Here is a 144,179-nt window from a genome sequence, read left to right on the forward strand (position 1 = left end):
GGTCAAGTCAGGACTCCTCAACATGATCGAGAACAACAAGTATCATGGCTTGGCTCTAGAGGACCCATTTGATCACTTGGATAGGTTCGACAGCTACTGTGGGTTGTCAAAAACCAATGGTGTGTCCGAAGATGCTTTAAAGCTCAAGCTATTCCCTTTCTCTTTGGGGGATAAGGCACGTCAGTGGGAGAAGTCTCTACCCAGCGACTCTATCACTACTTGGGATGAGTGCAAGAGAGCATTCTTGGAGAAATTCTTCTCATCCTCAAGAACTGCTAAGCTGAGAAATGAGATCTCCAGCTTTCAACAGAAGGGCTTGGAAGGATTCAGTGAAGCCTGGGAGAGATTCAAGGGCTACCAAGCTCAATGCCCTCACCATGATTTCTCTAAAGAAAGCTTGCTGAGCACATTCTACCGTGGTGCTCTTCCTAAGCACAGAGCCAGACTGGATACAGCTAGCAATGGGTTCTTCTTGGGAAGAACTGAAGATGATGCAGAAGAGCTGGTTGACAACATGGTAAAGAGTGATGCAGTATACAGTGGAGACCACGACAGAGGCAGTAGGGGTGCTGATAAGCAGACGAGGAAAGAGATTAAAGCTCTCCAGGATAAGATAGACATCCTCCTTGCTGATAAAGCCACACAAGAGCAGCTGCACTTTGTTGGTAACCCAAGCCAAGAGACACCACCTGTTGTCCATGAGGTTGAGGGTTTGGAAGGTCAAGAAGAGTTGTGTTTCATCAACAACAATGGTAGCTGGTACAAGAAAGAGCCCAACTTTCAGTACAACAACTACCAACAAAAATCATATCCTAACAACCAACATAGTGGTCATCCGCCTAGGAACAACCAGCAAGGCAACTATCAGCCTCAGCAAAACCCTCCTCCTGGTTTCTCCAACAAAGGGAACCAATCTTCTCAACAACAAGCTAATCCTTCTACCTCTACTTCTCAAGAAAGCAGCACGGATGTTCTACTGAAACAGATCTTGGAGTCTCAGACCAGAAGTGAGAAGCAGGTTGGATATGAGTTGAAGAACCTTCACTCCAAGATTGATGTAAGTTACAATGAGCTCAACAACAAGTTCAGAGCTTTGGAAAACCAGTTTGCCTCCATGACCACTCACCAGAATCGCCAGCAAGGGTCTCTACCTGGAAAATCTGAACAAAAACCCAAGGAGTATTGCAATGTTGTCCTCTCTACCTCTTCTTCAGGGATTGAATTGAGTAACCACAAGAAAGAGGTAGATGAAATTGAAGGATTGGTGTTTGGAACTGAGATTGAACAGGTTGAGCATCTGATTGTAGCAACAGCTGAAGCAAAGATTGTGGAGGAAGCTGACAAAATGGTTGAAGCAAAGATTTTGAAGGGAGATGAACCCATGGCTGAGAAACCAGTTGAGAAGAGAGCTAACCAGAAGCTGAAAGAGATCAAGCTGGAGGACACCACTGAGGTTGAGCAGTCACCCTATGACAAGCTCCCATTTCCACAAAGGGTCCTCACCAAAGCTCAGAAGAAGGTGATTTCCAAGTTTAGAAAAGACTTAAGTGATATTGGAGTTAAGCTTCCAGAGATCTCGGGTATGCGTGAGGCTCATGTCCAAATGATGATCATCAAGGACATTGTAAACCACCAAGCAGAAGTAGCAGAGCTCCTCAACATTTCAACTTTGAAACTTGATCCAGCCATCACACCAAAGTCTCTCCCTAAACTAGAATCCCAAGGGAAGTTCACCTTGTCCTGCTTCCTTGGTAAGCTCACCTTTGATGATGCTCTTGTTGATTCCGGTGCAAGTGTGAATGTGATCTCAATGGAGATGGTGAAGAGTCTTGAGATTGAACACATGGAGTCAGATACTTCCTCTCTCACGTTTGGGGATTCTTCTTCTACTACCCCTATTGGTCTCATCAAGGATTTCCCTTTGAAGATTGGATCTTGCACCATCCCTATAGACCTCACTGTCTTGAAGATGGCAACTGAGAAGAGAGTTCCATTGATCTTGGGCACACCATTCCTTACTACTGTGGGTGCCTGCATCGATTTCGCCAACAAGAAGGTCACACTCCTCAATGTCAACAAAGCTGTCTCTTACCCAATTCAGTTTCCACTGGATGTTGAGTATTATGGAACCATCACTTGTGGAGACCCCTACATTGAGAAGGATCCTCCTTCTCAACTTTCCACTTGAGGTACTTCTCTACTTTCCCTTGTATATACCATTTCATTTTTGCATATTAGCTTTCTCTTTTGGGTATCTCTCTCTACTTGACAACACAGAGACTGTGTCATTTAAGTTTGGGGGAGGTACCAAGTATTTGATCATGTTTGCTTTGATGTTGTTCATTGAGTCATGCATTGCATACCTATTTGCATATTAAAAAAAAAAAAAAAAAAAACAAATCATATAGATTGCATCACTTGCATTTTTAGGAGAGTCTAGAGCATATAGGTTGCATTCACTTGCATTGGGAGCAATGATTTTAAACGCCTTGTAAAGAACACTACTTTGCACCTGAGTAGCTTATGCACCTCTCAAAAAGACTTGTATGCTTCGAGCCTTGAAAACTCTTCCTGAAACTAGTTGATTGTTGAAACTCAGTTTTTGAAGCCAACTACAAACCTATTTGAACTGAATGAACTTAATGCTTCTTGCTCATGGTCCCTTGTGTACTGAGTCATGGCTATACACACTTGAGTTGTCACATCCTTTATGCCAATCTTATTTTGACAAACTCTAGTGATAGACCACTCCCAAAACCTTTCCCTCCTTTTAAGCTTTCATTATTTGATGAGTGAGGTCTTCTTCGGAAAGTCTTACATGTGCATAATGTTGAGAGTATCGGGAACGACAATGCTTGATCATCATTCTTGCTAGATTGGGCACTCTATTGTCTAGTTATAGGTGGGGGGTGAGAGTTGTGATTATGATTTGGGAGCAATGAAAAGGAAAAGAAATGACTCTTTGTGTTTAAGTGAATTGTCTTATTGGGATAAGTAGAAAAACCTCTAGCTCAAGTTATGAAAAGTCTTGGCCCCCATGATCTAAAAAAAAAAATTAAAAATTAAAAAAAAAAAAAAAAAAAAAAAAAGAAAAAGGGCTAGCAAAGTTGTTAGGAGCTAAGTAATGTTTTGAGGTTGTGAAAAATCCCTTGTAGATTTCAAAGAGAAGGAGTTAATGTTCTTAGGATCTTTTGGTGAGAGATGTGAGTTGGGTTTGACATTTGAGAATGATGGTGTAATTGTATGTTTGGGAAAAGGGTAGAACAATGGAGATTGAGCATTGTATGCATGAGTTGGTCCCTTTCTTAAATATATTATGTGCAATGTCAAGGCTACTTGTTTTGAGAGTAAACTACCATAAAGATTTTATGTTTCGAACCTCTTGAATCACTTGAATAAAAGCCTTCCCTCACCCAACCAAATGACTTGGACCAACTGACCATTTGCAAGAATTCACCTGATGTCTTATGCTTAATGAATGTGAGAGTTGGTTGATTTGAATGTGTGGATGCTTGATGATGAGTATAAGGGCAAAAAGGAGTAGAGATAGGCCTAGAGAAGCTAGAGTGTAATAAGAGAGTGTGCTCATGTTGGATTAGATGTTGAATTGAGTGCTAGTTGTGTTTCTTTTGGCTAAGAGCTCCCATCTTCAAACCTCTCTCCCTATGAGTTCTAGAAAGTTCACTTGTGGACAAGTAAAAGAACGAGTTTGGGGGAGTTGATATCTTGCATATTTGCATTGTTTTATCCATTCATTCATAAACATTTTCATCATAGAGATTAGGATTTAGACATGTTTAGGTTGCATTTTGCATACATGAGTCTCTATTAGGTACTGGAGTGCCACATGGAGTTCTTGGGGATGTTTGGAGCTCGAAAGAGGTGTAAAGATGATCATTGGACGAGCAGAACGTTGGGAGCGACTTCCCAGAGCGACACCAGCAAGTCGCTCTGACCTGCCTTATCAGAGCGACCTTACCAGAGTGATGCGGAGAAGTCGCTCGCCATTTCACCCCGGTGGAAGCACAAAACGAAGCCCGGAGCGACCTCTCAGAGAGACCCACTGAGGTTGCTCCCGAAGTCCGGAGCGACTTGTTGGAGGGACACACCAAGGTCGCTCGCGTCCTCTCGTCCGGAGACACCAAAGTCGAGCATCCTGGAGCGACCCCTCAGAGCGACCTACCAAGGTCGCTCCCAGCTAGAGCGACCAGCCAGAGCGACCAGCTCAAGTCGCTCGCGTCTCTATGGCGAGACGACCCGGGAGCGACGTCTTTGGAGCGATACAGCCAGTTCGCTCGCGAAGAAACGACCCGGGAGCGACCTCTCGCAGCGACGTGCCAAGGTCGCTCCGCGTTACTTTGCTGCCGAAAATCATGATTTCCCGAGGACCTTTTTGCAATTTATTTTGGACGTTTTGCACTTGGAAAAACCTATGTTTTAAACACCTTTTGTAGCCACCAGGCAGAGGATCTTTGGATCTATTGAGAAAGACACAAAAACTCTCTTGAGAAGTACATCTCTTGGATTTTTGATTGTTATGTTCTTGTGTTCTTGTTGATTTCTTATCTATTTCTCTGCATGATTAATCTGAAATCCAATATGGGTTTAAGAGGAATCATGGAGATTAGTGAGTAATCACCTTTTGAATTCATGGGTTAGGGAGATTAAGGGTGATTAGGTTAGTTCTAGGATGTTTTAGTGTAGATCATTCTTGTTCCTTGCTAGTAGAGTATTCTTAATGCATCTTCTGAGTTGGCCACTCAAAAGTTGATCAATAGGCATTTCCCACCCGAAAGGTGTTTGATGAAATGCCTGAGACAACTCTCCTATGCTTTTAGTATACTTTGCCAAAGACATTTGTTGTTAAAGATGCTAAGATAGCTAATAGACTTGTTAGTAATGATTGCTTTCATATTATTCAACCAAAGACATTTGATGTTTGAGATATGTTAGCAAATGAGCATTCATCTAGACATAGAGCTTGCTTAGAATTGTGTCTAGGCTTAAGGTTGATAGTTTGATTGATCATTTTCCATCCTTAGTTCGATACTTGATCACCCAAGGTCTAATCCCTATGCCCATGAGTTCTCTTTTCCTTTAGTCAAGAAAGTATCATTCTGTTATTGTTTTCTAGTTTTAGTCATAGCTTAAAACCCATTTAAATCATTGGTTGCACTTAGATTAAGTGAGTACTTGCATTCTCGGTGCTTTCATATCTCTCAGAACTGGTTCGACAATCTTTTTTACTACAACATTTGTCTTAGGAGCCTTGAAAACTCCTAACATCAATATTCTAGTAGACTCTAAATCTATAGAAATCACCCACTACAAAGACAAGACAAATCCATACGTCTTCTCAACCCAACCCAAATATCCCAAACAAATCCAACTCCGCAAAAAAGACCAACATCAAGCCCAACAAGTTCAACTACCTCTTCCTCTTCCCAGAAATCATCAAGAAAAGAAAAAATGAAGAAACTTTTCGTTGAAATGCTAGTGCAATTTGAGACGGAAAATAATGATACCGACGACGATGACCAACAAGTTGACAGTACGCAACCCGAAGACCCTTACGGCGGCCCATTAGGCCAGGATCCGTTTGATCTTTTAAATAAATAAAAAAAATGTGAAAATATGTCTATATTTAAAATTTCGGGTTTTCCAAGTATATTATAGTAGACTATGTACATAATTTCTGTATTTTCTTCTCTGTGTTTTATTACTACTACCTACAAAATAAGATACAGAGTATATCTGTATAAGAAGAAGCTATGCAAGAATTTCCGAGAAAGAATCCGGCCGACAATGGTGGGGCCCACATGGGACCCACATGAAGACTTCTGCGTAAAAACGACAACAAATTGTCGGCACCACTCAAAACTCAACACGTATTAAATCAAGCGTCGGCACCACTAGAAGACGACACGTTGCAAGACCTTATTCAAGCAACCTTTGCCTATAAATACGCATTCATGATCAAGGAAGGGGACACGAGCGATTTCACTCTCTAAACTTTCATCTCTCTAAAAGCTCTCCATTCTCTCTAAAAACTCCCAGAAATTTTCCAAATTTTAAGTTTTAATCTTGTAATCTCAAAAACTTGTATTCCATTTCAAGATCAATAAAAAGTAAGTTTAATCATATTCTGTATATAATTTTTAAGTTTAATACATATTAAAACTTTGTTTATCAAATTAATTATCAAAGTAACAATAATTCAAATATTAAAATAAAAGAAAGTAGTAAAAATCAATGGTATCTACAAAATAGATAATGGTAAAAGAAAGTTTGATTTAAACTCTCTCTCTCTCTCTCTCTCTTTCTCTCTCTCTCTCTCTCTCTCTCTCTCTCTCTCTCTCTCTCTCTCTCTCTCTCTCTCTCTCTCTCTCTCTCTCTCTCTCTCTCTCTCTCTCTCTCTCTCTCTCTCTCTCGTCAAAAATGACGGATCCTTACTACAGCCAGATGAAGCAACACAAAATGGAATGTGATTGGCTCTATGCAGTGGCGGACGCAAACCATGGCATACCAAACAAGTGTGCTTGTGGTCAATCTATCGTAGTGGAAACAGGCGAGCAAGGAAGGCGGTATTATGTATGCAAAGTGTTCGAGGTTAGAATGATGTGCGATATACGAATATATGCTTGTTTCTCTTGTTAATTTTTTGACTTTCAAAATTACCCTTGCACCTTCAGGATGATGGCTCGCACTTTCGCATTTGCTGTCTTCAAGCACTCGAAAATGAGGTGAATGATCTGAAGAAAGACGCTCGTGACGAGGTCAAGACCCGCTTGAAGCAGCAATTAAAGATTCAACAAATGAGTGAGGAGATCGAAGAGCTCAAGAAATTAGTCAAGTGTTCTCCTTAATTTCTTGTGTTAGATTACCTAAATATGTTATGAAATTGGTGGTGCTCTCGTGTTTATCTCTTGTGTTCTAAACTTATATATTGCTATGTGTTTTCGTTCCTAGGTTGTCATGTTTTACCAGTACTACACCTTCAAATAAGAAACATCAGAGTTAGGTATACATCAACGAACAACAACCAACATAAGTTTAAACATAAAACAACAACTAGATATAGCAGTAGGTAAGACTTTTTCACCATATTTTCAACAACCTACAATAGCAAGTTTACAACCAGGTATAAAGATCTCATTTTTTGTTCTTAGACCTACTCATTGTCTTGTTCAGGTTGTCATCAAGTGTGTGCACTGTTCTTTTAATCCCCTTTACTTTTTTTCTCCTTCTCTTTCACATCCTGAGGTGAGTCCTCAGGTGATTCTTCACCTACTTTTTCAACGCCTTCATCCACTCTCCCATTTCTTCTTCCCCAGCATTAACTAGTTCTCCCAATTCAATTAATGATATCTCTAAGCTATTGAGTGGAGTGCTGAAATCCTGCAACAGTCATACAGTGGGAAGAAGGATACAAATCATACTTGTTTTAGACCAATTACTCACTAAACATCAGTCACTACAATTTATTCCAATAAGAAAACGAAATAGTCATCCTAATTGTACACAGTGAGATAGAATCACTAACACTCGTGTCTCCATAGTTCTCGTCTTCTTCTTCTTCTTCTTCAACTGAATCTATCGGATTTATGTTTTCATTCGCAGCGGCCAAGTTCGTATCTCTATCCTCTTCCTCAGTAGTAGGGGTTTTCTCTCCCTTTAGTTTCTTTGTGTTAACCATTTTTTAAAACCTTCAAATCAACGACATCAACAAACCAACCAGACTGAGTTCTTCAACAAACCATTCAAGTTACCTATTATGACAATAGAACCGTAGGACACAGTCGAGAGGAGACGATATCCGAAAAGCTTCTTCTTTTTACGACTTCCTTTCAAAACGCTAGAGCGGTTAAAATTAGGGATTTCATCGTGGTAGAGAGATTCGAGATGATTTCTCGCTTTCTTTTGATGTTTACATTTGCTATCCAAACAATCAGTTAACTGATAGACCATGGATTTGACCCATTTTCATCCATGGTTTATAGGTGTTTTTACTAATAATTATTATATTATAGAGTCTGTTTATTATATTTATAAGATCAGGAGTGATTTGGAGATAAGTGATGATTTTGGAGCATTTTGGAGCATTTTGGAGATATTTGGAGCAAGCACCAGAGATGACCATCGAGCTCGACAATCGGTCGATATTGGAGAGGAATAATCGATCGATATTCATACCATGACATAGATCGACAGTGAAGCGCGCAGAAAGCCCGTTTGGTCACAGCCGACTTGAAGCCCAAGTCTTCACCAATTTACAAGATTGCCCCTGACGAGTTTTAACCTAATTATATAAGTTTTGCCACCATATTAGAGGCAAAGTGTGCTTTTCTAGTTTTATTATTTTCACAGCAAGGTTTTCTAGGATTTTGATAGATTGGAGAGAAGATCCAAAATTATAATTTGTGATTGGAACTCCATTAATATATATTTACTATTCTAATGAAGTTTTCTTACCTAATTGATGTTATGAAATGCTTAGCCATGTCTGAGTAGTTCCATTGTTAAATTTTAGGGTTTAAATAGGTTAGGAGGGATTAGCCCTAACTATAGATTGCTGAGTTGTGGTAATTGTTATTAGGATTGTTCATTAATGCCTGTCTCTAGATTAGCTACCTAAAACCTACCCTAGGATTGATAGATAAAAGCGAGAGCTTCATTCTCATCCTGAAAACATTCTAACTGAGCTAAGTTTCTTACTATGAGTAAGGCGAGAGCTGATCTAGTGAGCTTAGTAAGCATTCATTCAACCCGCGCATAAAGCTTAACTAGAAGCGTGTCGATCGATATCATTATTGAATAATCGATCGACGGAGCGAAAGATATATCGATCGATATCCCCATAGGGATATCGATCAACACTTTCTATTGATCGACATACGATAGTTGAGATCATTAGATCTAGTTAGTAGACAAGTCCAAACATTGCGAATGCTGATGGATTTGTTGACCAAGTAGTTGAGCTTTACATTATCATGCATGCAACTCGTTAGGCATCTGTAGGATTATAATCCCAAGTTTCCTGAATAAAAACCTTAAGTCTAACTATTTCCTTTTTAAGCACCAAAACCTCAATCAATCTATTGAACAAATACTTGTTCAATATAAAACTGCAATTTACATTTAAATCTCTAAAACCATCTAGCTTAACAAATCATATTAGATTTCTTAGGTTCCCTCGCTTCCTGTGAATTCGATCCCTAAGTACTACAACTCGACCTCTTATTTGAAAGAGTATAAATCACTCCTTAGGGGAATTTGAGTGGTATCAAATTTGGCGCTGTTGCCTGGGAGCTTTGATCGCCTAATCGATCTAATATTTGTTAAGTTTCTGACACAAATTTTCTTTTCTTGGACTTTAGGTATATGCCCAGTAGTACTAGAAGTAACAAGGAAACCCAACTACTATTCTCACCAGATTCTGCAAGTTTGGAGCGTTCAATCCGCAAAGAAGCACGCTCCTCATCTATCAACAACAACACTTGTTCGTCGCTCGATTTTGTTCAACCACCATCGACCTAGACACTAGTTCCGTCGACCGATACTCGCCCAACACCGTCGAACGAAGACACTCATCTTCCATCGACCGACATCGTCCATCCGACATCGATCGATACTCCATCCCAGACATCGATCGATACTGAACCGCGAGACATGGTTGCGACTTTGATACTTGTGCGAGATGATAATGGTGACCTGCATGACCAGGAAGGTCAGCTGCGTAATGCAGCAGGTCAGAGGATAGATGCCCAGGGGGCTGCAATCCCTGAGTCTGATGCTAATGCTATAGGTGCTACTTTACCTGTAGATGAAGTTGCGCGACCCACGACGTTGGCTGACTACAACCGTCCAGATAAGTTCTACACCAACAGATCAGCCATTCGTCCTCCCACTATTCAGAGAGATTTTGAGTTGAAGGCGCAGTACTACACACTCGTGGGACTTTAAGGATAAGGATAGATCAACTTTAAGGGAAATCGCGTAGACGGCCAGATAACTCACTTTATTATCCGTTGTCTTCTCACTTGTTTGGTATTCAACATAGACGATTAAAATTATTCATATGCATCCGATATGAACGATTAGTACACGAATGAAGAGCAATAAAATACAGAGAGCAATCAGAAAGGGATCTCGATTAACTATCACAAACAAATGTACTATGTTAGGAAGGGATGTTAGTTCATTATATAGGAAATGTTTAGATGGTGAAACTTCCTAGAGAAGAATCAATTAATAATTTAAAAAAGATATTAAACTCAAATTTCGAATATATTATACGAATATTTGTTTATAGCATTCCTTATTTGGCGTATTATCTTTTTGATAAAATTTATGAAGGTGATATTTGAAAACAATATCAAAACGGAGTTTCAAATATCAATCAACGAAATACCTAAATGAAATAATACTGACGTATACACTAAAAGTTGAACCCTAACTATATGGAATACAAATCCCTAAACTCTAAACCGTAAACAACACCATACAAAAAACATAATCCATAATTCTTAGAACATGTAACTTTGAAATTGGAATTACACACTAATCCATAAATCATAAAACATGTAAAAATGAAATTAGAATTAGATATTATGTAATTTTGTGTGACAAACCATATCATATGTGTTTAAGCCATATAACATGCATCATTTGTCAAGTAATACGATTTGTGACCATTCAATACAATAAGGTTTAAAATAATACGATTCGAGACCAAACCAATCGATTATTGATTATGGACCAAACCGATTTTAGATGATACAAACAGAGCGAGGTTTGATTAGTATAATCAGAGAGAAGATTAAGAGAAATCGGGATTGATAAAAAAGTAATTAAAAATGGTTTAGGGAAGCAAAACACGCATTAGTCATGTCAACAAGGCTAATGATTAATGACATATCACCATTGTAAAATAGTTGAGTCACCATTGTAAAATAGTGCAGCCAATCAAATTATAAGAATTTTACTTAAATGTGTTATCAAATAATTGTATGATAATAATACATAAAGATAATATATATACACAATGTTCACATGGCCGGCTTAGACATAGTGGCAAGGGGGCGCGGGCCCTGAGCCCATTTTTTTTACATAATTAGTATTAAAAAGGACATGTTTTAAAAATAATATTAAGAAAAAGGATCCAAGAATTTTAAATTATCCAAAAAATATATGTAAAATTATTTTGAAAAACTATTTTGCCGAATGTCCATGACTTGCTTGAGCCGGCCTTGGATGTTCATCATGTGTAAGACATAAGTCTTAACCTAGTAATTATTATTTTCCATCTATTTTATTATTTTATATTATATTATTCCAAAAATATTTACAAACTTCATATCAATAATATTGTTTATTAAACTATTTAACATAATTTTGGACTCTACATTTTAGAATATCATGAATTAGGGCTGGAAATATTATCATACCAATATACACATTTTAAAAAAAAAAGTATATCATACACCCCGAACCACTTTTGGGTTTGATCCGAATATCCAAAATATTTTGAGTTACGAACTATTCAAATATTTTATAAGTATTTTGTATCTTCCAACTCAAATCTGGTTGGTTTGGTTTGGGTCATCTGGTGTAGACTTAAAAACTGCACATTTAAATGTTACAGTCTCTACTCTAAAATCATTAGACTCCCCACATTCCAAAAATTAATTTTTTTTTATAACGTCACTCCAAAAATTAAATACATAGCAACTTACACTATTCGGATCTTCTGTCTTTTATACTTGCATGGTGCACAAAAAGTTGTCCGACACATTTCAATTGCTGACGTAATGAACATTTATCCCAATACCAATAAAATTCAAAAATATATATATATATATATATATATATATATAAAATTCTAGTGTTTGAAAGTTTTTCAATATATCATTATCGCGAGTCCACATAACAATATAGATGCCTCTGAAAACTGGAACACGGCCATAGAAACATAATACGTCACAAACCAAACCAATCTCATCAATGCTGTCTATAATGAAAATAAGATGGGTAATTACGACTTTGAGATAAAGACATCTTTTGGTGAGTAAACAGAATATAGTTTATTCTTATGTAGGAGCTGACAAGAAAATGACCAGAAAAGGCAGTTTTAGAATGAAAGAGTCAAAAAACAAGGAATGTTAAGACGGAAGCATTTTAGTTTTGTTATTTCCATTTTCATGAAACTGTACCTTTCTCTGTGTGGTCCACTCTTTTGTTTTTTTAATTATTTAATACAAATAACGTTGAACACTTTAACCCCAAAAATATTCGTAGAAAAAGTTGAATTTCAGGGGGATTTATGAACAGTTAATTGATGACAACCGTGATCATCATCATCATCATCGTCATGATTAGAAGAAATTATGTTGGTGTATCTATACCATCACATTCTAAAAACTGGATTGCGAATATTTCTTCAAGCTAATATCCTATAATATTTTTTTCCACAAATATTTAAATTATTTTCAAGTGAAACAGGCACTGATTTAAAATTAATAACAATGAATTTTACAAAACTACTATATTTGGGCCAAGATTTGGGCCAAAAATCCAAGATATGAATATTTATTATAATTATTATTGGCTTGTTTTAAATATGAATGTAATTTGTTTGAACTGTAATTATATATAAAAACTCATACATGTGAATAATCCACTTTATAGGTTATGTTTGTTTAAACTCTTTTCTAATATACAATATCGGCTGATTCAGACGATCTTATGAAGAACGTTAATGCATTTGATATTATAGAATTGACTGATTATCACACTATCTAACGAGAGTTTAGAATGCATTTTGACTAATGCCAAGAAATAGCTAAACCAGTATTACTAGACTATAATGTAAAATGCACGAATCGGAACCCAAAAAAAAACTGAAATGGCCAAGAACCATCAATCTTTAACAAGTTCTTTAACCGATATTTAATAAATTAATTTTCTAAGAGATGCAGCATAGCACATGATATCTGTTTAAATTTTCATGGTGATATTTAGTTGACTTCAAGAAAATCCTACACAACTAAAAATAAAAAATAAAAAAATCCTACACAACGTTTAAAAAAAAGAAAATCCTACACAACTTGGTAAGCAAATAAAGCATTTAAAGAAGTTACCAAATAAAATACCAGTTGCGTATTGCAGACACCGTACATTTCTCCAATGCACTAATTAACCCAAGTTCTTTAATATAATTGCAACAAAAGAAAAACAACAAATTAAAATGTAAGAGGAGCTCGAGCTAAGAGAAGACAAACACATGGAATATGGAATAAAGAACAAATGCTAGATAGAGAGAGAGGGGGGAACTGTTGACCGGATATTACACACGCCATTTTCGATACATCCAAGCAGATCAAAAGTGAATTATTCGATTAGTACTGATATGTATTGTTAATTATTAATACTATTAATCGAATTTGATTATTTGATATAAGAGGTTAAAACTATCACATTTCCCAAAGAATCTTGAGCGCATTTGGCGCTGACCCTTGCTTCTGAATCCAATTTTCCCATTTAATAATAGTTTACCTAATACCAAAAACAGAATCAGGCTTTTCCTTTCTTTTAATACTTTTCCTGTAAATCTTAATTCCTCCTAAAACTAGTTTGCTTTTAATTATTTTTCTTTCTTTTTTACGGCAAACTCCATGTTTTTATTAAGATGATTCAAACAGGTTAGCTTTGGGAGCTAACCATACTGGAATAAGAGAGTTTACAGGGAAAATTTTTGAATTCTGAGCACGAGCATATTCACTAGTAAAAATCTGTTGCATAGCCATTACATTATCGGGGTTATAAAGCTAAAAATCGTGGCTATACAAAAAATAGCTACGCTTCTGAATGAAAAAAAAACCGTGGTCATAACCTTGTGGCTAAAAAAAATATCATGGCTATTCGTGGCTAACAGCCACGGTTTTGCTACTGTATTTTCGTGGCTATTTTAGCAACGGTTTAGCCACAAATTAGTGGTAGCTACACATAGCCACGATTTCACCCCTATTTAACAGTAGCTATAACAAAATAAAAAACAAAACAAAATTATTAAACTAATTATTTATAATTTAAAAAACAAAGTATATATTACAAAAATTTATGCATAAATAAATACATAAATACATCCATATATGTATATATGCCGTCAAGTTCAACCACTGCCTTCCTCCGCCTAAAAAGCTGTGGAGCTTCCCCTGCGTCGTCTTCTTCACCGTCAAGATCTCTTAAACCACAGCTGTCAAGCGTCTTCTCCGTGACACCATTGTCTTAACCGTCGTCTTCTTCACTGTCAAGATCTCTTATCCACCACCGTCAAGTTTCTGCTTCGTCATACTGTCGTCTTCACCATCGTCTTCTTCACTGTCTGCTCCGTCACCCACCTTCTCCTTGAAGTTTCATCACTGCTCCTCAGATCTATAAACAAAACAAAACAAATCAATTAGAAATAGCGGAGGTGAAAGCTGAGAATAGGAAGACGAAGAGAGGTGGCCTGGTGGGCGGTGGTTATGGTGAGTAGGTAAAACCGAAGAGAAGGTGAAGCCATGAGTCGATTGTTACAGAGAATGAGTAGAATGAAAGAAGAAAAATCAGAGGAAGGAGAGAGGAAAGGAGAAAAAAAGGAAGAAGAAAGAAACACAAATGATTGTGTTCATTAGATGGATGTTACAATCAACGGTTGAGAGTAGTTTCAGTCAATCCAAGTCTTTCTTTATCGACCAATCATATATTTACCTTCTTTTTTGCATTTTCTTATCAGCCAATGGGAAAACACATGGGAGTGAGTACACGACAACACATAGAAATGTCTCATTTCTTATTGTGTTTATGATATTTAGACAGTTTGACAAAAAAAAATATTCAGACACATTTTAATTTAGTTTTTTTGTGTGTTTGCAACTAGTATTTTTATTTGTAATTAAATCATAATGTTAATATTTGATATGAATAGATTATGAATTCGGGTATAAGATTTAGATTAAGAGATAGGGTTTAATTATAGTGTTTGGGGTTTATATTTAAGATCTGAAATTAAATTTTGAAAATAATAGATTTTGAATTTAAATTTAAAACTTGAAGTATACATGTATTTAAAGGTTTGATTTAAAATTTAGTTTTTGTGATAAGGTTTGGAATATGAATTTGAGAATGAAGTTTGAAAATTATAAGTTTGTAAAGTGAATTTTATAATATGGAGTTGTGAAATTAGAGTTTGGTGTGTTAAAGTGATAAGGTTTAGATATATAGCATGAGGTTAATATTTTTAAAATTTGTGTATGGTATAAAGAAATGTTGGATATTAGACTTAGGTAACTTAGATAAATTTTAATTAGATTTATTGTTTTGTAGATAGGTTTAAGTTTAGGGTATATGTTTGGGGTTTAGGGTATAAAAGTAGGATATTCGATATAGCCACTATTTTTTTCGTGGCTACGCTGTGGCTAACACGCTAACCACAGAAGTAAATGTGGCAAAGGTGTGGCTAGTTGTTTAGCCACTGATTTTTCATGGCTAAAATGTGGCTATTGTAGCCACAATATTTTTTTTGTGGCCAGTCTGTGACTATTTTAACCACGGTTCAGCCACGTTTTTTCTGTAATCGTGGCTAATTTTTTAAAGCGTGGCTAAACGTGGTTATTTCGTGGCTTTTTTAAATTCGCCACGGTTTTGTAGTGGCACTACCGTGGCTATGCGGAATATTTTTACTAGTGATTTGGCAAGGAGGTCGGCCCTTATATTTGAGTTACGAGAAATATAAGATAGTGAAAAATTAGTAAAAGAGGAGCGTAAACGAATGAGTTCATTCCATTCCGAGACCAGAGATGGACATTCTTCTTCATCATTGATCACATTTACCATTTGGAGGCAATCAGATTCAAAATTCATTGAAATGATTCTCAGGTGCAGATAGTACTCCATTGTCCATAAGAGGGATGAGAACTCCGCATGCAGGGGGGAGAGAACCTGATCCTTCCCAACTGAGCCTTACAAGTGTTTCTTAGGCTCTAAATCCATGACAAAACCACCTCCAAAGACTACTGAGTTTACCATCCAAGATGCATCCACGTGGCATCTTGGTAAGCATGGCTCGCTCCGAACATCTTCGCGACACCCAAGTGTCTCGATCGTCGACACTGAATGTTGAATCACTTGTGCCACTCTCCATTCTTCCGCTTCTTGTCTTGAGTGATTTACTGTATCTGGCGGTAGGATGTCTTTTCCATTGAAAACTTTATTGTTTCTTGATTTCCAGATAAACCAGAGAATCCATGGAAAGCAAGCAATCACCGTGCTGGTAACTCCATTCTTTTTCGACCGTATAAGGAGGTAGTCAAAGTTTTCGTACAGAGAATTACATGGGAAGATCTCCAGAACTGTTGGATTATCCGATAGAACCCACGCTTGGAGAGCAGGAGGGCAGGTGAACAGGAGATGATTTACTGATTCATTTTCGCTGCCGCATCTCAGGCATGATCGCTCCTGGCCGCAGTGTCGGTTGATGAGACGGCTAGATGTTGCGATACTGTCCGAAAGAGCTTGCCACAAAATTTTTTTAATCTTTCTAGGTGCTTTTAGTAGCCAAATTTGCTCCTTTAACCCATTCAGGCTAGGTTTGTACCTCCACCTTCTCTTCTTTTAGTTGAGTTGCAAGTTTGTACCCTAATTTAACATTATAGGCTCCTGATTTCGTAAAAATCCAGCAAAACCCATCCTCGCTGAAATTATGGCTGAGGCGCAAACTCCGTATCAACGGGATATCACCCGGATCAAACAAAGACTGGAGAACCTCCACCTTCCAGGTCTTCGAAGATTAATCAATCAGCTGGTTGACAAACATGTCATGATCTCTGTAGCTGACGTTATCCTTAGGAGGCCGCGGTGGGGTTACCGGAATCCATGAGTCTGACCATACTCGAGTATTATATCCTGATCCGATCCTTCTCCGTGGACCTGCACGAAGGAGATCTTGAGCTGCCATGATACTTTTCCACCCAAAAGATGGAGAGTTCGAGGTTTTAACCTCCATAGGATTAGTATGGGATAATATCTACCCTTTAAAACCCGAGCAAGTAGAGATGTGGGATGTTGTAGCAGTCTCCATAATTGCTTTGCAAGTAAAGCAAGATTGAAATCACTCAGATCTCGGAAGCCCAAGCCTCCTTTATCATAAGATTTACAGATTTTTTCCTAGGCAATCCAGTTTAAACCTCGATTATTTGCTTTTGTACTCCACCAGGATTTCACAATCGCTCCTTGTAGCCTTTTAATGATTTCTTTGGGTAAAAGAAAGCATGACATCACATATGTAGGCAGAGCTTGTGCTACAGATTTCAGAAGGACTTCTTTACCTCCTTTGGAAAGGAACTTCACCGACCATGAATTTATACCTTCGTTTAACCGGTCCCGCAAAAAAGCAAAGACTTGTCGTTTGGAGCCACATATCTTCTCTCAGAGTCCAAGATACATGCCCATACCACCTTTTTTGTGTATACCAAGTGTTTGTTTCAAGGCATCTTTCATCTCCTGTGGGACTTTGCTTCCAAACATTATAGAAGATTTGCCTTGATTCAACTGTTGGCCCGATACTTTACCGTATATATCAATGATTTTAATCAACTCAGCACACTGCTGAACATCTGTTCTACAGAAAAAAATGATGTCATTTGCAAATAAGAGATGTGAAATGGAAGGGCATGCCCTAGCTATCTTCAATCCTGATATCCGCCCATCTTCTTTTGCTCCTCTAAGCTGTGAGATTAGTGCTTCTGTGAGGATAATGAGAAGGAATGGAGATAGAGGGTCGCCTTGTCTAAGGCCACGAGATGGTGTAATATTTCCCTTCGGTTCACCATTCAAGAGCACCTGGTCAGAGATCGAAGAAATACAGATTCATATCCAATCAACCCATTTTTCTGCAAATGATTTTCCTAGTGCTAGGATCTTCTCAAATCTCAACAATCATCTATTTCTACCAAGTTGTCTGTTGAAGTTTTTTAGAAGAGAAGCTTGATGAACCTGTTAAATAGATGGTGAAGAGGCTTTGCATTATTTGTATAGTGACGCCATCTTTTTTTGTTCTAAAGTTGCATCATATATGGGTCTTTTTCATTATCAACTAATAATTAGGTATCGTGCAGAGTGTCACATTAAAACAATAATCGTTAATCTCTTGCTATTCATGAAGATCGGGCAAAAACTTAGACTTAGTGTAGTCAGTTTGAAAGACTATAAATCCTATGCCCTTAACCAAAAAAGGAAATTCCAGACTCCAGTTAACAAGTGTATAATTTTGATCTTGTTGACTCACTTTATAAAGACAATAACAAGCCGGCTTGTCCGGTCAAATTCCAATAGCAAGCCGAAACACATTCAATTAAAAATAAAACAATAAACATAGAAAACCAACCAAAATGTGTAACCTATAGAGAACTAAGAAGCTTGGAATCAAACCTATATATCTGATTAATTAGCCGATTTGATGTCCAGTTAGGTTTTAAAATTTTGGTTGGGGGGTGGAGCGTACATCTGACCTCTCTAATCGATTTCAATGGTATATAGAACCATGTTTTCTGAAGAAGAACTTGACAATTACATAATAGAGTGCGTGTGCGACAAACAAGAAGCATATGTAAGATGTTGGAAAATGGAATTTACAATTAAGCAAACAATTTTTAATCAAAGTGTCACGTGAGAGGGGAGGCAATGTTAGCGCCGAGGAATGTGGGGCTCGACAGCTTCCTCCAAACAAAATATTAAACGTCAAACACATTAAATATATAAGCAAAACTTAATATAGTAAATGTTATATATAGGTTAAGATACAACAACAATTTTGATATATCTTTAGCAAAAGAAAACAATTTTGATATATTATTTGGGAAATCAATGAGAAAAAAATGTGGAGGGAATATTGGGGCTCCCATGCAGCGCCTACGTGCCACGACAAATACTACCTGTTGAATTGAGTGTCTTCTTCCTCTGTCCTTCTCTCTATCAACATTTTTGTAATTAATGATTTCACTATTTAAGTTAACTATACTAATATTGTTTTATTTACTACTTCATCCGTTTCAATTTAGTTGTCGTTCATGCACACAGATTAAGAAAACATTTAATTTTGTACATTTTCAAAATAAAAACATCATTACCCATACACCTAACCATATTTCAACCAATAGAAAAATAAACAGAAGAATCTTACTAATAATTTTTTTATTGAAATCATAAAACGACATTTATTTTGAAACGAAAATTTCACTACAAGAAAAATGTCTTATCTTAGCGTAAGAAAAATGCTATTATACGTCATTGTTAGCATTATTGAATCCGCTATGTCTGCCCCAGCTATCTTAGGTCTACCCTCTATTATAGCAATTTTCTAAATGCTACCGTTTATGTACGTTATGATAGCATTTGTTATTTCACATTTATATTTTAGAATTATTATTATAAATTAATATATTTTAAACCAAAAAAAATAATTTTTTTTTGTCAACCAAATAAAAATATTAATTAATTTCTAATAAAATTAGTTTGAGAAAAAAGTGGTTTATTATTAATATTTTGGTTTACAAATGATATCGGTTATCAACACTGGTTTACACACAAACCCGGTTTAGAAATCTAAACCTAAAAAGGCTTAACCTAACAAAAAAATTAACCATAATTTTGTTTCTTCAGCCGCCATGACACACGAGAGCAGACGAGGAGAGTAGCCGTCGCGGAGCAGACGAGGAGAGTAGCCGTCGCGGAGCAGACGAGGAGAGGAACAGACGCGGAGAGGAGGCGTGACAGAGCAGAGGAAGAGAGGAGTTGTCGCGGAGCAAACGAGGAGAGGAGGCGTCAAGGAGCAGAGGAGGAGAGAGACGTCACAGAAGAGAGGAGCCATCACGAGCAGACGATGAGAGGAGGCGTGAAGGAGCAGATGAAGAGAAGCGTCACGAAGTAGTGGATAAGAGAGTCATCGCGGAGCAGAGGAGGAGAGTCGTCGCGGAGCAGAGGAGGAGAGAGTCGTCCCGGTGTAGAGGCCTCGTCACTGGCACTATCGGCGGCGGCTTCACTAGCTTTTCTCCATACGGTCGTTGGTTTGTTGCCAAGAAGAATGATGAGTTAGATACAGACGAAGAGATTGTGAGACGGAGATGAAAGCGAGATTCGTTAGAGAGAGGAAGAAGAACAAAAACAAAAGGAAAGAGACAGAGAAGAGGAGAGTGAGATGAAGACACGTATGAGGGAGAGGGGTGAAGAAACAAAGTTTAACTAATTCTGGACCATTTGATTACAATTAATCAACGGCCAAAAATATTAATTCTAATTTTGAAGGATATGCCAATAAGAAAGAAGGATGAAGATCACAAGAGAGTGATTTTGGATCTTTGGATCAAAATCAATCAAAGGCCACAAAAAGCTAATAAAAACTATTGTTAAGTATGAAGTATATTTGTTTACAAGGTTTGAAGTATGATGTTTAGGGTAAAGATTAATTTGTATAATATAGAGTTTTTGAGATTACTATTTATGATATAGAACTTTTGAGATTATTGTTTTAACATAGTAAACTGTTATTTATGTTCAGATTTGGTGTTTAAGTTTCAAAATATTAGATTAGTATTAAGATAATGAATTATGATTTAGATATAGAGTTTAGGGTTTGAAGTATGGTGTTAGAGAATATTATATTTGAAATTTGATTTATGAATTAAATATATGGGGGTTGGAGTTAGGGTAAGATTTGAGTTTATCTTTTGAAAATAATAAATTGATAGTTTATATTAAGGTTTGGTATTTAAGTTTGAAAATATTAGATTAATATTTAAATTATGATTTGGATGTAGAGTTTAGGGTTTGAAGTGAAATGTCAAGGGTTGGTTTTAATATTTTGAGATTAAATTTTGAAATAACTAAATTTTGAATTTTAATTTAAGATTTGGAACTAAAGTATGAACAATAGAGGTATTGAATACAATATGTTAGTGTTTATATTTATAAATTGGAGTATAATTAAAGACTATGGATAGAGTTTAGGGTATATATAGAGTTTGACTAAGATTTAAAGTTTTGTGTTTTGGAAGTGAAATATTAAGATTAAAAGGAATAACTTTGAGTTTAAGTTTACAATTTCAGGTTATTGTATGTAAATATTAGAGTTTTAAGGTTTATGTTTAGAGTTTATGGTTTAAAACATGTTTAGGGTTTAAAATTACAAAGGTTAAAAATTGAATTTTCATAGCAGTTCTTAAAACAATGCTATCATAATGTGCTATCAAAAAAAGAGAAAAGAAATTATGTTTTGGCGCGTGTCTAAGTTTCACTTAAATATTGGCGGTATTAGTGATTTTTCCTTCCCGCTTATTGATTTTACACAAAAGCATTAATTAACTGCTATTAATATAAATCCCTCAAAAAAATTATTTTTTCATAGCAGTTCGGAAAACAACGCTATCATAATGTGCTATCAATACCACTTTTTGTAGTATTTTTCTCTACAATGACAATTAATCTGAAACGGAGGGAGTATTACGTCTATTACTCTTTATAGAAGACAATTTTGTGCCTTTTTGGCTTAATGTCTAATTTTGTAAAAACAATTCCCTTATACAGTTTATTGCTCTATGTAAGTTGTTAAAATTTAACTGGAGTCTGGATATCAAATCAGATCTTATGATTAAAAAGAAAATAAGTGAAACAGAGAAAACACATACATTTTTGAAGTATTTTATCATCATCATGAGATTTACGTCTATTTTATGTCGCTGCAGATTTCATTATGGTAAAGAAGTTATAAATTTATAACTTTCTCTCCTTTTCCTCTATCACTCAGCAACTAATTATGAGAGTCGAGGTAGAAATGCATATAAGGAAAATATACTTGGAAAAACAAGCTGTAAAGACTAGCTAAAGTATCTATATAGTATCAATGAACCCTCATCAACGTCCTTTTTTGGCAAAAACATGTTAGAATTTTGTTACTAGATTTTTTGTTTTTGACACACCGTACAAATAGAATTATAGCAGAGAAAAGAAAAATACAAACAACGAAATACCAAGGCAACTAAGACAACCTTAGTTGATCCCTCACTACGGATCGCTATGAAATTCTCTATCGCTAACACAAACTCTTTTGCTAAGCACCCTTAAACTTGTGTTCATTCTTTTATCACGATCAACATGACAGTATGTTTAGCCTCATGAAAATTTCTTCGTATTTTTATGCATGTGTTCATTTTCCCACGAACACTCTTACAAGCATCAAGAAATTTCATATTTTTGTGTTTTCATTTCCATCCACTACTATATTTTCTATAGTACCTTTGAACTTTTAATATCGGTATACTGTTTTAAATAAGTCCTCTGTTATTTTCTGAAAACCACAGAATGAAGACAAAAAAAGAGAAAACAAAAAAGTTAGAAGCATATAAATTTTTTATATAGTCTTGGAGTTTTGAGTCTGTGGCCGCTATCGCGAGTTGATCTGGCCTTTAACCTCTTAAATACTCTTTTTTTTTGTTTGTGCAACACTTCTTAGATACTCTCTCACTACGATTTTTTTTTTTTGAACAACCTCTCTTACTACGAATAACAACTCTTTTTCCTCTCATTTTTCTTATAATACTTTTGTTAACCACAAGTCCAAGTGTGTCCACACAGTTATTTATTGTAAGTCTTAGGCTTTGAATGGTAACCACATGTTGGACAGTTCAGAACAAACAGATTGGTTAGTGCGGTGCGGTTTAAAAACGGTTTGTGTTAGTAAAACGCATACTGCAAGACAAGTACGAGATACATATAATATATTTATATTTTACAAACTTATAAAATCAGTAATACTAATATAATTTTTAAAAATAAAAATATGAAATATGAAATTTAATATGCTATTACTGAGATTTATAGACAATTATTTTATTTCTAAAAATTATAATTGCTCTAGTTGTCTTTACATAAAATTTAATTAAGATATCAGTGATACTAATTTAATTTAAACAACTATTTTATTTTATTTCTTCATCATATTCACATATTTTCTCATCTAAAATATCGTATTTTTAAATATCAAAATTGTATTTAGACCTAGGTACATTTATCTGGAACCAAACAAGAACGAACCAAAAAACAAAGTTCGGCTTAAGTTTGGATCCTATCAATTATATTAGTGGATCCGATCTGAACCTTTTTTGGATCAGTTCCAATTCAGGTTTTCTGATCCGAATAAAATACCCAAACCTAAACTTGTTTATTTTATTTCAAATATTTTTTTATTGGATAAAGTATTGTATTTCAACTATGTTTTTTGATATCCAGATATACATAATTTATTTCATAATTTTATGATCATTAGTTAGTGCACATATTATTAAAAAAATGTAAAAAACAGTAAAACTCCACCTTGACCGCATCAAAAGTGATACATACCAAGAAGATAGTGCGGGAATTCATTTTGTTCTTTAAACATAACCGCCACAGTAGAAACTTTATTAATATATATATATTTTTTGATCATATAATTATATACGGGATAAATTTTGTTCGAATGGCAACACAAACTGTGTTATAACGCACAGCATATGGCGTCTTTGCTTCCTACTCAAGGCCTTAATCTGAGGAATACTACTCGATGGGTCCAGGCACATGTACAGGTTGGTCCATATATGCTTCGTACGTGCGCCTAGCTATCATACAGATGCTGAATCTTTGATTTGACTTCGCTTCCATGACTTTTTTTTTTTGGTTCAAACTTCGCTTCCATGACAAGATTACTAAATTGTTAACACTATAAATATAATTTTGATATAAAAAATGGTGGATTTCAAAATTTGCCATCACCCTATAAAATTTCTTTTGAGAAACTAAACATAAGACATATCCAAAAAATTAAAAACAAATGTACACATAGATCTTCATTCAAAAAGCAAGACTATACATTAAAGAAAATGAGATAACATGTTAAAATATGTTAAGCATCATGTGTAATTATCGGGTTACAAGTCCAATACACTTTTATTTTTATCAAAAGTATGGCGATGGCATTAGCAATATATGATATAGTAGTTTAGAAATGTTACCATGTGATTTATATAGCTTGTGTATTTTTAATACATTAACTTTGTTTAGATATATGATCATGTGGTGGTGTATTTTCGTGTAGTTAGTAATTATCTTTTCAATTTCTAAATTCAATATTTTATTAGTCCATCTATGACTCTTTTCATATTATTAGGTATCAAACCATAGTTCTCGACATAATATGGTGTGAAGAGACGACTCTTTTCACTAGTGAGATATGATAACAATACTCAAGTTTTAACTCGTTTATTAATTAGGAGAGAATAGATGTATATAACTTTAGAGATTTTCGTAAAAGAAAATTTGAAACTTTTTTAGTTTCTATAATTGTTGTTGTTCAATGAGAGAGTAGAATATATGTTTTATACATTCTAGATTTAGTAGTCTTGGTAGTCAACATTTTGTATGTTTCTCTCAGATTTAACAAAATCAATCTATCTAAAGCATTTCATTTTTCATTAACTTATAGTCATCAATTACTACTAATTTTCTCAAAGAGTATCATTTTATCATTTTTTCTTGTTACACAATACAATTTTTAATGCATTTTATATTTAATTTCAGTTGAATATTAATTGTAAAATACATTGATCTAAAAAATAAATTTATTTAATTTAAATACTATTAATTCAACAGATATAATTAATGAAAATATAAATGTATTTTTATAAAACAGAGGAAGTATATATTTTTAAAATTCATATATATATATACACCATTAAATAAATGTCATCTATAGAGAGATTGGAAGCTGAAATGTGTTCGACGTCCTAGAAATTTAAATGCTACGTGAATTCCGCTGTTACATATATGGTGCATCTAATAAGTAACAACGATATCCATATACCAGTAGAACGATAATCACTACCTACTGTGATAGCTGCAAAAATTTGGAATTACATGAATGTAAAATATTTTTCTAGAGTTGAAATTCCATTGGGTTTCGCAAAAAGCGATGTATGAGCTCGATGGCGTACGTGGGAATGATAAAAATCTTTCTAAAATATGGATACTAGCATTCTTAATTTATTATAATATGTTTATAATTTATGAAAAATGCTAAACAAAGTATAATATAAAAGGGACATTTGACTATATTACACACCACATGCGTATGAATACATGGTTCTGTCCATGGACAATCAATTGTATATATGATTTAGTATATTAATGGCTACATTATAGTGCCGTTCAAAAAAAAAAGGATACATTATAGTTGCATCTGCAAATGCAATGCTAATGCTTAAAATTGCAATGGGAGTTTATAGTACACATCAATGCATCTTATATATGTAACCCGTTAATTCTCGATTAAATATATAATGCACAAATAATTTATGAAATCACTGACAAGCTCGTGATTATTGGCTTAAACCTTATATACAGATCAAAGAGATAATTATTTCTACGGTTATATTTAATACTCCTACTTTTATATGTTAATGATTCAAATCATTTTAGAACATGTTACATATGTACACAGTCAACAATAACCAGTGTCACATGGCTACCAATCCTGGCCTTTTGAATAGTGAATTTCTTTTTATACTTATTATTTATTTATATCCATATATATTATGCTCCGTTTCAAACGATGTTGAATTTTCCCTTTTTAATTAGCTGAAAAAGATGGTCTGTTTTTCAAGAAAAAGAAGATAAGTATATTTTAAACAAAATAATTTATTTACAAGTACAATAGTTTCTTGTTTTCAATAGCAAACCTTGAGCGTTCCAGAAATTTTTTCCTAAAAAGTAGCCTTGAGAGTGTCAACAATGAAGAGGGGAGCAAACAAACAAAAGGATGAAGATATAAACTAATGAATTAAACAACGAAACACGAAAAATTCAAAAGGTGTCCCCATCGATTAATAACAAAGGAAATTATCTTTCAAAAATATTCCATCGTATATTACCACTTCGGCTTTTTCGATGCCAACCCATTAATCTCGCTCCTTGAATAATGAGACACGCAATATAAATATACTATAACACAATGTAACAATTCGATCAAATTGTATTTCTTTTTGTTTTTGGAGTTTTCAGATGTTGTGAATATAGTACTATAAAAGTTCAATACCCAATGAGATTGATTAAAGGGGAAATTTATTTTCTTTTAGGTGTGGGGATTTTATACCGACTGTACAAAACGTAAACGGCTATTATGTCTTTTTTTAACTATCTTATTTTTTATTTACTTTCACATTTAGTCTTATTAGATTTTGACATTAGGCTCTTTAGTTTGCTTGGGTTTGTATTTCAGTTTTGATAAAAGAAGTCCCCAATAGAACCAAATTTCGTTTTGATTTCGTTCAGACCAGTTTGGAATTTGTGTGGTTCAAGTGCATCACTGAATTCAGGAAAAGTTATAAAATTAAGATCAATAAATATTAGTAGTTAGTATATCTAAATGTACAATTAATATATTAAATGTAAATATTTAATGAATTTTGGTTGGCTATATAAAATTTTGTTTGGAAAGTTAAAACAGTACACAAATTTTCCGAAACACAACAATACGATGCTGATATAAATCAGACTATTTTCTACCGTATCGTATGAAAAAGAACTTTTATGAAGCTTTTTGGTGGTGAAGAAAGATAAAGACAAGTAAATGCAAGTAACTGGATTGGAGTAATTAGTTGTCCTTATCTTTCTTCACCCGCGAAAAGCTAAACAAATTTTCCTTTTGGAGCTATTTGGTGTTCAAACAAGAATCCCCATGACAAAATCGCAGTTGCTTTTTTAGTTTGAAGGATTGTAAGAAATATTAAATGCAAAACTCATCTGATATATTTTCCATCAAACCCTAAGAGGCAGAACTTTTAAAACTTATCTTTTTAGCATTGGAAATCTAAAAGTATTTTATTTTATGTAAATAATAAAACATGCAAATCATAGGGTACTCATTATCTAATTATCACACCCACCCTCTTTCCCTCTGTTTGGTTTTACCTTTTTAACCACTAATCAAAAGATGCGTTGTCTATCATAAATCTTCTTACCTTTTTTTTTTTTTTTTTTCTCATAGTAGTTTATGTGAATATAGTATTACTTTTTTCTTAATATTTTTGAAATACCAGTGTTAGTATTAGATTATTTTTTCTTTGTACCTTACCAATGAAATACTCTCTCTGTTTTAAAATAAATGTCATTTTATGTTTAATTTTTTTTTATTTCATATATATATTATGACATTGATTGGTAACCTTTGCGGAAAGTTTTTATCAATCAGAAAAATACATGGAATGTAAAGTAAAATGTCCTTTTGTATATTTTGAGTTTTTGCTTAAATATTTTCAAGTAAATTTTCATTTAGTAAGTGTATTTTTCTCATTTATCTGCTGAAATGGTTGAACTTCCTACCTCTGTTACATAAAAGCATTTGTGTACAACCACCGATAGTTACCTTTATATAAGAAATTAATTTAACTACCGTCTTTTATCAGATATGAAAAATTAATTAACTCACCATCACTTAACAAATAGTTATTGTTGCTTCAAAAATTAATGACATTGTAAGTTTGATTTGGGATTCAAAACATCAATAGTTTTCTTTATCCAAATTTAGAAGAACAATAATGGTATATAATAATAATAAAAGTTTAAAATATTTTTTTAAAGCAATTTCGCAAAACACTATCCAGTCACACTTAACTTTTGTTCCACAACTTTTATTCAGCAAGTTTTAAATTCCACAAATTTTATTTTGCAACTCACTTTATTTTTCCGCCATTCCACGATTACTGAAGTGTCACCAATCAAAGCTTAAGTTTCACTTTAGATTTCCAATGCTTAATTTTAAACAAATTTCCAATTTTAACCTCATGAATTTAATGTATTAACAAGAGATATTAAACAATAAGTGTATTTATGAGGGGTATAGTAGAAATTTTAATATATTTTCTTAATATGTGTAAAAAATTCTTAAACAACACTTAAAATGAAAATGAGTATTGGTTGCGGAAAATAAAATAACCAACTTTACATTTTTGGTTTGCAAAAAAAAAAACTTTACATTTCTTATAGCTTTGAAATCAAATAAAAAAATATTAATTTGAAATGCTTTGTTAAATAACATAACATTTTAGGGAGATGGTGTTTCACAGATGGTTCCAGGAAAGAGAACGATATTTTCTCTGGACAGGGTTGGCTTAGTACTCTAGAAGGATTTGATGGGCTGTTAGGGGCGAGGAATGTTCAGACTAGTCTTTCACCTCTTCATGCGGAGATGGAAGCACTACTCTGGGCAATGGAATGCATGAGAAACTTACGTCAATTTCATGTCACATTTGCAATGGATTGCTCTCAATTGGTGAAGATGGTTTCGGAACCAGAAGAATGACCAGCTTTTACAAATTATTTGGAAGATATTAAGGTTCTGAAAGAAAGTTTCCTTCAATAAGAGATTATCTATGTACCAAAGACGCAAAATACAAAGGCGGATAGCCTAGCACGCAGTGTCAGGAAGCAACCATCTTTCGTCGTTCAAATGTATCAAGATCTACCGGTTTGGTTCACGGAGTCAGTATGAGTCTGTATAAGTTGATGACAAAAAAAATAAAAATAAATAACATAACATTTTTTTGTCGTTCTTTACCATCAAAGTACATATTATTTGATCTGATATTACACTATTTAGTGCAAAAGTAAGTTGATATATCATTCAAAAAGTATGGTGATGTATATCTATGCACTAGTAAAAATCTACCGCATAGCCACGGCAGTGCCACTACAAAACCGTTGCTGTATAAAAAAAACCACGAACACGCCACGTTACAGCCACGAAAGAAACAGAACCACGGAAAACGCGAAATCTGGCCACGAACTGGTCACGATACTATTTTTGTGGCTATAAAAGCCACGGTATAGCAACGAAATTTTCGTGGCCGAGCCATAGCCACGTATTTACCACTATATTTTCCGTGGCTATGTTTTGTTTTTTCTGCCGACATCAAAAAGCGAATAAATGTACGAAGCCACGGTTTCATCATGGCTAAACCGTGGCTAGTATTAGCTTTTACAGTTCAAAGCAGAGAAAGGTTCGTGTGTCAGCGATATTTTTAACTAGCCACGAAGATTGCGTGGCTGTAGCGTGGCTATTTTCTAAAATATATACACTTCCCATGAGACATTAATAACTTTTGTTCTTCAACCAAATTTTCTAAACAAAACTATGTCTTTCTACTTTGATTCAAGGGAATGGATGGATCAAATGATTGATCCTGAGAGTAATTCCGTTTCAGAAGTGTTTCTTGGAGGCATTAATGCATTTTTCCAATTTGCGTGTAATCAAGCGGATTACGTAGAGCGGCAAACGTTATTGTGTCCGTGTGCTCGATGCGCAAATGTGAAGCAACGAGATGCAAACGTTGTCTCAAGACATCTATTCTTATACGGTTCTAAGGGAAATTACTACGTTTGGACAAGTCATGGAGAGAAATTCTACACCGTTGGTGAGAGTTCTGGAGCGAATCATTCAACCGGCGAAGAGGAAATGTGGGAGAATCCTACTTGGAATGCTCATGAAGATCACTACCAGAGTAATCAGGAAGTACCAGCGGACATTGCGCCACCATACATACCGGAACCTATAGAAGAGACGGAGGTAGCAAAGCCATATCGTGATAGTGTTTTTGAAGCATTTGAAGCAGCCAGTCAACCTCTCTACGAAGGGTGTGCAGACGGAATAACTCAGTTGTCTCTTGCTTCGCGGATGCTGAAAGTGAAGACGGATTATAATTTGGCGGAAGGTTGTGTAGATGAGATTTCTGAAGTTTTTTAAAAAATGCTTCCGCAGCCGAATAATGCTCCAACAACATATTACGAGACAAAGAAACTGACACGAAGGCTTGGGTTACCCCTACATAAGATTGATGTTTGCGTGAAGAATTGTATGCTATTTTGGAAGGAAGATGCGAATTTGGTTAGTTGTAAGTTTTGTAGAGAAGATCGCTACTATCCGAACAATGGAAAAGGAAAAAACAAGCCAAAGCAAAGAATGTTTTACTTGCCTATTGCAGATCGTCTGAAACGTCTGTACCAACTCGAGGCAACAGCTTCCAATATGCGGTGGCATAAGGAGCATGTGACTCCGGAAGGCGAAATACATCACCCATCTGATGCCATAGCGTGGAAACACTTTAATGAGGTATATCCTAGATTTGCTGCTGAAAGCCGGAATATATATCTATGCTTATCAACAGATGAGACAGACTACTAAAGTCTCATACAAGAGATTATGATGGTGGAGTATCATGGTGATGCTGGCTTGAAAGTTATGGTTTTTAAATGTTCGTGGTTTGACACGACGAAAAATCGCGGTATGAAAATACATCCATTTGGTCTTGTTGATGTCTCACCACGAAGACAATATGCAAAATATGATCCTTTTGTATTACCAAGTAAGTGAAAAAAAAAATTATTTTTTTGAGATTTGATTATTGTTGAAAAGCCATGATTGGAAACTATGATATTTTTGTACCACTAACAGGTAACTGTGATCAAGCATGTTTTATTCCTTATCCACAGGTACGTCAACAATCAGTCCATGACTGGTGGGCCTGCGCCAAACTTTTTCCCCGAGGAATCCGAGAAACGTCTGAAATTGCTTTAACGGCCTGGCAAGATGATAGACGTGATCAGGTTGCTGAAAGTTCATTGTTACGGGTGGAAACGCATGTTGTTAATGATGTGTCCGATTATGATATTGCTCCGGTGAATCCTCCAAACGATGAATATGTATCAGATGGTGATGTAGAAGCAGACCGTGATTCAGACGATGGTTCAGAATAGAAAAATATATTCTAAGAGTGTAAAATATGTAAAATATGTTGTAAGGTTGAATGTATTAAAAAAAATAAGTTGTGAGGATGAGAAATAAGTTATAAGGTTGTAAAATATATTGTAAGGATGAAAAATAATTTGTAAGGTTGTAAAATATATTGTAAGGATGAAAAATAATTTGGTAGGTTGTATAATATTTTTGTAAGATTATGGAATATGTATAAAGGTTGAGATATGTTGTTGTTGTAGGAGGAGAGGTTGATGGGTAAGAGTTTAGGGGTTAGAGGTTTGGTGTTTCGCGAAGGTGATTTAAACAAGGCCACACTAACTTTTGTGGCTACACAGTGGCTATGACAAATCCAATAGGTTTACCTCCAATTTATTTGGTTTCGGCTCCACAATTGTTTTTCATTCCGTGGATGATATTAAACCAAAGCCACTGTAATTTCGTGGGATTTTCGTGGCTATGACGAAATTTGGCAAAACCATTCGGTTTGGCTCTAATTTATTTGGTTTTGCCTCCAATTGTTTTACAATTCGCGGGTATTATTAAAACCGAGCCACGGTTTGCTACGGTTTGATCGTGGCTATGCTGAAAGGGTTTTAATCCTTTCCCCTTTCTTCTCAACACTTAGACAAAAAAAACAAACTCTCTCCCGAGTCGCCACCGACGAAAGCAATTGTCTTCTCCGATTCGAAGACTCGTAGTCTCTGATTCCAAGCCACGACATCTCTCGTTTCCTTTTGCTCTCAAGGTAACACTCTATTTCTTCTTCGAGAATCGTCTCGTCTCAATCTAGGTTTTCGATTGCTTTTTTTTTTCCTTAGTCTTCTCGATCTAGGGTTTCGATCACTTCGTTCAGTCTCTGTCACTTGAATGTTCTTGTTGCATGTTTGGTTTTTGTTTCTGATTTAGGGTTTTAATTTTTTTCTGTTGTTACTGTCGATTTTTTTCTTAGGGTTTCGATTTCTCTCGATTGTCTCTGTCTTAGAGTTGTCTTTGTTTCTTAGGGTTTCAGTTTCTTTCGGTTTTGTCTCTATCTCTCTTATTTTGTTTTATTTCTCTGCCTTTATTATTTCGATTGTATAACTTTCAAACTAATGGTTCTTCTACATCTCATAGTTGTTCGATTAGGGTTTGTTTCTGTGATAGAATTGTTCGATTAAGCCAAAGCGATTTAGTTAGCATTATTGTCTCTGTCTCATAGTTTTGTTGGACACTCTTATGTGTCTTTGTTGTTTCAATTTCTCTTTGTCTCTGTGGGTTTTCGATTAAACTTATACTTTCTTTAACTTTTTCTTCTGTTAACTGCAGATGGCCTCAAGAAGAGGACAAGGGACATCTCCTCCTATGCCTCCTGGTGCCACGGAAGTGGCTGCAACCGGACAAGCTTCATCCTCCCGTTCAAATAGCTATCCGCAAATGTCTCTCAATGCCATGTTCAATGCTCCTGCTAGGATATCCCAGCCACACCTCCATCCTAATAAGCTCAATGGAGCTTTATGGTAAGCTTTCTCTCTTAGTGTTTAACTGTCATTAGATTGTTTAGACTTCTCTCTGATATCTCTGATGTTTGTGGTCTTTTTAGGTTCTCTATTGACCCATCAGTGAATGCTTTCATCCGTGCAACATGGCAAGCATACTACATGGGACCTTGGAAGAGTTGGAGGTCTGTCCCTGACGAAAGGAGGGATTCATGGTGGCAGACGTTTGTGGTAAGTGATTTACCAACTTAAATTTACCTCTAAAATTGTTCTTTGATAACACTAACTGTATTGTGTTTCAAAAAAAATAATAATAATAACACCAACTGTAATGTTTTCCTTTTGTAGCAAAATTTCTACTGGGAGCAACAATTTAATGACTTGGTCTATGCTCTCTGGAAGAAGGAAACATGGACTTCGATTGGTGAACGGATTAGCACCAAGAAGAGGAAAAACAAGCAGCCAAAGTACATCAATGAGAATGACTGGACGACCCTTATGGAGTATTGGGCGACAGAACCAGCCAAGAAGAAGAGCAAAGACGCTGCTAAAAGCCGCAAGTCTGACCCTCTGGGTAAAGGGGTATACAAGCACAATGCAGGACCGGTTGGTTTTGCAAGAATTGAATACAACATAGTAATTTCCCTTGTCTTTATTTCTTACACATTTGCCTAAATAATTTTTTTTCCTTTTTTTTGGCAGACGGTTGAGACTGGTGAACCTCCATCCTACACAGACCTTGTCAGGAGGACACACACGAAAAAGGATGAGACTTTTGGGGACCCCAAGCTAATCCTCAGCAACATCCCCCTTCTACTCAGGCTCAAGACCCTTCGACTCAGGCTTAGATTCATGTTTAGCATCTTTCTATCTAATCTTAAAACTCTCTTTTGGCTTTTAGATGCATGTGTAGCATCTTTTGATCTCTTATGTACCATCCTTTTGTTCTTAAGACTCAATGCACTTGTTTAATATCTAATCTTCTTATGTTTAGCTTTTGTAAACCAACTTTCTTATGATTATAATTTCATGTTTAATTTAAATTGTGTTTTAGGGTTAAAATTAGAAATTGAAATAGAAATTGAAATAGAAATTGAATTAGAACAAGAATTTTTAAAAAACATGGTTAACACTAGCCACGATAAAACCGTGAGTACATAGCCACAATACTAACAAGAAAAAACAGTGGCTAAGTATTCCGACGAAAATATAGTGGCAATCTTCGTGACTAAAACTTCCCACGAAAAGATAGTGGCAATCTTCGTGGCTAGGCATAGCCACGATCCAGACAGGGTAAAACAGTGGTTAAAACAACCACGAAAGAATCGTGGTGAAACCGTGGCTAATAAGCCACGCTAAGCCACGGTTTTTCGTAGTCACGAAGCTATAACCACGGTAGTTTCTCGACATAGAATCGTGGCTGGTAATCAGATAGCCACGGTTTTTGGCTTATGTACCTACGATTTGTTAGTGGCTTTTTCGTGGCTATACGGTGTATTTTTACTAGTGATGGTACAATATCGCTGTTTTCCTAAATTAAATATTATTTTGTCAGATGTTATGTTAAATTTTAGAATTAGTTTTACTAAGAACAAAACGCCACATAGATTAATAATAAAATACATTAATTTTTTTAAAAAAAATCTAAATTAATTTCAAAAAAATAATGACGCCAATTTTAATGACGCTAACGCTACTAACTAAATCCTAAATTCTAAATCCGAAACCTTAAATCTAAACCCTAAACCCTATAACCTAAATTCTAAACCCAAACTCTAAACCCTAAACTCAAATCCTAAACCCTAAACCCAAACCCTAAGCCCAAACCCTAGACCTTAAATCCAAACCCAAGATCATAAATTCAAACCCAAACCTAGACTCTAAATCCAATCTTTAAACCTTAAAGGAACAACATCAACTTTAACCCAAACCTTTAGGGTATAGGATTTGGATTTAGGGTTTACGATTTGAGTTTTGGGCTCTAGGGATTAGGTTTGGGTATATGGTTTTGAGTTTAGAGTCTAGGGTTTGGGTTGAGGATTTAGAGTTTAGGATTTGGGTTTAGGGTTTATTGTTTGAGTTTAGGGTCTAGGATATGAGTTTAGGGTTTACGGTTTGGGTTTAGGGTTTGAGTTTAGAATTTAGGATTTAGATTTAAGGTTTAGGGTTTAGAATTTATGATTTAGGGTTTAGTTAGTGGCGTTAGTGTCATTAAAATTAACGTCATTATTTTTTTCTAATTATTTTAGATTTTTTTAAAAAAATTAATCTATTTTATTATTAATTTATGTGGTATGTTGATTGGTAATAAGAAGAGGGGGTACCTAGCTAGTCTTTTTTTTTTACTAACACGCGTAAAAGAAAATACAATTTCTCTAATTTACAGTTATCTTATCATAATTATTAACTGAGTTTATCGCCTACATTAGGCTACCTCCATAATCATTTCTTCTAGTTAACTAAAAAGTTTGGGTGTTATTCGAAAAAGTTTCGATGTTTTATTACCTCGGGGAGTATTGCACACAAATGTGTTGTAGAAAATAAAATAAATATTTTATTATTGAAGACAATGGCATTTTTTAAATGAGATAATGACGAGGATTGAGAATTACACTCCTTTCGTCTTCTTTTTTTTTTTTTTTTTCTTCTTCTTTTATCCTCCCTCTCTGTAAGTCATAAGTGCTGTTTCTGCAGTTATATCTTTCTCTCTTTTTATCTCTCTCTCCAGTATTTAAATAGAGAAGTAATATAGACAAAGTGGTAGTGAGATGATCATGTTCGAGTCAAGAAGCAGTGTGAGAGGTTCAAACTCAGTCCCAGATCTGTCTCTTCAGATCAGCCTTCCAAACTCTCACGCCGAGAAACCCCTTCACGGCAGTGAACGGAGCTTCACCACAAGCAGTGACTCCGGAAGCAGCCTCAGTGAGTTAAGCCATGAGAACAGCTTCTTGAAGAAACATCTCTTGAGCCTAGGCTTTGATCATCATCATCCATATCATCATCATCAGAGGCACAGCTCAAACATGTTCCAACCACAAATCTACGGACGAGATTTCAAGAGAACCTCATCTTCTGTGGTTAGTCTTAAACGAAGTATCCGAGCTCCAAGAATGAGATGGACTTCTACTCTCCATGCTCATTTCGTCCATGCTGTTCAACTTCTTGGAGGCCATGAAAGTATTAATTTCTTCTTACGTTCTCCTTCTTTTAAAGAAATAATCAAATGTTACGTCTCAGTAAAATGTTTGGGACCAAGGTATTAAGATTTGTGAATTAATTGTCTATCTCAGGAGCAACGCCTAAATCAGTCTTGGAGCTGATGAATGTGAAGGATCTAACCCTAGCTCATGTCAAGAGTCACTTGCAGGTTCATTTCTATTCTTTTTAACCTTATATTTCTTCTTAGGGATTTTAAAAATTATTAATGGATTCTCATAAAAATGCTAACACTTATGCATATTACCATTTTACTGGAAGTGTATATATGGGCCACTAGCTAACACATGATTGCAATGTTTTTTTTTTTTGAATTTTTTTTTTTTTTTTTGAAGATGATTGCAATGTTGAAATAAACTTAGATGAACAATTAATTTTATATTTACTTTTGTTTTGGTTTTCAAGGATGTATGTTTGTTAATGCAGATGTATAGAACAGTGAAATGCACTGATAAAGGATCATCAGGTATTCCTTCAAAACCAGATTGACTGGTTTTTGTATTCATATTGGTTTAAAATGTAGATGTCCTATTTATTTTTGTTTCTTCTTTTCTTGGGAATAATCAGGAGAAAGAAAGGTGGAGAAAGAGGCAGAGCAGAAGACAGAGGACAATAATAATAATAATGAAGACGCTGACGCTGACCCAATTTCGCCAAACTCACCATCTGTGCAAAAGACCCAAAGGTACTTTTTATTTATGTCGTTTTTTGTTAAAGAAAAACTCTTCATCTAATCTCGTTGCCTTGGTTATGCGTGAATTTTGATGAATATGACCCTCTTTCTAGGGGTTCTATGAACGTAATTGTCCCCTTTTTTGCCTTTAGATCCGTTAGCTTCTTTATTTTTGTCAAAATAGAAAAAATTCTAAATTGTGTACTTATAAATATATATTAATTAATAATAGTGAAGAAGTGGTAGGTCCAAATAAAACATTTTTCAATATGAATGGTATTAGTAGTGACGAGCAGTCTTATAGGGTCCAACAATATGAGTTATCAATAGATTTCTCAAATGTGTTTTATCATTTAATTTGAACAGATCTCCTTGGTCTTCCACTAAGGGAGTGTCTATGAGCATATCACAAGCAGATCCTCACATGGAAATATATCGTATCACTAAGGTACATTCCTAAACAACTGTAACAATGTTATTGTTAATGTGTATACTCTCACATATACTTATATAACCTTTTCTGAAATATTTATATATATATATAACCTTATGTTTTTAAATTTTGAAAATAGGATGATGTGGAGAAAGATCATCTCAGCTTGGAATTCACCTTGGGGCGGCCGAGTTGGGGGATAGACCATGTGTAAATCATCCAGCGATCTAACCTTTATCAAGTGCTAATTGTTTCACTTGGAGAACTACAATAAATTAATAAGTCAGCTTAGTTATTTTTTAATCAGCTTAGTTATATCTATTTAACATATTAACTTGTTTGATCATATGGACTTTGGAAGAATCATTATCATCTTATATGTACGATCTTCCGTACTGTTCACGAGATTTTTGTGATGCATAAACAAGGGATTTGGGTTAAGTAGTAGGCATGGTATTGTGGTAGTGGATGAGAAGAGAGTACAAGTTCAAGAATTTTGTTGCGATCTTCAAAAAACATCCCAATCTTCCTTTATCACACTAATATATTGGAAAAGATTCTCTGGTAACTAAAAAGCTTCTACTGCCTCTTTCCTCATTTGGTATGCTTCACTGCTCCCACTCTGGTTTATATGAAGAGGTTTTTTGGAACATGGTCAATTGTTTTTCACTTGCTCCATTAAGCAAAATCTGTTGGTTTAGTAAATCATTTTACTTTATTGAGTGCTAATTGTTTGAATAATTGGTCGAAAAATATATTGGAAGATGTGTGTTAGAAATTGATCGAAGTGTATATTTTATTTTTGAAAGAAGATGGAATGTTTATTTTTTATTACTAAAATAGATATGATCTTTGATCTTGATCGATAGCATTGTTACGTAATGCCACAACTCCCTTTACTTCCTACAGAACTTCGGGCTTCGTCATGGGCCTCAAACAAATACGTCGGAACTTGATATCGATATTTGTTTCTAAATGTGAAATTAAATGTCTAGTAAAAAAAGAGAAATTCTTGGGTTCAGGTTCACCAACCAATAGTATTTGAGTATTTGATATTTGATATCTTTTAAAAAAGGAAATAAAATTGAATATCCAAATTAGATTATATTTTTAAAATAAAATAATAAAAATACATAAAAATATTTACAAAAAATAAATTAATTAATATTGTTAAATCTTCAGCAAAATACTAAACCCTATACCCTAAATCCTAAACCCTAAACCCTAAACGTTAAACCTTAAACTTTGGATAGACTCTAAACCGTTAGAAAATCTTAAACCCTAAATCATACATTAAAAACTAAATTTTACTAACACTAAACCCTAAATCCTAATCACTAAACCCTAAAACTCTTGGGTAAACCCTAAACCCTTGGTTAAACCCTAAACCCTTGGGTAAACTCTAAACCCTTGGATAAATCATAAACTCTAGGGTTTAATTTTAAATATTTTTGATTTAGAGTTTATGATTTATCCAAGGGTTCAGGGTTTATCCAAGGGTTTAGGGTTTAGTGATTAGGGTTTAGGGTTTAGTGTTATTAAGATTTAGTTTTTAATGTATGATTTAGGATTTAAAATTTTCTAATGGTTTACGGTTTATCCAAGATTTAAGGTTTATAATTTAGAGTTTGGAGTTTAGGATTTAGGGTATAGGATTTAGTATTTTGCTAAAAGTTTATCAATATTTATTTATTTATTTTTTGTAACTATTTTTATGTATTTTTATTGTTTTATTTCAAAAATATAATCTTATTTGGAAATTCAATTTTGTTTCTTTTTTTTAAAAGATATCAAATATCAAATACTCAAACACTATTGGTTGGTGAATCTAGAGGTTCACCTAGGGGGTGAACCCAAGAATTTCTCGTAAAAAAAATGTCTAGTCGAAAGCATAACTCGTTTGTATTTGTAATCATGACAAGAAAAATTCAAACACATATTAATAGTTACAGAACTATATCATTTACAAAGGATAAAATATCATTTTGGGCTCGAGCTCCTTATTGCAAAGACGTCTGCGCAAGTGTTACAATCTCATGAAATAAAAGATAGAGATTACAAATAAAATAAAAGCCATAGATGGAAGAATTCATTCCATTCTGAAACCAAACTTGATCAAAAATAATTAGTACCGATCAAATTCACCAACTTAAGGTAATTTGATGCGAACTGCGTCGAAGTTAATCCATGCATATAGAGTTCATTGCCTAAAGTAATGAATTAAACTCCGCATACATATGAGAAGTTACTTGTTCCTTCTCCAAAGAACCGTAGAACCTTCTCCCTGTTTCCAATTGTAAAACAATTCCTCCACCAAAAATTGAGTTGTTAGTCGCTCAAGATGCACCCACTTGGCATTTTGGTCGAAGCAATCTATTTCTCTCTTTTTGGTTAGTCGGGGAACCTCTATTGCAATTTGCATCTCATGTCTCGTTTACTGCTTGTGCCACTTTCTAAACTTCAGTTTCATGAGTTGCATGAAGTAGTGTGTTCATTGACATCACTTCCTTTGAATTGAAAAGTTTGTTTATTTTTTGCCTTCTATGTAAACCATAATATCCTCGAAGTTTAGTTAGGCTTTGTATAAAAAAAATAAACGGCGAAATTATGGGAACCGAAATTCGCACTGTCGATTTTCGTTGATTTAGGAAAGATAGGAAACATTAAATTTCCCAGAGGTCCCAGATATTTGCTAAACCACACGCCAAGCAATCAGAACACGAAAAACAAATTAAGTATGAAATTGATAAAACGAAAAGAGAGCAAAGAAGATCTTATTCCGAATTTGCGTATAAGCGTTTACAACAAGTACTACCTCGGACGTAAGAGCTGTCGGCGAGATCCTAGTTCTAACCACCTAAGACCTGAAAACCTAGTTGACTCGCAGCTCGATAACAAAAACGGAAAATTGCCTAATTTCTCTAAGTGCTAAGCTTTTGCTCTGAGTAGAAAAATTGCCTCTCTCTGCATCTTCGACCTCGACATCCTTATATATTCCTCTAGAGGCGGTTTCTTCTTTCTCTTTATGCCCTCAGTTGAGTTTATCACTTCGCGAAAATCTTCCATTTTTTATCTTTGTATTTATCTTCGGAAACTTCACATTTATCCTCCGAACTTGACATTTATCTTCTCCTGCGTAACCAAAGATAAACCGTCATAACGATTGGGCTTGATTTCGTATAAAATCGTAAGTGGGATTTTAGCCGCGTTCTGGGCCCTCTCGGGCCATTTTCCGACTTAGGCGTTTTAACGATTTTATAAAAAGAGCGCTTTCGAAACGATGTCGATTCTGAAGAACATTCAAATTCCTCATATAGCGTAGGCAGTTCGAGGTGTTCAGCTAACCGTTACCATTTTATACGATCAATCTGAATGTTATTCGAGAGAACGAGTTCTTGCGGTTTTTAAATCGTAAAGTTCCAACGGTGACTTCGATCGGGATGAAACAAGAGCAGGTTCGATCTAATCCTGAAGGGGAGAGCTACGAGGACGGCACGAAGGCAGGCTGATTAATCCAACTCGCCGAACGGACGAGTTGGACTGCATTCCTCGATCAAACTCGCCGAACGGGCGAGTTGGACGGCTTGCTCGATCCAACTCGCCGAACGGGCGAGTTGGACGATGGGTGTTTCGCTCTCCGGGATCCGTTGTCCGAGGCCTTGTGTAACCTTTCTCGAAGACTTATCGTGTGAATCCTTTTCTGAATTGTTACGAACTTGATTTTGGGTTCACATGTCTCTATTCTTTTGAATTTTACTTCTTCTTTTAAAAGAGGACATTTTTTCGGAAGTTTTCTGACGTTGATTTCGTCGTGACTGATCTTGACCCCAATACTTAGCTTCCCAGCTCGTTAGAACCATGGTGTTCTTGCAAGCGGTTTAGACATGCGGGGTAAGTTAGGCGGAATCCAATGTCTGCAAATCTGAGGAAGAATAGTGAATTCTCTTGCCTATAAGTATGTGGAGTAAATTTTCAAATTATTTACTTGCTCATTTCAACAAACTTTCTCTCAAGATAGAAATATCAGTCCCTCTCTTCTCTCCCTTTGATAAATATTTCTTTTTGATCATGCCTTCAAGGAGAAAAGCTTCCACTAAATCTCATCACGATCGTTCCGTTCCCAATGGCTGTAGCTCGCAATATGACAACATTGCGCCAAAGGTGGAGTTTGTGGAACACTCGATCGATCCTGAGGAGGCCAATGCGTATTGGGTGGCTAGAGGTAACTGAAAGCCCCCTAGACCCGGGACATGGCATCCTCATCCGTTTCATGTTGACCCCGTGGAGGGATGTCTGAGCAGGAGCTGTCCGAATGGGCTTGCCGCCATTCGGAGTTTCTGCAGAGTTCCGGAGTCAGAAGAATTTCATCTCCTAGTAGCTGGGGAAGTTGCCGAATCCCCACCCGATGGCTATTTCACGTGTTTCGAAGCGTACTTAATGCAATTTCACTTATGGTTTCCTCTCTTGGAGTTTATCGTGCGGCTCTTCAGTCGTTTCAGGCTATCGATCAGTCAAGTCAACCCGTGCGGTTTTCAGCACATTGTCTGGATTCTGGTGCTGAGTTACGAACGGGGCATAACCCTCGACGTCGATCATCTTGATGGCATGTTGATGCCAATAAGAAATTTGGCCACAGTACGACTGAGTCCTCGAAATCACATGGCGATCATTGCGGAATTTGTGTCGAACTTCCGTGATTGGAAGTCGTTCTTCTTCTTTGTCCGAATCGACAATGCGTCTATGGAGGAGAGTTGCATTCCTATCCTTAGAACCAGATGGGGTCGGAAAGATACTTTCGATTGGTTACACGCTAGTTTAGACGATATCCAATCTTAAGCATTTGTTTTCTCGTTTTACAGTGACTAATCCTCTTCCCCCAACTCCGGATGGCTTGTACACCATCAGAGATTTACTCTGTGATAGTCCATTCTTTTGGGCTACGTTTAATCCGGAACGGGTTCGTCGCGCTGTCGCTCTCCACCGTTCTCGATTTCAGCCGGATTTGCCGGTCGAAGAAGGGGAAGAATCGAGCATGGACGGGTTCGTTCCACACGAGGCTCCAGCAGAAAGAAGGGGGTCGAGGACCCACAAGGACAAACATATAGCTGTTGATGATGACGGGTCCGACGAGGAATGCTTTCCCGAAGACATCCTTGGAGATTATCTCAACTGTGGTGTGTCGATTGATCTTGACGAGTTACTTGGTTCTGACGTTCCCGTGGCCGAAGGTGGATCCGGCAAGGGGCCGGAGTTTACTAAGGCGTCGAGGATGGTCAACGGGGTAAGTCTTGAACACATGTTTTTTTTATATAGCCAAAAATTTCTTGACTTTGAAAGCTTTCGCAGGGCCTTCTCATGATGAACCGAGCCCTTAACGCGAGCAGCCAGGAGGCTCGCATGGCTCAATTCAGGGCCGAGATGGCTGGTAAGGAAATTGCTCTTCTGAGGGATGAGTTAGAGCGTTCTCGTCGTTGTGAGGGAGAATTGACTGCAAAGGAGATTCGTCGTGCATACAGGCGAGAAAAGAAAGAGATGGACGAGGTTATGAAGAATCGTCGCGCCCAGTTCTCGTGCGAGTTTGGGAAGTTTAAGGAGAGTTATCAAGCTCTCGGGGCTTATCGCGAGTGTCGCAGTACCGTAGGTGGATTGTATTTTACGCAGGCTCCCGACTATTCTTTCGCTGCCGAAAATGTGACCCAAACTCGGCGCATGAAAGAAAGAGATAGAGATTTCGCGCTTCCTCAGATCGAGGAGAGGATTTGGAAGCAGTAGGAGCCGATTCTCGTTTTTCCTGATACGGTGGAAGCTGAGACGGGAGCTCCTGATGACACAGGTGAAGTGAACCAGCCGTCGGTTCCCCTTAATGTTAATGACTACTCGGTGGGGGGGGGGGATCGATGACCGAGTACTATGATTTCGATGGTTGATTGTGAAGCCTTCTGTGGCTTATTGGGAGAGTGTTCCCTTGTAACATATCTCTATTATCGGTTTGCTTCCGGCCAAGTGTGACCGTGTTTTATGTAGTGGGACTGGCCATGTGTTGCTTTGAATCCCTGCCGTTTACCGACCTCTGTATAATTCGTGCTTTTTATAAAAAAAAAAGTTTCAGGAATGTTTGGTTTTTTGTTAAGTGTAGGGAGAAGGATTCGAGTTGTCATCTCGCTCCTTGCCTTTTTGTGAATCGTCCCGTTCGTTGCTCGTCCGAGTGGTTTGAGAAGTTCTCAAAGTTTCGAGAGCGTTTAGATGCGGACGGAGAGACATGCTTTCAGGATCTCGTATCTTTTGGATATCATGTCTTGAGACATTAGAGAACAGTGTGCTGGGTTTAGGGTAAGACCTAGGTCTAATTACGGCTTTAAGGGGTTCGATGACTACTTCGACTTACGTTTCCTATATCGTTTTCGACCTGATTCCGTCCTGGTTTAAAATCCGCGATATGTTCTCGGCTTATACGATTTGTATGGTAGGAATCAAGCATCTCTATGAGGACAATTTTTAAGTCTCCCGAAAGTACTGACCAAAATTTCGGATTTCTTTTATAGCGCGCTATTTATCCTAGTCGGATGTAAGAGGATCTTTCCTTAGGATGGATCTAAATGCGTTTGTTTAGGACGGCTAGCGTGCTCGTCGGGACCAATCAACGAGCGTTGGTAACTTTTAGTCGCTAACGGACTGAGAGCATGTTCATGAAGATCTAGACGACATCACGCTTATTTTTTTCGAAAGCATACTATTGGTGATATTTTGAGTATCCGAGACCGGGGTCTCGTGTTCTGGTTGAGAGTAGGAATCGACGGTGCGACCGAGAAATTTTTGTGAGAGAGTTTTTGAGGTCGGCGGAATCTGTTGATTCCGGCAATGCCTTAGCTAATGTGACGAAGTTTCTTTGTTGGATAAGCTAGTGTGGAGTTGATCAGTTTTGAGTTAGGACGATTTTTTGCGAGTTTCCATTTTTTCGGGTACGTATGATAATCGTTTTGGTCGTATACGAATGTTTTCCGAAAATATAACCAGACATTTCGCAAGATGAGAGAAATTTGAACGAAGTCTTTATTGCCGAAAAAGCTTCAAAAATATTGAGTACAAGGCAAATATTTTAGAATGCGGGAAAATACAAGTATTCGTATAATTACCCACTCCCCCCCTCTTTTTGATGGGGGGGGGGATAGCTGAACTCGTCCTTTGACGAGCTGCCTATGTACCCCTTTCGGGGATCAAGCCATATCTCGTAGTTCTGCTGTTTGTGCGAGTGTGTTTACTCGGCTATCGTGTTTGTGTCTGCCGCCTTAGTTGCAGGACCGACATCTTCTACCGGGTTTTTCTCCTCCAGTTGGGTTGAAACGATGGGCTCCGAAACTGGTTGTTTCCTGCCCATTGTTTGAGTCGACGATTCTGGACCGTCTTTTTCCAAAGCGTTATCAGTTAGTGCCTGAGTCAGATTCGTCCGTTTCGGTTTCACTACTGCGGTGGTAGTGATTTGCCTTAGTTTTTGTTCTGCCAGGAAGCAACGTCTTGACTGTGTCTGGCATCCCCAGATCGCGGCAATTCCGTTATTAGTCAAAAATTTGATGCCTAAGTGATAATTCGATGGGACTGCCTTCATGGCGTTTAGCCAAGGCGTGCCCACGATGACGTTGTAAATGGCCAGGTAGTCGACGACCGCAAAGTCGACAATCTTCGTGACTTCTTTCGCAGTGACGGGCAGTTTAATCGATCCGAGAGTCATTGACATCGTGCCCTCGAAACTGATTAGCGGTTTGGGCGATGGTACGACTTCTCCTAGCTCAACATTAATTCTCTTCAGAGTATCGCGGAAGTTGACGTTGACCGTGCTTCCCGTGTCAATGAGAACCCTTGCGACTTCGAGATCTCTTATCACGAGCAGATCGCAGTGGGGGTGGTCGATTCCGCAGGCCTCTTCTTCATCGAAAGTGATCGCTCCTTTCGGGAGGTCACTAGGCGCGGACCAGGTTCGCGCTCGTCTCGGCCTTGTGCTGGTAAGATTTGATGGCAGAGATGGTATCGCTGCAGTATTGCGATCCTCCGATGATCATATTGACTCTGCGGCGACTATTGTCGTTGCGATTCTCGTCCTGCCTCCTTCCACGCTTTTCTCTCGATTGGTTCTCTTGGAGAGAGTTCTCCGTTTTAGGGGGCTTATTGTTTCTTGGAGGGCGGTCTGAATCGTGGATGAGATTTTTTACGCTAGACACTTCGGTCAGTTCTCCCGCGAGAAGCTTCACGGCAACCCTAGTGCCGAGAACTTTGCAGTTTATGGTCGAGTGGCCGCGGGCCTGGTGAAAGTCGCAGAAGGCGTTCTCGTCGTAATTCGGATTTCGGGTCCATGTATTGCCCATCGTTCGGCCTTGCTCCGATACGGAGTTGATGGCGTAGTTATGCGCTCCCTGGGTCTCTTCTTCCCTCTGATGGACGTTTTTGTCATTACGAGGGTTTTTCCTTTTAGACTTCTGATCCGACCCGGGATCTTTCGACAATGTCTTCGTCAGCTTCTGCTTTTGCGACAAGACTTTCATCTCTTCTTCGATAATTATGTAGTCCGCGGCTTTATGAAGAGCGTCTTGGATCGTAAGCGGCTATCAAAGGTGATCAACTTCATGAACTTTGACTTATAACATAGCGTCTTTCGGAGTGCGTCTATTGCTACTTTGTCGCTTATTCCGCTGACTCTAGGAATGACGGTCTTAAACCGTTTTATGAAGTCACAGAGAGATTCGTCCTCTCCCTGGGACATGCTCCATAGATCGACATCTGAGGATTCTCGGTCTATGAACAAAGAGTACTGCTTAAGAAACTCGTAGGTGAGTTGGCAAAAACTTCCAATGGAATTTTGCCTCAGGCGAGAGAACCATTCAAGTGCTGCTGCTCTGAGGTTTTCGACGAAGAGGCGGCATTCGCCGGCATCTCTTTCGCTTTCTCTAAACTTGGCTCTCCCCATCGCGATCTGAAAGGCCAGTTGGTGTGCCCTTGGATCGGTTGTTGTACCATCGTAAAGTGTTAACTTGATCTTTCCAGGATCCAAAACCCTAGTTCCGGTGATGCGAGTAGTGAAGGGCGTTATTCGAGATTCATCAAGATTTCACTGCTCTAAATTCTGCAATCGTTTTCATGAGATGATCGCGAAGATCGCGAATCTCAGATTTCTCGCTAGCCAGATTTCCAACCTTGTCGGCGTTTGCAGCGAGTATTCCGAGTTTGCTCCTCGACCAATTCTTTTTTTTGTCCCAGAAGATAGCTTCTTCGTCTTTGGTCATAGGGTTATCTGATGTGCCCCAATCCATGGATCAGTACATGGAACCAGCTCAGCATGGAGATCAGGACGTTCTGAACAATTCAACCGAGGTTCACCCATCTGACCGTACCAATCAAACTAACCGAGCCGTGTACCGGATCGACCCGCGTACGTCCGGAATGGAGTTTTAGTTGGAACCACGATGAGACGACCACACCAGAGCTCGTCTTTCCTGACCATCTCGACATTCTAAGAATAATAGTCGAGCTAGACTTAGCTTGGGTCGCGAAGAACCCAAAGACGGACATGCATTCTCACCTGGTGGATCATTCGGACAGTCCCATGTGTGTCCTTCTCCTTACTGCCATGCACCCATCTGGTTCGGATGAACGTGGACAGTAGCCGAATGTTCATCCTTGACCAATCTGCACAGAAGACCGAGTCTTTGACTAATTTATTATTTCTAGTCAATATCTCTATTTCCTATGTATTATTTTCCGTGTTCTTATTTATTTCTCTTTAACTACAAACACTATATATATGCAGTCTCATTCTATGAATAAAATCAGTCTAAATTTGAGTTTATTTTCGTTTTCTTCTTTTCTCTAAGTGAGAGAGAGAGTTCTTTAGCTAGTTCATTGGTGTGAACCGACTTGTTGATTTGGTGGTCAGCCAATTCATCTTTGTATGTTGTTTGGTGGTTAGCCAACGCACTATATTCTTTCTTAGGTGGCTAGCCTTAGATCGTGGGTATATCAAGAGCCATTCCGCATCTCTTGATGATCCTTTAAATCCATCTCAGTTCCAGAAGTGCCATTTGCCTTCTCGGATCATATCCAACACCCAGCTAAAGTGATCCTTCAGTTTAGGGCATATCAAGTGGTATCAGAGCCACTTTGGCTGGTTTTTTTTCATTTCATCTTTTTATCTTCTCATCTCTTCACAAATTTCTTTTATTATTTCTTGTTGGATCCGGGCTGTACCTTTACTCCCTTGTGATTGCATGTTATTAAAAATAACGATTAAAAAAGGAGTTTTTGGCTTAATTCAGTTCCGAAGAGAAATACAGGGGGAGTGGTGGAAGAGAAACCCTGCTGGCTGAAGAGAAACTCAGCCTTAGACAGTTAAGGCAGATTGATAGACTATGGATTTGACCCATTTTCATCCATTGTTTATAGGTATTTTTACTAATAATTATTATATTTTAGAGTCTATGTATTATATTTATAAGATCATGAGTGTTTTGGAGATAAGTGATGATTTTGGAGCATTTTGGAGATATTTGGAGCAAGCATCCGAGATGACCATCGAGCTCGACCATCGGTCGATATTGGAGAGGAATAATCGATCATACTCATACCTGTGTATTGATCGACAGCGAAGCGCGCAGAAAGCCCGTTTGGTCACAGCCGACTTGAAGCCCAAGTCTTCACCATTTTACAAGATTACCCCTGACGAGTTTTACCCTAATTATATAAGCTTTGCCGCCATGTTAGAGGCAGCTAGTACTTTTCTAGTTTTATTATTTTCACAGCAAATGTTTTTAGGATTTTGATAGATTGGAGAGAAGATCTAAAGTTATAATTTATGATTGGAATTCCATTAATATATATTTACTATTCTAATGAAGTTTTCATACTTAATTGCTGTTATGAACCTGCCCTTGGATTGATTGATAAAAGCGAGAGCTTTATTCTCATCCTGAAAACATTCTAATAGAACTATGTTTCTTGCTATGAGCAAGGCGAGAGCTGATCTAGTGAGCTTAGTAAGCTATTATTCAACCTGCGCATAAAGCTTGACTAGAGCGCGTCGATCGATATCACACTTGAATAATCGATCGACCGAGCAAAAGGTGTATCGATCGATATCCCTATAGGATTATTGATAGACCATGGACTTTACCCACATTCAGCCATGGTATATAAGTGTTTTAATATATATTTACTACTATATAGAGTCTATTTAGAGTATTTACAGGTTCAGGTACGTTCTGGAGAAATATGGTGATTTTGGAGCCTTTTGAATGTAGAGCTGCACAGACATGTGATATGTCTAGCTATGGAGAGAGACCTTCCGACCGTTATATGGAGCTCATCTTTTGACACAAAATAGAGATTTGAGTTAGCTTTCCAATGCCACAAGTTTGAGGTCAATCAGCATCCTGTAGCAGACGTTATACCCGTTGTACTGAGGAGTGGTCAGTCTGCCTCGCGAGAGGAAGCTGTCGAGAAGAGGAACGTATGTCGATCGATGCAGAACTCTTGACATCGATCGATGCAGAACTCTTTACATCAATCGATATGGACGCCAGAATGTGGGCCAAGCATATTTCAAGACCGTTTGAAGCCCTGAAGCCACACCAAGTTACCAAAATACCCATGGACGACCAGAAACCCTATTTATGTATTTCTAAGCCATTGTTGACGGAAAAAAGCTTTCTATTATCCTATTTTATAGTTTTCTCTTAGGTTTAGAGAGAAGATCAATTCTCCTTCAGAGATTGATTAGAACTCCATTGGTTTTACCATTGATTTATTTATTATATTATTCAGACTATGATTTGTGTTATTGTTTGCATGTCTGAGTAATTCATCTTGTTAGGTTTAGGGATTTCATGAGCTTAATGTCAAACTGATAATCAATTAGGAATGCTAAATTATTTATAGATCTCTACACCAGGGTGATTTGTAATACTAGGATATGGAATAGTTAGAATAGCACGACAGTGTGACTAATTGTTTGAACCTAGAATCATAGGATAGTTGAGAGGCACGAAAGTGCAATCAATTAACGGATTCCGAACTCTGCTGGATTAAATACCTAGGCGCATACGAGAGTTGGTCTAGGAATCTAGTTGAACATAATCGATCAGATCGATAACGCTTGCCTAAGGCAACATCGATCGACTCTTATACCAAAGCATCGATCGACGCTTGTACCGTAGTATCGTCGATCGATTCCTTAGCATATCGACCGATGAGACCAGCTCGATATCGATCGACAACACTTCAGATCCAACGATGGATTGTCACTTGATTGTGTCGATCGACACTGACATCAACGAGCAGGTTATCGTTTTTACTTGTTAAATTGTGTTTTTATGTTTATGTTATTACTATAACTCTGACTAGATATACACTGGGGACAGTGTAGTTTAAGTCTGGGAGGATGTTTACTGATATTAGTCTGTTCATGAGTTTTATCAAAATGTTTTCAAAAGAGTTTTATTGAGTCAAGAAGGGGATAATGAACTTATTAGATTTTTGCTTGTTATCTAACCACTCTTTAACACCATTCAAGACTTACTGATTGCAGATAGTACTAAAGATACTAAAGTGGATCAACTTGTCAACTATTCACACTTGCAGAGATTGTTTGAAGGAACCAAAGCTGACATCCAACACTAAACCTGACACAACTGCTTGTCTTGGGGCTTGGTATACATGGGATCGGATTCTTCAAACAAGTCTGGAAGGTAAAGCCTTGTGTAGATTTATTACCTTTTCTTTCTCTATTTCAATCCTAGATTTATAGGTAGAGATATTTATTTTCAAAAAAAAAAAAAGGAAAGAAAAATATAAATTATATATATAGGTGTTTGTTAGGTGGAATCCGAACATGACTTGGTGGCTACAACCATTAAGGCTTGCTTCATAAGGATTCCAACAAAAAGAATTCGAACGGGCTTGGTGGCGGCAATCATCAAGGTTTGATTCATATGAATTCTTGGATATATGTGTCAAAAAAAAGTGAACAGGACTTGGTGGCAACCACCATTAAGGCCTGATTCCTGGAAGCCTGTCCAATCTTTGTCAACGATCTTGAAATATAAGCAGACTTTGACTAAAGTGAAAAATTAGTAGAGAGAAAAGATAGGAACTACCTTTTCCCTGCAGATCCAAATACTTGTTTGAAAATCCTTGCATCCTGTGATCGATATTCCCAAGGTAAAGCATGCACTTTTATTTATGTTAAGAAATGAGGTTGGTAGAGGGGAATGTCAGACAAGATTTGCTAAGTTGGTGGCTAGGTGAATTTGGTAGCTAAGCTAGGATATGATATAATGTGCTTTTGTGATTAGGACTTTTTAGATGTGGATTGCAATATCGTAGAGGTGATGATTCTAAGTTTTAAATTGTGTGAGTCCCTGATGTTTTCAAACCTCTTTCATAAGACTGCCCTGTGTTTTGCTTGAGGACAAGCAAAAGGGTAAGTCTGGGGGAGTTGATAGACCATGGATTTTATCCACTTTCAACCATGGTCTATAAGTGTTTTAATATATATTTACTACTATATAGAGTCTATTTAAAGTATTTACAGGTTAAGGTACGTTCTGGAGAAATATGGTGATTTTGGAGCCTTTTGAGTGCAGAGCAGCACAGACGTGTCAGATGTCTAGCTATGGATGGAGACCTTCCGACCGTTAGATGGAGCTCATCTTTTAACACAAGATAGAGCTTTGATTTATCTTTCCAATTACACTGGTTTGAGGTCAATCAGCATCCTGTACCAGAAGTTATTCCCGTTTTACTAATGAGTGGTCAGTCTGCCTCGCGAGAGGAAGCTGTCGAGAAGAGGAACGTATGTCGATCGATGCAGAACTCTTAACATCGATCGATATGGATGCCAGAACGTGGGCCAAGCATATTTCAAGACCGTTTGAAGCCCAGAAGCCACACCAAGTTACCAAAATACCCATGGACGACCCGAAATTCTATTTATGTATTTCTAAGCCATTGTTGACGGCAACAAGCTTTCTATTATCCTATTCTATAGTTTTCTCTTAGGTTTGGAGAGAAGATCAATTCTCCTTCAGAGATTGATTGGAACTCCATTGGTTTTACCATTGATTTATTTATTATATTATTCAGACTATGATTTGTGTTATTGATTGCATGTCTGAGTAATTCATCTTGTTAGGCTTAGAGATTTCATGAGCTTAATGTCAAACTGATAATGAATTAGGATTGCTAGATTATCTATAGATCTCTACACCAGAGTGATTTGTAATATTAGGATCTGGAATAGTTAGAATAGCACGACAATGTGACTAATTGTTTCAACCTAGAATCATAGGATAGTTGAGAGGCACGAAAGTGCAATCAATTAACGGATCCCGAACTCTGCTGGATTAGATACGTAGGCGCATACGACAGTTGGTCTAGGAATCTAGTTGAACATAATCGATCAGATCGATAACGCTTGCCTAAGGTAGCATTGATCGACGCTTGTACCGTAGTATCGATCGACGTTCAAACCATAGCTTCGATCGATGCTCGAACATTGTTGACATGCGAATGCTGAAACACTGAACTTAGTCAATAGATTAGACTCACAGCGTGAGCTGGCTGTCTTTTATATTAGATATTGAGTTCTAGAATTAATCTATAAACCATTAGCATCCTTGAACTGTAGTTTTGAATCTCTTGATTGATAAATCCCTAGGTCTAGCTATTTCTCCTAATTGTTTACAACCTCAATCAACCAATCGAACAAATACTTTGTTCACCTTGATTTGCAATAACTATTTACTACTTTATAAACTATTAGCCTAGCTTAATCATATAGCTATTAGATCTAATTGGTTCCCTAGCTCCCTGTGAATTCGATCCCTAAGTACTGCAACTCGACCTCTTATTTGAGAGAGTATAAATCACTCCTTAGGGTAATTTGAATGATATCAATTATCGATCGACACTTTCTATTGATCAAAATACGACAGTTGAGATCAATAGATCTAGTTAATAGACAAGTCCAAACATTTGCGAACGCTGATGAACTTGTTGATCAAGTAGTTGAGTTTTACATTATCATGCATGCAACTCATTAGACATCTGTAGGATTATAATCCCAATTTTCCTGAATAAAAACCGTAAATCTAGCTATTTCCTTTTTAAGCACCAAAACCTCAAACCAGCTATTGAACAAATACTTGTTCAATATAAAACTGCAATTTATATTTAAAAAGTCTAAAACCATCTTGCTTATCAAATCATATTAGATTTCTTAGGTTCCCTAGCTCCCTGTGAATTCGATCCCTAAGTACTACAACTCGACTTCTTATTTGAGAGAGTATAAATCACTCCTTAGAGTAATTTGAGTGGTATCACAGATCCATATAAAAATCTCTTCATCTTTCTTTCTCTTTTTTTTACCCATAAAAGGTTGTTTTGGTTTTTGATTGCTGATTTTTGACTGGCTATCATCATTTGAACCAGTGAAAAGAACTCTGAGTGATCACCTAAAAATCGTGAGCTAAACACTTTGAGAGTGTGAGGATTTTTATTTGCTAACTCTTTTGTTAAGTTTTTTCAGGATGTTTGGACTTCACAAGAAATCAAATCAAGCTTCAAAACCACAACAAGACATTTTTTATCCTTTTAAAACCGTGTTTGAAAAAGAGCAATTGATTTTTGGAGATAAGAAACAGTTTGCTTCTAATGGGTTTGATTTTGTGCAGAAACAAAGAAACCAAAGGAAGAGACAAAACATGTTAGGTGATGATGAGAAGAGGGTCAGAAATGGTGATCGTCCCTTCACCAAAGCCAAGAGAAGCAACTGTGATATGCTTGATTGGAACGAGCTTCAGACTTATGCCAGTTTGGAGAAGATGTTGCATAAGGCAATTTTTGCTATTCAGCAACTCAAAAAGAAGGGAAACACCAACACTTCTTCTGCACCAAAACATGAATGTAATTTTTCTTCTCTTTCAAATTTCGATTTGAAAACTAATGTGTTTTCTTTTGATAAAAGCAAAGCTGTGAAAACCACAAGCAAAGCTCATTATACCAGGTGCTTCAAATGCCATAGGATCGGTCATTATGCTAACAAGTGCCAAAAGCAGAAACCGTTGGTGACTTTCGAGAATGCCAAAGTTGAAACCGAGCCAGAAAAGGAAGAATGTTCAGACCTATTGTCAATTTTCGATGACTATGCACATGAGCCAATGGCAGGTTTGAAATCTTGTGAACAAAAGAACTTATTTTCTTCCCAATCCGAATCAATTCCTGACGAATCTTGCTTGCAATTAACCATTTTACAACCGGGGAATCCAAGTAGTTTGAATTGATTTCTGAGTTTGAAAAAGATTCTAAAAATATTTTGAACAAGAATGATTTTTCTGGTCCTTTGAATGCTCTTGATATTGGTGCATATGACCTTGGTCTTGGAAGCTTTGTGTCAATACATGAAGGGCCAGATAAAGAACAAAACCGTGGTCATCAAGCAAACCAAGACAGATCTTCTTCAATTCAAAAACCGGACCAAACTCAAGGTGAGAAATGTTCTGATTTTTATTTCTTTGCTTATAATCCTTTTCCTTTTAATGTTCCAGATTTGAGGACAATCTTTTTGAAGAGGGAAACAATGATGTGCCCCAGTCCATGGATCATTACATGGAACCAGCTCAGCATGGAGATCAGGACGTTCTGAACAATTCAACCGAGGTTCGCCCATCCGACCGTACCAATCAGACTAACCAAGCCCGGATCGACCCGCGTACGTCCAGAATGGAGTTTCAGCTGGAACCACGACCAGACGACCGAACTGACCATACCAGAGCTTGTCTTTCCCGACCATCTCGACATTCTAAGGACAATTGTCAAGCCAGACTTAGCTTGGGTCGTGAAGAACCCAAAGACGGATTTGCATTCTCACCCGGCGGACCATCCAGACAGTCTCGCATGTGTCCTTCTCCTTACCGTCGTGCACCCATCTGGTTCAAATGAACCTGGACAGTAGCCGAATGGTCATCCTTGACCAATCTGCACGGAAGACTGAGTCTTTGACTCATTTATTATTTCTAGTCAATAATTCTATTTCCTATGTATTATTTTCCGTGGACGAACGAGGTCGGTGAAGCACCTCAGTCTCCACGAGTCGAAGGGGCCATGCTTCCCGTTTGTGCGGGAGGAGACTTTGATCTGATCCTCGTGGACTTAAAGTCCAAGTGTGTTCTTCCCCCCTGCTTAAGTGAGCCCGTTGGTCAGGATCTAGTTGACGGGGGCGCAGGAGGAAGCGTGGCTCCGACCTGGAAGGGGTGGTTGGCGAAGATGAGGCTCTGCGTGCCGAGGATGATTGAGTTTGCAATCTCGAGTGGGACCTTTGTTTTACGTTTCTTGTTCCGGCCAAGTGTGGCCGTGTTTTTATCTTGGGACTGGCCGCTTGTGGCTTTTAATCCCCGTCGCTTCTGCGACTTTTAAATGAAACTTAGTTTTTACGTTTTTAAGATCTTATGGAGTATTTATATGGGTGTAGAGGGAAGATTACGAGTTGTCATCTCTATTACCCTTTTGTCGGGTGTTCGAGAGCTATCTCTACGAGATGGCTTAATCTGTTTAGGACGTTGAGAGTTTGTTGTGATCAGCAACAAACTTATTGTGGTTTTAGATTCTTTGCAAAGGATTCGTGTTAAGGAGTGTGTGTTTTATAGTCGTGGATGGATTGTTTTAAGGACGAGTGTTCACTTTTGGAAAGATCTTGGACAAAGGTCCCTCGGGCATTAGCGACGTCTCGCTTTGCCGAAGGTCGTTGTTTTTTCAAGTGGTGGAGTGTTCTGATGACACTTAGGATTTCGGGATGTGTTCCGCTATGTTAATAAGGAGTTTCAAAAATGTCGAGTCTGGGATCAGACATTTTAAAAAATTTCGAATTTTTGTTTTTGGAAGTATACAAGTATACGTATACGTACCTACTCCCCCCCCCCTTTTTAATGAGGAGGGACAGCTGAGCTCGTCGTATGACGAATTGCCTACGTACCCTCTTCCGGGATCAAGCCGTCTCGTAGTTCAGTGCAAAGTGCTGCTTAGCGGTAGTATTTCTTGAGGTGCATCGCGTTCCAAGTTCTCGGAATTTTGACGCCCTGCATATTTGCGATTTTGTACGCGCCTGGTCGGACTACTTTTATGATTTTTTAGGGCCCTTCCCAGTTGGTTCCCAGTTTTCCCGCATTTCGCTCGGTGGTGTATTGGAAAACTTTTTGTAAGACTAAGTCGCCTTCTTTGAATTTTCGGCTGCATACGTTAGTGTTGTAGTACTTTGCGGCCACCTGTTGTATGTTTTGAATGCATATAAGAGCTTGTTCTCGTCGTTCATTGACTAGATCGAGTTCATCCAGTAACATTAGATTGTTCAAATCTTCTCGTTCCGCGAGTAATCTTCTGCGTACACCGGGGAATTCGACTTCTTTTTGGATCATACATTCGCTTCCGTAAACGAGAGCAAACAGAGTTTCTCCCGCTGCGCGTCTCGGAGTCGTATGATGTGATCATAAGACTCCTTCAAGTTCTTCGGCCCATCTACCCTTTTTGGCGTCCAATCGTTTCTTAAGCCCATCGAGGATGGTCTTGTTAATCGTTTCGGATTGGCCGTTGCATTGCGGGTATCTGTGAGTCGATTTGGTCAGTCGTATCTTCCATTTCTCGCAGAAGGCCTCGAACCTGGTCGAAATAAATTGGGAGCCGTTGTCCGTTACGATTTCGTACTGGACGCCATGTCTACAGAGGATGTTTTTGCACACGAAACTTTCGACTTAGGCGTCTTTTATGCTTGATTAGGAATCGGCTTCGACCCATTTTGAGAAAAAATCTGTCAAAAATCGTTTTTACGTTGACCTGTGTATGGGTCTGACTATGTCCATCGACCATCGTATGAATGGATATGGGGGCGAAATCGACGAGAGAAATTCTGCCGGCTGATGATTGGTAGGAGCGTGCCTCTGGCACTTCTCGCATTTTCGAGCAAAATTCTCGCAATCTTTGACCATTGTCGGCCAAAAGTGTCTGTGGCGTTTGATTTTGATTGCGAGGGATCTTCCGCCCAAATGGTTTCCGCATGATCCAGAGTGGACTTCTTCCATTATCCCTCGTGCTTTCTCCCCTTCTAAGCAGGTCATGAGTGGCCCAAAAAATCTCCACTTATATAGTTCTCCTTCCACCAAGACGTATCGCGTAGATTGGGTTTTAATTTTTCGGGCTGCCCATTTTTCCGCTGGGAGTTTCCCGTCGGTGATGTATGCGAAGATTGTTTCTGTCCAAGGTTTGTCGAATCCATACTCGGATTTTTCTAGATACTTCGTTGTCAGGACATTGACTTCATCTGGATCACCGTCGGGTGACTCGATTAATTCGACGGGATTCACCCTCCTCAGGCCTGGATCCGAACTAGATGCCAAGGCGGCTAGGGCGTCAGACTGCACATTTTCAGCCCGAGGGATCCGGGTTAGAGCAAACCGGTCGAAGCCTTGAGCCATGTTTTGAACGAGTTTTGAGTAGGCATCCATTCTCTCATCCCTTGCCTCATATTCTCCACTGTATTGACTTGCAACTAACTGGGAATCGTAGTAGGCGTGGATATTACATATTTTTAGACAGTGAGCCAATCGTAAACCCGTGATTAGGGCTTCGTATTCGGCTGCGTTGTACGAAGCGTGGAAAATCAGTTGGAACGATTGTTCCAGTACTTCTCCAAGTGGCGACGTGAGTCTGACCCTGCCTCCGGATCCTTGTTTGGAAGAGGATCCGTCGACGTGGAGGGTCCACATTGAATCGGGCTCCTGGTTAGTCATGCACCCTGTAGGGAGCTCTACTAGGAAGTCGGCGAGCACCTGCGATTTCGCGCAAGATTTTGTTCGGTACTCGATGTCGTACTCGCTTAGCCCGATTGCCCATAGTGGGAACGAAGTAAGTACTACGATTGTATGGGACTGGAAATACGGCCTTAGCTTTCGTGCGGACATTACGACTGCGAGCGCGAGATTTTCCATCATCGGGTAACGTGTTTCTGCGTCGAGTAAGGTTTTGCTTACGTAAAAGATGGGTTTTTGTTCGCTACGTTCTTCTCGGATGAGGATGCCGCTTACAGCCGTGACTGACACTGCGATGTATAGGAACAATGGTTCTTCTTCTACTGGTTTTGCGAGCACTAGGGGAGTGGCCAAGTAGTGTTTCAGCTCTTGGAAAGCTTTTTCGCACTCTTCGGTCCATTCGAATTTCTTATTCCCCTTCAAGGTGTCGTAGAAAGGCAAACACTTATCCATTGATCGTGAGATAAAATGGTTGAGCGCTGCGACCCTTCCGGTCAATCTTTATACCTCCCGCTTTGTTCTTGGGGATACCATTTCGATCAGCGCGGTGATCTGTTTAGGGTTGGCCTCGATCCTACGGAAGGTGACGAGCTACCCCAAGAATTCTCCAGATGCTACCGCGAACCGACACTTAGCGGGGTTAAGTTTCATGTTGTGCAGGTTTAGCCTTTTGAAACAGTTTTCGAGGTGAGTGATATGATCCCATTCTTTGAGGGATTCGACGAGCATGTCATCAATGTACACCTCCATTGTCTTTCCGAGTTGTTGGGAGAACATACGGTTGACGAGTAATTGATAGGTCGCGCCGGCATTCTTAAGACCGAATGACATCACCTTATACCAGTAGGTTCCGCGGTCGGTTATGAATGCAGTTTTTTCCTGGTCGTCGGGGTTCATCATGATCTGATTATACCTGGAGAACACGTACATGAAAGATAGGAGTTTGTTCCCCGCCGTCGCTTCAACCAAGTGATCAATGTGCAGCAATGGGAAGCTGTCCTTTGGACATGCCTTATTGAGGTCCGTGAAATCGACGCACATTCGCCACTTTCCGTTCTTTTTTTTAACAACGACTGGGTTAGCGAGCTAGTCAGGATACCTAACTTCCATTATGGATCCGACTTTGAAAAGTTTTTTTGACTTCGTCGTTGACTGCGCCAGCGCGCTCGGTTCCCAGATTTCGTCTCTTTTGCTTGATAGGTTTAAAAGTTGGGTCCACGTTGAGTTCGTGGCACGTGATGTTGATATCTATCCTCGGCATATCCTCCGTGGCCCACGCGAACGTGTTCAAGTTCTTTTTTAAACTGGATATAAGCTCAATTTTCAGAGATTCGCTCAGATTCGCGCCGATTTCGACACTGTGGTCTGGGAATGCTTTGTCAGCATTCCGATACAACGGGCTCGCAAGTTGGTTTGCGTTTTCCCTCTAAGACTTCGGCTGCTCTCGATTGCCAAAAGATCTATGTTTCGCCTTGTTCTAAGGAGTTGTCCGCGGCGGATGATTTCTTTTTCTTTTTAGGCGTTTCCTCCGCTAAGGGGTTCCTTCGCTTTAATTATGTGGCAAAGCATACTTGCGAGATTCTCCGATCTCCCCAGATGGTCTCAATTCCGCGAGGGGTTGGGAATTTGAGACACATATGGTATGTCGACGGGACTGCTTGCATTGAATTCAGCCAGGGAGTTCCTATGATCGCGTTATACGATGCATGTCGATCGATGACTAAGAACTCTACGATTTTCGTCATGCTGCCGGCTTTAACCGAGAGGTTGATTGTGCTGAGAGTCATGGTTGCCTCCCCCGAAAGTCCTACTACTGGGTTTGGATCGATTTCGGATGGGCAGATTCCCATTCTTTCGAGGGTGCTTTTGAAGATGATATCGGCCGAGCTTACAGTGTCGACCAATATCCTTGCGATATCGATATTCTGAATTTTCAGCTCAACGACAAGGGGATCATTGGGAGGTTTGACCGGATCGGCCGTTGCTCTCTCCTTGAAGGAGATAACGTCGCTGCTTGTTCGATCAGACATACCGTGCCTAAGTCGTCTGGTGGTTTTTTGAGTTAGATAATCTGTCTCCCCTCCTTCTAGCGGCCAACTGTGGAAACCAAAATTCGCACTGTAGATTTCCGTTTAAATTAGGAAATATAGGAAACCCTAAATTTCCTAGAGGTCCCGGATATCTGCTAAACCACACGCCAAGCAAATGAGAACACCAAAGTATAGATGAAAAAATAAATATATGGAATCGAAAAGAGAGCAAGAAGGGTTTTTATTCCGAATCCGCGTTTGAGCGTAACAACAAGGTAAGAGCCTTCGGCCATGAGAGCTGTCGGCGAGATTTTTAGTTCTAGCAACCTAAGACTTGAAAACCTAGTTGAGTCGCAGCTCTAATAACAAAAACGGAAAAATGCCTAAATTGCTCTAAGTATTGCTCTGGGTGATAAATCTCGTGTGTTCTCCCCCTTCATCCTCGATCTCCTTATATACTTCCTCTAAGGCTGTTTACCTTTTTCCCTTTCTGTCCCCGGTCGAGTTTATCGCTTCGTGGAAATATTCCATTTCCCTTCGATCTTGACATTTATCTTCGGAAACTTTATATTTATCTTCGGAAACTTGACTTTTATCTTCGGAAACTGGAAATTTATCTTTTCCTGCATAACTAATGATAAACCGTCGTAACGATTGGGCTTGATTCCTATAAAATCGTAAGTGGGCTCTTAGCCGTGTTCTGGCACCCTTTTGGACTGTTTTCTGACTTAGGCTTTTTTACGGTTTTATACAGAGAGCGCTTTCGAAATGACGTCGAATCTAAGGAACATTCCAATTCCTCTTATAGCGTAGGCAATCCGAGATGTTTAGTTAACCATTACCATTTTACACGATCAATCCAAATGTCCTTCGAAAAAGGACGAGTTCCCGCGGTTTTTAAATCGTAAAGTTCCAACAATGCCTCCGATCGAAACGAAACAAGAATGAGTTCGATGCAGTTTCGGGAGAGGAGTTACGAGGACGAGGCGAAGAAGGGTTTTGGTTGATCCAGCTCGGCTGTTCGCCGAACTAGACTGGTACAGCTCGGCTAACAGCCGAGCTGAATCCGTCTTGGGTCCAGCTCGGCCGTTTGCCGAACTGGACTGGTCCAGCTCGGCGAACGGCCAAGCTGAATCCGTCTTGGGTCCAGCTCAGCCATTCGCCGAACTAGACTGGTCCAGCTCGGCGAACGGCCGAGCTGAATCTATCTTGGGTCCAGCTCGGCGAACGGCCAAGCTGAATCCATGTTTCGATGATCGAGTTTTTTTGTTTCGACGAACTAGCCCTTGATATTTTTTTCCGTTCTTTCCCGACTTCATTTTTAATGAAGAAAAAGCTTTCTCGGACGTCTTTTCCGACGTTGATTTCGTCATAACCAATTTTGACCCCAACATCGTCCTCTTCGATAGCGGAGATCTCTTCGGATTGTGGTTCCTCCAGGGTGGCTGGCCATTGAAGCACAAGCAAGGGGATGCTCATCTGGCTGTTTGTTTCGAGGGTGGACTCCAGATTAGCCAAGGCATCGGCTTGCGAGTTCTGCTCCCTGGGAATTTGTGTGAGCTTGCAACTCTTGAATATCTTGATGAGTAGCTGGGCGACCGCCAGGTACTGGATCATGCTATCGTCCTTTGCTTGGTATTCTCCCTGCACCTGGTTGATTATCAGCTGGGAGTCGCTGAAGAACTGGATGTTTTCTGCCCCCATTTGATGGGCGAGTGTTAGCCCTGCGATTAAGGCCTCGTACTTGCTCTCATTGTTGTTCCGTTGAAGTTGCACCTCACGGCCCTTGAGGCTGTATTCACTGTTGGCGAGGTAAGCACTATTCCTACTTCGGCTCCTCTGACATTGCTGGATCTATCAACATGCATGACCCATTCTCCCTCTTCTTTGGTTTCGCTTCGGAGGCGTACTTCTTGCTCCAGAGCTGGGAGAAAGGTAGGGGTGAATTCGGCCACAAAGTCTGCCAGAACCTGTGACTTTATAGTTGTAGCTGTTCAAAAATCACATCGTATTCCCCTAGTTCCACAGCCCATTTCGCTTGGCGTCCAGAGACTTTAGGCTCGTGGAGGACCAATTTTATGGGGAAGGAAGTGACGAACTAGATTGGGTGAGCCTGGAAATAGGGCAGCAGCTTACGGGCAGCGACTATCAGAGCTAAGGCCAGCTTCTCCAGTTGGTTGTAGTGGGTCTCTGCATCCAGGAGAGCCGTACTCACGTAGTAGATTGGTAGGTACTTGTTTCCTTCCTCGCGCACTAGGACAGCGCTTACAGCATGCTCCGAGACCGCTAGATATAGCAACATGACCTCGCCGAGCAGTGGCTTGGTTAGGAGAGGAGGATTGGTGAGATAAGCCTTGAGTTCATGGAGAGCGGATTCGCACTCTTTGTCCACTGAAAGTCCTTTGGGCTTTTGAGGGTCCCAAAGAAGGCGTGAGACTTGTCGGAGAACCTGGAGTTGAACCTGCTCAAGGCTGCCATTCTTCCTGTTAGCTTTTGGACCTCTTTGACGTTCTTCGGGGAAGGAATTGAGTGAATGGCCCTGATTTGCTTCGGATTGGCTTCAATTCCCCGGTGGGTTATAATGTACCTGAGGAACTTGCCGGAACTGGCCCCAAATGAGCATTTAGCTGGATTGAGCTTCATGTTATACTTCCGGAGAGTGGAGAAGGCTTGCTGTAGGAGAGATATGTGGTCTTCGGCCTCAAGAGATTTGACCAGCATGTCGTCGATGTAGACCTCCATGGTCCCCCCTATCTGATCGCAAACATCATGTTCACCAGCATTTGGTAGGTTAATCATGCGTTCTTTAAGCCAAAAGGCATGACTTTGTAGCAATAGAGCCCTCTGGATGTCATGAAGGATGTCTTTTCCTGGTCTTCCGGATGCATGAGTATCTGATTTTAGCCAGAGAACGCGTCCATGAAACTCATCAGCTGATGCGCGGCTGTGGCATCGATCAGGTTGCCGATGTGAGGCAGAGGAAAGGGCTCCTTTGGGCAGGACTTATTAAGGTCTGTGAAGTCTATGCAGACTCTCCATTTCCCGTTCTTCTTCTTGACTACGACCACGTTGGCTAGCCACTCCGGGTATTGTACCTCGCGAATGAACCCTTTGCCGAGTAGGCTTTTGACTTCGTCGTTGATGATTTGATAGACCATGGATTTGACCCATTTTCATCAATGGTTTATATGTGTTTTCACTATCTATTATTATATTATAGAGTCTATTTATTATATTTATAAGATCAGAAGTGATTTGGAGATAAGTGATGATTTTGGAGCATTTTTGAAATATTTGGAGCAAGCACCCATGATGATCATCGAGCTCGACCATCGGCCGATATTGGAGGAGGAATATCGATCGATGTTCACACCTGAACATCGATCGACAGCGAAACGCGCAGAAAGCCCATTTGGTCACAGCCGACTTGAAGCCCAAGTCTTCACCAATTTACAAGATTACTCCTGACAAGTTTTAACCTAACTATATAAGCTTTGCTACCATGTTAGAGGCAAAGTGTGATTTTCTGTGTTTTTAGTTTTATTACTTTCAGCAAAAGGTTTTAGGATTGTGATAGATTGGAAAGAAGATCTAAAGTTATAATTTGTGATTGGAACTCCATTAATATCTATTTTACTATTCTATCAAGTTTTCTAACCTAATTGCTTTCATGAATTGTTTGGCCATGTCTGAGTAGTTCCACTGTTAGATTTAGGGTTTAAATAGGTTATGAGGGATTAGCCCCAACTATAGATTGCTGAGTTGTTGTAATTGTCATTAGGATTGTTCATTAATGCCTGTTTCTAGATTAGCTACCTAGAACTTGACCTAGTATTGATAGATAAAAGCGAGAGCTTAATTCTCATCCTGAAAACATTCTAACTTAGCTAAGTTTTTTCCTAAGAGTAATGCGAGAGCTGATCTAGTGAGCTTAGTAAGCATTATTCAACCCGCGCATAAAGCTTAACTAGAAGCGTGTCGATCGATATTCATATTGGATAATCGATCGACGGGGCAAAAGGTGTATCTATCGATATCCCTATAGGATCATCGATCGACACTGCTATTGATCAAACAGATTTGTTTGGGTCATTAAATCTAGTTAATAGACAAGTTCAAACATGCGATGGCTGATGGACTTGTTGAATTGATAGTTGAGCTTTACATTATCATGCATGCAACTCATTAGGCATCTGTAGGATTATAATTCCAAGTTTTCTGAATAGAAACCCTAAGTCTAGCTATTTCCTTTTAAGCACCTAAACCTCAACCAATCAATCAAGCAATTACTTGCTCAACCAAAACTGTAAATTTACATTTTAAATCTTTAAAACTTCCTACTTAACAAATCATATTAGATCCATTAGGTTCCCTAGCTCCCTGTGAATTCAATCCCTAAGTACTACAACTCGACCTCTTATTTGAGAGAGTATAAATCACTCCTTAGGGTAATTTGAGTGATATCATGATTGCATCCCTTTCGGGGGCAAACTTCTTCCTCTTTTGTCTGACGGGTTGATGTAGGGGTTCCACTTGCAGCTTGTGCATGATGATATCTGGATCAATCTCGGGCATGTCTATGTGGGACCAAGCGAAGCAATCGGAGTTAGACCTGAGGTAGTCTATTAATCTCCTCCTTAGTCCCTCAGTCAGCTTGGAACCGACTTTGAGATGTCGGGTCTGGTCCCCTTCGATCAATGGCACGTCGTCCATCTCTTCGACCTCCGGTTCCTCGGTATGATGACCTCGAGGTTTTTTCTGTAATTGCTATAAGACCTTAGTCTTTACCTTCAAAGTAGTCTGGTAGCCGGAGCGGGAATACTCCTGATCTCCTCTGATTTCTCTTATGCCCTGGGTGTAGGTAATTTCACCATCTGGTGAAGAGTCAAAGGGACGACTCTCATGCCGTGAATGCAGGGCCGTTCTAGGTGTTGGGGTAAAATACTCAGGTATTGAATTCCTTTAGACCCCAGGCAGGACACCGGCCTCTGGGTCCCCACTAGGAGATGCCCCGGGTCCCCGCTAGGAAGCACTCCGGGTCCGGTCCCAAGGACCACCCATTCCTACGAGAAAAGGAAAGCTTCTGATATGGAGAACTTTCCATATTTCCGAATATGGAATAGTTTAACCTGATCAAACCGACTAAGGCCGACCTCAGGACAACTATATAAGGGGAGCCTAAACCCTAAAACAAGGGATGGACTCTTCGAGACTTAGAGACTAGAGCTAGGCGGCTAGAACTAGGGTTCATACACCAATATATTGTAGTTCCAGCTCTTTGATCTAATAAAATGTCTCCTTCAATCTTATTACTTGCAAATTAATATAAAAACCAGGCTTGTCCATCGTTCTGTGGTACTCACAAAGATCCTGCACAAAAATCTCCTAACAGTTTGGCGCTAGAAGGAGGGGAGTAATCTAAATTACGTAATAATGGCGGTGGATGAGCAGAACGAGCTACCAGAAGCTACCCAGAGAGAAGCCGAGCTCCAAAGGCAACTCGATGGTCTACAAAATCAAGTAACCGAGCTGCACAAAGCGCGAGAAGAGGTTGTGGAGAATCCCGAGCTCTCCTCATTAGTCCAGAAGTGAAGGAGAAGCTCGACGAGAATTCCAAGCAACTGGAGCAGAGCGCCGAGAAGCTCAGCCAGCTCGAATCGGAGAACCTAACCCTCCAAGACAAAAACCAAGCCCTCAACACAGCAAGTAACAAGAAGCATCGATTCCGAACTCAGATCCGATCCATGCTGACTCTGGAGAAACCTAACTCTAGAACAGACGCGAATGTCCCGCCTACGACGTCGCAAGGAGACGCAGCAATGCGCGAGAAGACTAAGGGTGCTCGGATCTACGACGTAGAAGACAGCGAATCTAAACCGGAACCCGACAAGGAAGCATCCGAGGGAGTAGAAAAGACAGAGTCTCCTATGGCTGCTTACCTAGAGCAGATGTTCTCCAAGAGGCTCGACGCCATGCAATCTATGGTAGAAAGGCTCCCAAGGGGAGCTCCCCCATCCGGAAAAGCAACCCTGACTCCTACTCCGACACTCCTTTCACGGATGAGATCACCCTGATCGAGATGCCCAGGAAATTCTCCATTCCCAGCATAAAAGCGTATGAAGGTATTCGCGATCCTGACGATCATGTCACCCAATACCGACAAAGGATGCTCGCTGTACCACTCCCAAAGGAGTCGCGCGAAGCTACCATGTGCAAGGGATTCGGCTCAACCCTGATCGGACCCGCCTTGCAATGGTACATCAACCTACCCTCCAGGTCCATATCCTCCTTCGCTATCCTCATTGACAAGTTCGTGGAGCAATTCGCCAGCAACAGAGACCTGGAGAAAACCTCTGACGGTCTATACGAAATTCTCCAGCATTGTGCTGAACCCCTGCGGGGCTACATAGCCTGCTTCAATCAAGAGAAAGTTGCCATTCTCGGATGTAACATCCCCACTGCAATCTCTGCCTTCAAGAGAGGCTTGCTTTCCCCGAGGAGGACCTCTATAAGGAGGTGACCAAATACTAGTGCATGGCCATGGAAGACGTGATATCCCGAGCCTGGGCACATGTAAAATGGGAAGAAGATGTCGCCAGTCGCGCTAAGGCGCAGCTAAAACAAGACCCCAAGGCGGTCAGGCCAGACCGAACCGAGCGAGATGAGAGACCCTCTCCAAGACCAACCAGGGATTATGGGAACACAAGCCGAGGCAGTTACCAGAACCGGCCGATCGAGAAGGCAGAAGGGATGGTAGCGTCCACGTGGCCATACATCTCTCACCTCTCCATCTCAAGGCCGGAGTTGATCAATGTTCTGAGGTAGATGGGCCAACAAGTCAAGTGGCCTCAGAAGATGAAAGCACCCGATTCTTTCTGGAACCATGGTCTTTGATGCGACTTCCACCGCGACCACGATCACAAAACAGAGGACTGCGTCGCACTAAGGATCGAGGTCAATGAATTGCTTAAGAAAGGACACCTTAGGGAGTTCCTTTCGGAAAAGGCCCAGAGCCATCTAAGCAAAGGGACGACGGGGAAGCCCACTGAAGCTGCTCCCGCCTCACCACCTCGACCGGACTGAGTAATCCATGTCATATCAGGAGGCTCAGAAATCAGCGGTATAAGCCACGCAGCCGTAAAGAAGAGCACTTTGAACACCAAGCACGGCCTAGAAGCAGCCAAGCCAAAACGCCTGCTCCTAGGTACGGACGAAATAAGCTTCACGGCCAAGGAGCAAGAAAGGGTTCTAACCCCACTTCATGACGCCCTAGTCATATCGCTCACTGTAGGGAATTGCAAGGTAAAAAGGATACTGGTAGATAATGGAAGCTCCGACAACATTATCTTCCAAGCCGCATATAAGGATCTGGGGATGGAAGAAAGCGCTCTAACACGGAGAATAACCCCACTCATAGTTTTCAGCGGAGAAGTCAAGAAGACCGCTAGAGAATCGACCCTCCCGGTGTACACTGAAGGGATTAACATGTCAACCAAGTTCCTTGTCGTTGACTGCGAATCATCTTACAACATGATTCTGGGATGGCCCTAGATTCAAGGCATTGGAGCCGTCCCTAAGACTCTTCACCAGATGGTGAAATTCCCTATACCTTGGGGAATAAAATCAGAGGGGATCATGAGTATTCCCGCTCATGCTACCAGATCAAACGGAACCCGAAGTACATGTACTCTGTCCACCTAGTGCTTGCGAGTCTTGATCCTCACACAGTGGCTCAACCACTGGCTGATCCTCTCTGGCGTGACTCAGTAAGCACTGAGTTCAACAACTTCCTGCGTACGAAACCTTTGAACTCGTACCTCCAGTCACCTGAGCAAAATTTTGTCGGCTGCAAATGGTTATTTCGAACTAAGTTTCTCCCAGATGGCACCATTGACAAACTAGTTGCAAAAGGATTTCTCCAGCGTCCAGGCATTGACTTCCATGAGACATTCAGTCATGTGGTTAAAGCCCCGACGATCCGCATCATAATCAGCGTTGCAACCACTCGAGACTGGTCCCTCAGACAGCTGGATATTAATAATGCATTTCTACAAGGATCCCTAAAGAAGATGTCTATATGCAACAAGCTTTGTGGACAAGGATCACCCGGACTATGTGAAGAACCCTAAGATAGGAGGATCACTTTAGCTGGGTGTTGGATATGAACCGAGAAGGCAAATAGCACTTCTGGAACTGAGATGGATTGAACGGATCGTCAAGAGATGCGGAATGGCTCTTGAAATACCCACGATCTAAGGCTAACCACCTAAGAACGAATGTAGTGTGTTGGCTAACCACCAAACGACACACAAAGATGATTGGCTGACCACCAAATCAACAAGCCGGTTCAAACCGATGAACTAGCTAAGAACTCTCTCTCTCACTCAGAGAAAAGAAGAATCGAAAATAAACAACCAAAACTGAACTGCTTTTATTCATCAAAGGGACTACATATATATAGTGTTTTGTAGTCAAAGACAATTAAAGAAAATGTGGGAAAACAATGCATAGAAAATACAAATTTGACTAGATCTGATCAAGGCACGGAAAATGGAGAAGACTAGATCTGGTCAAGGCACGTAAAATGGAGAAGACTAGATCTGGTCAAGACACGAAAAATGGAAAAGACAAGTCAAGATGTCCAGGTTCATCCGAACCAGATGGATGCACGGGGTAAAGATAAGAACGCTTGCGGGACTGTCCGGATGAGAATGCATGTTCATCTTCGATTTCTTCACCACCCAAGCTAAGTCTGGCTCGACCGTGGGTCTTAGAATGTCGAGTTTGTCGGGGAAGACGAGCTTCAGTACGGGGAAATCGGTCGTCTGGTCGTGGTTCCAGCCAAAGCTCCAATCGGGACGCACTCGGGACATCTCGGTCAGTGTGTCTGGTACGGTCAGATGAACGAACCTCGGTCAAATTGTTCAGAACGTCCTGATTTCCATGCTGGTTGGCTCCAATGGACTGATCCACGAACCGGGGCACATCACTATGTCTGCAAACTCAAGAAACCAATCTATGGCCTCAAGCAGGCTCCTCGCTTTTGGTACAATGAGCTCAAACGGTTCTTACTTAACTCTGGCTTTCGCAACTCCTTAGCGGATGCTTCTCTCTTCTTCTTCTACGATCAAGGAGTCACAACGTATCTTCTTGTTTATGTCGATGACATAATCATCACTGGAAGCTTTCCCTCTACTGTTCGCGACTTCATTGATCTGATCTCAAAAAGATTTGCTCTAAAAGACCTTGGTGATCTCTCCTACTTCTTGGGCATCGAAGTCACTTGCTCGTCGTCTGGGGTTGTCCTCTCACAGAGAAAATACATCTTGGACCTGCTTCATCGTACACGCATGGCTGGTGCAAAACCCACAGCTACTCCCATGTGGTCAACGTCACCTTTAACACTCGAAGATGGCACACCTCTGTCTGATAGCAGTGAATACATAACTGTTGTTGGTGGACTTCAATATCTGTCACTTACTAGACCATACATCACATTTTCTGTCAGCAAACTTTCCCAATTCATGCACTAGCCAACAATGACACACTTGGAAGCAGTGAAAAGAGTTCTCAGTTATCTCGCTGGCACAATCACAACTGGCCTCGTCTTCAAGCACTCCAACTCACTGTCTCTTCATGATTACTCCGATGCATATTGGGCTGGAAACCGCGAGGATTACACCTCCACAGGCGCCTCTATATAGTGTTCCTTGGCCAACATCCTGTTTCATGGTCAGCTAAAAAGCAAACTAGTGTGGCAAGATTGTCTACTGAGGCTGAGTATCGATCTGTTGCTAACACTTCTGCTGAGATTCGTTGGGTTGCATCTCTTCTCTTTGAATTTGGCATTCCTCCTCCAGCAACCCTGCCGCCTTGACTTGAATGACGGTTAAGTCGAGAGCTTCGTTCAATCAACACCACTCCGGCGGCCACTCCTTAGGACGTCGAGGGGCGCAACCCGAAGAAGTCATCTGGCGACATCACTGGAGCTCCTAAGACGCCAGGACAAACGTCTACAGCTGCTCTGCTTGAAACCACCGTGTACCCTCCAAACCCAGCCCGACACAAACCGGAGCTCCGTGAAGCCTCGTTCCGCATAAACCCTAGAAACCGTCGACATCTCATCTCCCCCGTCGTCCTCGAACGGGATCTTAGCCAGAGAAGCCGAGATCTGAGATCCAGTGTCGTCTATTTCTCCGCCACGCCGCTTCGCTTCTTCCTCACCTCTACGGCCAAGAGAGCAAACTTCCGACACCTAGCTTCAATCCAAGAACAACGATAAGGCCCTTTACGAAAACAAAGTAAAGGAAGCAAAGCCCTCCCAACTACACGACACATACGCCGGCGGTGAAGAGGCGGAGGAGAAAGATGAAGTTTGGTCTCGAGAGAGGGAATGGAGAGAAAATGTATGTACATTTTTCTACTATGGTAATATATTTTTGATTTTACGTTTCAATGCTCAGAAGTTGTGGGACCCACACTAATGAAGGAGTTGTTGACGTGGACACTTTTAGATTGAGCATAAACTCAACTATTATAATATAGATTTCATATATATAATTATGATTCCTCAGTTTTGAGAACAATGACTTCTATTTCTATAATAGGTCTCTTCTTTTCGTTGACGCGGACGCAGCCTTCGGCGGCACAAAAAATACACTACACTGTAAATTCATCTTTTCTTTACTGTTGCTAAAATAAAAAATCCAAAACGCGGCGATAAAAAATTGGAGACTTGCATGACGCCATAAATTCCGGCGACAAGAAAGTTGGAGAACGCGGATGTTCTTATAAAGCCGGCTACACAAACTTAAAAACGATGGCGTTAATTATAAGATTTCCTTCCTGTTTTGTAGCCGCCGAATCGACCGCGTCAACGAAAAGAAAAGCCCTAATATTAAAAGTGATGATGATTATATTTACCTTTTTACTAAGATAAAACTTTTAACTGCGGTATATTCCATGAAAATTGTATGATCGAATTCCAAGTTCAAAGTGCATTGCTCCCCACTGGTGATACCATTTGACATTAGCTCGATCTCGCACCAAGGGGCCCCCACTTTTGTCGTCGCAGACTGATCTGCTCAATTAATAATTTAATACTCTCGCGTAGTCATCAATATAGTAGTTTGATTGTATAAATGATTAATTTAAGCGTTGTATTATTTACTTCGGTTTGTTTTAATATTTATTAGTATATTTTTTTCCTGTAAGGTGATAAGATATATTTATTAGTATATTTTCTACAGGCTAACAATTTTTAACATTTTTGACTTGACATTTGTTTTTATATTTATTATTACTAGGTGTATTACATTTCACGGAAATGTTTATATTTATCCAAGCACTGATGGTGCGAAAAAATGGAAGTACCCAGAGAGGCCTACTTCACCAAAAATTAGAAAGGGTGGGTGTGGACGGTTATTATTGAGACAAGCCTTCTATTAGCCGTCTTCTCTTTGATACGTCGATAGCTACAAACCTTATGATCATAACTAATCTGTACTAACTGATAGCCATTTTGAACTGATTTTTACTTTGACAAAAAAACACAGGCGAGCCAAAACTTATTTGATCCCAAATAAAAATAAACTTACTGTTACGAGAAGCCTAAAAAAAAGCTCACTCCACTCTAGAGAACACTATATGCTGCTTATTGAACCAGACGACCGGTTGAACCAGAACACGGAACTGCATGCCACATTGTAAAACCATGACCATAGTTAACAAAAACTCAAATACAAGCCCATTTTAACTAAATCTACACTGTCACATACCCAACGTACAACAGTAAAAACTTCTGATGGGGCATTAAAATATCAAAAAGCAATAATCACGATTTTAAACAAGCTAGCCATAACCAAGCTTATATCTCCTCATTTATCACACAAATGAGAAACTACAATAATGAGGCTGTTAAAATGGAGGACCAACCTGCTTGTATACCAGTGTTACAAAAAAGTGTTACAACAAAAAGCCTGTTTGGATTCCGAATACATGAAGCATTAAACATCAGTCCGTAGAATGTAACCACCTAACTTCACTTTTCATAGTACTGCCACACTTGAACTTAAACGCCGCGACACTGGACTCCACGTATATATTAAGAAACCCCAACTCCAATTTACTTAAAATAGGCCCAATCTTATAATAAGGTAAGTAAGAAAGACTTCTTCAACAGCAAGCAACTGCAAACAAAAGACCGAAACATTAAACTTATAATGCGATCCAACGGGCCACTTAAAAAGAAACAGACCATAAGCCCCACTAATAATCATTCAAAACACTGTTCCAAACAAAACAAGAACAAACAAATATCAATTTTTTTTTGTCGAACTATACAAAATCCCGCGCGTAGCTATCTCCGGTCAGGTTATTAAAACTAAAATGCTTACAACAACAACCAAGACGGATCCTATCCTGCTACCACGGATCATATTGTCACCACCAGAATCCAACCACCCATTCACCTTGAAACGACGCCAGTTTCTAATCCGAGTTTGTTATGCAATGACGGTAAATAAAAGTCAAGGACAAACTTTGTCAAACATTGTTCTATACTTGTCTAAACTAGTCTTCAGCCATGGTCACCTATACATGGCACTGTCAAGAGTCACTACAACCAAGGGCCTCAAGATTTTAAACATGAGAAGAAATGGGGATGGGAGTAGGACGATAGCCAACATCGTGTACAATAAGGCCTACAATGGCCTGCCACAATCAATCGGTATGTTAACAAATAAAATATCAAATCATAAATCACAAGCCATGGTTTCAGTTCACATATAACCGACCAAACGAATAACAAAACAACCAAGCAAATTAACATATTCAAACCCTCTCTCTTGCAGGTCTAACTTCCGACGCTGACGAAACCGCCGAAGATCAACGACTACACCGGAGGAAGACGGAGCTGGTGTAAGCAAATCTATCATCAATAAGGCTGTAAAATAATTATCATTTTTCAATCTCGCAAACTAAAAACTCAAGTACTGACAGGAAGAAAATTGTGTCGACTTTCCCGACAACGGAAAGACAACGGAAAAAATAGGAGTTTTCTCAGAAGCAGACAAAACTACAGATTCAAGGCCGAGTTCTTTTGAAGGAAAATATTTTAAAACCCAGGTTTTACTTTATTACTATATTGGGCCATAACTATAACAAAATTTATATATTTGGTCCACCTATTTCAGACTTTTTTTGTCCACCCCAAATTATTTTTAACAAATTTCAGTAAGAATTCAAAAAAATAAATGATTTTGTAACTATATAATTTTATAAATTTCTATAGTTATTAATGTTTAAGCATACATTTTATTACAATTCTATATTTCTGAAATTAATTTTGGGAAAATATAAAATATTTTAATTTATTGTTCGGATACATTGTTATTGTTAATTTTTTAAGAACAAAATTTTATACCATTTTCTTTACACATTTTTTAATTTATATACTAACAACTACCTAACTAAACACTAACCAACTCCATAAACCTCAGCTTTTGAACATGAAAGCGCTAATACTTTAAGATATGAAAATATCAACACATATGAATTTGCCGGTCATTCTTATTTCAACCTAATCAAGCTACGTGCCTTCCAATGTTTATTTTATCACTTATAGACAATATACAAAAACAAAAATTCAAAAAAAAAACAAACGACAAAATCCCGTACACAAAACTATACAACACATCAACAATGTATCCGGCTCCGCGCTTGCGCGGAGGCTATGCCCGTCCATAGTCTATACTAATAAAATGGAATTTAGCCCCTCTCATTGTACCACATCAGAAATGCATAGGATATTTTTTGACACCCGAAAACTCCTAATTAATCATCTCTTGCATTTATTTTCGTGACATAGGCTGTTAGGACATACTTCTAGTTTCGAAAAGATTTTATGTGTTTTGGGAAAATCTCCAAGTCTCAAAAACATGTGTATGTCTTCATACAGTTGGGCGGCCACCAAATATCTGTGATGGAAGCCCAAATGGTTTAATGAAAAAAAAATCCACACTTCTTCTTTATCTCTGCCTCCACGAGGTCGCGCATGTAGTGTCGATCTATGTTCAGCGAATCACTCCGAAGACGCAGAGGCGTAACCGTCGTAGGCTACACTAAAGCGAAGGAATTTACACAGCTTAAAAACCACCGACCCACTTCTCCCACTAGGTCTAATTCAATTCACCTTCTCGTTGCTCAATGGCCAGCATTTCGACCTATAAATAAAGTTGCTCGATTCTATCAGATTCATCAGTTTCTCCTCCTCAGTCATTATAATCCCCATAAAACCTCTTACCGGGAATGGCTGCCTGAGGTTTTGGAGTCCCGTCATGTGAAGAAAGGAAGCGAATTATAGGGTTGACATGTTGTCCGTCGACGAGCAGGTAATGCCGGCGACCATTAACATTACCCGAAGCAACCACAACTTCTTTCTGACTGTACAATGTCCATACACTTCTGGTATTCTCTAACTTTGGTCATCAATATCTGCTTTTTATTGTAATTTCTATGGAGGATTAAGGGTATGATTTTCTCCTTTGCTTAAATCGGTTACCCAGAATATTGCAAGTTGCGTGGTTTCACGAGCTGCTACATATGGGCTTGTCCTCCACTCAAGGGCAATGATTTTATCATATACTGTCAATGTCATCAAGAAATTCAGAAGATGCCAATATCTGATAAACTTATGCTTTTGGGATAAACTTCATAAGTTTTTGCAAGAAAAATCACTTACATGATCCAATTGTGCATGTCGTTCTTTGCAATCACTCAGCAATGATGAAAAAGCTTCAAAGGAAGGCACTGTTGCAGAAACTATAAAAATATATGACCACGTTTTTATGCAAATTTATGAATGTAGAGCTATGGTTACGGAATCTAGGCTCCCATATTTCGATGGTGGCTACTGGCCAGCCGTATCAGATCTTTTATACCAAATAAATTAAGAAGAAGATGGCAAAAAGGCCAATAAGAAAAGAATGATCTAAGAAAACAACTACAAAAAGGGCTCTAAAAGCTTCTGGGCAGACTGATCTTTCTGGAAACGTATCCAAGGTTCTGCTGCTAATGCATAAAGTAATGTTTATTTTCTATGAACTATACTCTTGTCTTTGTTTGTTTGTTCTCCTTTCGCCTTTGTTTCCAGCAAGGTGAGACCATTCACCCAATGAATGAGGACTTTATCTGAAACACCCGTAACCTCCCAAATAACATAATAAATAATAATTCTGAAATATCGATAAAAGCATAAAAACCGCAAGTCTGAGAAAAGAAATAAAACTCCCAAAGCACCAGTCGGATAGCAGTCACTAATGCTCGTCAGTCTCACCTTAAAGGAGAACGAAAGGAGGGGTGAGTAACAGGGAAGTTACTCCGTGAGGTATGGGATGCTAAACACGCAAACCACTGACTTGAGTAAATGGAACTCCCACTATGGAAGTTTAGCTCTAACATGAACAAGCAAAACACCTAAAGCATCACACATACACAAACACAAACAATCCGATGATAGCATAAAGCTAGTCCATACACCCCGCATCTCCTCATACGGATATATAAATGCGTAGCGTCGCTAGTACAGTCTGTCTCTGTACCCCCGCCCGCTCAAGTAGCGTCGATGGTACAAACGTCTCTGCATGCCCATCACCAGTAGCGTCGCTAGCCCAGACGTCTCTGCACCCCCGCCCGCATAAGCATAGTAGCGTCGCTAGCCCAGACATCTCTGAGTCCCCGCCCGCGCACATAGTCCCTACTCATAGCTATACATACTCGTATATATATATATATCATCGCTTAACATCACACAATCCAATCAACGGTTGAATTTTCTAGACCCTTAATTCTGGTTTACAATGAATGAACTAATTACCAATCATGACTCAACAGACTCAATTCAAACAAACAGATCATGATTCGAAATCTAAACTAATATATGAAGAATTCTACAGTGGTACGGGATTTACGGAATAGACCCTCACCTTAGCCAATATTAGAGATTCATCGGATAATACTCGGGAACTGATATGCCTCGTCAAACGTCTAGGCTTCAGAGAGAATGACTTGGCAAACAAATCACCCATAAGGTCTTTGATTCCTTCCTACGCATGCCATGTTAAAAGTGTACGTTAAATATATTTCTTGTATCAAAAGAAACAACTTATGTCACAATTAACCTTCTCGGAAATAGCTACGGTTCGAACGTCTAGATCTTTGGTGACACGGCGTAGCTCTCCGGTGGCTAACGGTTCAGGGCAAAGCAGATCGGTGGTCGTCGATGAAGAGGCTGTAGCTCAAGGCTTACAACGGTGCATCTGATCGGTGCCGCGGTGGTGAGACGGTGGCTCCGTCTTTGTGCATCTCCTTCTCACGTCATATATACATCTCTTCTGTTCGATGCGAGGCAACAACACGTCTGTTTGACCACTGATGGCGAGGCTGTCTCTCTCTCTGACATGGCGATAGCTCCAAGACGACGGGAAGAGCCGGTGGTGGCATCCGGGTGCAAGCGGTGGATCAAAGTTTGGAGGTGAGCGATGGGTGCGTCCCGTCTCGGCTTCTATGATAGAAATATGCACACATGGAGAAGAAGTGAAACATGTGATGAGCGAGAATGATGGGAAGGAGGTGATTAATTGAGACATGAATGTATACGGCTGGGTTTTATGGAGATGGAGATGTATACGATCTATATAGTTGCATACACGGTTTGGTAAAACCAAAAAGGAAATTGAATTGGTTTTTTTTTGTAAATTAATTAAAAGAAAAACAAACCAATTCGGTTGACAATTCCGGGTCTTACAATTCTTCCCCACTTGTGAGAAATTTGTCCCCGAATTTAAATCATGAACCGGCTGTCCAATATCAACCTGAAAAAAAAAAAAAAAATTCCTGGATACTCAATCCTCATCTGAGTCTTGGTTCCCTCAGGTCACCTCCAAGATCCTGTCTCTTTCCCAACAAACTTTGACTAATATAGTCATTATTCCCTGAACCGCGTTCACTTGGCGGTCCATAATCTTAACTGGCTTGCTAGATACAATTTTTTTTTACCATGAGCACTTGGCGGCTGCTGCAAAAAGAGCTTTGGCTCTCTCCCACCCTTCCTCAAACTGTCATATGGATTACACCTTGAAACTCTCACAACCTGATAACTGCAATCTATAAGCCACTGCTCTAATCCGCTCCACAATGAGGTACAGTCCCATATACTCGGCTTAGGCTTCTTTAGCTTCCGAGTTCTAGATCCTCCCTGAAATGTCCTCATTTTCAGGTATAATAAGTCTCCCACCTGAATCTTTAAATCTTTCTAGCGCTTATCTGCATAACTCTTCTGACGATCATGGACTTCCTTAAGCCGAGCCTTGAGCCTCTCAACTTGCTCTACCGTCTTCTGAACCATTGCTGATTCTAAGTCTCGTCTCTCCCCCACTTATGTCCAACAAAGTGGTGTACGAGAAGCCTTACCATAAAGTGCCTCATATGGTGACATCTCATACTCGAATGGTAACTATTGTTGTGGCAAACTCTGGTAAAGGTAGATACTTTTAACAACTCCCTTCTCAATCAAAAACACAAGTCCTGAAGATATCTTTAAAGTCTGAATAGTCATCTCTAGCTGCCCATCTGCGTAGGATAGGTTGTAATCATGTGAATCGTTGTCCCAAGTGCCTTCTGAAAGGCTTTCCAAAATGCCGATGAGAACTTTTGCATCTTGATGTATACAATGTTGACGAGAACTCCAGGTAACCTCACAATCTTTCTGATGTAAATCTGAACCAACTGATCAACTGTGTCCGTCTTCTTAATCGCTAAGAAATGAGATAACTTGGTGAGTCTATCCATGATCATCCATATATCATTCTTCCCACCTGAGGTGGTCGGTCGTGTAGTTACAAAATCCATAGTCACCATATTCCATTCTCACTCTGGCAAAATCAGGTTCTGCAATAACCAACTAGGTACTTGATACCCAACCATAACAATCTGACATGTCTGACACTGCGACACAATGTAGCTACATCCATTTTCACGCTAAGCCATTGATTGTAACACAAAATCTCTGTACCTCTTAGGTGTCGACCTCTCTGAAAAATGAAGTAATATATTCATAATCTACAGCAACTCCTGCTTCCAAAACCACATGACCCAAAAATCCAATTTGTTTTTCCTCTGGGACAAACTACACTTACTCAGATAGCAAAAACTAATACTTTCCAAGATCACCTAACACAATCCGTAAATGCTCTACATGCTCCTCTCTGCTCCGAGAATAAATCATGATGTCGTCGATGAAGACAATCGCGCACTTGTCCAAGTGCGCACTAAAGACATCATTCATACGTTCTCTGAATGCTGCCAGTGCATTCGACAACCCAATTGACATCACCACAAACTTATAATGTCTATAACGTGTATGGAAACCCGTCCTCCATACATGCTCCCCAGGGTGAACTACTCCGTCAGATGAAAACTTTATCTAATTGTTTCTCCAACTGCTTTTTCAACTCAGCCATCTCTGCTGGTGACGGTGTGGAGCTCGTGAAGCTGATGCTGTCTGTGGTTCCTACTCAATCGTATGAGCGTATCCTCTGGCTAGTGGTGGCCATTTTAAGGCCTCAAATACATCCTCATACTCTGCAACATCTCTAATATCCTGCAGCTCATGCTGGCTATCATCCTTAACCATCGAAATAGTTGCCAAAAAAATCCCTTTGCTCCTCTCTCCAATAACTCCTCATAATGCAACATGGAGGCGATATAATCTCTCAATGCTCCAGGAATGTGCACTCTTGCCGTCTGGTAAATCAACACTACTCGATGCCGTGACAACCAATCCATCTCAAGAATGACATCCTACTAGTTATACTCTAACCCTGTTGGATCCCCAATGAACTCGTCAACACAAAGTAGAACTGGCACATCTCGATGAATACAAATAGCTTCCAGGGTATCTATGCAGCTGTCTGAATCATCATAACTTAAACACACTCTGAAACGATCAACACATCCAAAATATGGCAAACCAAACCAAGCATAACTCAAATATAAACACAACGCAAGATGTTGCACCCCCAATCCAAAAGCGATCCCCATGAGTTCACAAACTGAACACACCTTCAAAATAGTCAGTTGACTCATACACAAGAATAACACATGCCAACCAATGGCTCACCACTCATCATACCAAATAAGCTCCAGTAACAAAAACTCGTGGATTGATAGCTTAGAGTTAGGTGGTGGCGGAAACGTCACATATCCCCTCACGGAAAATCTCTGAACACGACTGAAAGAACTGATAGACACCTGAACAATCTAACAAACTTTGACATCATCAATTTGTTGAACATCGGGCTGAAACCTTGTTAGCCTAAGGTCGAATGGCAAAGGTTTTACTCATCAGCATAAAAGAGACAATTGAGTAATAATTTACTGAACGGAAAGGTGCTATTCATTTTTATTTTAAAAATTCCCAAATCCCTAAAAATGTTTTGAAAATCGTCTTAACCGATTAAAATCGAGTCCCCACAAATCGCCATCCCGGGTCAGAGCCGAGACGGAACCCCGCTTTGATACCAAATTGAAACACCCGTATCCTCCAAAATAAAATAATAAATAATAATCCTGAAATATCGATAAAGGCATAAAAATTGCAAGTCTGAAAAAGAAAGAAACAAAAAACTCCCGAAGAACCAATATGATAGCAATCACTCATGCTCGTCAGTCTCACCTGAAAGGGGAAAGAAAGGAGGGGTGATTAACAGGGGAGTTACTACGTGAGGTATGGGATGCTAAACACGCAAACCACTAACTTGAGTAAATAGAACTCCCACTATGGAAGTTTAGCTCTAACATGAACAAGCAAGACGCCTAAAGCATCACACATACACAAACACAAACAATGCGATGTTAGCATATAGCTAGTCCATACACTCCGCATCGAGGAATATATAAATACCTAGCGTCGCTAGTATAGTCTGTATCTGTACCCCCGCCCGCTCAAGTAGCGTCGATGGTACAAAAGTCTCTACACCACACACCCATCACCAGTAGCGTCGCTAGCCCAGACGTCTCTGAACCCCCGTCCGCACAATCAACGTGGCGTCGCTAGCCCAGACATCTCTGAGTCCCCGCCCGCGCACATAGTCCCTACTCATAACTATGTATACTCGTATATATATATCATCGCTTAACATCACACAATCCAATCAACGGTTGAATCCTCTAGATCCCTAATTACAGTTTACAATGAATGAACAAATTACCAATCAGGACTCAACAGACTCAATTCAAACAGACGGATCATGATTCGAAATTTAAACTAACATAGGAAGAATTCTACACTGGTAGGGGATTTACGGACCATCACCTTAGCCAATATTAGAGATTCATCGGATAATAGTCGGGAACTGATATGCCTCGTCAAACGTCTAGGCTTCACAGAGAATGACTTGGCAAAAAAATAACCCATAAGGTCTTTGATTTCTTCCTACGTATGACATGTTAAAAGTGTACGTTAAATATATTTCTTGTATCACAAGAAACAACTTATGTCACAATTAACCTTCTCGGAAATAGCTACGGTTCGAACGTTTAGATCTTCGGTGATACGGCTCAGCTCTCCGGTGGCTAACGGTTCATGGCAAAGCAGATCGGTGGTCGTCGATGAAGAGGCTGTGGCTCAAAGCTTACAACGGTGGATCCGATCGGTGCCGCGGTGGGGAGTCGGTGGCTCCGTCTTTGTGCATCTCCTCACGTCATATATACATCTCTTGAGTTCGTTGCGAGGCAACAACACGTCCGTTTGACCACTGATGGAGAGGCTGTCTCTCTGTCTGACATGGCGATAGCTCCAAGACGACGGGAAGAGCCAGTGGTGGCATCGCGGTGCAAGCGGTGGATCAGATTTTGGAGGTGAACGATGGGTGCGTCCCGTCTCGGCTTCTATGATAGACATATGCACACATGGAGAAGAAGTGAAACATGTGATGAGCGAGAAAGATGGGAAGGAGGTGATAAATCTTGAGACGTGAAGGTATGCGGCTAGGTTTTATGGAGATGGAGATGTATATGATTTATATAGTTGCATACACGGTTTGGTTAAACCAAAAAGGAAATTGAATTGGGTTTTTTCTAAATTAATTAAAAGAAAAACAAACCAATTCGGTTGACAATTCCGGGTCGTTACATTATCATGGTCCATTTGCAACCTTCTTGCACACATTGATGTATGTTGGGTCAGCGCTCAGATACAATCTCTTTCAGATTCGTGATAAGTAAGAATCTTCCTTTATCTTGTGCTCTTTGGTTTTTCTAATCCTTTTGTTGTTGCATTCCATTAATAAAATGTCATCCTCCCTTTTGGGTGTTATGAGGCTGACCAGAGGCGTGAAGACAGGGAAAGGCACAGCTGTCTGATCTTCAACACCAATTCCACTACAGATTCTTTGCATGCCGACAGTTTGCTCATCTCAATAAATCCCGTGTTCATCTGACTTCTGTTATAAATCATGGAGTGGATTGCCATTAACCAGGTTCGGTCCAAGACCGGCCCAATACCTAGAAGATAGAGGGACGGCTGAAGCCTAGAGAGAGGAGAGAGAGAGCCGACTTCAGGAGAGAGAAAGACAGCCATAAAGCTTAGAGAAAAAGAAACCCTTTTCCTTTTCTTAGTAGATGTAATCTTTCCATTATTATGTTTTAGTAGTTTTCATATTTCTTCTTGGATTATGATATGTACACTTTCCTTTTCTCTTTATCTTGTAATCCTTATATAAAGGAACCCCCATTGTTCATTAATAATAACACAGAAATATTCAGTCTCTAAACTCTCTAATTACAACACGTTATCAGCACGATAGACTCCAAAAACCCTGAGACAAAACCTAACGTAAAATCCGTCACACATAAACCCTAAAACAGGCGCAACTTAAAATCGATCTCTCTCTCAAACCCCGAGGAACCAGACGACGAGCCACATATCAAATTGAATCTCTTGACGAGATGAATCCATCAGTGCAAACCGTTCGTCGATCCGATCTCAGACGCGTCCACACTCGCAGAAACAATACTCGGCGCTGTTTTGGTCTTTTGGAACCCTAATTCCGAAAAAACCCCAAATTGTTCTTGCTTGCGTTCCGGCTTACAAATACCCGATCAGCTGCAGCCCTAAGGTGTTCCTGATCCTAGACGACCTCAATTTCCAGTTCACATCACAGCCAGCCCGAATTCCCAATCAACCCGCTCGCGAACTCAAGAAGAAGACGCGTCCGACGACATCCGCGACCAGACGCCAAAAACCATCCGATCCCGATCAGACACGTCTCGCATCAGCACGCGACCGTTCCAGCTCGTCCCATCTCGTGTCCATTCGAGGTTCTCTTGGTGGTCCGGGTTTCTACAATCTGCAAAACAAAGGCAATTCTAATTCTGAGAACATGAATTGAACATGGTTGTTTTGTAAAGATTGAAACCCTAAAATCAGAACTCTAAAGATGAAAGTCATAGGAAAAATAGATCAAACCCTAAAGAGTAAATCAGAGCTCGAATAAGTCCGATCTCCTAAACCATAATTCGAGATTGATCCATTGATCAATTAAAATCAAAGTCTTAATGATTTTGAATCTCAAATCAAACTCCCTTGATCTCAAAGTTTTTGAAATCCCCTGAAACCCTAATTTGGAAAAACGATTTTAAAATTGTTCAATTTGAAATTTGATTGTTTGTTTGATCACCTAGAGATATTGATAGGATTGTTTAAACTCGAATCTGTATTGCTTGACATGTTTAAACTAAAAATCCTAATTAAACTTGATAAAGATCTTGATTATATCATCTCATGTCCGTGTGGCCTTATTGCTTTCATAATCGAATTTGATCATACCTGATTGATTGCAATTGAACCTAGATATTACTCTAAGGATGACATTGAATTGAACTAAATAGCCGTGTGGCTCCTACTTGGCCATAAGGCATATACCTTGGCCAATGAGGCATTTTTTGAAAGTTTAAATGTTTAAAACTCTAAATCTCGTTTTAAATCTTAAAAGGCCTTGAAACCTTAATCTTAAAACCGAATCCTACTAGTGTTTAAATCAGAAACCCTAGGATTGATTAAGGATTTCTTGCATACATATGAATCTGAATATGGATTGCATTCATACTGTTTAAATAAGAATCGACCAGCATGTAGTTTATACAATCTTGAAACCGGTTGCATTAGATATAACTGCATGGCCGAGTGGCTTGATGAATTGATCACACCATGGTCGTTTTTAGATTGATTGTTTTCATAAATGCGTAAGACATGTTTGTGGCCGAGCTTGTTAATATATCTTGCGGCCGCATGATCACATTGTGAAACTCAATTTTAAATGATGATGTGATTCAGATGTCGAAAATCTCAAACAGAGACTATGCGGCCCTTAATCTCTCCGGAGATAACTACTTGCAGTGGGCGCTAGATACAAAGATCAGTCTAAGGTCAAAGGAACTTGGTGATACTATCATCAAGGGCAACAATGAGACCGATAAGAATCGGTACATGGCTATAAGTATTATACGCCATCACCTCATTGAAGGTCTAAAAGATCAGTACATCACGATGGAAAATCCACTAGAACTTTGGATGCTTTACAGCATAGATATGATCACCAGAAAACGGTGTTACTTCCAAAAGCTAGAAACGACTGGAAGAATCTCAGATTCTTGGATTATAAGTCGGTGGATGAGTACAATTCAGTCTTATTTAAGACGGTCTCGATGCTGAGACTTTGTGGTGAAGTAGTAACCGAAGAAGAGTTACTTGAGAAGACTTACTCTACATTCCATTCATCGAATGTGATACTGCAACAGCAGTACAGAATGAAAGGCTTCGCCACATATACTGATCTGATCTCATGCCTGCTTCTGGCCGAGGCAAACAGTGAGCTCCTGATGAAGAACAGTGAAGCTAGACCTGTTTGAACAGCACCATTACCAGAGGCTAATGAGGTTGAAAGGAAAGATCCCAACGAGTGCAATTATGTCCAAAATGACAAGAGATCACACGGCAAAGGCCGAGGTGGATACAAGGGGCATGGCCGTGACAATTACTCGAACAGCCGAGACAACTACTCGACCGACCGGAAAGGAAACCACAATAACCGTGGTCGTGGTTCCAATTATGGCTGTGGCCGAGGTAGTTATGGCCGTGGTCGAGGCGGCATATCCAAACCATCTTACTCGACCAAATCCGTTTGTCACAGATGTGGAATGGGAAACCATTGGGCCAAGAACTGTAGAACCCCTAAGCACTTATGTGAGCTCTACCAAGAAAGTCTTAAGAACAAGAACCCTGAGGCTCACATGGTTCACGATTCCAGATATGAGGCCGATAATGATTCCGACATTGCTAAAAATGACCAGATGGACTTTGAGACTTCTGATTGTCTCAAGGACTAAATTTTCGATACGACTTGTCTTATTGCTCTATGATTTGTTTTGATGTTTCACGATTTTATATATATATATATAATAGAATTGATTTTGATTTCATTATATCTTGCCTGATCTTACTTGAACATATGAATGTTTTTACTAATAAAGAATTGCCTAAAGGGCATAATATCCAAGTAAGAAATCGTGAAAGTAGTATAGTGAGCCTAGTAAAGAAACTATGGCTAAGGCATTGTCTAAAGAACATTAGATACACCCAATAATATGTGACCCATTGAGTTATGATAATATGGTTTCTAAATAGAAACAATGGGCAAACAAAAGGAAACAAGTTCCTTCAGATTTTGAAAGAAAAATCGCCTAAGACCTTATAAGAAAGTGGTTGAGACTATACCTAATGATCTCTACTGATTTAAACTATGCTATAAGATCAGAATGATGAGAGGCAAGAACCGTGGTGACCATATTGAGATACACCACGAAATTTTACACTATATGGCATGATAGGAATCCTAAAGTCTAAACTCGATGCAAAGATTGAAAAGGCACAGAGTTATCCCGTAAAAGATCTCACGTTGTGAAACATGTACACAAAGGGAAACTCATTAGGCTTAATTGTCCCAAGCACCACGACCTTATAGTATGGTCATGAGGGGGAGAGAGGATAAACCCATGATCAATACTACAAGTTCGTGTACCACTATGGTCTAAAGACCATGTTATAAATGGCTCGGCCATAAAAGGCCATTCCTTGGCCGTAGAGGCCATTGGCCATGTTTTAAAATGGCCAAACCATAAGGACGTTACTCGGCCAAAGAAACCATGTTATGAACAGGTCGGCCGCAAGGGCCATAACCGGCCAGAGAGGCCATTACCATAAAAGGTTCGGCCAAGTAAGCCATTATCTATAAGACTAAGATTCTAAAGTCTATAAGCTTGGAACATTATGATTTTACATGTATAGAATGATAATATGATCATATGCATCAAGCCATATAAGTGAGCATAGATATTCCCATCTCAAATTAAATACGGGTCATAAAACCAGACATACAGCATCTTAAGAGATTTTGAATAAACCACCACATACATATATGTGCTGTCTAAAGATGGAACCTCAGAAGAGGATTGGGAATATATGTTGGATAGGAGTATTACTTTCTCCCACGATTTATAAAGAAAACTTGAGCCAAACATGGGTGATCAGATTGTGGCCAAGTACACGGATTGCATCCGTCTATCCAAAAAATAAAGGAGAAATATTATAAGTTGGATAAAGAATGATAAGAATGGTTTTAAACCATCATTGTCTTGGCAAAGATCCTCGGACTAGAGATTATAATTTAAGACGTCCAAAGAAAGATTATATAAAGCTAGCTAATTGAGAAGCTAATCGAAATGCCAGACACTGACCCGAGAAATGACTAACCAGCTTAGCACCAAATGAATTCCTAGAAGAGACATAATCAAGTTGCTATAGAGTCTATACAAGATAGACCAAGTGTTCCATAAGATAAAGGGATCTCGGATAGAAAGGAATGGTGCATGGGATGATAGATCCGAGATCATACTAGAAACCAAACAGACATTGAGAAAAGGCTGCGCAACTACACATCTAAGGTGCCAAACCATGTGGCTTGGGACGCCAAGCTACTAGGTAACAAAGGTCCTGGATAATGAAATCTCAAAATGATCAGATCATGTCTGGAACATAATGGAACCACATGAAAGTGTCGACACACACATATTTGTATAAAGATACATAAAGTTATAGCACTTGAACATAAAGAAATGAACGAGGATCATGAACCCACGAAAGAGTACTCATACAATCATACAATCATAGAGATTAGAAAAGATAAAACGTGGAGGTTCAAAGTATCTAAAAGAGAGATGGACGTATTGGCCATATACATATACAGAAACGCCATCTGATCAACCAGTGAAATAGATGGATCTTGTGAGGTAATGAAACCGTGAGAGAAGACACATAATCACGAGGTCTAGAGTGTTCATGTCTTCCTAATAACAGCATTAGATTATAGCTTGTTACACAAGGTACTCACAGAGATCAAAGGAACAGATTATAAGGAGATAAACTCCTATGTGGTGGATGCTGCTACAGATTTTCGAAATTGAAAATGGTCTAGTCATAAGAAAGATATTAGATACAAATGATGTAGTAAGCAGCATATGGATCACTGGATAAGATGAAAGAACAACTTCGTTCCTAAGCTGATTCATGGACTGAAACATAAAGCAGCTGCATATAGTATGTAAACGAAATTGATCACGCATGATCATTGATCTTGGAGTTGTATAAAAGACAATCCAATACAGTCCATATATTTGAAATTCCTTGTGATTATACTAAACCTAAAAGAGGCATAGAATAAATCAATATGGGTGCCCGGCTAAAGGCGTCTGACCCTCTGGCTAAAGGCGTCCAACACTCCGACTAAAAACGTCCGGCCCATCGGCGAAAAGGCATCCGGTCCTTATCCCTTGATTATGGAATAGTAGATCAACCATCAGGTTGCAATCCGACATCAGATCCCCTAAGTAAGGATCCGGCATAGCAGAACGGTCTGCTGCCGTATAAACTCCACAAGGCAAGTAGTGGACACTTATAGACGAGGTCTATGACTCGGTCATGATTCGGCCAGATTGATACATGGTCGATAGTAACCATAAATCGCCAAAGTAAAGAGCAGTTGATAGTAGACGATCATGTCTAGATTATGGACATATGCAAACACGATTTGCAAAGACCAAATAGTGATCTCCGAGGACAATATGGTTCATATTGCTTAGCACATATGCTTTACCGGGACACTCGATGTCAAAGGACATGAGAAACGACCTAAGAAGTCGAAATGGTCTAATTACCGTTCAGTAATGAAACTAGCCGATTACTCCCATCCTATACATACAGGAAATATCACGCACCAAGATGCGTAGAATGTAGAACCTACAATAAGGTTCACATCAGGGGGAGTAGTGCGTGTTGTACTCTTTTTCCTTCATGAAGCGTACTACGAATCCTGTATGGTTATGGCATCCAAGGGGGAGTGTTATAAATCATGGAGTGGAATGCCATTAACCGGGCCCTGTCCAAGACCGGTCCAATACCTAGAAGATAGAGGGACAGCCGAAGCCTAGAGAGAAGAGAGAGAGAGAGAGCCGACTTCAGGAGAGAGAAAGACGGCCACAAAGCTTAGAGAAAAAGAAACCATTTTCCTTTTTTAGTAGATGTAATCTTTCTATTATTATGTTTTAGTAGTTTTCCTATTTCCTGTTGGATTATGATATGTACACTTTCATTTTCTCTTTATCTTGTAATCCTTATATAAAAGAACTCTCATTGTTCATTAATAATAACACAGAAATATTCAATCTCTAAAATCTCTAATTACAACAGCTTCTTTTTTCTACTTAATATAGGCTTTCATTGGCGTTCATTAGGCTTCATTAATTAGGAGTTCCTCTTTTTGGCATGTTTGTCTTTTCAACGAATCGAAAACACTAACCCCACAAAGGGATGTATCTTTTCATTTCTTAAAGTTTAATAGCAATCCAATTCTCCAAAAAAAGACTCCTGTTGATTTCAAGGATATACATCTATTATAAACCCATATCCATATATATAAAATACTCCAAATTTTGTAATGCTCATGTTTCATTCTTAGAATTTTTTTTTTTATAAACTGTAGTTACACTTTCAAATGTATGATTTTAAATATAAACAAAATAGGTTAAAAAATATAATATTTGAATATGTTTTCACAAACACAAAATTTATGTCAATTCTATAAATCTTGGTGATTTTAAAACTATTAATGAATAAACTTTATTATTAATTTAAGTTTAGCACTATAAAACTACTTACATATTGTATAACAGAAAACTTTAATTTTACGTGTCCACAGAATAAAAATTCAAATAATGTATAAATTTTTATAACTACACACTGTGATTGATATACATAGTTAAGAACAAAACCATTGAAAATTCACGTTAGATCAAATAGAAATAAAAAATCTATATATATAAAATACAGTTTCTTTTTTTTTAGGGTCTGATTGGTAATGGCTGTAGCTTTAAATATTTTGCTGTAGAAAAAAATCTGTAAATGTTTTACTGTGGCTTTAGATTTTATTGCTGTTGAATTTTATGGAAAGCACTAAAAAATTGCTTTGGATATTTGACTCTGCAGAGCATTTGTACAACTGTAGGTTATTTCAAGAGCTGTGGTTTCAAAAAAAAATTTAAAGCTTGATTGCTCTGAATTTTGTGATTTAGAAATAAATAGGGCCGTGGACGGCATCTACAAAAACTACCAATCACCCCTTTAGACATGCCGCATGGGATTCCATGTGATAAATTTGAAGATCGAGAGCGTGACATGTGTCACTTTAACCAAAGTGCACCGTTTCATTTAAGCGTTTAAGCGAGATACATTGTCTGTTTGCTGGGCCTTAATTACTTTTCCTTAGAATAGTCATGTTGAAGTTGGGCTGTCTGTATATTCCTTTGTTGGGCTCTACTAATAAAATTAACTGGAGTCCAGAAAGATTGCCTTCATCACATATTAATTATCTTATTATCTAACGATAGAGCTAATATTAATCATTGCCCGCGGGCCCCGCCCCGTTTGATCCGCCGCGGGGCGGGTGCGGGTCGAACCATTTGAAATTTTTAAATCGCGGATGCGGGTGCGGGTCGAGATTATTTTGAGCGGGACGGGTGCGGGTCAGCCGAATTTGAATCGCGGGTACCCGCCAACCCGCAAATTAAAAAAAAAAAATATTTTGAAAAAAAAAACATTTTTCGTAAAATATATAAAAAACAATAAATATTTGTATAATTTTAATTATAAATATATTTTTTTAATAGTATTTTTTAAAAATAACTATTATATAAATAAAAAATAATTATTTTTAATTAAAATAATTATTATATAATTAGAAAATAATCATTTTTAATTAAAATAACTATTTTTAATATAATTAATATTACCCGCGGGTTTGGCGGGTTACCCGCGGGTTTTGGCGGTGCGGGTGCGGATATAAAAGTTTTTGTTTGCGGGTTATGCGGGTCGAGTTTTTGAATTGAAAAAATGATTCGATCCGCGGCGGAGCGGGGCGGGTTGACCCACGAACCCAGCACTATCTAACGACGATCTTCTGCAGCCGCAAGCGTTCAACTCCGTCTTCATCTAACCGCAATTAAGAACAGTGACAAAAAAGTGTTGCAAGAAACGTTATTTCCCGACCAATCTCTGTTCGGAATACAACGGATCTCTCTTCTCGATTGATTTCCTCCCACCGCCTTATGAAACCAGCACCGTTACGGAAGTCGGAAGACCTATACACTCAATGATCATCATTAATGCCACCTTCCCACCACTCCTTACATGATGTCTCATTCAATACCCCCTTCTTTCTTCCATGATATGAATCTACAATCTATAAATATGTGAGATTCTTAACGTGAAATTCATCAGTTCCTCCCCTCAATCATTATAATCAATCTCTTTTTCGATGGTTTGTTTCCCTTCTTTTCTCATCGCTGCTATATTGCATGGATCGATTTTATTTGTAATGCATCTCTAATCTCTTTTGATGTACTTTGCTAACTTATATTACTCTAAACAGTGGCTCGATTCGATTTCTCCATGGGTGACGCTGATGATCTGGAAAATTACTCCAAGTTTGTGTTTTTTTTTTTTTTTTTTGGAACACACGTTTGTGTTCATTCTCAGTAATGGGACCCGTATAAAAGCTGGAAACTTTGATCCTTTCACGGAGCTTTTGTTCCTGATTCCAGCAAATCTTTCTTACTTATTCATATTGCAAAGGTTCATCATGATCTTCATAGGATACATTCGTTTTAAGAAGTTGCATTAGTATTAAACTTTGTTTTCAACATTAGATTAGGCATCTGACATTAGTGAACCGTGCTAGAGCATAGAGTTTGGCTAGACGTGCTGATCTTTGTTTCAAAAATAACAATAAAATTAGCAGGATATGAAGAATGTAGTGGAAAACTTGATAAACATTATTATTGAAGAATTAGAGAGTGAGATTGTTAGATAGCCATTAGCAATTAAAGTACTGAGGTAAGAAACAAGAGGCTGAAGGGAGGAGTTAGTGTTAGAGTATAATTTTTGCAATGCTTGGTTTCCCAAAATTATATAATAAAGAATTAGCTTCATATAAATTCTAATACTTGAACATGTAATTCTGTATTCCATATGTATTTTTCGTAATCCAGAAGAAACACGAACAAATGTTAACCGTATACCATGAACCTTATAATTTACACAGGCATCACGTCTATTCAACTCTTACACTCCCAAAACCTTAAAGTAAAAAAAAACGAGAAAGTAACTAAGAAGTTGATGGCTCTTTAGCTTCATGTTTTTTTAAAATTTAAGCTAAAGTTGAATTAATCATTACATATGTCAAAAATATTTTTAGATACCGGCTATAAGAATAAGTAAAATATTATATCACTTTTGTGTTACTAAAAATTGATTAATTCAGTATTATGATTTAAAATCATTTATTTTAATTAGTGAAAAGCTTACAAAATAGTAGATCAAAACAACCTTAATGATAAAATAATTTCTGTTTATTTTTTAAACTATTGTTTAAAAACTATTTACCATTTGTTCATCCAATATTTACTGTGTTAGTAAATTTAATATCTGAATACTATACTATCAAATACATATTAAAAATAAAACAATATATATTTTCTAAATAGTAAATATTAATATTATGTTTTCATAATGTCTTACCCACTCAAGATACTTTAATCACGGTAAATAAACTATTTCTTTTCTTACATCATTTAAATTGCAAGCATTGGGTTTGAAGTATGAATTAATAATATTACGAGTATACAGTTATATTTGTAAATAGTTATTAAAATTTAAAATGTCTATAAATTTTACATTCATTTACTGCAATCAGAGACATTATCCAAGACAGGTTAGTCAAACAAATTCCCAGGAACAAACTAGAGAATGATGAGAATGATGACACAGCCGATCAAAAGACATAGATCATTTTACTCATGAACACGTTTACAAAACTCCTATAGTCTCTCACTCTATCTCTCTTTATCTCAGTAAAATGCATTTACTTAACATATAATATCAAATGTTTTGTAAAAACAAAAGGGGAGGTAACCCACTATTCAGCGCTTATCATATGACGTCAAGCGGGGATGAGCTAGACGCCATGGCCGAGCAATTGCTAAGGGTTAACAAGAAGGTTGGTCAGGTCAATTATCATGATCAAGCCAAGGTTCATGAGCTTCAAGTCATGTTTGCAGGGGAAGCAACACATAGAACCCATTACTCTACAATTCATCCTTACTTTAGTGGTTTCAGGCCAAGCATATTAATTATGATTTTCGAGTGACCGTTTTAAGATATGTTTTTTGGTCAATGTGTTTAGAGAAGCTTAATTAGTTTTGTTAGGTTGAAGAAAAGAATATAAAGATATTTAATTGAATTTGCATTTTTCTTTGTTCATCGCTACCAGAGAGAATGAACTCTATTATATGTAAGATATTTATAAGGAGGAAGAAACATAGGACAAAAAAAGTTAGTTAATACACACAAAATATAGGTTTATATAATATACATAAAAATTGACTATCGAATTAATTCTCACATGATCGTAGAGATATGTAACATTACCACGGGTTTAACTGATTTTTCCGCTACCACCTACAAACACACATTTTACGGTTATTAGCGGTTGTTGATATTTGACAATAATCACAAAATATTATAAATCGCTTTAAACCGCTCCAAGCTTTTTAAAATCAAAAATGGTTTCTACTACGGACAATTGCAATGAATAAAAAAACATATAATTTTTTTTTTTAAATGTCAAAACTGAAATACTTTAAACAATATATATATATATATATATATATATATATATCTTATATTTTAATTCACTATAAGAATCATAAATTATATTATAAAAATTTAAACCAATTATTCACTATAATTTTTAAACATTAGAATATATATATAAGGATTTGTACATATATAAACAAGACAAAATATTTTATAAGAAGTTCCAATAAAAATCTTCAAAAGGTTTTTAGTGAAATTATAAATTTTTGAAAACTAATAAAATAAAATAAATAGATGTAATATTTTTATTAATTATATTATATTAATAATTATTATATTTAATCATAATATTATGTTTTTAATATTTTATAATATTATAATGTATTAATATTGGTCGTTTATTATTAAATCGCAGCAGTGTCTCATAATTAACTTGGCATAACTATTTCGCAACAACACTAATTTTTAATCGATGTAACAGTCTTACAAATTTCTTAATAACGCTAAAAACCGTAACCATCCACGTCTGCAAACTTTAACAACCGCACCCGCAACCGCTGCATTTTAACCAGTCATACCCCTAAAACATGTAGAGGGGATACTAAATGTTTCTATGCTACTTCGTTTATGTTAATATACTACAAAACAATTAAGTTACAGCACATCAAGAGTGTAAACATTACATCCAAATGCAAACCAACTATTAAAACATTGCTTACCCAAAGTAAATATATCTCAAACAATATATATGGTTGTAAATTTAAGGAAGGGAGAATCCATTAAATTACTTAGAAACTAATTGGAAACAACATTATAAATAGTTTTAAGTGAAATGAAACATGTCTACAATTCAACCAATTAAATACCATAACTAAAATTTAATTAATTTTTCATTATGCTTTTCACCTTATATATAGTTTCCTATAACAAAAAAAAAATTGAATACTACAAATTTTGAATTGCGTAAGACAAAAACAATGAATGATTTAAAATTATTTTATATTTGTCTATAGCTACTTATGTTTTTATAATAGATTCTAAAATTTATATTATAAAAACATATTAAATATCCTAGAAAAAAAACATACATATTAAATATATTTAAACAGACATAAATTTAAACAGAACATATTAAATATTCTGTTTAATATAAGTTAAAACAAAACATATTAAATATATAATTAAAAGTAAAATTTAAACAGAAAACCCGGGCGTAGCCCGGGCCGACCCTAGTTAAACATATTAGGATGTTTTTCATTTCTAAAAGACATTTACATTGCACAGAGAAATTGTTCTAAGGCAATAAAAGTATGTTTTCATCAAATTAAAACCCACAACAAAAAAGATAATAATTAAAATAGTATGGTGTCACGCATGTAGATCCTAAAATCTACACTAAGTATTTTATAGTGCTTGAAAGTTTAATCTGAGGAAGAAAAGATGATGTGAGCAACAATATCTTTAGAACACAACGTATAATCAGATCCCAGTAGGAAAAGATGGATTTTATTGATGAATAAGATCGAGTACAACAAGAGGGATAATATCCAACGTTACAAACGAAATCAATAAGAGAAAAGACTTAAAGCGAGGTGAAATGAGGTGGATGTGTGTGTATAGCTCTCTCTAGGGTTTTATCCGTGTTCTTCCTCGTTCGCATCAATCTCTTCTTATAGTGGATTAGTCTCGGAGTCTTCTCAACTTCTCCGCGATCTTCGTAACCGCCATCTCGATCTCCGGATCTTCCATCTCTGCGGAGAGCTCGTAATGGACCTCTTTTCCCGTCCTGGATTGCGCGGCCCAGACCGATATCAGCCAAATTCGGTATATGGAACAAAATTGGGTCCAACATTTGTCCCCCAATCTCTTTTTTTTTTGGGTTGAAGGAAGAGAGATGGTCTATTAAATCTAGATTTCGTACGTTGCTTCGCGCGTTTTTTGATTTCTCGGCGCAACAGCTATATGCGCCGCCTTAGGGAGAATCATTAAACATATCGGTTTTAGCGATAAAGCCGTTAGGGCTTGCGATGGCTTATAAGTACCCGAAAGCGCTCCTCTGCTGCCTCAATTTTCTTCTTTCTCTCTTTTTTCATATCAACGACCTTCAATTGTTGAGTTTTGCTGAGATGGCTTCATCGTTTTCCTATCCTCTTCTGACGATCAAGGCTGATCGGCTCGAGTAGCTTTACACCGTTCACGGCATTGATAGGGCTGTTGTTATTGATTTGGCTTCTACGTTTGAGTCTCCGGAAGCTGTTCGGGATGGATACGGTGGGGCGTATCTCTCCTTCTTTGAGACCTGTGGTCTTTTCTTTCCGATCCCGGAGCCTGTCCTTAATATTTTAGCGGAGCTAGGTTTGTCGCTTACTCAAATGTGCCCTAATTTCTTGAAACATCTTTTGGCGCTCCTGGTCAAGGCTCGCGAGGACGGTCTATTGTTTGGCCTCGACAAGCTTCGTCACCTCGTTCTGATGAAACGAAACAACCCAAACGCTGGGACTTTTCTTATGTCTCCCCGTCCAGGACGTCAAATCGTGCAGGGCATCCCGTATCGTGATCAGAACTGGCGTCAGGAGGTTTTCCTCTTTAAAATATACGAAGCGTCTGTGGGAAGCTTTGACTTCTCCAAACTTCCCTGCTATTGGGCTGAGGATATAGGTGAGTTCCTCTTTGGTACTCTTGCTTATTTCGCATGCACGAACAGTTTTTGATCGATTTTTGTCTTCCTTTTTGCTTGCTCTAGTTCATTCAGGCAGAAATTCTATGACCGACGGGCTTTGGGGTTTAATTGGAGCTCTTCGGAGAGGTCACTCAGATTGGTCATCTTTTGATCATTCTCGAATTCGAGCTGCTTTCCTGATGCCGGGTGAATCGGGTGTTGCCTCGGAGATCGCAGGCGTCTGAGGATGAAGCGGAGAACTCTCAGGAAGATGTAGAGGCTTCTGCTAGCTATCCCCCTCCTTCTGATAGGTTGGAGAGACAGCTTGCGAGGAGGTCATTGTTTCGTAACTCCAGGTCGGCGTCGGCGGGCAAGGTCGCTAGCGGGCTACCTCCGATCCCAATTCTGGACTCAGATGATGAGGGTGCCCCTAGAGTTCAGGGATCCCTTGTTTCTTTGAGTCCCGGTTTGCATGACAACTCCATTGCTGGGAGCCGTAAGCGGCATCCATCGTCGAAGGCCGTTATGCACGAGCCGTCTCGTTCTATGGGAGAATCGAAGGGATGGGAGCTCGTCCTTGAGGGCGATGGTCATTTATCTATGGGCCAAGGCGATCTCATTTCTCTTGCTCGTCGCACAAGGTCCATGGAATGTCACCCTCTGTCCCTCGCTTCTGTTGATGAGGAGGGGGCTTACGCCAAAGTGGTCGCCGCAAGCTCCAAGGTCGGTTTCGTTGAGCTATATGTATTTCTGTTAGGGGTGCTAAGGCACTGCCTTTCGAGATTTCCCCTTTCCAGGTTATGGAAGCTTTTAACGAGTTTGCTGTGACGATGAGGATCACGTGCATGCTCTTCGCAACGAGAGTGAGGTGCAGAAAGGAAAGGCTGAGGTTCAGAAGCTTACAGAGGAGCTTCAGACGGCCAAGGAGGAGGCTAGGAAGAAAACTGGAGAAGCGATGATCTTGAGGAACGAATGGAAAAGAGCTAGTCAGGAAAGGGCAGTCTTTGAGACCGAGGTTGCTGCCCTCATGACCAAGGTTGTGGAACTCGAGGCCGGTCGTGACCGGGATATCTGTAGGAGTTCCCTCGCCGCTCGTTGTGAGGTTGCAAATGGCTTCCGAGAGGTTCTCACTTCTTTGGAGAAGAGATGCGTTGACAAGAAGAAGGAAGTGTCCGCTGAGATTCAACTCCACGAAATGGTTGCTAACCTCGATCTTCTGAGCGAAATCAAGGAGGATGGGCTGGTTGTAAAAGACGAGATCGTTCGTCTGAAGGAAATGGAGAAAGACTCCGAGGCCGCTGCTAATTTGGCAGCTGTTACGGATTGGTCGGTCGTGGGTCTTGATCGTCCTCAACTTTCCAAAGACTCGATCATCGATGATGAGGCTGCGAACTCATCAGTCAGAGAAGAAGCTAGCTCTTAGGTTGTCTTGTGTTTTTTTTTTATTGTTTCTGTTTCGTCTTTGATTTTGTGTTCCTGAATGGATAATTATGACTTTCGGAATATCTTTTCTTTTAAAGATTTTATTCCCCCTTCTATTTAAGATCCTGCGGTGCCCTTGCCCTTTATAAGGTTTCGTTTTGTTTGGTATCGGTTCCATGTTTTGAACGAGGCTTCCTTTTTTTCTTTTATTGACATGTCGTCGAGAAGAGTGAATTCTCGTGAGTCCGAAAGGGTACAAGGCCGGAATGGGAGTCTCGGCGCAGAACGAATTCGTTCTTGTGATGTGAGCGAAGCGTTTACAGAAGTTCTTCGCAAGAAGACCTGACTTCCCCGGTCTCCGGTAGTGGAGAGGGGAAGGATCTTGGAGGAGAAAAGGTGGTGGTTCGTACGAGCTCGAACAGTCCGAATGGCTCGGAGGGGCGAGATCATCCTCCGAAGAGAGCAAAGGTTGCTGGTACTGATCAACGTCCTGGTGTCTCGGGCGACAACACTGTTGCAAAACCGTTTCATTGGAAATTTTCTCATTCCAAGGATTGTCCGATCACGGAAGATCTGGACAGCGTTGCTCATCTGGTCAGGCATTTCAAGCCGGTCGGATGCCCGCTCCCTTCTCTCCGAAATATGACAGAGCGTGATTCCTGCATTAAGATGGCTGTTACGCATGCTAAGGTTGGCTTTTTAATATTTATAATATTGAATCCTCAATCCGTTATTCATTGTATTGACCGGTCGTGCTCTAGGCTATGGAGGCTAATAATGAGTTCGCGGCGACTTTAGAAAAGTGTTTGCAGGATGTCCCGCGTTCCGACGAGCTTTACGAGATTAAGAAGGTCGTTCGAGAGCTAAAGCTCGGATTGAAGATGGCTCAGGATCGAGTCCATGTTAACGCCGCTTAACTGACGGCTGCCGAAAAGCTAGGGAATCAGGCTGCTTCGCTCGAGGCTCAATTACGAGTTGTGAGTAACAAGACGAATTCGTCCCTCGAACATATTTCATTTTTGGAGGCGAAGATCGAGTCTTCCACGAGTAAATTCGCCGATGATCTTCGTTGTGCGACTTACGATTCTAAGTAGGCATTGGCCGACAATTATTTAGATGTATTGGTATCTTTGAAAGATAAGTGGGAGAATAAGAAGGTCGCGGCTGACTGTGAAGCTCGTCTTAAAGAAGTTATGGCAAACATCAATATTCTGAAGGAGATAATGAACAATAACCTGCTGGCTTCGGATGAGTTGTTGCGTCATCGAGCGAAGGAGGTCAAGCTCGGGTACGAACTTGACGTGATGGCGGTGTCGGACTTCTCTGTTGGGAGGCTATATCTTCCTCAGATCTGGGAAGATTTACCGGAGGAATTCTTTGCGAAAGTTCCTTCTGAGGTGAATGAACTGGGTGACGAGGCAAAGCGTGGGGGTGGTCAGTTTGAGGACGGCGAATTTGATGCCGAAAAGTAGTTTCAGGGATTCGCGTTTTTCTTTTGTTTTCCCCTTCTGTTTTTGTTGCATTATTCTTTCAATAAAGGAAAGGAACTGCGAGTTCTTGAATTATTTTTTCGTTCTTATATGGGCCGACCTTTTGAGGCCGTGGGTCGAGTTGTTGTAGATACTTTTATCGACGTATGTTTTGTATGATAAAAGATTTTGTTAATGAGCTTTGCCGCGTTTCTGGAAGGGCTGACTGTACCCGAAGACTTGATCAAGGTCTCGGTTTGCAGCCAGCCGTTTTTGAGTATTTCGAGGATTTGCACTTTGCAGATATGTGATATCTAATGAACTTGATGTGTTTTGAATCAAAATTGGATTTTATTCAAAATGTCTGTAGGGTACAAATTTGGCACAAAGATGGTTGCTTTAGTTTTAGTATGAGGTTGATGTTGTCGTGTTAGCGTACTTCGAGTGTTGATCGGACTGGGTTGCGGTATGCATCTTTTGTACTTTGTGGTTGGTGGGTGACTGAAATCGTGTCAGGAGTTGCCTACATACCCTCGACGAGGGATCAAGTCATAGCGTAGTTTGATTGTTTTCCCTAGAGGTAGGGTCGTTTATTCTGTTGTTCGTGTACGTGTGTACGTTTATTCGGGGTCTTGAGCGCTGATTAAGGATGTGGCTCGATATCTTTAACGCTTGCGAGGTAGCAGGTTCTGGAGCTTTTCTGGCTTCCTTTGATAGTTTTGATCCCTTTTGGAGTTGGGAACTTCAGGCATTGATGATAGGTTGAGGGAACTGCCTTCATGCTGTACAACCAAGGTCTTCCAAGGATTGCGTTGAATGGGGCTGGATGATCTATTACGATGAACTCGTTGATTTTTCTGACTTCTCCGGGGGTTACGGCGAGCTCGATTGATCAGAGGGAGTAAGTAGTTTCTCCTGCGAATCCGATTAATGGGGTTCGTTCTTGTTTAAGGAGGGCTTTGGTGAATCCCATCCATTTGAATGCGTCGTAGAAGAGGACGTCGGCCGAGCTTCCTGTGTCAATCAGGACCCGAGATAGTTCGCAACCGCTGATGTCGAGTCGTATTACGAGGGCGTTTCGTTGAGACATGCAGTTTGTCGAGATCTGCAGTTTCATTCTCGTCGAAAGTTATTTCGTGGTTGGGACCTGATAGGGACACTCTGATTCCTATGTTGTTCTCGGCTTTTCGTTGGTATGCTTTGATCGAGTTAACCGAGTTGCGGAATTTAGAGCCTCCGTATATAAAGTCAATTTGTTTTTTGTCTTTGTCATAAGCCGGGAAGTCCCATTCTTTGGTCGGTGCTAGTTGGTAGTGTTTCTGTCCCCCAGACATATCGCGATTAAGCCTTCGCGTGCTGTCTTTTTTTACGAATTTGTGGGCCGATCGGTCTCTCTAGTAGCTCCCGGACCTTGGCCATCTTATGCTTTCGCTTAAGGTTGGGGATTTTCCTGAAGGGAATCTTCGTATTTGGATTGTGTTAGGGAGGGGAGGCTCTGTCGAGCTTCTAAGGTGCGGATTGCTACCGTGATATCGATGCACACTTTTCCTTCGGTCTGACCTTCGATTTTGTTGGGGATATCGCGTTTTGGTACCCATGAAATCATGTCGACTCTTTTCTTTGGCTCTGGAGGTGGAGAGCTAGGTGATTCAAGCTCGGTTTCCCTATTTGTTTTATTCGAAGAGCCTTTAATTTTCCGGTTGGTTTTTGGAGTTGCTGGCGCTTCTTCTTCTTCGTTATCTTCGCCGGTTTCTTTATTTTCGTTTAGACTTCGAAGTGCTGCTCGATATTCCTCGGTCAAACGACCCTTTCGATTATGGAAGGGACAGAATTTGTTGAGATCGTACGTCGACGATTTTTTTTGCGGCGAATTGTTTATCGCATAGGAGTGCTGCCCTTTAGTTGCTGGTTCTTTAGGAGCATTAGTGTTTTTGGCGGCGTTATTTTTGTTCGCGCTATACTGTTCCTTTAAAGCGGCGACCTCTTCTTCGTGGGTTGCGAAATAGGAGGCTCGGTATAGGGCGTCGTCCAACGAGACAGGTGGTCGTACCGCCATTTCTTCTCTGAATTTGGATGAGAACCAGGCATCGTTCTTTAGTGCTGCCAAGGCCACAACTTCGTTCGGATGTGAAATCTTGGCCTTGATTTCTAAGAACTTGTTTATGTACGCTCTTAGCGGTTCGAAGGGAGCTTGCATGAGATTCCAGAGATCCGCCCCGGTAACCCTTGTTTCTATGAAAACTGAGTATTGTTTGAGGAACGTAGATACTAACTGGGTGAAGTTATCGATTTAGTTTTCTTCCGGGCCAGAGAACCACTCGAGAGCGGCCCCGGTGAGATTTTCAGAGAAGAAGCAACAGTAACCGGCCTTTTTCGTCGTCGTTGAGATGCGCTCTCGATATTGCTAGTCGGAAGGCTCGTACTTGAGCTTTGGGGTTCGAGTTCCCGGCAAACTCGGGAATTTTAGTTTTTCCACACGGTGTAGTTTTACGCTGGCGATTCGATTCGTGAATGGAGTCCTTCTTGTCTCTTCGATAACCATATCTATGTCCGGAGCTGAGCTTGTTGCCATATGCACGATGGTGTGTATTCTCTTGAGCTCGGCGTTGTTTCTTTAAATGTAATTCTGGAAAGTTCCGGTTTCATTCGGGATCCTCTGGTCTTCTCTTTGAGGATCTGCATCGATGGATATGTGGATGCCGTATCCTCGGGCTTGTCCTATTGGATCATCGAATCCAATTGCTGGATAGTTCCCGTAGCATGTCGGGTTCGATTCTCAAAGGTTTGATGGCCCAGTGGTGGAGTTCGCGTTCTTGGCTCGCCAGGTCTTTCCGTGTACCCGTTTTGTGGTTTGATCGGCGTACTTCGTGGGCCTTGTAGCCAGGTATTTCGTCAAGTCCGCTGTAGCTTAAGCTTCGGTAGGCCATGCCTTGTTGCGGGGTTCGTTGCGAGTTTTCTCCGATGTAGCGTCTGGATCGAGCGCTCAAAAACTCTGGAGTACTGAAGGCTCCGAGATTTAGGGGATTCGGCGTTACACCTGATGGACTGGTCGGCGGTTGGTTTCTTTCTTGGGCGCTAGCTTGGTGTTCTGTGAGTTCCCGTTCGGCTTGATCCCGTCGATTAGCAATGGTTCGATATGCGGTCTCTTTGTTTCGAGATTTATCAATTGATGTCGAGACCATCCCTCGAAGCTCGATTACTTCTTCTCGAATTTGAGCTAGAGGGGTCGGAGATATTGGCCTCGTCGATTGAGTTCGGGTTAGATCATCGGCAAGCTGCCTTTCTCCGGAGATATTCCAGGCTCGAGCTTCGGTTCGGTCGGGGATCGAGGTCTGATCTGGAACCAAGGTTCTGATGCGCCTCAGTACATGGATCAGTACATGGAACTAGCTCAGCATGGAGATCAGGACATTCTGAACAATTCAACCGAGGTTCACCCATCCAACCGTACCTATCAGACTAATGGATCGACCCGCGTACGTCTGGAATGGAGTTTCGGCTGAACCACGAATGACGAACGAACTGACCGTACCAGAGCTCGTCTTTCCCGACTATCTCGACATTCTAAAGACAATAGTCGAGCCAGACTTAGCTTGGGTCGTGAAGAACCCAAAGACGAACTTGCATTCTCACCCGGCGGACCATCCTGACAGTCCCGTGTGTGTCCTTCTCCATACCGTCGTGCACCATCTGGTTCGGATGACCTTGAACAGTAGCCGAAGGTTTATCCTTGAATAACCTGCATGGAAGACTGAGTCTTTGACTCATTTATTATTTCTAGTCAATATTTCTATTTCCTATGTATTATTTTCCGTGTTCTTATTTATTTCTCTTTGACTACAAACACTATATATATATAGTCTCATTCTATGAATAAAATCCGTCTAAGTATGAGTTATATTTTTGTTTCTCCTTTTCTTTGAGTGAGAGAGAGAGAGTTCTTTAGCTAGTTCATTGGTGTGAACCGGCTTGTTGATTTGGTGGTCGGCCAATTCCGCTTTGTATGTTGTTTGGTGGTTAGCCAACGCACTACATCCTTCTTTGGTGGTTAGCCTTAGATCGTGGGTATATCAAGAGCCATTCCGCATCTCTTGACGATCCTTTCAATCAATCTCAGTTCCAGATGTGCCATTTGCCTTCTCGGATCATATCCAACATCCCGCTAAAGTGATCCTTCAATTTAGGGCGTATCAAGTGGTATCATAGCCACTTTGGCTGGTTTGTTTTTATTTCATCTTTTCATCTTCTCATCTCTTCACAAATTTCTTCTATTATTTCTTGTTGGATCCGGGCTGTACCTTTACTCCCTTGTGATCGCCTGTTATAAAAAAAACATTTTTGGCTTGAATCACTTCTGAAGAGAAATCCAAGGGGAATGGTGGAAGAGAAACCCTGCTGGCTGAAGAGAAACCCAACGTTAGGACACTTAAGGTGGATCCATATAAAAATGTCTTCATCTTTCTTTCTCTTTTCTTTTACCCATAAAAGGTTGTTTTGGTTTTTGATTGCTGATTTTTGACTGCCTATCATCCTTTGAACTAGTGAAAAGAAAGTGGGAACCGAAATTCGCACTGTCGATTTTCCGTAAAATAAGGAAAGTAAGGAAAACCCTAATTCTACAGTGGTCCCGGATTATCTGCGAAAACACACGAAGAACGAAAGAGACAGTGGCGTATTATTGATTGATAAAAGAACAAGGTTACATGATTTCCGAGAGACAAGACGGACGGAGTTTGGCTAGCCAAGTTAATCGCAGAACAAGAACGAAAAGAATCTAAGTTAAAATCAAGTCGCCTAAATTCTAAGTTTTCCTAAGCTAGCCGAGTTTATCGCTTAGCGGAAATATTCCTTTTCTTTTCGATCTTCATCATTATCTTGGAAACTTGATATGTATCTTCCGATTTCGTGAGATTTATCTTCTTTTGCAAGTAAAGATAGACCGTCATAGCATCTTTGGGCTCGATTTCGTTACAAAGTCGTAAGTGGCGCCTTAGCCACATTCTAGGCCTCTTTGGGCCATTTTCCGACTTAAGCGTTTTTACGATTTCTTTGAAAGAATGTGTCTTGATGCGACGTCGATTTGCCGAGGAAGTTCACACTTCTCGTATAGTTTGACGAGTGTGGTGTTAAGTTAACCGTCGTCGTTTATACAAGAGCTATGAACTTTGTTCAGGAAAACAAGTCCTCACGGTTCTTATTGTAAAGCTCCAATGGTAATTCCGATCGATACGAAACGAAGGATTGGTTCGCCAAGGCTCGGTGAAAGGCATGAGGTCCAGTCCACGGCAACAGGAGTTGGTCCAACTAGCCAAATGGGCGAGTTGGACGGTGTGATCGGTCCATCTCGCCCATTTGTCCAACTCGCCAGTTTCAAGCACGATTCTTGCGGGCGATAGGTGGCGTTAATCTGAATCCACAGCTAAAATTGACTTTTCTCGAGAAGTTTTTTTCTGATTATTTTAATGCGGAAAATTCATCGACTTTTGTTTCTTCTATAAGTATTGAGCTTCTCTTCTTCATTCTCTCCACATTCTCTCAACTTTCCAAACTCTCTTAGCATTTTCTCCTAGAACTTTCTCCCCACCAAGATGTCTTGTTCAAGCAACTTTCAGAAGAACTGTGATGTCGAGATGACCAATGCCGCCGGAGCAAGCTAATCGGCTCCTCACGCTGCCGGAGAGGTTCCAGCCCACATCGCGGAGTTCTTGTCTTTTCAGAGTGAGCTGTCTCGTTGAGATGCCGAGGGGACGGTGAACGTTATGCGCAACGCGTCTCTGTGACCTGTGGCTCCAACCGACGCCCTGACTTCTGAGGTTACTCCTATGTGCGTTGTCGTTCCTGCCGGCGGGGCGGTTGTCAAGGACGTGTTGGCTCCTGAGGTTGAAGTTCAGCCATCGGGTTCCCCTACGACTCCAGTTCGTGTTGTCGATGCCAAACTGGCTCTCGAGTCGATGCCAAACTGGCTCTCGAGTCGATGCCTCCCCCCAGCCAAGAGAGAGATCGTCGTAGGGCTTCCTGCTCCGAGCGCCACTCCGGCTGTCGTGCCAAAGAGTCGCAAGGGGCCGAGACGCTAACCCGGATGCGGCCAAGAAGAGGAGATGCACCGAGGCTGGCCCTTTGCCTGAGAAGGCTTCTGGTTCGGGTTCGGCGTCACAACATCGCGGCAAGGTTTGTTTCGAGCAAAAACTTTTCTCTTTCTTAATGCGTGCGTGTCGATCGTTTCTTGATCACCTCTTTTGTCTTGCAGCTCATTTTGTTGATTGACGGGATGATCAGCGAATGCGGATCGGAGGTCGAGCGTCTTGCTAAGGAGTTAGAGGAGTCGCGAGCGAAGTCATCGCAGCTTGACGGGAAGTTGAAGGTCATCGAGGATGCTCGTTCTCTCGAAGCATCCCGGTTCGAGTCTCGGATTGCCGAGCTTGAGCGGGATCTTGGGAAGACTGCGAGCTTGTTCTTAAGGCAAAAGAGGCGAAGAAGACTAAGTCCTCGGAGTTGCGTCGGTTAAAGCGTAAGGTTAAGAGTGGGGAGGAATCATCAGTTTGCGCAATCGGAGAGGCCAAGGAAGCGATGCGTGCCATGTTTCAGACCCGCTTGGCGGCCATCCATGTCAGGGATTTGGCCTTCCCAGGCGTCGAGGGAGGGACAAGCGAGTTAGCGAAGCGCCTCTGTCCCCGCGAGCCGAAGAGACCACGCTTCCCGTCCATGGGGCAGGGATGGTGTATGCGGAAGGGGACTTTGACGCTGTCCTTGCGGGCCTAAAGTCCGAGTGCGTTCTTCCATCTTGTTCTGGTGAGCCGGAGGGTCAGGATCCCATAGCCGAGGATGGCAGAGGAAGCGTGGCTCCGAACCGAGGAGAGGTGATTGGTGAAGGTGAGGCTCCGCGTGCGGAGGATGATTGAGTTTGCACTCTCAAGTGAGACTTTTCTTTTTATGTTTTTGTTCCGCCAAGTGCAGCTGTGTTTTTATCTTGGCACTGGCCACTTGTGGCTTTGAATCCCCGTCGCTTATGCGCCTTTTAAATGAAACTTCGTTTTTGCATTTTTAGGATCTTATCGAGTATTTATATGGGTGTAGAGGGAAGACTACGAGTTTTCATATCGTAGGCAAACTCTGGGTGAACTGCTATATTCGTGATCTATTTTGAGAGTTTTCCGTAGTGCGAAAACGTGCGAAATTTCTGAAGATGCACAAATATTAGCCAAGAGACAAATTTTGGAATCTCGTATCAGGGTGTTTGATACTATGCCTAGAGATGTTAGAGACCAGTGTGCTGGGTTTAGGGTAAGACCTAGGTCTAATCACGGCTTTAGGGAGTGCGATGACTACTTCGACTTACGTTTCTCGTATCGTTTTCGACCTGATTCCGTCCCACATTAAAGTCCGCAATATGTTCTCGGCTTACGTGACTTGTATGGTAGGAATCGAGCATCTCTTCGAGGATAATTTTTAAGTCTCCCAAAAGTGCTGACCAAAATTTTGGATTTTTTATATAGCGCTATTACCCTTGTGTCGGGTGTATGAGAGCTATCTTTATGAGACGGCTTAGTCTGTTTAGGACGTTGAGAATTTGTTGTGATCAGCAACAAACTTATCAGTAGATATTACCGTTTTAGATTCCTAGCGAAGGATACATGTTAAGAAGGACTGTGTGTTTTATAGTCGTGGATCGATTTATAGTCGTGGATAGATTGTTTTAAAGTGAGCATTCCCTTTCGGAAAGTTTTTGACAAAAAAGAGTCATTCATGCGTTAGCGACGTCTCGCTTTGCCAAAGGTCAATTTTTTTAGTGTCGTTTTTTCAAGTGATGGAGTGTTCTGATGACATTCGAATTTTGGGATGTTTTCCACTGCGTTAAAAGGAAGTTTCAAAAATATCGAGTCTGGGATCGGATATATCTTTTCAGGAGTATACGAGTATACGTATACGTACCTACTCCCCCCCCCCCCTTTTTAATGAGGGGAGGGTGACAAATTGCCTACGTACCCTCTTCGGGGATCAAGTCGTCTCGTAGTTTGGTGCAAATGTTGCTTAGTGGTAGTATTTCTTGAGGTGCATTGCGTTCCAAGTTCTCGGAATTTAGGCGTCCTGCATATTTGCGATTTCGTACGCGCCTGGTCAGACTACTTTTTATGATTTTGTAAGGTCCTTCGTAGTTGGTTCCGAGTTTTCCTGCATTCCGCTTGGCGGTGTTTTGGAAAACGTTTTGTAAGACTAAGTCGCTTTCTTTGAATTTACGGCTGCGTACGTTAGTGTTGTAGTACTTTGCAGCCGCCTATTGATAGTTTTGAATTCGTATAAGGGCTTGGTCCCGTCGTTCGTTGCTTAGATCGAGCTCTTCCAGCGACATTAGATTGTTTGAATCTTCTCATTCTGGGAGTGATCTTTGCCGTACTCCGTGAAATTCGACTTCCGCTGGGATCATACATTTGCTTCCGTAAACGAGAGCGAACATAGTTTCTCCCACTGCGCGTCTCGGAGTTATACGATGTGACCATAAGACTCCTTCGAGTTCTTTGGCCCATCTACCCTTTTTGGCGTCCAATCGTTTCTTAAGCCCCTCGAGGATGGTCTTGTTAATTGTTTCGGCTTGGCCGTTGCATTGTGGGTATCTAGGAGTTCATTTGGTCAGTCGTATCTTCCACTTTTCGCAGAAGGCCTCGAATCTGGTTGAAATAAATTGGGTTCCGTTGTCCGTTACGATTTCGTATGGGACACCATGTCTACAGATGAAGTTTCTCAACATGAAGATTTGACTTGGGCGTCTTTGATGCTTGTATAGGAGTCAGCTTCGACCCATTTTTTCTTTGACCTGTGCATGGGTCCGATTATGTCCATCGACCATCGTATAAATGGATATGGTGCCGAGATCGACGAGAGAACCTCTACCGGCTGATGGATAGTAGGAGCATGCCTCTTGCATTTTTCGCATTTTCGCGCAAAGTTCTCGCAATCTTTGATCATCGTTGGCAAATAGTTTCTTTGGCGTTTGATTTTGACTGCGAGGGATCTTCCGCCAGAATGGTTTCCGCATGATCCAGAGTGGACTTCTTTCATTATCCTTCGTGCTTTCTCTCCTTCTACGCAGGTCATGAGTGGCCCAGAAAATCTCCACTTGTAGAGTTCTCCGTCGACCAAGACGTATCGTGCGGATTGGGTCTTAATCTTTCGGGTTGCCCATTTTTCTGTAGGGAGTTTCCCGTCGGTGTGTACGCGAGGATTGTTTATGTCCAAGGTTTGTTGAATCCATACTCGGACTGCTCTGGATCCTTCTATGCCTGGACATCGACTTCGTCGGGATCGCCATCGGGTGAATCGATTAAGTTTATAATGACAGGCGGCCCGATGCTAGGATGCTCTATGAACTCTACGGGAATTACCCTGCCCAGTCCTAGATCTGAACTAAATGCCAAGGCGACTAGGGCGTCGGCCTTTGCGCTTTCGGCACGAGGAATCCGTGTGAGAGCGAATTATTAGAAACTTTGAGCCAAATTTTGAACAAGTTTTAAGTAGAAATCCATTATCTCGTCCCTTGCTTCGTATTCCCTGTTGTATTGGCTTGCCACAAGTTGGGAATCTCAATAGGCATGAATGATGCGTATCTTTAGGCCGTGATCCAATCGTAAGCATGCGATTAGGGCTTTGTACTCGGCTTCATTGTTTGAGGCGTGGAATACTAGTCAGAATGACTGTTCCAGGACTTCCCTAGTTTGCGACGTGAGTCTGATCCCGATTCCAGAGCCCTGTTTGGATGAGGATTAGTCGACGTGGAGGGTCTAGGTCGAATCGGGTTCTTGGTTAGTCGTATACCCTGTAGGGGGTTCTACTAAGAAATCAGCAAGTACTTGTGATTTTGCGCAAGCTTTTGCTCGGTACTCGATGTCGTATTCTCTCAGCTCAATTGCACATTTTGCTAACCTACCGGATTAACTGGGGCAATGCAGGATCATCCACAGTGGGAATGATGTGAGCACTACGACTATATGGGACTGGAAATACGGCCTTAGCTTTCGTGCTGACATTACGACCGCAAGCGCCAGTTTTTCAATCATCGGATAACGTATTTCTGCGTCAAGAAAAGCTTTGCTTACGTAAAAGATGGCCTTTTGCTCGCTACGGTCTTGTCAGATGAGGATGCCGCTTACAGCCGTGACTGATACTGCAATGTACAGGAACAGTGGTTCCCCTTTTACGGGTTTTGCGAGCACCGGGGGAGTGGCCAAGTAGTGTTTCAGCTGTTGGAAATTCGCACTCTTCGGTCCACTCGAATTTCTTATTCCCCTTCATGGTGTCGTAGAAAGGCAAACACTTATCCATTGACCGTGAGATAAAGCGGTTGAGCGCTGCGACTCTCCCGGTTAATCTCTGTACCTCTCACTTCGTTCTCGGCGATGCCATTTCGATTAGCGCGGTGATCTGTTTGGGGTTGGCCTAGATTCCACGGATGGTAACGAGATACCCAAGGAATTGTCCAGATGCTACTGCAAACCGACACTTAGTGGGGTTAAGTTTCATATTGTGCAGGTTTAGCCTTTCGTAGCATTCTTGGATGTGAGTGATATTATCCCGCTCTTCGAGGAATTTCACGAGCATGTCATCAATGTACACCTCCATTGTTTTTCCGAGTTCTTCGAAGAACATACGGTTGACGTGTCGTTGATAGGTTGAGCCAGCATTTTTAAGCCCGAACGGCATCACCCTGTAGCACTAAGTGCCGCAGTCAGTAATGTATGCACTTTTCTCTTGATCGTCTGTGTTCATCATGATTTGATTATACCCGGAGAATGCGTCCATGAAGGATAAGAGTTTGTTCCCTGTCGTTGCTACGACTAATCGATTGATGTGTGGCAGTGGGAAGCTATCCTTTGGACATGCCTTATTGAGATCGGTGAAATCGACGCACACTCGCCACTTTCCATTTTTTTTTTGACAACGACTGGGTTAGCGAGCCAGTCGGGATACCTCACCTCTATTATGGATCCGACTTTGAGGAGTTTTTCGACCTCGTCGTTAACTGCACCTGCGCATTCGGGTCCCAACTTTCGTCTATTTTGTTTGACAGGTTTGAAAGTTAGGTCAACGTTCAGCTCGCAACATATGACCTTGATGTCAATCCCCGGCATATCCTTTGCGGCCCATGCGAACGTGTGCAAGTTCTTTTTCAGACAAGCTATGAGCTCGATTTTTAGAGACTCACTTAGGTTCGCGCCGATTTCCATGCAGTGATCTGGGAATGTTTCGTCTAAGCATACCGAGATTACGGGCTCGCAGGTGGCTCGCGTTTCTCTTCCAAAGCTTTGGCTACTTGTGATTGCCAAAAGATTTTAGTTTTATCTTGTTCTAGGGCGTTGTCAACGACAGACGATTTATTTTTCTTTTGAGGCGGAAACTCGGCCGATGGGTTTTTTCGTTTCAATTCCGTAGCGAAGCAGACTCGTGAGATTCTTCGATCTCCCCAGATGGTCTCGGTCCCGCGAGGGGTTGGGAATCTGAGACACATGTGGTATGTTGACGGGATTGCTTGCATGGAATTCAGCCATAGAGTTCCTACGATTGCATTATACGATGTGGGTCGATCGATGACCAAGAACTCCACGATTTTTGTCATGCTGCTGGCCTTAACCGAGAGGTTGATTGTGCTGAGAGTCATGGTAGCTTCCCCCGAGAGTCCTACTATAGGGTTTGGATCTTCTGCGATTTCATATGGATGATTTTCATTCTTTCGAGGGTGTTTCTGAAGATGATATCGGCCGAGCTTCCGGTGTCGACCAATATCCTTGCGACATCGATATTCTAGATTGTCAGCTCGACGACAAGGAGATCGTTGAGAGGTTTGATCGGATCGATCGTTGCTCTTTCCATGAAGGAGATGACATTGCTACCCGTTTGATTAGGCATATCGTGTCTCAGTCGTTCGATCATTTTTGAGTTAGGGAATCCGATCCCCCCCTCCCTCTAGCGCCAAACTGTTGGAACCAAAATTCGCACTGTCTATTTTCCGTAAAATAAGGAAAGTTAGGAAAACCCTAATTCTCCAGAGGTCCCAGATTATTTGCCAAAACACACGAAGAACGAAAGAGACAAAGATAACAGAATATTGAAAGTAAGTTGCACAATGGCGAATTATTGATTGATTAAAGAACAAGGTAACAGGATTTCCGAAAAACAAGACGGAAAGAGTTTCGCTAGCCAAGTTAATCAAAGAACAAGAACGAAAAGAATCTAAGTTAAAATCCAGCTGCCTAAATTCTAAGTTTTCCTAAGCTAGCCGAGTTTCTTTCTAGGTCTGAAGTCTCTCCCTTTGCCTTTGGCTTTAGCTCCCCTTATATATGCCTTCTAAGTCGGTTTCCTCTTCCTTTTTTGGCCCTTGGGTCAAGGTTATCGCTTCGCGGAAATATTTCTTTTCTTTTCGATCTTCGTCATTATCTTGAAAACTTGATATTTATCTTCCGATTTCGTGAGATTTATCTTCTTCTGCAAGTAAAGATAGACCGTCATAGCATCGTTGGGCTCGATTTCGTTACGAAGTCGTAAGTGGGCCCTTAGCCGCGTTCTAGGCCTCTTAGGGCCGTTTTCTGAATTAAACATTTTTACGATTTCCTCAAAAGAATGTTTCTTGATGCGACGTTGATTTGCCGAGGAAGTTCACACTTCTCGTATAGTTTGACGAGTGTGGTGTTAAGTTAACCGTCGTCGTTTATACAAGAGCTATGAACTTTATTCGGCAAAATGAGTCCTCGCGGTTCTTATTGTAAAGCTCCAATGGTAACTCCGATCGATAGAAAACAAGGGATTGATCCTCCAAGGCTCGGTGAAAGGCATGAGGTCTAGTCCACGGCAACAGGAGTTGGTCCAACTCGCCCATTTGGCGAGTTGGACTGTTTGTCCGATTCTGAGATCCATTTCTATCGATTCTTTTCACTTCGACAACTTTTTTCGAGAGTATGTTGAGAAAGCTTTCGTACAAAAAAGCAACTTTTAGACGTTGATTCGAGATAACCGTATTTGACCCCAACAAAGAACTCTGAGTGATCACCTCAAAGTTGTGAGCTAAACACAACTTGGAGGATCAATCCCTTGTTTTCTATCGATCCCTTTTTTTGCTAACTCTTTTGTTAAGTGTTTTTCAGGATGTTTGGATTTCACAAGAAATCAAATCAGGCTTCAAAACCACAACAAGAAGTTTTTTATCCATTTAAAACCGTGTTTGAAAAAGAGCAATTGATTTTTGGATATAAGAAACATTTTTCTTTTAATGGGTTTGATATTGTTTAGAAACAAGGAAACCAAAGGAAGCGACAAAACAGGTTAGATGATGATGAGAAGATGGTCAGAAATGGTGATCGTCCCTTCACCAAAGCCAAGAGAAGCAACTGTGATATTCTTGATCGGAACGAGCTTTAGACTTATGCCAGTTTTGCTATTCTGCAACTCAAAAAGAAGGGAAACACCAACACTTCTTCTGCACCAAAACAACAATGTAATTTTTCTTCTCTTTAAAATTCCGATTTGAAAACTAATGTGTTTTCTTTTGATAAAAGCAAAGCTGTGAAAACCACAAGCAAAGCTCATTCTACCAGACTTCAAATGCCATAGGATCAGTCATTATGCTAACAAGTGCCAAAGCCAGAAACCGTTGGTGACTTTGGAGAATGACAAAGTTGAAACCGAGCCAGAAAAGGAAAAAATTTCAGACCTATTGCCAATTTTCGATGACTATGCACATGAGCCAATGGCAGGTTTGAAATCTTGTGAACATAAGAACTTATTTTCTTCTCAATCTGAATCAATTTCTGATGAATCTTGCTTGCAATTAACCATTTTACTACCGGAGAATCCAAGTAGTTTAGAATTGATTTCTCAGTTTGAAAAAGATTCTAAAATGTTTTGAACAAGAATGAATTTTCTGGTCCTTTGAATGCTCTTGATATTGGTGCATATGACCTTGGTCTTGGAAGCTTTGTGTCAATACAGGAAGGGCCAGATGAAGAACAAAACCGTTATTGTAGGAACCGAAATTCGCACTGTCGCATTCCGTTGAATTAGGAAAGTTAGGAAAGCCATATTTTCCCAGAGGTCCCAAATATCTGCTAAAGCACACGTCAAGCAATCAAGAACATGAAAAGACAGACGGAAAAATATAAGAATCGAAAAGAGAGCAAAATTGATCTTATTCCGAATCTGTGTATGACCGTTACAACAAGGTAAGAGCCTTGGCTATCAGAGCTGTCGGCGAGATTCCTAGTTCTAGCACATAAGACTGCAGAAACCTAATTGAGTCGCAGCTCGAATAACAAAAACGGAAAGTTGCCTAAATTGCTCTAAGTATTGCTTTGAGTAAAATATTTGCGTCCCTCTGCACCTTGAACTTCAATCCTCTTATATATTCCTTCTAAGGCGGTTTGCTCCTTCCCTTTCTAGCCTTGGTCGAGTTTATCGCTTTGCGAAAATATTCCATTTTCCTTCGATCTTTTGTGTTTATCCTTGGAAACTTAGCATCTATCTTCCGAACTTGACATTTATCTTTTCCTGCAAAATAAAGATAAACCGTCATATTGATTGGGCTCAATTTCGTACAAAGTCGTGATTAAGCTGTTAGCCGCGTTTCGGGCCCTTTCAGGCCGTTTATCGACTTTAGCTTTTTTACGATTTATCGAAGAGAGCGCTTTCGAAACGACGTCGATTCCAAGGAAAGTTTATATATCCCACACGGTATAGGTGACTCAAGGTGTTTAGTTAACCGTCACCGTTTCGTATGATCGACCCGAACTTTACGCGATAAAACGAGTCCTTACAGTTTTTAATTCGGAAAGTTCTAACGGTACCTCCGATCGAGACGAAACAAGAGCGAGTTTGGTACAACCTCGGGAGAGGAGCTACGAGGATGAGGTGACGATGGATTCTGGTCGATCAAGCTCGGCCATTCGCCGAACTAGACTGGTCCAGCTCGGTGAACGGGCGAGCTGAATCCCATGGTCGATCCAGCTCGGCCGTTCGCCGAACTAGACTGGTCCAGATCAGCGAACGGCCGAGCTGAATCCCACGGTTGTTCCAACTCGTCCATTTCGACGAGCTGACGATTAGACCTTTGGTAGTTTTCTCCGTTCTTTTTCGACTTCTTTCTCATTTTATGGAAGAGAAGATTTTCTCGGGAAGTTATCAGACATTGATTTCTTCGTAACTGATTTTGAAACCAACAGTTAGACCCCCAGCTCATTATAACCGTGAGGTTCTTGCGAGTAGTTTAGACACGTTGAGTAAGTTAGACGGAATCCAATGTTTGAAATCCGAAGAGGAATAGTGAATCGTTTTGCCTATAAGTATGTGGAGTAAGTTTTCTAATTCTTTACTTGCTCATTTCCACAAATTTTCTTTCAAAGAAGATCCTTTGCTCTCCCTATGCTAAAGAAAAAATTCTCTATCTTTTTTTTTTTTTGAGAAAGAAAGATCATGTCTTCAAGGAGAAAATCCTCCACCAATTCTCATCATGGCCGTCCGTTCCCGATGGTTCCAGCTTGCAGCATGTCGATGTTGTGCCAAAGGTGGAATTCTCGGCAGGCTCGATCGATCGTTCCTTCTCCTTTTAAGGCCAACCCTGTGGCCGGCTGTCCGAGCAGGAGTTGTCCGAATGGGCTTGCGGCCATTAGACATTTCTGCAAAGTTCCTGAGTTAGTCGAATTTCGCCTCCCAGAAGCTGGGGAAGTTGCACTATCTCCGCCCGAAGGCTATTTCACGTGCTACGAGGCGTACTTGATGCAGTGTCATCTAAGGTTTCCTATCCCGGAGCTCATCGTACAGCTTCTCAACCATCTCAACTTGTCGATCAGCCAGGTTAATCCATTCGGTTTGCAGCACATCGTTGGAATTTTGGTGCTCAGCTACGAACTGGGAGTCACCCTTGACGATGACTATCTGGAAGCTTTGGTTGAGGCCCGATGGTCTTCTTCGCCAATAGTCCATGTGAGGCCTTGTTCAAACATGGCGATCATCTCTGGGTTCGTATCAAAAAACCATTTTTGGAAGGAGTAGTTCTTCTTTGTCCGTGTTAGTGACGTCTCCGTGGAAGCGAGTGCCATCCCCTTCTTTAGGACTAGATGGGGGCAAAGACGTATTCTTGATCCCGAACGTTTGCTATATTTGGTTTTGCAGATGCTTGATCTTTACTCGTTAGGTTTTTTTTACAGTGTCCAACACTCTTTATCGGGTTCCCGAGGGCTTGCTCAACGTCCGAGAATTATTTCGCGGACGTCCATGCTTTTGGGCGGACTTCACCCTGAAGCGGGTCCGTCGCTCTGTTGCGCTCCACCGTTCACTGTTTCAGCCGGACCTGCCGATCGAAGAAGGGTCAGAGTCAAACATGGATGGGTTCATTCCATATGTGCCTCGGACGAAGAGAGATAGGTTGAAGCCTCGCAAGGACAAACATCCTATGGTGGATGAAGACATGGTTGACGGGCAGCTTTCTCCAGACAACATACTCAAGGACTATCCTGACAGTCAAGCTGGTGGAAGCAGCAGCGAGCAGTTTAATCTCAAAGGGTTGCTCGAATTCGATTTTCCTCCGACCGAGGGTGGATCCAGCGAAGTGCCAGAGTTTATCAAGGCGGCGAGGATGGTCAATGGGGTAGGTTCTCATCTATGAACATTTTCGGATTTTTGTTTTGGCCAAAGCTTCCTTGACTTTGAGAATTTTCGCAGCACCTTCGTATGATAAATCGAGCCCTTGACACGAGCAAGCAAGAGGCTCACATGGCTCGATTCAATGCTGGGGTGGCTGATAAAGAGATTGCTCGTCTGAACGATGAGTTGGAAAGTTCTCGTCGTCGTGAGAGAGAGTCATTTGAGAAGGAGGTCAACCATGCCTATAGGCGAAGGAAGAGAGAGGTGGTCGAAGTTATGAAGAAACGTCGTTATTAGTTCTCCCAAGAATTTGGAGAGCTCAAGGGGCGTTACAAGGCACTCGCGGATTATCGCAAGTGTCGTGGAACGGTGGGTGGTTTGTATCTTACGCAGCTTCCTGACTACTCGTTCACAGGCGAGTATGCGATGAAGACCAGGGGTGTGGCCGAGAAAGACAGAGATTTTGCAATTTCTGAGGTTGAGGAAAACATTTGGTAGCAATGGGATCGAGTTACCGTTTTTCCCGATATTTTAGAATGTGGGAATATACGAGCACTCGTATATGCACCCACTCCCCCCCCCCCTTTTCGAAGGGGGGATAGCTAAACTCGTCCTTCGACAAGCTGCCTACGTACCCCTTTCAGGGATCAAGCCATCTCGTTGTTTTGTGGTTTGTGGGAGTGTGTCTACTCTGCTATCGCGTTTGCGTCGGTCGCCTTAGTTGCAGGACTGACGTCTTCTACCAGGTTCTTCTCCTCTAGTTGGGTTGAAACGCTGGGCTCCGAAACTAATTGTTTCTTGGCCGTTGTTTGAGTGGACGATTTTGTTTCGTCCTTTTTCCGAAGCGTGTTCAATTGATGTCTGAGTTAGCTTTGCCCGTTTGGCCTTTACCATCGCGATGGTCGTGATTTTCCGTAGCTTGTGTTTGGTCAGGAAGTAGCGTCTCTACTGTGTCTTGGATCCCCAGATCACGGCGATTCCGTTATGAGTCGGGAATTTGATGCCAAAGTGATAAGTCGACGAGACTGCTTTCATGGCGTTTAGCCAAGGCGTGCCCATGATGACGTTGTCGATGGCCGGGTGGTCAACGACTGCGAAATCGACAATCTTTGTGACATCTTTCACCGCAACGGGCAGTTTGATCCATCCGAGACTCATAGATGTCATGCCCTCGAAACCGGGCAACGTCTATATATCCCGTCAGAGCAATGTTTGTAGAGATATAGCTCGCCCCAGTGATATCTCCTAACTTCTCTTAAAAACTTCTTCCTTGGATACCCTCTCAACTCTTCGGGTTCTATGCCAGCAGCTAAATAGTTCACTATATCAGCGTACCAAGGTCTGCTTTTTGAACCTTGTCCGACTGCGTGCACTTCCCGTTGCAGACTTTCATCTACGGGGGAATCATGGTCAGGGTGCAGCTCGTTGTGTGCGACGTTTACTTTTATATCGAAGGTGAGGGTTAGGGGATTTATTTCTTTATTTAGATCATCTGGAGTGTCGATCGACATAGCATTGTCGTCATCGATCGACATAGCATCGTCGTCATCGTCGATCAATAGTTCCTCGGAAGTGAGACAAATATTTCCGACGAATGAATCCGTTTGGTAAACGTTTTCCGTTGGTAAACGTTTTCCGTTGGTAAGAAGTCATCGATAGAAACGTCATCTTCTATTCGTATCCGGGAAAGATGATCTGCAACTATGTTTTCTACTCCTCTTTTATCTTTAATCTCGATGTCGAATTCTTGAAGTAGAAGGATCCATCGCATGAGTCGTGGTTTCGCATCATTCTTTTGCATTAAATATTTAATTCCAGCGTGGTCAGTATGAACGATGACTCGCGAACCAACCGGGTTTTGGCGGAACTTTTCAAATGCATAAACTACATAGTAAACTGTATGTAGCTTTTTGTCTTTTCTTTGGCCTAGAACTGCTCCTACAGCGAAATCGCTCGCATCGCACATGATTTCGAAAGGAAGATTCCAGTCAGGTGCTTGTACGATGGGGGCAGTTATCAAGGCTTTCTTTATGTCCTCAAAAGACTTTACACATTCTGGTGAGAAGTCGAATTTAACTACTTTACAGAGGAGGGAGGTGAGAGGTCTAGCGATTTTGCTAAAATCCTGTTTGAACCTCCTGTAAAATCCGGCATGCCCGAGAAAACTTCTCACGTCTTTTAGGCTCGTGGGTGCAGGCAGGCCGGTCATTACATCAATCTTCGCCCGATGTACTTCTATGCCAGCAGCGGACATTCATGTCCTAGGACGAGGTTCTCCTCTTCACATCTTGCCAAGACTTTACATAGGTTATCGAGAAAGTTTTTGAAACTGGATCCATATACGGAAAAATCGTCCATAAAGACTTCCATGAAATCTTCTATCATATCTGTAAATATTGACATCATGCATCGTTGGAAAGTGGCAGGGGCATTACAAAGACCGAATGGCATTCTGCGGTATGCAAATGTTCCGTGTGGGAACCGAAATTCGCACTGTCAATTTCCGTTTAAATTAGGAAAGTTAGGAAACCCTAATTTCCCAGAGGTCCCGGATATCTGCTAAACCACACGCCAAGCAATCAGAACACGAAAGTAAAGACGAAAAGAAATAAGAAATCGTAAAAAAAGAGCAAAGGGTGTCTTATTCCGAATTCGCATATGAGCGTTACAACAAGGTAGAAGCCTCGGCCATGAGTGATGTTGGCGAGATTCCTAGTTCTAACAACCTAAGACTGCAAAACCTAGTTGAGTCGCAGCTCGAAATAACAAAAATGAAGAGTTGCCTAAATGCTCTAAGTGCTAAGTTTTCTCTGAAAAAGTTCTCCCTTTGTGCCTCTTGCCTAGGACTCCTTATATACTCCCTCCAAGGCCGGTTTGAGCCTTTCCCTTCCTGCCCTTAAGTCGTCATACCTCAAAAATGGAGATATTCCATTTTTCCCGATCTTCATGATTATCCGCGGAAACTTAACATTTATCTGCGGAATTTTGACATTTATCCTTTCTTGCGGACTAAGTATAAACCGCCATAGTATCTATGGGCTTTTCCTTAAAAAACGTAAGTGGGTTTCTAATCGCGTTTTAGACCTATTTGGGCCGTCTTTCGATTCGGAATGTTTATCACGATTTTTATCGATAAGAATGAAATTTCCGCGATTTTTATCGTAAAGTTTAAATGATAACTCCAATCGATCGGAGTGAGAAATGATATGACTGCGGTACATGGGAGCTAGCATTGAGGAACATACAAGAATGCACTGATTTAGGTCGTACCCATTGATCGATGTCCGAGACAGTTCGGTCGCTACGTAGCGACCGACTCGTTCTCGGGTTGGTCGCTACGTAGCGACCGACTCGTTGTGGATCGGTCGCTACGTAGCAACCGACTCATTGCGGATCGGTCGCTACGTAGCGACCGAGTCGTTGCGGATTGGTCGCTACGTAGCGACCGACTCGTTGCGGATCGGTCACTACGTAGCGACCGACCGAGAGGCTTGGTCGGTCGTTACGTAGCGACCGACTCATTCTCGGGTTGGTCGCTACGTAGCGACCGGCTTGTTCGCAGGTCGGTCGTTACGTGGCGACCTTGCTTGCATCTTTTTCCGACGTTTCATGAACATGTTCTTTAGTTTCGATGAATGAACCAAGATTAACGCAATATTTCACCGCAAGACTTTTCGTAAAAGTAATCTTTACAAAGAATACTTTTCTTAAAAACGTTCATGTTAATTTTACGGATATTTGGATGTTAACTTCGTCGTGTCCGTTTTTGACCCCAACAGTTAGCCCCGCAGCCCGTTAGAATCGTGGATTGCGACAAGATTCTAGTGCGCAGTTTGGCGAGTTAGGTAAGATAGGCGTATTGGACGAAGTTTATATCCAAAAATTCCGCGGAAAAATATTGAATAAGAAATATATATATATATAAATTGAAACCTCAAATTCCTACCTCTATAAATAGTGAGCTCCCATCCTTCATTCCCTTCACATATTTCTTTCTTTCTAAACTCTCTCTAGCTTCTTTTCTCACTTTAGCTCTCAAGATGTCTTCCTCCCAAAACGACAAGAAGAGTTCTGATGCTGAGATGGCTGAGGCCTCCTCCCAGGCACCGGAGTTGACCCCTTCTGACAACGCTCCGGCCTGTGTCGCCGGCTTCATCTCTTTCCGAGAGAAGATGGCTCGTCGTAAGGCTGAGAAGGAAACGGCCACGCCGACGCCGAGCTCCCGTCCTCATCCGTTCTGGCCGTCGCTCCGACTCTCGAACCCAAGGTTCAGGTTCCGCAAGGTACGGGAGCGCAAGTCGAAACGGGCGTTCCGTTCGTGCCAGACCCTTTGGTGCAGCCTTCTTGAACATCTACGACTCAGATTCTCATCGAGGGCAACGAAAAGGCCAATGAGTCGATGCCTCCTCCTCCAGCTAGGAAGGAGATTGTCCTGACATTGCATGCTCCTAGCACTACTCCGGTTGTTCAACCAAAGGGCCGGAAGAGAAAGTGCGTCAGGGGCAACGACGGGGAATCTTCGCAGCAGGAAGGATTGAATCTGGCGTCAGGACTCCGCGGAAAGGTTCGTTCTTCACTTTGGTTTTTTATTCTTAGAGCGTAAGGTCTTGTTTAGCCCTGTTTTGCTCCGCATCTCTAATTGTTTTACCTCATCTCGCAGTTTGTGTCGCTGATTGATGGGATGATCAGCGAATGCGGTTCCGAGGTCAGTCGTCTTGCGAGAGATTTGACCGAGATGCAGGGCAGACTGTCTGAGTCTAGAGCCATGCTGAAATCTCTCGAGGATTCTCATTCCGCAAAGGTGTCTAAGCTCGAGGTTCAGATCGGAGAGCTTGAGAGGGACCTTGGGAAGGCGGCGAGTTCTTTGCTTAAGGAGAAGAAGGCCAAGAAGACCAAGTTCTCGGAGGTACGTCGACTTCAGCGTCAAATCGAAAGTGGTGATGGGTCGGCGAGCCATGTGGTCGAGGAGGCCAAGGACGCACTCTGCGTTGAGTTCCAGACCCGTTTGGGGAAGATCCTCGACTTTCTGGGCTCCCTCGAGTGCATTCGCAGAAGGGATTTGGCCCTGGCTACTATCGATGGTGGGATGGCCGTGGTGGTGGGAAGGCCGTGGTTCAGGCACTCCAGGGTGAAAGACCTTCGTCCTTGCAGGCCAAGGAAGCCTGGTTGTCCGCTTGTAAGGGTGATCTGGCGGCAGTGGATGGAAGTTTCGACCTTGTCTTGGCCGAGCTAAAGTCCGAGTGTTTCCTCCCGACGTGTTCAGAAGACCCAGAGGGGCAAGATCCTGTGGTCGGGGAAAACAGAGGCGGTGCGGCCCCGAGCTTGGACGAGGCGATGGGTGAAGGGGAGGTTTAGATTCCAGATGACGATCAAGGTTATGATCTCGCTTGAGAGATTTTTATTATTTTCTTTTTGCTATGAATTAGTACTTGCTCCGGCCTTGTATGGCCATGTTTATGTTTTGGGACTGGCCGTAGAAGGTGTGAGTAAGTAAATGGATGGTGTAGAAGGAAGCTTATGAGTTGGCATCTCATATCTTTCTCCCAAGTGGAATGCTATATTCGTGGCTTGTTTCGAGAACTTTCGCAAAATTCTAACTTCGTGGGATTTCTTAGGACGTTGAATATAAGCATAGAGGCATGCTTTAGGATCTCGTATCTTTGATATCATACCTTGAGATGTTAAAGACCAGTGTGCTAGGTTTAGGGCAAGACCTAGGTTTACTTCTGGTATTAGGGGGTGCGATGACTAATTCGACTTACGTATCCCGTTACAGTTACGACCTGATTCCATACCAATTTAAAGTCCGCGACAGGTTCTCGGCATATATGAGTTGTCTGGTTGGAATCGAGCATCTCTCCAAGGACAATTTTTAAGTCTCCTGGAAGTGCTGACCAAAATTTTGGATTTCTTTTATAGCGCTATAACCCTTGTGTCGGATGTATGAGAGTCATCTTTGCGAGATGGCTTAGTCTGTTTAGGATGTTGGGAGTTCGATGTGATCAGCAACGAACTTGGTGGTGGACACTATCGTCTGGATCTTCACGAAGAGTACGTGTTTGAGAGAATGTTAATGCGTATGATAGTTCCTTTTTTTTGAGACCAGGATTTCGTCTACGCGATGTCTAGCGGGAAATAGTTTCTTAGGCGTTTTTGCGACGTCTCGCAATGCCAAAGGTTGATTTTTTTCCTAGTGACTGGTGAATTAGCGAGTTCATTTACGACTCGAATATAATTTGTGGATCGAAGATGATTGTGCGGTTTGTAAGGTAGAAAAGTTTCAAAAATATCGAAAGCCTGGTCAGATATTTTGAACTTATGAGTATACGAGTACGTGTATACATACCCACTCCCCCCTTTTTTAGAGAGGGGGACACCTGAATTTGTCTTCCGACAAACTGCCTACGTACCCCTTTCGGAGATCAAGCCGTCTCATAGTTCAGTGGTTGTGAAGCGATTTGTTTAGTGATAGTATTTTTTGAGATGCATTGCATTCCAAGTTCTTGGAATTTTTATGCCTTGCATGTTCGCCATCTCGTAGGAACCTGGTCGGACGACTTTAATGATCATGTAGGGTCCTTCCCAGTTTGCTCCTAGTTTTCCCGTGTTTCACTCAGCGGTGTTTAGGAAGACTTTGCGTATAATTAAATTTCCTTCGTTGAATCGGCGTTTTCGAACGTTGGAGTTATAGTATTTTTCGGCTGCGTGTTGATAATTTTGAATTCGGATGAGCGCTCGATCTTGGTTTTCGTTGATGAGGTCGAGATTGTCCAGCAGCATGGCGTTGTTGAGCTCTTCTTGCTCAAGCAGTAGTCTTCTTCAGACCCCGGGAAATTTGACTTCCGAGGGAATCATGCATTATGTCCCGTACATGAGGGCGAAAGGCGTTTCTCCCATTGCTCGTCTTGGGATCGTGCGATGTGACCAGAGGACTCCCTCAAGTTCCTCCGCCCACCTTCCTTATTTAGCGTCTAGGCGTTTCTTAAGTCCGTCTAGAACGGTCTTATTGATTGTCTCGGCTTGACCGTTGCATTGTGGATATCTGGGAGTTGATTTGTTTAATCGTATCTTCCATTTTTCGCAGAATGCTTCGAACCGGGTGGCGATGAACAATGATCCATTGTCAGTTACGATCTCGTAAGGAACTCCATGTCTACAGATAATGTTTTTCCATACGAAACTTTGGACTTGGACATCTTTTATACTTGCGTATGACTCTGCCTCCACCCACTTTGAGAAGAAATCAGTAAGGACTAAGAGAAAACACTTTTGCTTTGAATTGTGAAGGTGTCCGATGATGCCCATGGCCCAGCGCATGAACGGATATGGTAATGTGAGGGAAGAAAGAACTTCTGGTGGTTGTCGGATGGTCGGAGCATGCCTTTGGCATTTTTCGCATTTTCGTGCGAATTTTTCACAATCTCCGATCATCGTTGGCCAGTAGCATCTGTGGCGTTTGATTTTCACTGCAAGTGACCTTCCACCGGAATGGTTTCCACAGGATCCAGAATGGACTTCTTCCATGACTTTTCTCACATTTTCTCCTTCCAAACATGTCATGAGCGGTCCGGAAAATTTCCACTTGTAAATTTCCCCATCGACCGTCCCGTAACGCGCGGCTTGGGTTCGGATTTTGCGGGCTGCCCATTTTTCCGGGGGTAATTTTCCGTCGATGATGTAGGCTTGAATCGTTTCTAACCATGGCGTATCACAGCCGTAGTGGGATTGTTCCGATCTCTCTTCTGGCTGTACCGCGATCTCCTCTACATCGTCATCTCGATCCCTGATGAGGTTGATAACGACCTGGTCCGATACTCGGGTGTTCGATGAATTCGACCGTAATCACTCTTTTAAGACTTGGGTCTGAACTTGACGCCAGGGCCGCGAAAGCATCAGCTTGGACGTTTTCGGAGTGGAGAATTCGCGTGAGAGCGAAATAGTCAAAATCTTGAGCTAGATTTCGGACCAGTTTGAGATATGCATCCATTCTTTCATCCCTTGCTTCGTATTCTCCGCTATATTTACTTGCGACTAGCTGAGGATCACAGTAGGCATGGATGTTGCGTATCTTCAATCCGCGAGCTAATCGTAGCCCTGTAATGAGCGCTTCGTATTCGGCCTCGTTGTTGGACGCGTGGAATTCTAGCCTAAACGATTGTTCTAGGATTTCATTGGTCGGTGACGTGAGGCGAATTCCGATGCACGATCCTTTCTTAGATGACGATCCGTCGACGTGAAGGACCCATGTTGAATTTGGTTCCTTGTTAGTCATGGTTCATGTCGGTAGCTCTACCAAAAAGTCTGCGAGTACTTGGGATTTTGCACTCGTTCTTGGTCAGTATTCTATATCTTACTCACTTAACTCGACTGCCCATTTGGCTAGTCTTCCCAACTGGCTCGGACTATGCAAAATCGTCCACAGAGGGAAGGTCGTGAGGATGACGATCGTATGAGATTGGAAATACGGTCGGAGCTTTCGTGCCAAGGTTACGACTGCGTATGCTAATTTTCCCATTAGCGGATATCGCGACTCAGCATCTAGCAAAGTTTTGCTTACGTAAAAAATGGGTTTCTGTTAACCGCGCTCCTCTCTGATCAGGATGCCGCTTACAGCCGTTGCCGATACTGCGATATATATAACACCGGAGGAGTGGCCAAGTAGTGTTTCAGCTGTTGAAAAGCGTTTTTGCACTTCTGACCACTCAAATTTTTTGTTCCCCTGTAGGATATCGTAGAAAGGTAAGCATTTGTCTGTTGATCGCGAGATGAATCGTTTAAGTGATGCGACTCTCCTGTTTAATCTCTGTACTTCCCGCTTGTTTTTGGGTGAAGCCATGTCGATCAGTGCACCGATCTGTTTTGGATTAGCTTCGATTCCGCGGTACGTTACTAGATACCCGAGGAATTCCCCCGACGCTACGGCGAATCTGCATTTTGCCGTGTTAAGCTTTATGTTGTGCAAGTTTAGTGGCGCGAAATATTCCTCAAGATGAGACACGTGATCTTCCGCATGGAGGTATTTTACGAGCATGTCGTCTATATAGACCTCTATGGTTTTACCGAGTTGTTCGGAGAACATCCGGTTCACGAGTCGTTGATAAGTTGCGCTGGCATTTTTTAGGCCGAAAGACATCACTTTGTAGTAATAAGTTCCGCGATCTGTAATAAATGCAGTTTTTTCGCGATAGTCAGTGTTAATCATAATTTGATTGTAACCCGAAAAGGCATCCATGAAGGATAAGAGTTCATTTCCCTCTGTAGCTTCGACAAATCGATCGATGTGCGGTAAGGGGAAGCTATCCTTTGGACAAGCTTTGTTAAGGTCAGTGAAGTCAACGCAGACACGCGACTTCCCGTTTTTCTTCTTGACCACTACAGGATTGGCGAGCCAGTCCGGGTACCTTACTTCTGTTATCGACTTGACTTTAAGCAGTTTTTCTACTTCGTCGTTGACCGCATTAGCGCGTTCAGGTCCCAACTTTCATCTTTTATGTTTGACTGGTTTGAAGGTTGGGTCGATATTCAGCTCGTGGCAGGTTATGTTGATGTCAATCCCCGGCATGTCTTCGGCAGCCCAGGCAAACGCGTGGAGATTCTTTTTTAGACAAGTTATGAGCTTAGTCTTTAAAGGTTCATGGAGGTTAGCTCCGATTTCGACGCATCGTTTGGGGAATGCTTCGTCTAGACATACTGATACCACGGGTTCGCAGGTTGCCTCGCGCTTTTCTTCTAGAATTTCGGCTTTCCGCAATTGCCAGAAGAGTCCTACCGAATCTTGTTCTTGGGCTTTTTTGTCGGAGGCCAACTTTTTCCTAGGAGTGGTCTCGGAATCTGATTTTTTCCGTTTTAGTTTTACGGCGAAGCAGACTTGTGGTACCCTCGGGTTTCTCCAGATTGTTTTGATTCTGCGAGGGGTTGAGAATTTGAGGCAAAGATGGTACGTTGATGGAATTGCATGCATAAGATTCAACCATAGTGTGCCCATGATTACGTTGTATGACGCAGGTCTATCGACAACTAGGAACTCCGCGATTTTTTCCATAGTTCCAGCATTGACTACGAGGTTAACTGACCCAGGAGCCAAAGTTGTCTCCGCTGAGAGTCCAACTAGCGGGCTAGGGTTTTCCGCAATTTCGGACGGGTCAATCTTCATCCTTTCGAGGGTGTTTTTGAAAATAATATTAGCCGAGCTTCCAGTATCGATTAGGATTCTCGCGACGTCGGTGTTCTGAATCGTCAACTCGATGACAAGGAGGTCGTAAGGAGGTTTGGTCTGGTTGACCGTTTCTCTACCCCTAAAAGAGATGACGTCCGTATCGATCGAGTCTTGTATGTTCTTTCCATCGTCAATCGTCATATCTGATTGGGCGATTTGTGGCTATGGGAACCGAAATTCGTAATGTTGATTTCGTTTAAATTAGGAAAGTTAGGAAAACCCTAATTTCCCAGAGGCCAAGCAATCAGAACACGAAAGTAAAGACGAAAAGAAATAAGAAATCGTAAAAAAGAGCAAAAGGTGTCTTATTCCGAATTCGCGTATGAGCTTTACAACAAGGTAGAAATCTCGGCCATGAGAGCTGTCGGCGGGATTCCTAGTTCTAACAACCTAAGACTGCAAAACCTAGTTGAGCCGCAGCTCAAAATAACAAAAACGGAAAGTTGCCTAAATGCTCTAAGTGCTAAGTTTTCTCTGAAAAAGTTCTCCCTTTGTGCCTCTCGCCTAGGACTCCTTATATACTTCCTCCAAGGTCGGTTTGAGCTTTTCCCTTCCTGCCTTTAAGCCGGCATAACTCGAAAATGGAGATATTCCATTTTTTTCGATCTTAATGATTATCCGCGGAAACTTAACATTTATCTGTGGAATTTTGACATTTTTCCTTTCTTGCGGACTAAGTATAAAACGCCATAGTATCTATGGGCTTTTCCTTAAAAAATCGTAAGTGGGTTTCTAATGTGTCTTAGACCTATTTGGGCTGTCTTTCGATTCGAAACGTTTATCACGATTTTTATCGATAAGAATGAACTTTCCGTGATTTTTATCGTAAAGTTTAAATGATAACTCCAATCGATGGGAGTGAGAAATGATATGACTGCTGTAGATGGGAGCTAGCATTGAGGAACAGACGAGAATGCACGGATTTGGGTCGTACCCATTGATCGATGTCCGAGATAGTTCGGTCGCTACGTAGTGACCAGGTCCGCGATGGGTCGGTCACTACGTAGCGACCGACCGAGAAGCTTGGTCGGTCGCAACGTAGCGACCGACTCGTTGCGGATCGGTCGCTACGTATCGACCGACCGAGAGGCTTGGTCGGTCGCTACGTAGCGACCGACTCGTTGCGGATTGGTCGCTACGTACTGACCGACTGAGAGGCTTGGTCGGTCGCTACGTAGCGACCGACTCGTTCTCGGGTTGGTCGCTACGTAGCGACCGACTCGTTCTCTGGTTGGTCGCTACGTAGCGACCGGCTTGTTCGCGGGTCGGTCGTTACGTGGCGACCTTGTTTGCATCTTTTTCCGACGTTTCATGAACGCGTTCTTTAGTTTTGATGAATGAACCAAGATTAAAGCAATATTTCGTCGCAAGAATTTTCGTAAAAGTAATCTTTACGAAGAATAGTTTTCGTAAAAACGTTCATGTTAATTTTTACGAATATTTGGATGGTAACTTCATCGTGTCCGTTTTTGACCCCAACATTCCGTAAGGGCATGTAAAGGTGGTCTTTTCTTGATCGTCAGGATGTATAGGATTTGGAAAAATCCAGAGTATCCGTCAAGAAAACAGTAGTATTGGTGATTTGCCAATCTTTCCAACATTTGATCAATGAAGGGTAAGGGAAAGTGATCTTTTCTGGTGGCAGCGTTTAGCTTCCTATAATCGATACACATTCGACGTCCAGTGACAGTTCACGTGGGAATGAGTTCGTTTTTATCATTCTTAACCACTGTAATTCCGCCTTTCTTAGGTACAACATGCACGGGGCTCACCCAGTTGCTATCCGAAATTGGGCAGATGATTCCAGCATCTAGAAGTTTGATAATTTCCTTCATAACAACTTCTGTCAAGTTCTGGTTTAGCCTTCTTTGATGTTCCACTGACAATTTGGAATCGTCTTCTAAGTGAATCCGGTGCATGCACAGATCTTGAGAGATACCAGGAATATCCTCGAGAGAGTATCTGAGGGCTTTCCTATACTTACGCAGTTTATTCAATAACAACGCAAGTTCTCCGTTGGTTAGGTTGGAATTTACAATTACGGGATAAGAATTATTGTATAGAAAAGCATACTTGAGTCCGGCGGGTAATTGCTTTAACTCAAGTTTTGGTGCTTTTTCGAGATTCCAATTTTCTAGAGGGGATGGTTGTCGATCGATGGCGGCCTTTAAATATCGATCGATGTTGATTTCCGAATCGTCATCCTCCACATCATCAATATTTGCTATTTCTACACTTGCGTCCATTAATCGCGCGTATTCATCAGCTCTGATGTTGATGCTAAATGTTTCCCCTTCGGTAGTTGTGAGAACTTTTTTCAGGGGATCATCTGAGCATTGGTCTATGAAGGATTCTTCAGCCAACTCAGAGATATCGTCCACGTAAGAGGCTTTTTTTATCGATTAAGGGTCGTTTTATCAGTTTTTCTATATCGAAAGTCATTGGAATGTTTCCAATGTTTAAACATATCTGACCTTCCTTGACGTTGATGATTGCACCAGCGGTAGCGAGAAATGGTCTACCTAAGATGAGGGGATCTTTTGGTTCATTCTGGTATTTCAACACAACGAAATCCGTTGGTACGTGACAGTCGTTAATTCTTATCGGCACGTCATCTAGAACTCCCTCAGGTACTCTAACGGATCTATCAGCAAGAACTAAAGTTATTTCGGTGGGTTTGAACTTGTCGTATCCCAGGGATATCGCGACAGAGTGCGGCATGAGATTTACGCTGGATCCTAGGTCACAAAGGGATCGAGGAAAACTATTGTCTCGTATGTTGCAATCTAGAACAAAACTGCCCGGATCAGGTCTCTTGATCGGGGTTTCGCCTTGGATTATTGCACTTACTTCCTCTGAAATCATCATGACGCTGTGTTCTGCAGCCGGGAAGCTGTTGGATACCATGTCTTTTACATATTTCTTAATCGAAGATGATACTTTTATGGCATCACTTAGTGGCATTTCCAACGTGATTTTATCGAATGCTTTCTTGCAGATCACTTTATCCAATTCTCGCTTAATTTGCATATTGTTAGGAGGAAAGGGTAGCAAAGTCCTATACACTCTCTCTACTGCCAATTTGGCAGGAGTCGATCGTCGATCGACATTTTTTTTCATTCTGTCGATCGATATTTATTGTAGTCGGTCGATCGACATTATTCCCTTCTTGTCGATCGATTTCCTCCTCTTCTTCCGACTTCTCCTCTTCTTCATCGAGGTTAATCGTTGCCTTATCAGCTTCAGGGGGTTTTTCTGCATAAGTGATTTCTACAGTGCTCGGGGAAAGGCATTTCCGCTTCTTAGTAACACAACACAAACTTGACGTCTAAGGTTAGTGTCAGTTTTTCCAGGAAGGAATCCTTCATCCCTTCTAACAAACCCAACGTTATGCGCAACTTGGCTATCTAATTTCTTGACATGGTCACTCAAAGTTTCACACTTATCATGTAAATCAGAATACACGGAATCCAAGTTTTCATCGAGAATCGCACTGATTTTCTGCTGCCCTTTTAGAACTTGTCCCATCATATATTCCAGCTTGCTCTTATGAGTCTGTTATGCCTTGTAGGTCCTTGTGAAGCTCATGTTTTGCTGCTGATCGGCAAGTCTTTTTTTTTTGTGAAATCTAGTTTCATCGATGAGGTCTACATGCTCTTCTTCATCTCCTCCACGTAGAAAGGTCTGACTCTCATCGGTAAACCGAACTTGCTCATCTCCAATCACAAAAGCATGAACTGAATCTGATGTTTCTTTCACCTTAGATAACTGATCTCCATTCGAATTCTCGGCCATCTTCCTCCTCTCGAGATTAGTCTTCTTGGCACTAGTGCTAGATGCCACATTTTCAATGAGCCTCGTAGCTTCTTCAGGTGTCTTGGTTTTGAAGTTCCCTTGACTCGCAGCATCCAAAGTCGCTTGGTATGTCCAGTCGTGACCTCTGAAGAGAATATTAAGTAGTTGGATTTCGGGAAAACCATGGTGTGGGCAGTCTCGCTGGTAGGCTTTGAATCTCAACCAAGAAGCCTTAAAAGCTTCAGTAGTGCCTTGAGAAAAATTATAGATCTTATTTCTAAATTCCTCGGTTCGTGCATCATCGAAGAAGTTGTTGAGGAAGACACTTTTCATATCACTCGAGCAAGTCAAAGATCCTGGCTGTAATTGTTTCAGCCAGTGCCTCGCATCTCCAGCAAGGGAATACGGGAAGAGTTTGCAAAATAGGTTGTCTTCAGAGACTCCATGCACCTTGATGTTAGACACAAAGTCCTCAAGTGCTTCGATATGGTCTATGGGGTTTTCATGAGGAAGACCATGAAAGGGGTGATGACTTACTAGAGAGAAATATTTGGGTTTCAGTTCAAAGTATTTTCTTAGAATTGCTGGAGGACGGATCGCAGACCGGTTAGTGTAGAACCGATCAGGTCTGTCGCGATCTCCAAGCGTTCGGTGATGCTCAGGTCCAGCATTCAAAACAACAGCTACACCAATAGAAATTGGAGCCCTATGTCTATAATTCATTTGGTTTGATGCATTGCATACTCGACCTTTTTGATCTCCTAGAACTACTTTTTCATTATTGAAATATGTAATAACATACTTACTTGCTTCCGGCAGGATGGCGTCGATCGATATTGGTAGCGGAGAGTCGATCGACATTTCGGTCGACCCGTAGCTCGATGTTGTTGTCTGAGCATCGATCGATATTTGTGTCGACCCGTCGCTCGATGTTGTTGTCTGAGCGTCAATCGATTTCGGGCCGAAATTCATGTCTTCCATCTTAAGTACCTGTGTCAGCAGGGAAAGAGGAAAAACTTAAGCAGATTCACTAACAAAATCTAGACTATATTCTTAACTTAATCTAATGGTAATAAGAAAGAGTCCCTGGCAACGGAGCCAAATTTGATATCACTCAAATTACCCTATGGAGTGAATTACTCTCTCAAATAAGAGGTTCAGATGTAGTACTTAGGGATCAAATCCACAGAGACTCTAGGATTACATAATAGATTTATAGCATTCGAATTAAGGCTAGATTAAATGATTTATAGGTTTTAAAGCAGTAAATGAATCGGTGAACAAAATAATTGCTCGATTGATTTGATTTGAAGTTGTTAACTGTTGGGATAATAGCTAGATTCAGGTATGTTCTCAGGTATGATAAGTAATACTTAAGTTGAGTCTTTAGGGGTTTTATTAATATTAATTGTTCTTGAATTAACACTAAGATATAATCAATCTGATTATCTAATCTGGATCTCGGATTTCAACTATCATATGTTAATCGCGAGAAAGTGTCGGTCGATGATTCGTTAAGAACATCGATCGATACAACTTTCAAAATCTCGATCGATAGAGCTGTCGCTGCGTCGATCGATGCTTCTTCCATAAAGCTTTACGGACAGGTTTGATTTATATTCTCTAACTCACTGGATCAACTCTCATCTGTATCTAGTCAGTTAGATCACAGTAGTTTATTTTCAGGTATTGGGTCAAGCAATGGCTTGATCCCAATTAATCCTAAGATCTAAGTTTAAAGGGTGATCAATCCTAAACTTAGCTTTAAGAAAAACTAGATGAAGAACTATGTTTTTAAACACCCTAGCAACAGTTTAATTCAGTATTAAATGTATCAACCTATTGAGAAACCTAAACCTAACAGCAAGAACTACTCAGACATATTCATAAAGCACATAGTTATGATGGTCTGAATAATACTCAATAGATAAATAAAAACAGAATAGAGTAAGAAACAAAGGGATTTCAAGATCTTCCCTCTCTCAAGGTGTTCATATCTCTCACTCCAATCCTAAGCTCTCTCTCTCTAGAATAGTATGAAGCCTAGCCATCAACAAGGGCTTAGAAAACAGTAAAATAGGGTTTCAGGTCGTCCAGGGGTATATTGGTAATATGTGGTAACTTCTAGGCCAAAATTGGTCATGAAACAGGCTTGGCCAGTTTTCTGGGATCACTTTCGACCGACAACAATGATGTTTCATCGATCGACAGTCCTTCATCTCCTCGACAGCTTCCTCTCGCGAGGCAGACAGACCACTCTTCAGTAAAACGAGCATAACTTCTGCTACAGGATTCTGATTGACCTCAAAGCGGTGGCATTGGAAAGCTAACTCAAAGATATATTTTGTATCAAAAGATGGCCTCAATCTAATGGAGGAAAAGTCTCCATCCATAGCTAAATATCTGATACGTCTGTGCAGTTCTGCACCTCAAAAGGCTCCAAAATAACCATATTTCTCCAGAACGTACCTTAACCCGTAAATACTCTAAATAGACTCTATATAGTAGAAAATATATATTAAAACACTTATATACCATTGCTGGAAGTGGGTAAAATCCATGGTATATCAGGTATCACGAATTTAGAAGGAATGGGGAATTATTTGGGTATTCCTGAGAGCCTTGGTGGCTCAAAAATACAAATTTTTAGTTTTTTAAATGAAAATGTCAAGAAAAAAGTCAATAGTTGGACTGTTCGCTTTCTTACGAGGGTAGGCAAGGAAGTATTAATAAAAGCAGCAGCCTCACCTATGCCAATATATGTGATGTCATGCTTCAGACTTCCTAAAGGGGTCACCAAGAAAATCTCGAGCAGGCTAGCGTATTTCTGGTGGAGTAGCGGGGGAAATAAAAAAGGTATTCACTGGTACTCATGGGACAAAGTCTGTACACATAAGGAAGATTGAGGATTAAGCTTTAGGGATCTTCAAGACTTCAATACAGCCCTCTTGGCTAAACAATTATGGCGCTTGATAGACAAACCGGAATGTCTTTTCTCAAAGGTTTTCAAAGTCTGATACTATCGGCACTCTCATCCGCTGGATGAACACAGATCTTGTTCATCCTCTTACGGGTGGAGGAGCATATGTTCAGCTAGATCTCTGGTTAAAAAAGGGCTAATCAAAAGAGTGAGTATTGGGCAATCAATCTCTGTTTGGAATGATCCATGGATTCCTGCTCCTCGCCGAAGGTCAGCACTACCAAAAACTCAGTCACAATTTCTCAATCGCTCAAGGTGGTGGATCTTATTGATCCGATTGATCGAACCTGGAATGTAGCTCTGCTCAATGAACATTTCCATCCTGATGATGTGAAGACCATTCGTTGTTTGGCAGTTAGTAGAACTCAGCGGATAGATACATACGGTTGGATGTTTCGGAATCTGGGAAATATACAGTTAAATCATGATTCTGAACCAAATCTTTATACCCAGATAAGGTTCCAAGGATGCCACTTTATGGGCCGAATGTAAAACCATTACTAGCATTTTCGTGGAAACTTAATTGTTCTCCGAAACTAAGGCATTTCATATGGAAAGCTTTATCTGGAATTTTACCAGTAGCAAAGGTTCTCAGGACACGTGGTATAGATTGTGATCCACGATGTAACATATGTGGAGCGGAGGAGGAAACTATAAATCATGTTCTCTTTGAATGTCCACCAGCATTACATACTTGGGCTTTATCCAAGATCCCTTTTCCCCAGGGATTTTTCCATCATCATCTCTTTATACTAGTATAGATTGTGATCCACGATGTAACATATGTGGAGCGGAGGAGGAAACTATAAATCATGTTCTCTCTGAATGTCCACCAGCATTACATACTTGGGCGTTATCCAAGATCCCTTTTCCCCCAGGGATTTTTCCATCATCATTTGTTTATACTAGCATGGATTATCTGTTTTGGAGGGTTCCGAAGGAAATTGATTCGGATTTTTTTCCATCGATTATGTGGTATATATGGAAGAATAGAAATGAAAAAAAATATCAAAATAGGAATGTGGATCCCCAGGAAATACTGCGTAGAGCAGTGGTGGAAGGAGCTCTTTGGGCAGAGGCACAATTATTTAAACTAAAGCAGCCTGGTTATTTACAGCCAGTCACAAACTGGCAATCAATGGAGTTTACAAGAGTTTGCTGTGTTGACGGAGCCTGGAGGGAACAAGATGTATTCACGGGACAAGGTTGGTTTTGTAACGCAAGGGATTCCGAAGAAGTTATGATGCGGGCGATGAACCTAAGACGAAGCCTGCCACCATTACTTGCAGAATGTGAAGCATTGATTTGGGCGATGGAGTGTATGAAGAAATTGCAGTTTTTAGAAGTAGTTTTTGCGACGGATTGTTCTCAACTGGTGAAGATGGTCGTCACCTGAGGATTGGCCAGCTTTTGCTAAACACATGGAGGAGTTTTGCCGTAGTAAGACTTTCTTCTCTAATTTCAAGATCATACATATACCAAGAGCATATAATACAATGGCGGACAAGCTTGCACGAGGTGCAAGGAGTTCTCCTTCAGCTAAGCTATATGTTGATTCCATACCTCCGGCTTGGCTTTCCGATCCGGTGGTCTCCATAGTAGATTAGTTCATTTTGTTGTTAAAAAAAATATACTCCTTCTAAGGCGGTTTGCTCCTTCCCTTTCTGCCCTTGGTCGAGTTTATCGCTTTGCGGAAATATTCCATTTTCCTTCGATCTTCTGTGTTTATCCTTGAAAACTTAGCATTTACCTTCCGAAATTGACATTTATCTTTTCCTGCAAAATAAAAATAAACCGTAATATTTAGTGGGCTCAATTTCGTACAAAGTCGTGATTGGGCTGTTAGCCGCGTTTCGGGCCCTTTCGGGCCGTTTATCGACTTTAGCTTTTTTACGATTTATCGGAGAGTGCGCTTTCAAAATGACGTCGATTCCGAGGAAATTTAGTATTTCCCATACGATATAGGTGACTCAAGGTGTTAAGTTCACCGTCGTCGTTTCATATGATCGACCGAACTTTACGCGATAAAACGAGTCCTTACGGTTTTTAAAACGTAAAGTTCCAACGGTACCTCCGATGGAGACTAAACAACAGCGACTTTGATACAATTTTGGGAGAGGAGCTACGAGGACGAGGTGACGATGGATTCTGGTCGATCCAGCTCGGCCGTTCGCTGAACTGGACTGATCCATCTCGGCGAACGGCCGAGCTGGATCCCGTTGTCGATCAATCACGGCCGTTCGCCGAACTTTACTGGTCTAGCTCGGCGAACGGCCGAGCTGAATCCCGCGGTCGATCCAGCTCGTCCGTTCGCCGAACTGGACTGGTCCAGCTCGGCGAACGGCCGAGCTGAATCCCGCAGACGATCCAGCTCGTGCGTTTCGACGAGCTGGCCATTAGACCTTTGGTAATTTTTTCCGTTATTTTCGTCTTCTTTCTCATTCTCGGGAAGTTTTCTGACGTTAATTTCATCGCAACCGATTTTGACCCCAACAGTTAGCTCCCAGCTCGGTAGAACCGTGAGGTTCTTGCGAGTGGTTTAGACACGTTGAGTAAGTTAAACGGAATCCATTGTCTGAAAATCCGAAGATGAATAGTGAATCCTTTTGCCTATAAGTATGTCGAGTAAGTTTTCAAATTCTTTACTTGCTCATTTCCACAATTTTTCTTTCAAAGAAGATCCTTTGCTCTCCCTTGGGTAAAGAAAAAGTTATCTATCTTCTCCTCTTTTCTTTTTTTTTTCAATTTGAGAAAGAAAGATCATGTCTTCAAGTAGAAAATCCTCTACCAAGTCTCATCATGACCGTTCCGTTCCCGATGGTTCCAGCTTGCAGCATGTCGATGTTGTGCCAAAGGTTGAATTCTCGGCAGGCTCGATCGATCCTGAAGAGGTCAATGCATACTGGGTGGGTAGGGGCGAAGTGAAACCTCCCGTTCCTGGGTTATGGGTTCCTTCTCCTTTTAAGGCCAACCCTGTGGCCGGCTGTCCGAGCAGGGGTTGTCCGAATGGGCTTGCGGCCATTAGACGTTTCTGCAGAGTTCCTGAGTTAGTCGAGTTTCGCCTCCCAGAAGCTGGGGAAGTTGCATTATCTCCGCCCGAAGGCAATTTCACGTGCTACGAGGCGTACTTGATGCAGTGTCATCTATGGTTCCTATCCCGGAGCTCATCGTACAGCTTCTCAACCGTTTCAACTTGTCAATCAGCGAAGTTAATCCATGCGGTTTGCAGCACATCGTTGGAATTTTGGTGCTTAGTTACAAATTGGGAGTCACCCTTGACGCTGACCATCTGGAAGCTTCGGTTGAGGCCCGATGGTCTTCTTCGCCCATAATCCATGCGAGGCCTCGTTCGAACAAGGCGATCATCTCGGGGTTCGTATCAAAATACCATTTTTTGGAAGGAGCAATTCTTCTTTGTCCGTGTTAGTGACACCTCCGTGGAAGAGAGCGCCATCCCCGTCTTTAGGACTAGATGGGGGCAAAGAGGTATTCTTGATCTCGAACGTTTGCTCTTTTTTGTTTTGATGATGTTTGATCTTTACTCGTTAGGTGTTTTTTTTACATTTTTTTACAGTGTCCAACACTCTCAATCAGGTTCCCGAGGGCTTTCTCACCATCCGAGAATTATTTCGCAGACGTACATGCTTTTGGGCGGACTTCACCCCGAAGCGGGTCCGTCGCGCTGTTGCGCTCCACCATTCCCGGTTTCAGCCGGACCTGCCGATCGAAGAAGGGTCGGAGTCAAACATGGATGGGTTCATTCCATATGTGCCTCGGACGAAGAGAGATAGTGATGAAGACCTCAAGTCAGTAGCTGGACCACCAACTCATGAGATCAACCATACAAGCTACATTGGAGCCAGCAGCAACATAGGTGCACTCAAATAAGGATATCTTTGTAACCATGAGGAATTTAACCGTGAAACCAGTTTCTATAGATTCTCAACTCAACCAGAGCACGCATGGAATTGGTTTCATACAAAAAGGAGTAATGTTTTAGGAGATATGCAAGTTACAAGTCAAACTATCTACACTGCATCCGAATTGGTTCTAATTAAGGAAAGTAATTCTTTGCTTAAGGAGTGTGCAACTCAAAATCACATGTGGAAACCAGGAGATCATTCATTACATCTAAGAGCAGTGGGAGAGTTTCTACCATGCACCAGTAGCCACATGATCAAGATGAATCCCTTATTTGTCAACTTACCTTACATGGATGCATTCACATTTGGAGTTATTGAAGACCAACGGCTCTTTCCCCTTCTGTTCAGGAATGAATTAGAGACATTCCAGACATCAAAGGAGATCCCAAGGATGCATTTCTTTCTGCCCAAACTCATAAGATACAAGGAGAGAAGACAACTTCCATACATGGACAGATTCTGCACCAACTAAGTCCAACGGCTAGTTATTCACTTATTATTTCTTTCCAAGTTATTCTTTTAGGCATTTGTGTTCTTTTCTATTTAAACTGAGGTAAGTCTCATTTGTAAATCACCCTTGCACGAAATTAATAAAGTATTATTCAGTTTACAAAGTTGGTCTTTGTTTTGTTCAATTAGTCTTTAGGTGGATTCCTTTAGATTTCTTGTTCGTTTGCTTGTCTCCTTAGATTGTGGATTTATTCTAGGATACAAGTGTAGGTCTCTGTCTTTGTGTGGATTCACATAGGCGCAGGATCCTGGTCTTATCAAAGGGATACTTCCGCAACCCTTTGTAGCGACAATCAACCCATTCAAGCTTGACAACTCTTGTTGCCTTGTGATCTAGCCTTTGTCAGCTTAGGCTTGTATCATTTTTGGTATCAGAGCTTAAAACTCCTATCCCCAGGTTGTGTTCATCCAACCTTTATCTCTTTTAATTTTGTTTTGCATTTTGTTTCATTACTTAAAAAAAAAAAAACTATAAAAATCATTTGTTCTTTGTTTCATTTAGTTTTGTTTTGCATAATCATATAGAACCTATAAAAAGTCATATTTGTTTCTGTTGCATCTCGTTTATCTTGTTTCTATTTCATAAAACCATAAAAATAATTTTTTTTTTGTCATTTGTTGTTGTTGTATTTAGTTGTTTATTTCTGTCAAAAAATATAAAAACCCATAAAAAGTTGTGTTCTTCATTTGTTCTTCCTCCTGTCGATTTTAATGTTTCAAAGATCCATATCTTTTCAAAAAAAAAAAAAATCGTAATAGCTGTTAGAATTAAGTTAGTATCCAAGTTTACAAATTTTGGTGGAGTTTTTGAAAGTTTTCCTTCTTCTGGTCAACCCAAATTTATTCCTTTCCAAAAGATTTTTTTTTACTTGCAAACTTTATTTCCCTTTTGCTTATTTTGACCATTATAAACCAAAAAAAAAAGAGGAAATCAGAAATTGCCCATTTTGTTTAGTGTTTAGTCTCTTTTTTTTTTTCTTCTTTCCTTTAACTTTGCTAGTCACGTTTTCTTGTTTAATCACTTGATTCAGAATACTTTCTTCTTCTTCTTGAGATATTTAATCCTTAAAACTTGGTAGACATGGCGACTGAAGAAGAAGCTGATGAGTACAATATTTCTGAAGTTGATTGGGGTGAAGAACCGGGATACTCATGGGAAGGTCAAAACTATGGAGATGGCTCTGAAGAAGACGACCAGTGTAGAGAGTCAAGGGCTGAAGATGGATATGAGGAAGAACCATGTCGTGGGGAGCTTGATTCCAAGCCACAAGACCACTACAAGAACCACACCATCAACAAGAGCTATTCTAAACCTTGGATAAAATTTACTGATAAATTTTATGACTATAGTCCAACAGTTTTCACCAAAACACTTGTGTCTTTTTCCGGAAAAGAGAACTACTCCAGATGGGAGGAAGACATGGAAAATTATTTTTGGGAGTACAAAGTTCCTGAACATAAGAAGCTGTCCATAGCCTTAGACACCCTTGTAGGAGAAGCTTACCAATGGTGGCTTCAAGAGGAAGAATGTCGCATCTACTTCAAGGAACCAACTCCACATTGGGCATATGTCAAAGAGCTGATGTATGAACATTTCGAAATGAGGAGATTACCCCCTAGAACCTGTCCTAAACGTTTTGTTAAACTGAAACCAAGACAACTACATGAGCGTGAGGTAACTTTAAGTTCTCACTATAATTCATATGATCAGTTTCGTTTGTATAAGTTTTCAGGAAAAGGTGAAGACTCTAGAAAATATCTTCAGTGGGAAGAGGACATGGAAAGGTACTTCAAGTGAAACTCCATTCCAAAAGGAGAATACTTGTCCTATGGTCTAGGACAGCTCACTGAAAATGCTCAACGGTATTGGAAAAGAGAAGAGAAGTATAGGGAACAATTTCAAGAGCCTCCTATACGCACTTGGGAGCAATTCAAAGGGGTCATGAGGGATAGATTTTCACCTTACATCCCTACACAACACGCTCGGAAGGAGTCTACAAAGAGAATAGTACAACCCCAACTCTTGCAGCCGGCAAACCAGAGGCAAAGCTCAAAACCAGTGCATACACCTCATGTAAAGCACAACCAAGGTGAGTACTCTAAATCTTTAAAACCACCTGAGGTTATTTGTTATAGGTGTCAAGGCCAGGGTCATCTTGCAAAAGATTGCCCCACAAAACGAGCTGTGAAGATGGCACTACATGAAGCAAAAGAAACTAACTTGGAGGCAAGTGATTCCTTTACTAGAATAGATAAAAAGTTTGATGATCTTATCAACTTGATTAAAGCTGGATCTAATTCTGTTTCTAGTAATTCCATGACTGTCTTAACACACTTGTCTAGTGCCCAAAAGGTTGAAAACGTTTCAGGTACTAACATGGAAATCAAGGAACAAGAACCCAACCTTGCTACGCAAGCAAGTTCAACACTTGAAAATTCTCAAGTCCCAACTAATGATAAGGTCATTTCTGAACTTAATGTGATTAATCTTAACCATCAAAACACTGGTATGATGCACTTGTACTCTGTCCAGAATGTTGATGAAGGTCTAGGTAATGAGGAGACACGTCCAGAAGCTCAACAACAAGAGAATAATGAGCAATCTACCCTAGAGACCTCTACACCAGCTGATCATGCTTTAGAGGTAGCAAATACCAAAGCTGAATCAATGCAAGATAACCAGGTAAGTGAAGCTCTAAATCTTACTCAATACTATTTTTTTTTAGTCCTCCACTTCAAGTATGAAACACTTGCTCTTGCCCATAAGTGATGATTCAGATATAGGTACAATGGAGAAGCATCTAGAACCAAACTCACAACCTTACACCCAAGCAGTGGTCAATGGAGAAACCAAGTGTGAAATAGGATATTTCAAAAAGGAGACCACGTTCCTGCCAAGGGAAATCATAGACCGACCATGTAAATGGGGTCATAGCTTCCCTACTGATCAAAGAAGAACCACCAGTTGGACAATGCATCACAAAACCGTCCATATACCAAGGTAAGACCCTAGCCTCCCAAATTAGAATGAAACCTAATTTTCTCTATCTTGGTGCAGGTAAATTGGTTTTGAGGACAAAACCTTTTGAAGAGGGAGGGAATGATGAGGACCTCAAGTCAGTAGCTGGACCACCAACTCATGAGATCAACCATACAAGCTACATTAGAGCCAGCAGCGACATAGGTGCACTCAAATAAGGATATCTTTGCAACCATGAGGAATTTAACCGTGAAACCAGTTGTTATAGATTCTCAACTCAACCAGAGCACGCAGAGAATTAGTTTCATACCAAAAGGAGTAATGGTTTAGGAGATATGCAAGTTACAAGTCAGACTATCTACACTGCATCCGAATTGGTTCTAATTAAGGAAAGTAATTTTTTGCTTACGGAGTGTGCAACTCAAACTCACGTGTGGAAACCAGGAGATCATTCATTACATCTAAGAGCAGTGGGAGAGTTTCTACCATGCACCAGCAGCCACATGATCAAGATGAATCCCTTATTTGTCAACTTACCTTACATGGATGCATTCACACTTGGAGTTATTGAAGACCAACGGCTCTTTCCCCTTCTGTTCAGGCACGAATTAGAGACTATCCAGACATCAAAGGAGATCCCAAGGATGCATTTCTTTCTGCCCAAACTCACAAGATACAAGGAGAGAAGAAAACTTCCATACATGGACAGATTCTGCACCAACTAAGTCCAACGGCTAGTTTTTCACTTATTATTTATTTCCAAGTTATTCTTTTAGGCATTTGTGTTCTTTTCTATTTAAACTGAGCTAAGTCTCATTTGTAAATCACCCTTGCACGAAATTAATAAAGTATTATTTAGTTTACAAAGTTTTTCTTTGTTTTGTTCAATTAGTCTTTAGGTGGATTACTTTAGATTTCTTGTTCGTTTGCTTGTCTCCTTAGTTTGTGGATTCATTCTAGGATACAAGTGTAGGTCTCTGTCTTTGTGTGGATTCACATAGGCGCAGGCTTCTGCTCTTATCAAAGGGATACTTCCGCAACCCTCTGTGGCGACAATCGACCCATTCAAGCTTGACAACTCTTGTTGCCTTGTGATCTAGCCTTTGTCAGCTTAGGCTTGTATCAGATAGGTTGAAGCCTCGGAAGGACAAACATCTTATGGTTGATGAAGACGTGGTTGACGGGCAGCTTTCTCCTGACAATATACTCAAGGACTATCTTGACAGTCAAGCTGGTGGAAGCAGCAGCGAGCAGTTTAATATCGAAGGGTTGCTCGAATTCGATTTTCCTCCGACCGAGGGTGGATCCAGCGAAGTGCCAGAGATTACCAAGGCGGCGAGGATGGTCAATGGGGTAGGTTCTCATCTTTTAACATTCTCGGATTTTTATTTTGGCCGAAGCTTTCTTGACTTTGAGAATTTTTGCAGGGCCTTCTTATGATAAACCGAGCCCTCGACACGAGCAAGCAAGAGGCTCACATGGCTCGATTCAAGGCTGAGGTGGCTTATAAAGAAATTGCTTGTCTGAAAGATGAGTTGGAAAGTTCTCGTCATCGTGAGAGAGAGTTGTTTGAGAAGGAGGTCAACCATGCCTATAGGCGAGGGAAGAGAGAGGTGGTCGAAGTTATGAAGAAACGTCGTGATAAGTTCTCGCAAGAGTTTGGAGAGCTCAAGGGGCGGTACAAGGCACTCACGGATTATCGCAAGTGTCGTGGAACCGTGGGTGGTTTGTATCTTACGCAGCTTCCTGACTACTTGTTCACAGGCGAGTATGCGAAGCAGACCGGGAGTATGGCCGAGAAAGATATAGATTTTGCAATTTTTGAGGTTGAGGAAAAGATTTGGGAGCAATGGGATCCAGTTCCTTCTAAGGTGGTTTACTCCTTCCCTTTCTGCCCTTGGTCGAGTTTATCGCTTTGCGGAAATATTACATTTTCCTTCGATCTTTTGTGTTTATCCTTGGAAACTTAGCATTTATCTTCCAAACTTAACATTTATCTTTTCCTGCAAAATAGAGATAAACCGTCATATTGATTGGGTTCAATTTCGTACAAAGTCGTGATTGGGCTGTTAGCCGCGTTTTGGGCCGTTTATCGACTTTAGCATTTTTACGATTAATTGGAGAGAGCGCTTTCGAAACGACGTCGATTTTGAGGAAAGTTCGTATTTCCCATGCGGTATAGGTGACTCAAGGTGTTTGGTTAACCGTCTTTGTTTCGTATGATCTACCCGAACTTTACGCGATAAAACGAGTCCTTGCGGTTTTTAAATCATAAAGTTCCAACAGTACCTCCGATCGAGACGAAACAAGAGCGAGTTTGATACAATCTCGGGAGAGGAGCTACGACGACGAGGTGACGATGGATTCTGGTCAGTCCAGCTCGGCGAACGGCCGATCTGAATTCTGTGGTCGATCCAGCTCGGTCGTTCGCCGAACTGGACTGGTCCAGCTCGGCGAACGGCCGAGCTGAATCCCGTGGTCGATCCAGCTCGGACGTTCGCCAAACTGGACTGGTCCAGCTTGGCAAATGGCCGAGCTGAATCCCGGGCTCGATCCAGCTCGGCCGTTCTCCGAACTGGACTGGTCCAGCTCGGCGAATGTCCGAGCTGAATCCCGCTGTCGATCCAGCTCAATCGTTCGCCAAACTGGACTGGTCCAGCTTGGCAAATGGCCGAGCTGAATCCCGGGCTCGATCCAGCTCGGCCATTCACCGAACTGGACTGGTCCAGTTTGGCGAACGCCTGAGATGAATCCAGTGGTCGATCCAGCTCGGCCGTTCTCCGAACTGGACTGGTCCAGCTCGGCGAATGTCCGAGCTGAATCCCGCGGACGATCCAGCTCGTTTGTTTCGATGAGCTGACCATTAGACCTTTGGTAGGTATTTCCGTTCTTTTTCGACTTCTTTCTCATTTTATGGAATAGAAGATTGTCTCGGGAAGTTTTCTGACGTTGATTTTTTTGTAACCGATTTTGACCTCAATAGTGGTCATCAAGCAAACCAAGAAAAATCTTCTTCCATTCAAAAACCGGACCAAACTCAAGGTGAGCAATGTTCTAATTATGATTCCTCTACTTATAATCCTTTTCGTTTTAATGTTCCAGATTTTAGAACAAATCTTTTTGAAGAGGGAGGGAATGATGTGCCTCAGTACATAGATCAGTACATGGAACCAGCTCAGCATGGAGATCAGGACGTTCTGAATAATTCAACCAAGGTTCGCCCATCCGACCATACCAATTAGACTAACCGAGCCGTGTACCGGATCGACCCACGTACTTCCCGAATGGAGTTTTAGCTGGAATCCCGACCAGACGACCGAACTGACCGTACCAGAGCTCGTCTTTCCCGACCATCTCGACATTCTAAGGACAATAGTCGAGCTAGACTTAGCTTTGGTCGTGAAGAACCCAAAGACGGACATGCATTCTCACCCGGCAGACCATCCGGACAGTCCCACGTGTGTCCTTCTCCTTACTTCCGTGCACCCATCTGGTTCGGATGAACCTGGATAGTAGCCGAAGGGTCATCCTTGAACAATATGCACGAAAGACTCAGTGTTTGACTCATTTATTATTTCTAGTCAATATTTCTATTTTCAATGTATTATTTTTCGTGTTCTTATTTATTTCTCTTTGACTACAAACACTATATATATGTTGTCTCATTCTATGAATAAAATCAGTCAAAGTTTGAGTTATATTTTTGTGAGTGAGTGAGAGAGAGTTCTTTAGCTAGTTCATTGGTGTGAACCGGCTTGCTGATTTGGTGGTCAGCCAAGTCATCTTTGTGTGTTGTTTGGTGGTTAGCCAACACACTACATCCTTTCTCAGGTGGTTAGCCTTAGATCGTGGGTATATCAAGAGCCATTCCGCATCTCTTGACGATCCTTTCAATCCATCTCAGTTACAGAAGTGCCATTTGTCTTCTCGGATTATATACAACACCCAGCTAAAGTGATCCTTCAATTTAGGGCGTATAAGGTTCGATCTGGTGCCGAGGTCCGATCTGGTACCGAGGTCCGATCTGGTATTGAGGTCCGATCTGACGCTGGAGCTCAATCGTGGGGTCCGATCTGATTCTGGAGCTCGATCGTGGCTTGACGCTCGATCCTGGTTTGAGGTTCCGATTGAAGGGATTTGTGTGTTTGGGTCATTTCGACCGTCCCATCAGCACACGTCGGACCGGCGGGTAATTTTTCGGTTCTTGGGTCAGATCCGGCAACATCGATGTAGTTGATTCTTGATTGCATGGTTCCGATGGTTTGATTGGGATCCATCGTCGCGCTTAGGAAACCTAGATCGGTTTCTTAGCAAAGATGTTTTTCGTTTATCTTCCCCACAATCGGCGCCAAAATGTAGATCCTAAAATCTACACTAAGTATTTTATAGTGATTGAAAGTTTAATCTGAGGAAGAAAAGATGATGTGGGAAACGATATCTTTAGAACACAACGATACAATCAGATTCCAGTAGGCAAAGATGGATTTTATTGATGAATAAGATCGAGTACAACAAGAGGAATAAGATCTGACGTTACAAACGAAATCGATAAGAGAAAAGACTTAAAGCGAGGTGAAATGAGGTCGATGTGTGTGTATAGCTCTCTCTAGGGTTTTCTCTATGTTCTTCCTTGTGCCTATCGATCTCTTCTTATAGTGGATTAGTCTCGGATTCTTCTCAACTTCTCCGCGATCTTCGTAACCGCCATATCGATCTCCGGATCTTCCATCTCTTCGGCGACCTCGTAATGGACCTCTTTTCTCGTCCTGGATCGCGCGGCCCAGACTGATATCGGCCCAATTCGGTATATAGACCAAAATTGGGTCCAACAACGCACAACAACATGATCAGCAAATAAAAATTAGAACACATCACAATAAATATAAAAAATATTAAATATTAAATTAAATAAATATAATTGTCCCTCGCGAAGCACAGGCTCACTACTAGTACAAGATAAGATCAAGTACACATGGAAGAAATTGAGAAAAGACCTATTACGAGGCCAACATCACATCTGGTTGGATACCTCATTGGAGTGACCGTCACTGAGAACTTTGACCAATTCGTGTATCCCAACATGTTCTTTCTTCAAACCGAAGCTTACAAATCATCTAGGGTTGCTGGAACCATTAACCATGGACCTGGATAAAATTCAAAAGATTAGAAAGCGGATCATTTGTCAGGACATTTTTGTTGAACTTTCTCTCTTTGACTTGACCTTTTTAACTGTTGTGAAGTTTTGTGAATTCACACATTCTTTTATTCTGTTTTTCTCTGTTTTTATTTGTGTAAGAATTTTCTTTAACAAACCATTTTTTTATTAATCACGTGGGTGTTGTCGGGTGGCAAATGTCGTCTCAGTGTTTCTAAGGGACCTGAGTTCGAATCCTCGCTAACTTAGATTACCCATCCTTGTGGCTACGCGGATACAAGTCCATGCTTTCGACCTCATTTGAATATCCGGAGAAAATGTTCATTCGTGGACTGCACCTCTCTCTTTGGAGATTGGTCTGGGACACTGCCCGGAATACCCCCAGATTAAACAAAAAAAAATACGTTTTCAATCTTTCTTATTTGCTTCTTACAAATGATCACACTTAGTCTTTATAGTAGACTTCTTCCTTACTCTAATCATAATCCCATACTCACTTACACCTAACCCATATTTCTTATCTTTAGAGCACTCTTACACTACAAAATTTAACTATTCTAACAACTCCTTAACAACTCTCTTGCCAACTCTCTAATCATATTTGAACTTAGTTAGCTTACTAACCAACTAACTCTTAACTTGTTTACTTACTTTAATTACTAGCTACATAACTAACTTCCTTATTGATCTTGATCTTGGACTTCTCTTCGTCCTTCTTTCATTCATAGTACTTGATTATTCGTTCACTCTTCTTACTTTTTGTTTTTCTTCTTCTCACTATTTTTATCCTTTAAATTCCGGGTTTTACTCAAGGAATCACTTCTGAACACTCCCTTTTGATTCCTTGAGTTGTTGCCTCGGTTCCAACTCAAAGTTTTGAAGTTTGATATCTTTGATTTGTCTTTGTTTTGCCGTTGCCGGTTGAAGATGTGCTCATCAGAACACCTGTATAGCTCCTTGGTGTTTGAACCGAGACTGTCGATAAACTAGTAAAGAGAAAAGACGAGTTCTCGTCGGTGGGTCAAGACAAAGACGTGTTTTATTAGATCAATGGGTGGGTCGAAACAGTGTTACAAAGGGGGGAGAGGACAAATGAATTAGTCCGGCGAAAGCTGGTTCTAGATCTAGATGTAAAATGGAGAAGATAATCCCTTAATCAAAAGAAAGATCTCTTTATTTATACAATGATAAAGTCTAGGGCTTCCTAGCCAAATGGGCCTAGTTCCTTGTCTTGTGGGCCTTGCTAGAGGATCAAGATCCACCCCCAACAGTAAGCCCCCCAAGTTCGTAGAGAGAGACGAGATCGATCTCTGCGAATTTTACGAATAGGGTTTATAATACAATGAACTAGGCACATACCCATGTCGTAGACGATTGCCATGAACGGACTGTCGTGGTTTGGTTGCCATAAACGAAGTGTCGTGGACGGACTGTCCCGGGCGAGCTGTCATCGACATACTTCTGATTCCGATCGGACCTCCAGGGATGGTTGCGCGAACGATCTGTGAAGACAGTGTTATGAACCACCCAAAAGAGTCGCCACAGATGAAGTGTCGATCGACAAACTGCCAAAGACGAGTCGCCGTAGACATCGTCA

At 40.6% G+C, this 144,179-nt stretch overlaps 5 protein-coding genes, 1 long non-coding RNA gene, 2 other non-coding genes and 1 pseudogene across 8 annotated transcripts; 5 read left to right on the forward strand and 4 right to left on the reverse strand.

Annotated features, from left to right (window-relative positions):
* Positions 1 to 277: 277 nt before the first annotated feature.
* On the reverse strand, positions 278 to 384 carry LOC125582669. The gene has a single exon (XR_007320125.1). It is a non-coding gene; the product is annotated as a small nucleolar RNA R71 (small nucleolar RNA).
* Positions 385 to 32,179: 31,795 nt separating this feature from the next.
* Positions 32,180 to 33,272, forward strand: LOC125582388. Its single transcript, XM_048749064.1, has 5 exons — positions 32,180 to 32,370; positions 32,454 to 32,580; positions 32,698 to 32,955; positions 33,052 to 33,203; positions 33,251 to 33,272. The coding sequence occupies exons 1-5, from the start codon at positions 32,180 to 32,182 to the stop codon at positions 33,270 to 33,272; spliced, it is 750 nt and encodes a 249-aa protein (XP_048605021.1).
* Positions 33,273 to 34,005: 733 nt separating this feature from the next.
* Positions 34,006 to 37,115, forward strand: LOC106448455 (probable transcription factor KAN4). The gene is made up of 6 exons (XM_013890338.3): positions 34,006 to 35,526; positions 35,640 to 35,716; positions 35,992 to 36,031; positions 36,133 to 36,250; positions 36,605 to 36,686; positions 36,811 to 37,115. The coding sequence occupies exons 1-6, from the start codon at positions 35,118 to 35,120 to the stop codon at positions 36,883 to 36,885; spliced, it is 801 nt and encodes a 266-aa protein (XP_013745792.2). The 5' UTR covers positions 34,006 to 35,117; the 3' UTR covers positions 36,886 to 37,115.
* Positions 37,116 to 44,626: 7,511 nt separating this feature from the next.
* On the reverse strand, positions 44,627 to 45,627 carry LOC106412640. Its single transcript, XM_013853555.2, has 2 exons — positions 45,337 to 45,627; positions 44,627 to 45,265 (listed from the first exon to the last, which is right to left on the reverse strand). Exons 1-2 carry the CDS (start codon positions 45,625 to 45,627, stop codon positions 44,627 to 44,629), a joined length of 930 nt encoding a protein of 309 aa, XP_013709009.2.
* A 9,898-nt stretch (positions 45,628 to 55,525) lies between these two features.
* Positions 55,526 to 56,959, reverse strand: LOC106448452. Its single transcript, XM_013890336.2, has one exon. The coding sequence runs from the start codon at positions 56,957 to 56,959 to the stop codon at positions 55,526 to 55,528; it is 1,434 nt and encodes a 477-aa protein (XP_013745790.2).
* Positions 56,960 to 68,930: 11,971 nt separating this feature from the next.
* LOC111202968 lies at positions 68,931 to 80,375 on the reverse strand. Its single transcript, XR_007319351.1, has 5 exons — positions 79,103 to 80,375; positions 74,715 to 79,027; positions 73,277 to 74,639; positions 72,839 to 73,179; positions 68,931 to 72,758 (listed from the first exon to the last, which is right to left on the reverse strand). It is a non-coding gene; the product is annotated as an uncharacterized LOC111202968 (long non-coding RNA).
* Positions 80,376 to 81,928: 1,553 nt separating this feature from the next.
* Positions 81,929 to 83,944, forward strand: LOC106414611 (annotated as a pseudogene).
* A 6,250-nt stretch (positions 83,945 to 90,194) lies between these two features.
* On the forward strand, positions 90,195 to 94,938 carry LOC125582389. Its single transcript, XM_048749066.1, has 4 exons — positions 90,195 to 90,310; positions 93,066 to 93,432; positions 93,753 to 94,238; positions 94,351 to 94,938. Exons 1-4 carry the CDS (start codon positions 90,195 to 90,197, stop codon positions 94,936 to 94,938), a joined length of 1,557 nt encoding a protein of 518 aa, XP_048605023.1.
* Positions 94,939 to 127,212: 32,274 nt separating this feature from the next.
* LOC125582801 lies at positions 127,213 to 127,319 on the forward strand. The gene has a single exon (XR_007320253.1). It is a non-coding gene; the product is annotated as a small nucleolar RNA R71 (small nucleolar RNA).
* Positions 127,320 to 144,179: the final 16,860 nt, after the last annotated feature.

Source organism: Brassica napus, chromosome C2 (assembly GCF_020379485.1).
Source record: "Brassica napus cultivar Da-Ae chromosome C2, Da-Ae, whole genome shotgun sequence".
Lineage (NCBI taxonomy): Eukaryota > Viridiplantae > Streptophyta > Magnoliopsida > Brassicales > Brassicaceae > Brassica > Brassica napus.

What these genes read in the sequence shown, in the direction of transcription:
- LOC125582389 (XM_048749066.1), top strand. Translation starts at nt 90,195, where the DNA reads ATGACGTCAAGCGGGGATGAGCTAGACGCCATGGCCGAGCAATTGCTA. An exon ending in ATCAGAACTGGCGTCAGGAG is followed by an intron (nt 93,433 to 93,752) that starts GTTTTCCTCTTT and finishes CGGAGATCGCAG; the next exon opens with GCGTCTGAGGATGAAGCGGA. An exon ending in TGGTCGCCGCAAGCTCCAAG is followed by an intron (nt 94,239 to 94,350) that starts GTCGGTTTCGTT and finishes TGTGACGATGAG; the next exon opens with GATCACGTGCATGCTCTTCG.
- LOC106448452 (XM_013890336.2), bottom strand. Translation starts at nt 56,959, where the DNA reads ATGGATAAGTGTTTGCCTTTCTACGACACCTTGAAGGGGAATAAGAAA.
- LOC106448455 (XM_013890338.3), top strand. Translation starts at nt 35,118, where the DNA reads ATGATCATGTTCGAGTCAAGAAGCAGTGTGAGAGGTTCAAACTCAGTC. An exon ending in TCTGTGCAAAAGACCCAAAG is followed by an intron (nt 36,251 to 36,604) that starts GTACTTTTTATT and finishes TAATTTGAACAG; the next exon opens with ATCTCCTTGGTCTTCCACTA. An exon ending in AAATATATCGTATCACTAAG is followed by an intron (nt 36,687 to 36,810) that starts GTACATTCCTAA and finishes TTTTGAAAATAG; the next exon opens with GATGATGTGGAGAAAGATCA.
- LOC125582388 (XM_048749064.1), top strand. Translation starts at nt 32,180, where the DNA reads ATGGCCTCAAGAAGAGGACAAGGGACATCTCCTCCTATGCCTCCTGGT. An exon ending in AAGCTCAATGGAGCTTTATG is followed by an intron (nt 32,371 to 32,453) that starts GTAAGCTTTCTC and finishes TGGTCTTTTTAG; the next exon opens with GTTCTCTATTGACCCATCAG. An exon ending in CGACTCAGGCTTAGATTCAT is followed by an intron (nt 33,204 to 33,250) that starts GTTTAGCATCTT and finishes TTTGGCTTTTAG; the next exon opens with ATGCATGTGTAGCATCTTTT.
- LOC106412640 (XM_013853555.2), bottom strand. Translation starts at nt 45,627, where the DNA reads ATGGGGAGAGCCAAGTTTAGAGAAAGCGAAAGAGATGCCGGCGAATGC. An exon ending in TCAGCGGAATAAGCGACAAA is followed by an intron (nt 45,266 to 45,336) that starts GTAGCAATAGAC and finishes CACCTTTGATAG; the next exon opens with CCGCTTACGATCCAAGACGC.